Source organism: Pelmatolapia mariae, linkage group LG15 (genome assembly GCF_036321145.2).
Source record: "Pelmatolapia mariae isolate MD_Pm_ZW linkage group LG15, Pm_UMD_F_2, whole genome shotgun sequence".
NCBI classification, from domain to species: Eukaryota; Metazoa; Chordata; class Actinopteri; order Cichliformes; family Cichlidae; genus Pelmatolapia; species Pelmatolapia mariae.
In genome coordinates, this window is record NC_086240.1 from 11,398,720 (window position 1) to 11,502,656 (window position 103,937).

General features: G+C 39.5%; 7 protein-coding genes across 11 annotated transcripts; 3 read left to right on the plus strand and 4 right to left on the minus strand.

Moving 5' to 3' along the window:
- The first annotated feature begins 16,551 nt into the window (after positions 1-16,551).
- ylpm1 (YLP motif containing 1) lies at positions 16,552-48,596 on the plus strand. 5 transcript variants are annotated; one of them, XM_063496452.1, is made up of 23 exons: positions 16,552-17,405; positions 18,448-18,675; positions 19,514-19,552; positions 20,703-20,891; positions 22,008-22,519; positions 22,717-25,326; positions 25,533-25,656; positions 25,897-26,038; positions 26,119-26,208; positions 28,329-28,497; positions 28,610-28,633; positions 28,750-28,940; positions 29,025-29,176; positions 29,265-29,327; positions 29,528-29,647; positions 29,731-29,907; positions 29,988-30,071; positions 30,193-30,276; positions 30,371-30,445; positions 39,715-39,766; positions 40,937-41,064; positions 41,491-41,674; positions 42,134-44,720. In XM_063496452.1, the coding sequence occupies exons 1-22, from the start codon at positions 16,839-16,841 to the stop codon at positions 41,635-41,637; spliced, it is 5,967 nt and encodes a 1,988-aa protein (XP_063352522.1). In that variant the 5' UTR covers positions 16,552-16,838; the 3' UTR covers positions 41,638-41,674; positions 42,134-44,720. The 5 variants fall into 5 exon arrangements, with proteins under 5 accessions (XP_063352522.1, XP_063352524.1, XP_063352525.1 ...); XM_063496454.1 differs by having other exon boundaries at positions 18,454-18,675; XM_063496455.1 differs by lacking the exon at positions 28,610-28,633.
- LOC134643846 (prospero homeobox protein 2-like) lies at positions 44,806-51,214 on the minus strand. The gene is made up of 5 exons (XM_063496458.1): positions 51,077-51,214; positions 49,517-50,813; positions 48,897-48,998; positions 48,278-48,472; positions 44,806-45,238 (listed from the first exon to the last, which is right to left on the minus strand). The coding sequence occupies exons 2-5, from the start codon at positions 50,810-50,812 to the stop codon at positions 45,071-45,073; spliced, it is 1,761 nt and encodes a 586-aa protein (XP_063352528.1). The 5' UTR covers position 50,813; positions 51,077-51,214; the 3' UTR covers positions 44,806-45,070.
- Positions 51,215-51,596: 382 nt separating this feature from the next.
- LOC134643035 (dihydrolipoyllysine-residue succinyltransferase component of 2-oxoglutarate dehydrogenase complex, mitochondrial-like) lies at positions 51,597-59,595 on the plus strand. The gene is made up of 15 exons (XM_063495228.1): positions 51,597-51,717; positions 54,371-54,404; positions 54,686-54,728; positions 55,008-55,072; positions 55,182-55,256; positions 55,379-55,434; positions 55,524-55,632; positions 55,877-56,008; positions 57,157-57,236; positions 57,350-57,447; positions 57,527-57,657; positions 57,758-57,831; positions 57,937-58,020; positions 58,176-58,343; positions 58,468-59,595. The coding sequence occupies exons 1-15, from the start codon at positions 51,655-51,657 to the stop codon at positions 58,600-58,602; spliced, it is 1,347 nt and encodes a 448-aa protein (XP_063351298.1). The 5' UTR covers positions 51,597-51,654; the 3' UTR covers positions 58,603-59,595.
- A 3,101-nt stretch (positions 59,596-62,696) lies between these two features.
- LOC134643617 (leucine-rich repeat-containing protein 74A-like) lies at positions 62,697-67,458 on the minus strand. The gene is made up of 13 exons (XM_063496088.1): positions 67,287-67,458; positions 67,025-67,203; positions 66,751-66,858; positions 66,536-66,629; positions 66,382-66,431; positions 66,189-66,270; positions 64,515-64,600; positions 64,236-64,430; positions 64,038-64,133; positions 63,679-63,807; positions 63,397-63,501; positions 63,163-63,248; positions 62,697-62,718 (listed from the first exon to the last, which is right to left on the minus strand). The coding sequence occupies exons 1-13, from the start codon at positions 67,456-67,458 to the stop codon at positions 62,697-62,699; spliced, it is 1,404 nt and encodes a 467-aa protein (XP_063352158.1).
- Positions 67,459-71,273: 3,815 nt separating this feature from the next.
- Positions 71,274-80,835, minus strand: LOC134643228 (jun dimerization protein 2-like). Its single transcript, XM_063495505.1, has 4 exons — positions 80,722-80,835; positions 72,955-73,172; positions 72,535-72,639; positions 71,274-72,342 (listed from the first exon to the last, which is right to left on the minus strand). Exons 2-4 carry the CDS (start codon positions 73,147-73,149, stop codon positions 72,151-72,153), a joined length of 492 nt encoding a protein of 163 aa, XP_063351575.1. The 5' UTR covers positions 73,150-73,172; positions 80,722-80,835; the 3' UTR covers positions 71,274-72,150.
- Positions 80,836-91,228: 10,393 nt separating this feature from the next.
- si:ch211-153j24.3 (protein c-Fos) lies at positions 91,229-94,497 on the minus strand. The gene is made up of 4 exons (XM_063495733.1): positions 94,265-94,497; positions 93,486-93,701; positions 92,784-92,891; positions 91,229-92,583 (listed from the first exon to the last, which is right to left on the minus strand). The coding sequence occupies exons 1-4, from the start codon at positions 94,391-94,393 to the stop codon at positions 91,861-91,863; spliced, it is 1,176 nt and encodes a 391-aa protein (XP_063351803.1). The 5' UTR covers positions 94,394-94,497; the 3' UTR covers positions 91,229-91,860.
- A 4,028-nt stretch (positions 94,498-98,525) lies between these two features.
- On the plus strand, positions 98,526-101,022 carry fosab (v-fos FBJ murine osteosarcoma viral oncogene homolog Ab). Its single transcript, XM_063495734.1, has 4 exons — positions 98,526-98,813; positions 99,259-99,480; positions 99,575-99,682; positions 99,798-101,022. Exons 1-4 carry the CDS (start codon positions 98,682-98,684, stop codon positions 100,470-100,472), a joined length of 1,137 nt encoding a protein of 378 aa, XP_063351804.1. The 5' UTR covers positions 98,526-98,681; the 3' UTR covers positions 100,473-101,022.
- The last annotated feature ends 2,915 nt before the right edge of the window (positions 101,023-103,937 follow it).

The following is a 103,937-nucleotide window of genomic DNA, read 5'->3' on the forward strand; positions in this document are numbered from 1 at the left end:
CTCAATTCATATTTTTTGAAAATTACACTGGGTTTGGAAGCGGGCCATGGGTTCCTCTTGGGAATCTGTGGCACAGAAATAAAGTGACATCACTGGCTGGGTATTAAAAAAATGTAGATGAACTTACGGCGGTTGGGGAACACATTCCTCGGAGGAGAAAGCTGCTTATTCGCTGTTCCATTTGCGGACTTTACCTTAACTCCACGCACGCTGAGATGACGAGATTTACATAAAACATGGAGGAACCTCCCTGGCCGTTCTGGTCCACGGTGTATAAAGGACCCTGCTAGGTGTATGTACCACAGACATGTGATTACCCAAGAGGTTTAACCCTCCCCTTCTCAAAAGCAATATGTTATCATTTGTAATATATGAATCAAGATAAAAGGGAGCTTTGGTTCATTTTAATTATACACTTATGCTTGGGAAAGGACAGGCTAACTATGCACGCACAGTCCTGGGAAGACAAAGGGAAAATATTGGAAGTTAGAAGCAACTACAGCTGGGTTTCACTGGACAGTATTGTGTGGCATTTTCTTGTGTTTCGTTTGTTGTGTTCATGCCTACTGTATCCATGTGTAAATATATGCTTTTTTTTTTCTTCTTCTTTTTTTTTTTGGAGTGAGTCAAATCTAACAGTGCACTGAATGTACAGTGACAATAAAATCACATGGTTTATGTAACAGCTGCACAGGATTTTTATTGGATAGCTATGCTTAGTTTTGGTCTTCAGTGTTTTTTACTGATAATGTAAGCTTATCGTGGTTTATAACTTTCTTTGTTTCTTTTCTTCTTCTTCTTCTTTTTTTTTTTGCAAATTGTCACCCGGCACTTTATAAAGTTTTCAGATGTCTTCTGTAACAAAGTTGCCTCTCTGGGTGCAACAGTAACATCCTTTGGTAAAGCGAGGATGCAACCACATCTACAAAATGAGCAACAATGAGTTTTGTCGCACTATCACAGCATATAAATTTTTATTTGCACAACCTACTAACATTATAATTGCAGCCTATGCTTAACCTGCGCTAGATATAAGATGAAATTCGCATCAAACTTACACACAGATGCACACAAAATGAATAGTTCTTAGGTAAGTTGTAAAGCAGTAAACCTGGTAGTTTATGTGCAGTGCCTGGAAGACCAGTTGAATGTCTACACGTGTGTATGTGTGTATTTAGCAAGACGGTGCCTCGGGGTGTAACGGCATCCTCCTGCCCCCGACTGTCAGTTGGTTAACTGTCTACACGCCGTCCCTTTTGACCTTGCGTTGGCTACAACGCCGGCTGAATGCACATCTGACGCACTCTCTTCCTTTGTGGTGCAATCCTGTGGAAGTCATTTCATTTACTGGGCTTTCAACTTCAGCCAATATGGGAGTCGGGGTGGGGGTGGGGTGGAGTGGAGTGGGGGTAAGTCTGTGTTTAATCAGCCTGCCACAAAGCATTCCTCTAAACAAAATCAGCTATGATGTCCAGCGAAAAGATGTCTCAACAGAAGATTGAATTAAACAGATAAATGGGCTTGTCACTTTTTCATATTTTATTTATTATGCTGGCATAAGCTGCACTCGCCACTCCATATTATTGCTGCAAATCATAACTGTGTATTAACTTGTAGCATGGTCTATACTGTATATCAGCAGACTTTTATATGTGTAGAAGTTTTATGTGAAGGTGTTCCTCGCTGACGTTTGACTGATAAAAAAAAAACTGCAAGCAAAGTAAAAGAAGCTACAGAAAATGTGTCTTATGAACTTGCAGATCTTCTTTTTTCCCCCTATCATATAGAAGGGAATTAGGCCATGGCCCACTGTCCTTATAGTGACTTTCCATCCTGCAAACCCTGTTTTATTCACCTTAAGTCACCACAAGTTGTTAGGGCGGTCTGTACTTACCAAGGGGCACTGACAGTATCGCACTGTAGTCTGTTTATCAACCAGTCTTGTTGCTTAGGTCTTTTATTAAATCTTTAATCACACTCTTAGTGCAACCGTGTACCACCGACAAATGCTTCAGCTCCACGGCTGGGCAGCCGGACTCCTTCTTTTGCCTCGTGAAGATTATTCATCGACTGAGGTGAGAGTCCACTGAGAATAGGCTGTAAAGTGTCAGTCACAGTTACTCAGAGCGGTGTTGTCTTAGACAATGTAACTGGGTGAAAGTGAGTGAAGGAGATAGGAAACCATCAATATGCTCCCTGTGTAAATTGAAGAAGGTCATGATTTATGGCTCCTGGCTACATTGTACATACATGCTGAATCTACTCTTTTTTATCCACCCCCCGCTCACTCGCCTGGCTCAAGGACAGGTAAGGGTGCCTTTCTCTGCAGCTCATCCCCAACACCATGCAGTCTGTGGCACTTTGTGATGGACAGCCCTGAGGAAGGCCGGTGCTTTTCAAAATGAGTTGAGCGCCATCTATGGGTAGCCACAGTAACTGATTGACATGAAGGAAAGACGAGAGTGTAGACAGAAAGAATAAGATGCACATTATACAAGTGCACTGTACTACCTGTGTTACTCCACCTGTTCTTTGGATTTTTCATCGCCTCATCAGTCACATCTGTCTCACAGTCTCCTTTTACTTAAGGACTCAGACAGAGAGGGGGACAGCTGTGGGTTTTCTAAGGCCTCGCAACAGCTGCAAGCCCCGCATGGCACTGCATCTGTTCAACTCTCACGGCCTCCATCTCTGCTAAAGCAAGTTACAATTCATAATGCGGTTCTCGCTGGTCTTACCCTATTAACCAGTGAGCAGATGGAAATTATATGGTAGGGTGTTAGGCCTGAAAATGGACCTGTAAGCGTCATGCTGTCTCAAGTACATGCAGCTTAAAATGGGACAATTTAAATAAGGCCACATGAGAGAAATCAGGACTTGGCTATGAATTCATTCCATGAGCCACAATGAATATCGTGATGTCTTCTCTGAATCTTCACTGAAGTTTATTATTTATTTGGATGATTTATTATGTCTGGGTGCCTCTGACGTTGTTGCTTTGCCTTTGGAGAGAGCCAGACGTAACAAATGGAGCTCTCATTAGCATTTGACCTCCACATTATGCTTTGTTTACCTGCCTCTCTTCACCTCTATATCTCCTCAGACAAAATCAGGGCTTTCACAGAAGCCTCTAACTGTAACACAGTTTTGTTACTGGGCGGTAAAGGTAAGCACCACATTTGCATTGCAAGATTTCTCAAGCAGCTTGAGCGCGCAGAAACAAGGGGGGTGAAAAAAATTCTCCACTCCCTGGGGACGTAGCCACTCCCAGGTACCGTCATCTAGGATCTGGAGTTCTGACAGCCGTTTAAATCCCAAGAGATGGTGGAAAGAAATAAAGTTACTGTAAAAAGTCACCAGCACAGTCTGTTTTGTGAGGAGAAGAGAGGGCTGTTGTGCTCAGAGTGGAAGTTGTTCACTAATTGCTCATGGGTCGTACATTTTTGATGTAAGATGGAATTTAGCAGTTTATGCTTGTGCACATGTTGATCTTGGCCAGCCAATAAATATTACAACATCTGTGATTTAAAAAAAAAAGTTCAGGTTCTCTAATTTTTAGGGGCCAAGTGAAAGGAAAGAGCACCCACACAAAGCTCCAACACCGATTAAGCATATCCTCAATCAGTGTTTAATCACTGTTGATATATTTTAGATGCATGAAATGATGTGTCACACAAGATAACCTGGTTGGCATTAATAAGCACATTATATAGAAAATGCAAAGACATTTATAGCAGAAACTGAGTTTTTCTTCTGAGTGATTTAGGAGAGCTCCCCACACTCAACACGAGCTGGTACAACAACAATCTCCAAGCAAACTGCAGCCACTGCCCTGCTTCTTAAAGGAGGTTTATTAGTAATTATTTCATAAACTGTAAAATCTCATTTGTCATCCAAAGATTATAATGTTTCAGCTGCAAAGGTGTTTTTGTTTCTTTGTTTTGTTTTTGTACTGAAAGAACAAAGTGCAGGGCAGATTAATATGAATATGCCATTCACACAAGCAATGTTAAGTACATTATGGCTACACTATCATGGCCTCCATAAATGTAACACATCTACAACATCCTACTTTCCATATGAAAAGTTGAAGGGCAAAAGGAAAGATCTTTTTCAAACTTTAACATTGTATTTCCTTTTCTACATCGTAGTCCCTTGCAGGTTCTTATCTATAGCAGATGCTATGATTTTACCATGTTGGCCAGCAACCGCCTAGCAAACTGACTAAAATGACCTGTTTTTAGCATTATTTCCTTGCAGCACCTAATAATAGCATCCTAGCATGGGGGGGCGGGGGAGGGCGTATTTTTACTTTTCTCAAGGTATATGTGTCTATGTGTTTCAAAATGGACACAAAATACCTGCTTAGTTGGTGATAATGGTCTCCATGTGTTGAGAGCATAATTACAGCATAATATTTTTTACACACACAGCAAATTACTCTGTGGAGGTGTCATGTTTAACATTTATATAGCATAATTATACCAGAAAAGGGAATGCGCTTGATAAAAGCTAATATCAAATCAAATGACAAAAAAACAAAACATAAATTATCATCCAGCTGAGAAACGTCTCTGAGAAAAACATTATAATTGCAATTATATGCTCTGTGAATTATTAACGTCTCCTCGTTTCATAAGGAAGCAGGTCATGCATATAGCATGTATTAAAAAGAATCTTAGCAACAAGTAATGGTAAATATCAACGCGTTACACACAGTCTCACATACACATTCTATTACCAGACCGGGGGGTGTGGCAGGTAGCTGTCTGCACTGTGGTTAATTGTGCAGCGGGAACCGGTTCTCTAATTTATTTCTCGCCTGTCCATACAAGAGTGATCATGAAACCCCATTCATTTCACAGAACACAATTTTCATATTTAATGAGCATGACTCCAATACAATTACAGTAATTAGTCAAATCTCACTCACGGCCAATGGAGCTCGCCACCATTATTAGTGGATCTTATTAATGATGTTGCACATGCGGTGCTCATAGGGTAATTGAGGGCATGTGTGGGTATGGGAACAGGGGTACGGAAGATTGGAAAGCAACGCCGCTCTCATCCTGCTTTTTGTCTTTACCGGGCCTAAAGTTAAATGGAGGTCTGCTTGATATTAACTGTGAGCTGCTTAAACATGGCAGCCAGCAGCAGAAAGCTGACTTGTTGTCAGTTAATATTAAAGTAACGTATGTTGAATTCTACATGCATTTAGCGTGCTTCTATAAAACTGCCCCAAGAGAAGAAATCCAGATCAGCTTGTTGCTCCTCTTGTCTTATATTCTACATCAGGACAGTTCAGAGCATTACTGCTGTGCACAAGATCCCAGGGGATCACAACAAAAAAGAAACAAAGGTGGAAATTGGAGGAAGAAGCCCATTTGCTGTGAGTGATGATACTGCAGTGTCTGACATTTTGGAGGTTTGCAGAGCTTCTCTTTCTAGACTGATCCTTATTAAACCTGTGAGCAGTGGTTGGATCTGCAACAATCACATGCTCTGCAGCAAGTGACACCCCATGCATGGGGCCATTTTACTTTGCAGGTATGTGCAATTCCAGTGAAAGCATTTTCTAATGAGGAGTTATATTCAGAGATTTGACAGATGTCAAACTTTTTAAAGTCTTTTACAAGGGAAGCTGCTGTTTCATGCTCTCTGGGTTGATGTTTCAAAGCAGGCGATCATTTTAATCAAAGAGAAGTGAGTTAAATGGCCTCTTATCCAATTAAGGGCAGTGTCACCGCTAAGTTAATGAGTGTGACGCTGTAACAGAAAAGCCTACATTAACACAGCATAATTAGCGGAACATGGTGGAATTAGACGGCAGCAATGACAGTGCTTTGGTGTTTTTATAATTAAACACCGGAAAAGACAACAATTAAGCCAAATCTTAAACCCTCCCAATCCCGTTCAAGCCAGAAAGGACATGTTTTGTTTGGGGAAAGCTCTAGAGATGAGGCCGGCTGCCGCCACCGCGTGAAGTCTGAATTACAGTTCAAAGGCAGGAGCTGAAAGTGAGGGAGGTCATGGCAACAATGCGTGGGATTATAGTTTGTTATACACAGTTTGTTAAAGAGGACAGAGCAGTGTCTGTTGTAAATTTCACAATTTTGTTTCTGCACGTTGTTTCTGCATGAAACTTTGGATGCTGATTATTTTTTTTTTTTTTTTTTTTTTTTTTTGTCTTTTTCACTGGAATAAAGTTTCAGTGCAGATTAATGTTCCATATGGCGAGATACTGTTGTGGCACAACAAACAGACAACCACAGGACCTACATCTATTTTAGTTAAACCCAAGATAAAACTCCATGAGACATTAATACTCATTAGAAGTCAGACAGGCAATTGCGTAACCAAAAACTCAGTCGCTGCTGTTCATATTGTAAATATCAGCGCCAGTACATTGTTGGCTGTGGCTTAGGAGGTCCACTACGACATCTACTAATCATATGGTTGGGGTTTCGATCCCTGGGTACTCCAGTCTTGCCAAAGTGTACTTGGGCAAGATGCTGAACCCTGAGTTGCTTCTGAATTTTAGATAGATAAGACCTGGAAATAGGAAAAAGTCCTGGTGTGAATGAGGCATGTTGTATAGCGTGCTTTGAAAGCTCGAGTAGAAGGTAACAGTTTGAAATATGGCCAAAGACTAAGGGTGTAATCCCCCTATAATTAAATGAAATATTGGCACATTTTATTTGATTTTACAACATAATTGTATTTATATACAAATACATTAAGGTAGGTACACTAGGTACACTAGAACACGTGGGTTTCAAGAAATAATTATACTATGAATTAAGTTTAAGTAATGTGTAAGTAAGAACTACATTTTTCCCTGGCAATTTACTGGAAAAACAAACAATCTTTTAAAATCTTACATCACAAATACACCATATTATGGTGTGCCATAGCCTTACCTAACTTCCAGTTATTCTACAGGAAAGGAGACACCAGTTATATTGAGTGTAATTTTAGGTATGGCGTAACAAATTTCCTAGTAATTTAGTTGAAAAACAAACAATATTTCCCCATCTTACATTGTAAGTATACTGTACTTTTTGGACAACGGGTTATATTATGGAGTGGATTAAGCTTGCCTTTTTACAGTTTTCATAATATTTCATAATATGGCCCTCGCCCCAGAAAGTAAAGCATGCTTACAGTGTAAGATGAGGAAATATTATCTGTCTTTCCACTTATTTACCAGGAAATTATGCAGTACTTAAAATTACAGATGCAGTTCTTAACATTAGTATTACTACTATTTATTTGTTTCGTGTAACAACCCGACTTGTTACCCCCATATTCTAGTGTGCCTAGCTTTAAATATTTGTCTGTAAATATAATTACATTGTAATTTCAAATAAAATGCATTAGAATTCCATGTTTTTACAGGGGAATCACAGCCTTAGTCATGGGTTGTATTATAAAGTGTTAACAAGTACCAAAGCACTATATAAGAACCAGTCCATCAAGTGTGCTGAAAGTGATTGGTTTGTGGAATTCTTTTTCAAGACTCAGCATCAGCTTCAACATGGTTGTTAGGCCCACTGTGAACAAACCAATTATTGCCTCTGCAGCATACTGAGGGTCAGGCCTTATTAGTGATGTGCTAATGTGACATTAATTGCTTTTACTTTTTCACTCCATTAAGATGCTGCTATCTCTTTCAGGAGCCTGGCCAGATGGTTTATCGGCCCTGCTCTGGCAGCAATGCTGCTAATGGACTGGAGTGTGGAGCAAAACAGCAACAGACCTCACCAATAAAATCTTGTAACTAAATAACACATTTGTAGATGCAAAACCCCTGCCTTATTGTGAAAAATAAGAATGGCTGAATTTCATCACCTTCACTCAAATATTGACCTGGGAAGAAAAGACATCCCCACACCTCCAGCCTCAGATGAAAAACACTTTTTCGTTTTAAAGTACTTTTAAGTTTTTGTTGCAAGCAGTGGCAAGTCTTCATTCAAAGTATTGGCAGGCATTGACTATATGCTGAACATGAGGCTATTGCATTGAGCTGTAAAGCCAAGACCAGGGTCAAATGCTAAATAAGAGGAAATTGGCACAAGAAACACCCCGGGGAAGCGTCTTCCTCTGTGTCCTTATTCTCTTCTTCCCTTCTCTGTCCTTACTCTCCCACGTACACCCTTCCTCCATCCAACCTCTCCACCTCCTTGCTACCTTGATGCCAAACCCATGACCTAGGCCAAGATCGATAGCACAGTTTAAAGAGGATGGACTGTGTAAACAGAGACAATAGATCCTGCCAACGAGGGTGCCTTGACCACTGATGGCCTCTGACTAGTGCAGTAGCATTTGATCAAGTCTAGCATTGATGGCTGTCGTCTGTACTTTCAGGACAGATTTTAGATCTTCTCAGTGGGACATCAGGATCATGAAATCTGCAGATATTTGAGTGGTCGATTGGTAGATTATTTCCTTCTACCGCTGAGGATGAACAAGGGATCAAATAAAAATGCTGATGTGTCCTCAGGTTCAGATTCTCAGCCATGTAGATTTATTGTCTTTCTGTTAGATTGAACAACATTAGACTCATAGACTTAATAACAGATCTGAGCCCTTTAAAGGAACTATTCATCTTTTTGTACAATTTTAAGCCAGAGTGTAATTAAATATCTAGGAAATAATGTGGAAAATATTACATTGCAAACATGACCCACAGAGACTGGGGTGTGTGGCTTAGCAGACCCCACCTCCAGTGGGGTCTGCTAAGCCACACAAACTTTATTATTTCAATTATGAATTCACACAGCCTCCTTTACTATCAAGTATTCCCTCCATATAAAGGAACACACTGAGGATATAAGCTAAAGCTAAGTGCCCCGATATGTTGATTGAATGGCTGAAAACTTGGTGCAATCCATTCTGGCTGCATAAGTGTGAGCAAGATTTATATGTTTTTTAAATGTAAAAAGCAACCGTTCCTGCACTTTTATACAGACCACATTAGCAGATAGCATCTTGTCATTTAAGCACATATTTCTTTAGTGAAAACAAAGACATTACTCACCCACATTTACACAGAATGCATATCAAGGATAGCACTTTGTAAATGCACAATGTGCTAGTCATAATTCTGCTTATCTCACATGTGTGGCAGGTCACATTTTAGTATATAAACCAGCCCATTACTGCCTCTGTAAGTTATATGCAACAACGCATTCTTTCAGGACCTGGAAGCAGCCAGCTGCTTGTATTAATCAAACAGCCCACTTCCCTTTTTGACACAAAGCAAATAGTCATAAATGCTCTTATCAGCCTTTCTAATAGTGTGAGCGTTACAATCAGATTCATGGTGGCATAAACTATTGCATTTCACCTTTATCATATCCAACAATCACTTCTTTTTCACCGGTATCGTTTATAACAGGCGGACAGCTTGTTGCTTAATGAAATTCAAAGCACTCTATCGGCTTGAGGGATCTCACACTCCATTTACTTATATTTACATATATTTTGCTTTTCCAGCACAGGCAAACAGGTATGATGAATGTCTGGCTGCGGACCTGCTGGGACATGTGGCTCCCTGCAGGACTGATCTGTGATCAGGCAACTGTAATGCTTTACAGTAAAGTGTGGGGAGGTTCCCCTTGTATTGCAATGCAAAAATAAAGACTTCTGTCTTTAAACCAATGGGCTGATGATGGAAAATATAAGCTTAATATGGATGCAAAATCAGGTTTTAATCACTTTGAATTATTTAAGCAAATAGATTAAAAGTAAATTACATGAACAAATGTAAGCAGCAGCTAGAAACTCAGACGTCAGTGAATAGTTTATCAAACAGGTCTATGTTCCAGCGAAACTAACTACAGGACATTCTTCTAAATGTAATGTGGTGGTGATGGTGGTGGTGGGGGCTTCGTCAGACCTCTGCTTTGTATACTCCCCGCATAATTTGGAGGACTTTGATTAATCAATTAATATTCTCTTCTCAAGGTCTTCTTATAAAGCTCATCATTAATAAAAAACCAGACATTCAATTAGCAGCCAAATCTTGATTGCCAATTTTGTCATAACAGTCTCCCTTTGTATGCCTTTTTCCCCCCTTTCTTCATAGTTGGGAGTGTGGCGTGGGTAGGAAGAATTAACTAATTTCATTAATCTAATTGTCATCGCTTTCAACCATCCCACTAATAAGTACAAATTAATATGATTAATCAATTTGACGACGTAAACTCATTCAATTACACTTTTTCAAAGGCAAGTGGGTGTGTTGGGGTGATAGGGAGGAGCAAGCTGCTGAAGGGAGGAGGGCGTCTAAGCAGCTTGCTCTGTGAGGAGCCCAGCCCATAAAATTGGAGTCAAGTCGGACAATTAGTCATTCTGAATGATAAATAAAAGGTGGTAAAATGTCGTGGGCAGGCATCCCACCAACGACAGATCTGATTTAATGAAACATGTTGCTTTTCTTCAGAGAACTAACAGACTACTGGTGCTTTTAGGACTGTAAACCAGCCTGTCTCCATTTTTTTTGGGGGGGGGAGGACCGCTGTTCTCCGGTGGCTTTGATGGCTGCAGCTCTGGAGGGGGAGGCACAGGCTGTAAACACAAAAGTATCAGAGATTATAGTGGGTGGAAAATAACTAATTCAGACTTTGTGCTTCTAACTTTAACTGCTGTATATGCGGTAACTAATGTAAATGATGCTGTTATAATGCCTTGTTAATTAGTATAAGTCAGGATTACTGTAAAAATTGCCATTATTATGTACTGTATACTAAAGTCAGGCCAACACATTATTATCTGCTGATATTAGCCTATCACAACTATATAAGCATCTGCAGATGCACTCAAAAAAAAATTAGTCTTGGCACTGATAAACATGAAGCAATATTTCTGAATTAAATGCAATTAAAATGTTTAAATTTAAAGCTTTACTTATTCACATAATTAATCATTAAGGAAAATGTATCAGGAAAATGGTAAAGATAGCATGTACAACTGCCAATCAAGTAACCTGCATTTGGCCAGATTCAGTATTTTACATTGTACACCATTGTACTTATAACATTCTTATGTAATCAAATTACTTAACGTCAACATTTTGGGCATAAATATATATTTTTTTGAGAGCAGGTTGTTGCTTGGGATCATTAAGAAATGGATCAACTGAGTGGCCTCTGCAGCACATGTAGCAGAGTATGCAACACAGCAGAACAGACAGTCACACTGTTTTGTGAAATCCAAAAACACTTCATAACATCCCAAAAGTCAGTGTAAGCCCCCCAAAACCAATAAATATTGTATATTTTCTTCCTTACTTCCAGGCTGTAAAAGCAACAAAACATTGCACAAAAACCATATTATCTGAAGTTTAATTTAACATTTTCACATGAAAAACAACTATCTTCTAACCATTAATACCATAATGACAGTGGGACAATGGGACAGTGGACAACTGGAATTCATCAAACGCAGTTTCATTATTTACACCAGGAAAGTCAAACTCACTTTACATCATGGGCCACGTGCAACCTATTTGATCTTAAGTGGGCCAGACCAATGAAACTTCCCTTTCTGTCACTCTACAGACATTCAACTCACTGAGATAACTTAATATAAGAATAAGAAGTACAATTTCGATGGTACATCTTAGTTTTTCTACAAGATCTCTACTGTTGTATATGAAAGAAATTTGGAAGCACAAATAAATAAATGTGTAAAATTACAGAAAACATTCTTTACAAAACAAAACAGAAATTTCAACAGTAAATAGTGAAAAAGCAGGAACTTTTTTGTCATTTATTTGTTTATATCAGGGGTGTCAAACTGATCATCCGGGGCCCAGAATTGGCCCACAAAAAACTCCAATAAGACCCATGTACTGCTTTGGAAAATGTAAAGGAAGGCATAGATTTTTGGTTTTTTACTGTATTTTCATGAGCTCTACAGCCCATTCATACTACACCACAGTATCTAAGTAATAGACAAACATTTAAATAACTATCTGCAATACAATTTAAGTTTTATAGTGAGTCCTCTGTAAAAAGAAAACAAAATGAATCAAGCAAATAAAAAAATTGCAGAAACTTTCTTTAACAATTACAGGACAGTCTGGTCAATGAGCTACCAGAAAATTTTACTGTAATTTTCTAAGCCCAAATAGTCAAAGGAGTTTGCAAAGAAAAGCGTCTGGACTTCTTTAAGTTGCTTGAAAAGTCCAGACGCTTTTCTTTGCAAACTCCTTTGACTACGATGACCTGGATGACTGAGAACCTTCACAGACACTAAGCCCAAATAGTCGTGCTGACAGATTTCTTCCATTAAGTCCAGCAGCATTTCTTTATCATGTAGAAAAACTGAGACATGCTGTTCAAATTGCACTTATTATTTCTTTTACTAAGACGTGAAGGATTCAGCATGTAGTTAAACTTCTTAAGAGTTTGACACCCTTGGTTTATTTATTACTTAATTACTTTAGTGTCATATGAATGGACATGGGTCAGCTGTAAAGCTTAAAATTCTGACTTTTACCTCACAAAAACATGGCCATGCGCTTACAAAGCAAATCAGAGAACTACATGCTTACACTACAAGGTCAGTGATGTACATGATTTACCCTTTTGTTCTGTCCTTTAATAGTCCTAATTTAAATGAGGATATTAATAAAGATTCAGATAGTGTGAGCTTTGACAGACTGTTGAGTCCAGAGTCTGTTAACTTGCTGCTGGGATCTGATTTGTATATTTCGGATCTTCCGTGCCGAGGGAAAGATGTGCTGGCACAGCGGTTTAGGTGATGCCCTTTAATGCACTCTATCTTATCAGTCCACAGCATCACTCCTATTCAAACCAGTGTTTGATTGAGCAGTGTGATGTTGTTTGGGCCTTACATGGGGAATAGTTTATAGAGGCACCATCTCTAATTTGTGAATTGAGGTATTATAGAGGAGACAATTAGACAGAGGTTCGATCGGCATATCGAGGCTCGGATGCTGACAGTCAAGAGAAGGCTTTCAAATGTCATACCAATTAATCTATCCAGCCATCAAACAATATTCTGGAAACAAAGTCAGGGGGGGCGATCAATCCACATCACTTTTCTCCTCACCGGGTTATGGGAAAATTGATTTGTCAAACAAAGCATTTTGGAAGCAGTGCATGGACTTGTTTGGGATCCATTAGCCTCCATTGAGCATTTTGTTTAACATAGGATTTTCATCTCAGAGAAAATGCCGTGTCCTCAATACTGTGAGCTACAACTTTACGATTTCTGATTTCTTTGTTCTTGCTTAGAAAGCTTTATAAAGTGCTGATGAAGATCGAAAAGGGGCTAACTTCTTCACTGGTGTTTTTCTTTACATGTCTAAGAGTGGATAAATATTGAAATGATATAGTTTCAACCCAGCTTTCAACGCGCCATAAAAATATATATAACAATAAGCGTCAAACGTTTCTCCTATCCAAAAGCATTGGTCCCTAGTGTCACCATTATTGTGTGCTGTGGGGTTATTCTGCCATCCAATACAGTGTGGCTGCCCTAAGCTCTATCATGAATCCTCTGTGCGGTGTATTGTCCTAAGACAGAACTGTATCACATTGTGCCCGTCATGCTGTTTTAGAGGGGAGAGAACTTCCTCTATGGGATTTCTCCCACCCCCATCCCCTGATAATGTATCTCTCCCTAAAGGCTAGGCCTCCGTGACCTTGTCTTATTCATCGAGGGCGTCTTAAGTGAAAGAACTGAATCCTGAATGGGCCATTTCCCCTCTTTTAACACCCCTTGAATGTCATCAGTGAAATATGAAGTCATTAGGCGATATTAAAACACTGCTGACAAACTAATTAACGGGAGACATTAAACAGGACCAGCTTGATTAATCCGCTTTAACGATTCTTTTTAAGTGGTTCTGGTCAAAATTAATACAGATTTACTGGTGATCTTAAGAAAAAAATACTCTTATGTGTATCAGACCTCAAGGGCAACCTAAAGTCACTGGTCGTTTACCCACCACAGATCTCATCCTGTACGCTGCTAAACCCACTTCAAACACAGCCTGAACTCCCACAGTTGGTTTCTCAGTCAATGGATAAAACTTATGGGACTATATGAAAACACTCATAGACTGTACATACAGTCTGTGGACACACACATGGATGGATTGATGGATGGATGGATGGATGGATGGATGGATGGATGGATGGATGGATGGATGGAACTCACATTGCAGAATAATATTGATAATTTAAAAAAAGTACTTTCATATCATCTCATATAGAATCTTTTACTCAGTACAATGTAATAAAGCATTGCTATGAATACTTCTTGTTGGTTTATAGTTCTAATTAGTGATGGTTTTTACAATTTGCATTGTGTGAGTTTTCAGTCCAAAATCTTTAAGTGCTCAATTTTTTCCAGTAATAATAATAATAATAATAATAATAATTTGTTTGTACTTTTGTATGTTTTTTGTTTTGTTTGTTTTTTGAGTGGGGGGGGGGGGGGGTGACACTGGAATGTGCTTGTAAATGTCTCCCTCTTGTGGTAATAGAACAAAACAGCAACGAAAGTATGTGTTCCGAGAAGCCATGAAAACTCAGCAAGTGATCAGGGGTCCGTTCTTCGTACCTCGCTAAGTAAGTTAGCCGGATTTGATTGTTGACGATTTCGCGTGATCTTGGATCATTCGGTTCTCCGAAGCTCATCCGGGACTTGCTGTCATAGCAACAGATCCGTAAGCGTAAACCTGCTTGGGAGCAGGCTTACTTTATGTAAACAGGATTAGATCGCGGCCACTCAGGTATGTCCGCTTCAGTTATACGAAAGCAACAGTGATATTTCTCCACTGTTTTTCCATAAATAAATATTATCAATGTAACTAAAGATAATGCAGTATTTGATTCTTTTATTGATTTCATACAGATACATACAGGTCATTTCCTAAAAAAAGGGAAATGTACTATTAATCATTCTATGTCATGTATTTGATTATTTCAGATGTAATTCATATTTTAGAGTAGTAATAGTAAATTACTTCGTGTAATCAAGATGAGAGACCACGGCTATAAAAGCGAAGGTGGATTTGGGAAGTCTGTCGCAGCCATGTCCTGTCCGTTTGTACGCGAGCAACCCATTGCGGAAGGTGCAAGATTGATAAGGAGAGTCTTCAGAATTCAGCGTATATTGCGGGATAGACAGGATCCTTTAGCTCAGCGCGACAGTGTGCTCATAGAGAGATATCGCTTTTTTTGTTATTTACTTAACTCTCTCTCTCTCTCTCTCTAGAGAGAGAGAGAGAGAGAGAGAGAGAGAGATATTTCCCAACTTACTGTGCATGCTTCAGTCACCCCTTGCATGGGAACAGGTAAAAGTGATGGAGTGTTATGTAAAACTACACACAAAAACCCCACAATGTCAATAAATGTCACGGTACAAACAGCCGGGGTGTGACGAGGGGGTGCAGGACCACCACCTGTCTTTATTTGCTCTGCCCTTTTCTTGGTTGCTGTTATAAACAAACAAACAGATTATTGCAGGGTCTCTTTTCAAGAGACTAAAAGCAATATAAGTGATAAATATTACCATTCTGTAGAATATTCTTATATTTCACTTTTACTTGTTCCCATGTTCTAGTGGGTCCTGTTGTGGCTCTAATGTGAAAGAGGATATGATGTAATATAATATAATGTGGTATAATATAATATCACATGATATAATGTAATATCATGGATCACTTACGAGTTTAATTTGTCAGCAACTTTCTGCCAGCCCTCTCTCCTTGCTTTTGCAGCCTTTGCAGTGTTCCCCTGCGTTTTAATTAAACTCTGAAACTCCTGAAATCCCTCAATCAAGAGTTCTTGCTCTGCTGCCGTAAAATACTGAGCGCGCTCCTTCGACATCTTCGCCGACCAATCACAGGGTTGCCGATCAATGTTTCTACTATCGATGCGTAGCCCCTTTTAAGCCACCCAGTGATCTCAGATTACTTCATCCAGCTATACTAATCGTCAACAACAGGTGTGTTCGGAGAACCGGATTAGCGAGCTCAAGGTTAGCGCGATGATTTGATCTTGGATGTGTCATTTGATCTTGGATGTAGTAAGCGAGGTACGAAGAACGGACCCCAGAAACAAAGCAGACGCCTTTCATTTATTTATGTATTTAATTGAGTGTTTTGCATCCATAATAATAACTTGTTTCTCTATTATGGTACAAATGCTTGATTAGGTAGATATCAACAATTACAACAGATGCTTTGACTAAAGACCTTTTGATTACTGATGGGCAACACTGATACAGATAATATATAATCATTATCATAGATCATAACAACAACAACAACAACAACAATAATAATAATAATAATAATAATAATAATAATAATGATCAGAAAAAAAAGGAGACGCTAACAAAAATAAAAACAAAAAAAATAAAACTATTTTACAGATCAAACAGAAGACAAAAAATGTAATGCACTGTTAAGTTAAAAATGTATATACTGCAGATAACCTTAAAAAAATATCACGATTAAACGTTCAGCGCTTGACCGGATGTCGTCATGTAATGTGTGATGTGTTTCCGTCATCAGCAGTGTGCCGTCTAATGTCGGTCGCTCAACTGCAAAACCGTATGAACATTTTTCTAATATAGTTTCACAGCGTTACATCATATCCTATAACGGATAGCTGTTATTTAATCTGTGTTGATATCTTTATTTAATGTGTTGGTGCTCAGTGGGGAAAGTAAAATGTAGCCGTCGTTTTGTTTAAAAAACGTAGGTCGACGTTAGCTGTTAGCTTTGGAAGCCGCTCTGGGCTAGACTGTATGTGCCTCCACAAAGGCCGTGTGCTGCTTTGTTTTTAACGATGTATCCCACCTGGGGAAATTACGGTGCACCTCAGTCCCAAAACTATGGAGGTGCTGGGCCCCGTAAGCCACTGGCTGGCAGCCACACTGGCCAGGCTCCCGGATTCGGCGGTTTCGAGGCCTCCTCCAGCGGCTCGTTGTTCTCCAGCTTGCAGGAGCAGCACCTCCAGCAGATGCAGCAGCTGCAGATGCTCCACCAGAAACAGCTCCAGTCTGTATTACAACACGGCAGCAATGCCAGTACTGCTGCCCCTGCATACGGCGTTGCACACACTGGTGGGTACATGGGGTCGTCGTGGCGTCCAGAAGGACCTGCACATGTAGACAGCGGCGCTGGCGCTCAGTCCTACTTTAAACCAGAAGAGACTTCGGCGACGAGAGTACCCCCTGCTCCCAAACAGGGTCACCAGCAGCCTCCTCCACTTCCTCCGCAACCGCATCCCACCGATACCCAGCCTGTGCCTCCCCCTCCAGAGCCGCAGCCATCAAAGCCACCGGAGAACAGCAGTCCTCCCAAACCCAAGGAGGCCCCCACGGCAGAAGACGAGAAATCCTTACCGTTGCAGGTAATGGCTTTTAGTGTTGAATTACTCATAATATACATGAAATTAGTAAATAACAAATAAAGACGCATGAAAAAGGTACATTGCACTATTTAACAGGAAAACACCATTCAACCCAAGCTAGTGAAGAATACAATATATTATTATTTTTAAAATGTAATTTTCAGCTAGGGAAGCTTGGACCCTAATTTGATATTTTACTGTTAAGCCACCTGATTCTTAATAATACCACCAAGTAAATATCCTGAGCTTTTTAATCTGAAGTATAAATTTAAGAGAAGTGTGACATATTCTTAACTTCCTAGCCTTCTTAACTTAAGAAGGTACAGCATAAAGAAATCCTACTCCTTTGTTTTTGTTTATAAGTATGAATTGGTATGGAACAAATGCAAACAGTGTAAGCACCAGAGGATAAACACTTTTGCTTTGAATAGGGAAGTCATGGATTGTGGCCACAGACAAAAGTTTATTTTTCTACAGCCTAATGTGTACCAAAAGGTATATCTGGCATATATTTTAGGGCTTATGGACAAAAAATGATACACTGCCAATATTAGGGTAAGACTGTCACTGTAGAGGTTGTCAAGTATGTAGAAATAAACAGACTAATGACAGAATATTTTTGGTTCACAAAGCATACCAGGTAGAGGGAAAGTTCATAGCCTCTTCATAGACTCTTCACCCAAGCACATACACCAGTTTCCTTAGTTGTTCTTCTGAAGTGTTTTTGTACACCAGCTTTATCAAATAGAGGTGCATGTGAGAATGCAGACAGATTGGTGACTATTAGATCGTTAACCGGTAAGATACTTAAAAAATAGACTTTGTGATGTTTGATAGGATAGTAATGCAGATGATATTCTCGTATACCCCCAGGTAGTTTGCTGACAGAAAAGACACAAAGTATTTCCAGCACTGTGAACGTATTAGAAGCAAGTAATTTACTGGAAAAAAGGAAAACTGTTCAGACCTAATTCTTCTGTAATTGTCGAAGATTATTGTGTGAAAATGGCTGATCAGATCTTCTTGTAATTGTTTCTGCAAGGAGCAGCAGCAGCTCTGGTACAAACAGCATCTTCAGAATCTGCAGAAACTTAAGCAAGAGAGAGCCAAACAGAATCAGAAGGATGGAGATGGCTCTTTCCCCCTGCCACCACCCCCAGGCAAAACAGCTCCTCCGCCCCCTCCATTAGAACCACCAAAAAGCACACCACCACCACCACCGCCTAAAGAGGAACCTCCAACACCGCCACCACTACCTGAGGAAGTAAGGGTAAGAATTCCTACACCATTGGATGCATATACAGTGAACACCATCAATTTGCACATTAATATCGTATTAGTATTAGTTTGCTACAATGAAAGCAGTGCAAAATCTGTTGGAATTTGTAAGTGATATCAGTTTTCAATAGAGCTGAACTCTAAAAGTGAGCTTAACCCACACATCTCTGTAGGATTATCCTGATTTCTGCTTGAGGCTCGCATGTCAAGGCTTCCAGTTAAAAATTTGACTTGCATTGTGGCTAATATATAAGGAGTAACACATAAATAGTTTCCTAATTTGATAATTTTTTAAAATAATTTGCGATACGACATACTATTAAAATATTGCATAAGTCATAAAATACATTTTAAACATTTTAACAGCATGGCTCGCTCTTTGTGAATTAAAGGTTGGTGTGTGCTCAAAGTCTATTAGAATAATCCTTTAATTGTCCCACAAGGGGAAATTTGGTATTTGGTATATTATAGATTTGTCAAACTAAATATATGAATAATAATAAAATAATAATGCATTTGAATGCTGTAATGGACAATTAAAATTTCCTGGGCTGCACCGAATTCTGTGGAAATCTGAGATTATTATTATTTTTTTATTTATTTTTTTTGCACATTATTAATGAAGGCTTTACCTCTACCAGCAACTATTCAAGAAGCAGTCACAGATAAAATGTTTGTCCGTTTGCCTGGGAATTTAAACAAGTTGCATAGTGTTAACATTACCAGTGTTTTATTCAATAGCCTTTAAGAACACACCACAACCAGTATTAAGAGAAATTAGTTTGTTCCTGAATCTAAACACTGTTTATATTGTTTACATAAATTTACAGAGTGAAAATGTAGGAAAATCACCTACATTTACAGACACAGTAAGTCGCACTACCCATTCTGCCATTATTGTAGTGTTCCTCGATAAACTCACTGGATACTTCATTAGGTACACCTTTTTAGTACTGGTTTGGACCCACTTTTTCCTTCGGAACGACCTTAATTTATCATGGGATAGATTGAACAAATTTCTGGAAATATTCCTTTGAGATATTGGTCCATATAGACATGATGGGATCATACAGATGCTGCAGATTTGGTGGCTGCACATCCTTGTTGGGAATTTCCCATTCTACCACATCCTAAAGGTTCTTTATTGGATTGAGATTTGGTGAGCGTTAAGGTCATTTGAGTACAGTGAACTTGTCATGTCTTCTGCTTCCATAGTGTATCTGCCTAAAAGTGTTGTGCATTCAGAGATGTTCATCTGCATATCTTGGAAGAACAAGTAATTATTTAAGTTACTGTTCCCTTCTTATTGGCTTGAAGCAATCAGACCATTATCCTTTGTCCTCTGGCATCATCAAGGTACCTTGAAGAAAATTATCCCTTACTAGATAATTTATTTTTTTGGACCATTCACTGCAAACCCTAGAAAAAAGAAAATCCAAATAGATCAGAAGTTTCTGAAATACTTGGAACAGCCATCAGGCACCAACACCATGCATGATTTAGAGTCACTTAAATCACCTACTCTGATGCTCAGTTCAAACTTCACCAGGTCGTCTGGACCATGACCTCATACTGAAATACGTAGTTGCTGCCATTTAGTTGCTAATTAGAAATTTGCATTAACAACCAGGTAAACAGGCATACCTAATGAAGTAGCGGGTCAGTGTATTTTATTTTATTATTTTATTGTTTGTGTTAACTGCCATAATATGAATTAAGTGGCTTAAGTGTGCAGGGATCAACCACTTTCATTCATCCTTCCCATTGTAATTGTAGTAGTGTTTGTAATGGCTCTTCCCCAGTTATAGTACTCATCCCATGTCCAATATTTAAGCAATATGAGCAGGATATTAAGGCACTCTTACCTAAAATGTTTTTTGTTCTCAATAGTGTCTTGGATTCATCGTAAAGTAATTTCCTTCCCTTCATTACAAACTGCATACACTTTTTTTTAAGAAATTTTTTTTGTGATTTACAGTGATATACTGTGCTATAATTTTTCCTTGTTTCTGTTTAAAGCCTGAAGTACCAAAAGACCCAGAGGAAGCTGCTCGCCTTCAGCAGTTACAGGCTGCAGCAGCACACTGGCAACAGGTTCAACAGCAGAGAGCCGGTTTACAATATCAGGCTCTCATGCAACAACATGAGAAGCTTCAGCAGATTCTGGAGCAATACCAACGCCTCATTCAACAGCCTGCAAACCTACAGGTAGGTAAATGGCCAATGGCATCTTGATGGCCAACAAGTTTTCAGTTTCATGTGTAATGTCTGAGTAATTACTTTGTTATAACTTATGTGCAGTTGTAATTACTTTGTTTTAACTATGTACAGTTGTAATTACTTTGTTATTACTGTATGTACAGTTGCATCTGGAAATATTTAAGCAGTGACACAGCTTCCATGATTCCTCTTATGCACTTTTGGACCATTCTCTTTAAACTCTAGAGATGGTATTGTGGGAAAACTCTTGGGGTGCAACAGCTTTGTTACAGTTGGCTTAATATGAGCGCACAGCATATCCTTATACATGTCTGAAGTCAATGGGATTCAACTGTCACATCATCCCTAAACATATAGTGAAGCATGCCCATGTATCATATTGCTTCGACTGTGTTTGATAGGTGATGTTATGCTTTGAATCATGAGCTGGTCCCAGCTTTCTTTGTGCTTTCTGCTGATCATTCTGTATTCTGTCTGGCTTTTTGTTTTTTGGCAGGTTCAGCCATTCTCCATTTTAAGGCTGATGAATAGTTTGCGCCTGGTGTTAAACCTTCTGTATTTACAGTTATAAAGTCTTCTCTTGGTGACTTGTAAAATGATATGTTTACCTGTTGCAGAGTGTGCTACACTTGGCTGTTTTTTGGGGATAGTTTGCTTTTTGTCTTCACCACGGAAAAGCTCATGTGTTATCATCCACTTCTGTTGTCTGTAGTGAATCTCCAGGTCTTGTTGACTTGCAGAGCAGCGTAAAAACTTGCTACTAATGCTTTCTGCATATCACATGGGATTTGTTTTATATTTGCAGCCTAAGGATGATCTGTTTTCATTAATAGTTTGTTAGATATTGTGTTGTGCTTTCACACCAACCTTTTACCTTCTTAATTGGTTTAGAATTAAAGAGTAGCTCAATTCTGTCCATAAAATATCTTTTGAATCATTAACCCAGTTACGTTGGTTCCTAAAAATAATGTATTTCCTATTAAAAAGCAAAGCCCTAAACCCTTCATTCAATTTGGGTACAAACCCAAATGTGTTTTTCTAAATACTTATCCTATCTGCATGTAAAATTAAGCAATAAATAATCACCAAAATTCTCTTTTGCAGTCAATGTCTGCAGAAATGCAGCTGAGGCACTATGAAATGCAACAGCAACAGTTCACACCTCTATTCCAAGACTGGAATCACTCCTTCACCCTGTGGTATGAGCAATTCCAGAGCTATCCTCATAAAGACCAACTGCAGGATTATGGGCATCAGTGGAAACAGTGGAAGGAACAGATGAATGCAACAAATGCCCACCTTCAAGAAAGAGTGGCTACTCTCACTGCCATGGTACCATTTGCGTCAAGCCAATATAATAGTGGAATGATGGGACAGTATGGCCAGTACCCTGTACAAGACATGCCTTTGCAGCAGTCAGTAAACCCAGGTATGCAGCAGACCCCTGTTACTGTTGGTCCAAGACTTCAAGGTCCACAGCCTACTGGTTTTGTAACACATTCAGAATCACCTGCTGTGCCCTCAGTTCGAGGAAGTGCCCCTAGTGGCATAGGAGTCCAACCCCCAGTTCCCCCAGTTGTCCAGCCACCAAGTTTCAACAATGTCAGGGGTCCACGGTAAGTTGTAATTGTTTTTATTACTATGTGTTACTATGTTTTGCTCAGTTATACATTTGGTTATATTTATCTTTTAAAAGCACATCTTTATATAAAATTGCTTCATATTTAATTGTAATTATTGTTTTCTTTAAATGGGGTGTTTTTTTTTTATTTAAATTTTTATTTTTGTTTTGTTATTTTGTTTTATTTCCCAGGGTAAACAACCCCAGATTTGAACAACCACAGCAGCGATTTGATGGACCCCCAAGGTTTGACCAACCGCAACAGCGATTTGATGGGCCTCCAAGATTTGACCACCCACAACAACGCTTTGATGGTCCTCCAAGGTTTGACCAACCACAGAACCGTTTTGAGGGTCCCCCTCGATTTGACCAACCGAGGCACCGTTTTGATGGTCCACCTAGATTCGATCAACAACGGCAACGGTTTGATGGACCGCCCAGATTTGATCAACCTCGATTTGGGCAGCCACCTAGGTTTGATTCCACAAGGCTCACTGGCCCTTCACCTCGTCTTGAATGTCCACCAAAGCTTCAAGAAAAACAGCAGCAAGGAATGCTGCCTAAGGTGGAACCAGTCACTCCGCAACCTCCAACTCCAGATTCTAAGACTCTAGAAAAATCGTCTGATAAGTCGCTATCTGAAAATGAAAAAGATAAATTGAAATCGGTTGATAAGAGCGCTTCTGAAGATATGACAGATGACAACTTACTTTCAACTGAGGGTTTTTTTGTCCAAAGTGAACCAATTCCTCAGACATTACAAACAGATACAAAACCTGAGGATTCAAATAGCAGTGTTACTTTGGACAAAGGTGAAAAATCTGAACCTGTTAACAGTAAGCCATCTGTAAATACTAGTCCTGCTGTTACATCAAACACTACAACACAAAATTCGCACAAACCAGATGGACCACTGGGAAACAGCAAACCACCACAGATTCCAAAGTCCTCAGGAATCCAACCAGAGCCACAAAAGCAGTCAAAACTAGATCCTCCAAAACCTCCCCCTGGTCGGGGACGAGGCCAGCCCCCAGTGCCTAGCCAGGTGCGCGGACGAGGACGTGGGCAGAGGAGCAGTGGAGAGTTTAAGGGACAAAACACTGTACCAATTGGGGAAGAGATGGGAGAAATGCCTTATGATTACATGCCCCCTGAAGAAAATGTGGGTATGCAAGAAGAACAAGAAAACTACTATTGGCAAGATCCTTCACATGAACAGTTTGGTGGTGAGGAATCAGAAATGCCCCCAGAAGAAATGTGGATGCCAGAAGAACATCACTTCACAGAGGAAGAGTATTATCAAGAGCCAATAGGAGGACCCCACATGGGGAGAGGTGGGCCTCCAATGATGAGAGGAAGGCCCCCAATGCCTAGAGGTGGTCCTCCTATGGGAAGAGGTGGTCCTCCCATGGGAAGAGGTGGACCCCCTATGGGTCGGGGATGTCCTCCTATGGGTCGAGGAGGACCACCAATGGTTAGGGGAGGGCCACCAATGGTTAGGGGAGGGCCACCAATGGGCAGAGGTGGGCCACCAATGGGTAGAGGTGGACCACCAATGGGTAGAGGTGGACCACCCATGGCCAGAGGAGGTCCACCTATGGGAAGAGGATTACCCATGGGAAGAGGATTACCCATGGGAAGAGGAGGACCATCTATGGGAAGGGAAGAACCAGTGGACAGACACTGGGAAGAAGCTGAATCAAATGAGTACTTAGAGGATGAAGACCCTTACTGGATTGAAAGGAGACCACCAATGAGAGGCATGAGACCTCCATTTCCTCCTGGTCGGGGTCGTCCCCCACGTGGTCACCCTGGTTTCATGCTTCAAGGACGAGGCCGCCCCCCTTTCCCACCACATGGGCCAATAGATCACGAGCCATTAGGCCACGGAATGGAATCTGATGATTCCAATATGGATCCATCAAGGCATCCCATGTACCATGGACATGAACCCCCTAGCCATGCGATGCATCCTGACGTAGGACGAGGCAGGCGTCGTGTGCCACCACCACCTCATGAAATGATAGATCATTTGGAGGAGCCAATTTATGATGAGGGAACAGAGGGAGAATTAGATTGGCAGCCACCACCTGGCAGAGGTCCTCCACCACCTCCACATGAGATACTAGATAGGGAAGGACTGAGGAGGAGACCTATGGGCCGGGGAATAGGAAGAGGCATGTGGCGGCCAGGTCCAACACATGAGGATTATGAAGAAGGTTATAAAGAGGGTTATGCTGTAGATTATGATCATGGGGAAGATGGTTATCGCTGTCGGCCACCACCAGACTATCGTCCTGATGACTGTCGTCGTGATGCCAGGTATCATGAGTCTGAGTGGGACAGAGAGCATGCTCTCCCAGAGAGGGACTATCCCCCCCGCAAGGCACCATCAGAGCCATTCAGAGAACCCCACTGGCAAGAGGAAAGAGAAAGAGGTCACCCATATCAATATGATGAACTTGAGCGGGGGAGAGGAGAACTCAGAATTCGTGAATACAGGGACGAGCCACCTTACCGGAAGGATGAACCATCTTACCCACCTCCTTCAGACTGGGATAGGCCTTCCAGACGTCCTCCACTGCCAGATAGAGGGTATCCAATAGACTATGAAGATCGTAGACCTCGCTATGAGGAACAAAGAGATGAAATTCCTTTGCATATACCTCCACCTGCAGCTGCACCTGTCACAAACCTGCCTGAGAGTTCAGTTGAAGCAGCCAGTGGAGCAAATGTACTTGCCCTTTCCCAACGCCAACATGAGATCATCTTGAAAGCTGCTCAAGAGCTTAAACTAATAAGGTAATTTCTAAACATTTACCATTGATTAGGCGAACAAAAACCAGCATCTATCCATGTGATTTACAATTATTTGATTTTCTTAGGTTGAAAAAAATGTATTTTCTTTGTTTTTTTTGTTGAAACTCCATAATTTCACACATTCATTTCTGTTTTAACCTATGTTTAAATCATCTGTTTTAACTTAATAATTCCTTTCGGGTCCACAGGGAATTGCAGGAGGGTAAAACCTCTGGTAGTGAATCCAAGCCTGCACAAACTGATGTTCTGCCAGATCTGCCTGCTGGTCTTCTTGGATTAGAGATTCCACCAGAAGTCAGGAATGTTCTGAAGGTAAATAAAAATGATCAACTTTATTATTTTAGTCTACTTGGTGTGACTACATTGATGTAAAAAGACCAAGATAATTGATTATGTTGATTCAAATCCCGTCTGTTTTGTTTTCATCTATTTAGATATTTTATTCCTTGTTTTCTCTTTTCTCATAAAATACAATACAATACATAGAATTTTTTTCCTCCATTTTCTTTTAGTTTTACTGTTAGATCATTCTAATATCAAATATGTTCCCAGGGTATGACTGCAACAACTCAGACAACTGCAGCTGAATCTGTGCCTCTCGATATAAAATCTACTGCCACACATTACCAGCCGTCATTCCCTGCACCTGCAGTGCCGGTTATTCCAAAGACGGTTGATTATGGTCATGGTCATGGTATGAGCAGCGTGTAGTACTTTTTGTTTTGTTTCCAAATGATGTTTTGGATTTATACTGATGAGCACTTGATATTTTAGAGCCTGGAACCACGGTTGAGCGGATCTCTTATGGTGAGAGGATTGTGTTGAGGCCTGACCCAGTGCCATCGGACCGGGGTTATGAAAAGGGTAGGTTTCAGTTGTATAATGTGAGGTTGGGCGATTTACTCAATAGTCTAATTTTCCTGTTGTCCCAACATGGGATCACAGAGAATTGCTGGAAGGATGGGTCGCCAATCAGGATCCACTAATCCTGTGTGACTGAAACAAAAAAATTCAGCAGCAAAAAAATTCTGAGAAAAACATACAAAATGATGATTTATTTCTCACTTCCACCATAGGCATAAGCTTTGGTGCATGCTAAACAACAAAAGCTGATTTCAAGCAAACATTATGCCAGCTAATGTCAGGCTTGTGTGTCCTAAAAATCAGGCTTTTCCTCTAAAAAAAAAAAGAAAAAAAAAAAAAAAGGTTGATTTGATTCTCACATTGTCAGTGTCCGATTTGTTAACAGCATTAAATCCACTTCAAAGAAAGCTTTAGTAACGCTGGCTAACAGCATCTTACAGCGGCAAAAACGGCAGTGCTTACCAACAGAAATGTTTGGTATATCCAGTATTGCTGTCATTGGACAGAAGTGAGCTTCACTGTCTCTTTGACTCATATCACACTCCTTTCACAAAGTTTTACACCCTCTTCTAGAGTAAATGATCATGGACATAATGGAAGCAGTGATCCGACCATCTAAAATGTGTAGCTAAACACCAGCCAGAGCCTGTGATTATATTCAAATGATTTGAAATATAGTGTTTTGTAAAATTATCATGTTTTTATGCACAAACAATAGTAGAAACAAGCCAGCTGGCTGCTATACACATGTGTCATGCATCAATAGAGAAGTTAACGAAAATCCTGCACTTTGTCTATCATTAGTCACTAACGTCATTGTCCAAGCCTTTTTATCTCTCTCTCTCTCTCTCTCTCTCTCTCTCTCTCTCTCTCTCTCTCTCTCTCTCTCTCTCTCTCTCTCTCTCTCTCTCTCTCTCTCTATATATATATATATATATATATATATATATATATATATATATATATATATATATATATATATATATATATATATATTAGGGGTGCAACGATACACAAAATTCACGGTTCAGTTCGGTTCGATACTTTGGTGTCACGGTTCGATATTTTTTCGATACAAAAAAATGTTCAGGCTTTTTTTAATTTGTCATTTATTAAAATTATAAATATATATTTTAACTCAAAAGTACAGTTTTTAAATTTATTGTTGCTGAAACAACAAAGTAATAAAAAAATTAATCTATCTGATCGAGAAATCACTCATCTTTGGAAAAGAGAGTTTATTACAGAGAAATGGCTCTTTCCAAAATAAAAGCTATACTATACGCTTCTTCTGGGGTATACTCTCAGCAGCATATTAAACATATCAGGTCCCCATAAGGAGAATCATGTGCTAACGGCTGTCTAAATGACTCGGGTAAAGTTTGTAGCATGCGTGCTTGTTGTTTTTGTCTGCTTCCACTTGTCTTTGCACTAGGATGATGTCGGAGTAAATGTGCAGTCATAATCGTTGTGTTCCCACTAGTGCTGTCAGCGTTAATCTGAAATGACGTTAACACCACAACACGGCAAATCTCCATTAACGCGCTACCGAGGATCGACCCGTGCGTGGGGGCAACACGTTAACGAGCAAACTGCGCTAACGCAGTAGTTCCCACCCATGTAATTGAGCATTGCGTGGCACATCCGACATACTGTTTTACTTTTGTCCATGACGCGCTTACCTTCAGGGTCATACTTCACATGAAGACCAAAATAGTTCCAAAGGCCAGATCTGAATGAGGGTGGGGGAGGTTCAATTTACCATGTTGCAACGAGCTTAGCTTCTGTCTTGCTAGCTTGCGCTGTGCTCAGTGGATCTGCGCTCGACAGTGCAGCCTAGGCGGAGTAGTCGAACGCAGATCCACTGAGCGCTCGGCACAGACAGCATCGTCAGAAGAAAAGTTGATGAAATAAATTAAAAATTTTGTATTGTTCGATACACATGCATACCGAACCGAAAGCACTGTATCGAACGGTTCAATATCGATACGAGTATCGTTGCACCCCTAATATATATATATATATATATATATATATATATATATATATGGGTGTGTGTGTCTATATTAAGTATTTTTTTTTTTTCTAATACATGGTTATTAACTACTTGATTCTCCTAGAACCACTCAGAGATCCTTACGGCAGAGACCCATATTACGAAAGACGATCAGACCCTTACATGGACCGCCGGGAGTACAGCAGAGAGAGGGAATTATACAGAGAGAAGCCAGAATATGAAAGAGAAAGATTTGACAGGGAGCGCTACCCCCTGAGAGAGAGAGATGACAGGTAAGAAGCTTCTTCACCGTTACTGACAGCATTTTTTTCTACCTATGGAGTAGTGTGCTGCTTCTTTATATATATAATATTGTTTTTTATTTGTCTGTATTTTTGATTCAAGCACTCAGGCCATGAATGATGAAAGGTACTATATCACATTGTGTCATACACTGTGATAAGTCTTCACTGTGCCTTTGTGCTAGTCTGAAATGTAAAGTTCTGTTGATGAAATGAAACTTATTATGCCCCCATTCTCTGTAGATCTCCACTGGCGTCTTCTCTACGCTCCGGATACAGGGAGAGGGACCGGGATGTTCGAGATAGGGACCGAAGTGGCAGCCGTGATCCAGATGAACATTATGGGAGGCCAGGTTATGATAGACCTCCATATGAGCGTGCTATACTTGAGCGTACTGGGCCTGAGCGTTACAGTCATAGCCCATCACCTTACAGTAAGTTGAACATGAGGTAACGCACAGTAAATTGGTAAAGTAAATATGAAATAAGAAAAAAGATTTATTTTTTTTATTCTATAGTGGACAGAAGAAGTTATCCAGATGACAGAGGGCCCCCCACTGCACCACCAATCCCACCTCCACAACCTCCCCCACGTGTTGAGAAGAAGCCAGAAATCAAGAATATCGACGATATCCTTAAACTACCTGGCAGATTGTCTCGCCCTGAAAGGGTACCAACTACCACTGCGGTCTTAATTCATGCATCAATACCCCACTCTTTAAATGAGCAGCACTCATTGAAGTTCTCTATTTTAACAGATTGTCATAATCATGAGGGGGCTTCCAGGAAGCGGAAAAACCCATGTTGCAAAGCTCATACGGGTGAGTCGAGTCCTTCTAGCAAATTATAGGGTTATGTAATTTGATTGTAAGCTAAATGAACTTTTATAATAAGTGCACAAACATTAGAACCCTTACTTATAGACTATCTTTATGTGTCATTAGGTTTCAACATAATAAATGCTGTTTTGTAACGACACAAAATCTTAAATACTCTTTTCTGTCTTGTGGACAATGTTAAGGACAAAGAGGTTGAATGTGGCGGTGCACCTCCCCGAGTTCTTGTTTTAGATGATTACTTCATGACAGAGGTTGAGAAAGTTGAGAAGGACCCAGACACTGGGAAGAGGGTCAAAAAAAAGGTAAGTCTGACAGATGAATTGCATAGAACATGCACTAAAGCAAAATACATGCACGATGTAATGCAGAAAAACCTGTCTTGCAGGCTATGGAGTACGAGTATGAGCCGGAGATGGAGGATACTTACCGGAGCAGCATGCTTAAAACGTTTAAGAAAACCTTGGATGATGGCTTTTTTCCCTTCATTATTTTAGACACTATTAATGACAGGGTTAAACATTTTGATCAGTTCTGGAGTGCAGCTAAAACTAAAGGCTTTGAGGTGAGTTATATTAATGAGAGAGCCAGAAAAACACTCATGTCCGCCCTGTGCTAAAAAGGATTTGTTTCTCTCGTTTCAAGGTGTATTTGGCTGAAATCACTGCAGACACTCAAACTTGTGCAAAGCGGAATGTCCATGGGCGCACGCTTAAGGATATAATGAAGGTCTATAAGATCACTTAGCTGATCTCAAATACAGAGATATTTGTTTGGACTGCAAAAAGGGTAACGTTTACTAAACGTATAGATGCAGCGTACACTTCTCAATGATACATTCTGTATACAGATGTCTAATAACTGGGAGCCTTCACCACGTCACATGGTGCGCTTGGATGTCCGGTCCCTGCTGCAGGATGCTGCTATAGAGGAGGTGAAATTTTTCAGTCTTGACAAAAATCAGAAAATTACACTTCTTTGTTGCTAATTAAGATAAACCAACATGTGCTTGTTGTATTTTTTTTTAGGTTGAAATGGAAGATTTCAATCCTGATGACGAGCCCAAGGAACCCAAGAGAGAAGAGGAAGAAGAGAGTGATCTGGTAGGACATGAAAAGCTTCACTTCATAAATGCGTGGTTCTTAGATTCATATCCACTATTTTTTTCCCATCTTCCATACAAGGCTTATCCAGTAATTTTTACACAAGTCATTAGTGTTATCTCGCCACTTCTTGTTTCAGCAAGGTGAGTTTTATGTCTCAAATGAAAAGCAAAACAGGTGAAATTCATGGAAACTGTCAGGTTCATTCAAAATAATTAGGCTCGTGCTCTTTTGTGTTTATGCAGCAATTAGAAAATTTACAGTGAAGCTCAAAGAAGAGCAGGGAAAATAGTACCAAGACTGAAACATATATATGATATGTATAGCTGGAGCAGTCCATTAACTAAAGGAGGAAAGTACCCCTTTAGTGTTATGAATTTTATTTTTATTTTTTCTAGCATTTGCTCAGGTGTCCATGACTGACTTAGTTCAAAATAATTTTCATGCTCACCTTAATGTCAGGGATTAAAAAATGGCTTTAAATGGTTCCTACCTCATGAGGAACTGTCTCACTTTAGTGTCCTGATTCTGGTGAAACCAAAACCAGTTGCTCAGTTTTGGTTTCCTTTTATTTTTAAGGCACACTTTTATCTAGACAAATCACACGTAACACAACACTATAAAAATTTCTCAATGTGCAAAATGTTTTTACTCCTTACCACCCGCTTTTATTTTGTATGCCGTTACTACAAAGTTGAAAGTTTTTCGAGAAAGAATTGACATTAATTTTTCTGCCTAATTTTGCACCTGAGGTCAACAGTGCCTTTTGAAATGCAGTGCAGTTGAGTTATATTTTAAAAGGAGGTAATACAGCTGTAAAGATTTTCTAACCCGGGCAAATTTGAGTGATGGTCTTTTTTTTTTTTTCTATCTAGAATGGTAAAATGAAACTTTCTCTTCACTGTTTGATGAAGACTTTAAAGCTGTACCACATAAAATACCAACGTCTAAAAGTTTCCAAACGTGTTTCATACAGTATCAAATTCAGTGGCTTGTTCCCACATTGGACTGCTGGGAAAAAGTTTATGAACTCATGAATAAAAATTCAGTAAACCAGTTTCAAGTTAAACTCTCAATTTATTAAATTAAAACTATTATGTTTTGTTTCTGTTTTTTTCTAATATTCGCAAAACATCCCGGGGGCAACACGTTCTTAAAACATACACTATATTTGATGGTTAATAAAGTTTTATTTAATCTTAAATAAATAAATAACTGAATTTCCTGGAGGAACCCACCCGAGGGATTAATAAAGTTTTATCTAATCTAATCTATATTGACAAAAATATTGGGCCACCTATATATATTAGACCTGCTGCTGATTTTATGGCATTCCATGCAAAATTTGTCTTCCCTTTGGATCTGTAACAGCTTCCACTCTTCTGGAAGAGCATTTGTGAGGTTGAGCACTGATGTTTCACGAGAGCATTCCTGGGCATGCTCATGGTGAAACAGAAAAGGGCATTACTCCTAACTATTAACACAAAGATGAAAGCAGAGAATTGTCCAAAATAGCTTGTTAAGATACAGCATTAAGTTTTCCTTCACTGAGAGAGAAAGAAAAACAAGCCATAGTATTATTCAGTAACTTTTGGTCTAATTCTTTTGTCCAAATAGTGCAGAGGTATTTAATTAAAATTTAAGGAGGTCCACTTGAGAAAATCTCTTTAAATATAACAAAAAGTACAAATCAATGTTTATATATGTTTATTATATTAAACATCATATTAATTTTCACAATGAACTGGAGGGAGTTTTAGTAATAAAATAGTAGTAGTAATAATAATAATAATAATAGTAAAATGTTCTTTTCTCATTTCAAGTAAAATAAGGTTTACAGTCATAAATGTAAAAAATAGAGCTTTTGAAAAAATTATAGTTGCATTTCCTGTTTTCTTCATTTTTCCTTGACTACATTTCGCTTCTCAGCTTCAACCCCTCTTTTCTCAGTCTAGTACTCTGACTTACTTCTTCAGACTTATGCATCTCGTCTCCTTGCAGAGTTTTCTGTTTTCACACACACTCTGAATAAACAGTTTGCTTGGCTAAGTAGCATCACCTGGGATGAATTAGAAAGCACGCGTCTGTTTTTCTGTGCACATAAACTGACTGCTATAAAGACAAAGGAAAAGGATGTGCATCTTAAAATAGCCTTAACTTAAATACAAGAAAAGCTGCACAGAGTAAAATAGAAACAGTCCATCAGTTTAGTAATAGGTCTGGATTTGGGTCTGGACTGCAAGTGTATTCTCTCATGCTGGTTTTTCTGAAGTAGCACAGGCAGTCTTGGGTAAAAAGACTGACTTTAGTTAAATATATTTTAAATGGCATGATAAAGTTCCCAACTAAACCTATCCTGCTTGGAGTAGGAAATGGCTCATTCAACAACACTAAAAACAGTCAATATTAATAATTACATAAAAATATCTTAATATATATTTTTTTTATTTCTTCCATTATAATATATAGATGAGCTCCTGTCCCATGTTGTTAACTGAGACAGTTAACATTTGTGGTGTTAGAGCAGTTTGCAGGCTTTGGGGGATTATTTCATTCCAAACTACTTTTTAAAATCTTTTGTTTAGTGGTTTTTGTTTTATTATTTACCCTGTTTGTACTTTTTATGGCTTTTAGTAGTTTTATGAAATGAATTATGAGAGATTTATCCTGCTAAATTGTTAATATTAGTTAATATGTATTGTGATTACATATTGAAAATTTTCCAGTGCAGACCATTTTTATGCAGGTGTTTTCTCCTTTGTGTGCATATGTCATAATTATAAACTTGACAGATTTTTTTTTTGCTTATGGCTTCATTTTATTGATACTGAGATGATTTTAATTTATGTAAATAACTTAATGAATAAAGAAAAAAAAGAAATTCTAAATATCCCTTAAATTCTAAAATATTAAAGTAACAGACACTATTGCGGTTGTTGTAATGCTAGCATGTATGCAGCAAGTTAAAAAATCCAATGTTATACAGGACTATGTCATTTTACAAAATATTATTTATATTCAAAGTTATTTTTGTTCTTATTTATTTAAATATTGTTTTGTACTTAAACCACCAGGTCATTGATTTATCTGACGAATACTTTTTGGAGTATGGTCTATTATTTATGAGATTAAAAGATAAAAATATGGATTGTGCAGAAATGTGCAGTCTGTCATAGGACAAACAGAAAAAACACTAATGTGTAAGGCTGTTTTGACCACTTCAGTCCTGCAGTCCCACACAAAACCTGTGTTTTATCTTTTTTTGCTGTTTTGTCAAACTAAGATTAACAGTCCATGTAAACTGCAGGTCTCAAACTGCTCTGACATTGAATCAAATTGGGTCACTTTGAAGGGCCGCCATGTTTGTTTGATTATCAGAGCTGTCACTGTAAAATTAAGTTCTTTACATTTTTGTTGATAAATGCTTGGAGGTGAGACATCTAAACTTCAGAGTTAATTTGAAATGAACAAAACATTTTTAATTTTACTTAACCTCCTGAGACCCTATGTGCACATTTTAGCTTTTCTGCACTTTACACTTCATTCTGCTCAGTGTTTTTGGTACATTGTGTACTATGTACAACTAACATTTTGAATTTAGATTTTATTCTTAAATTCTATATTGTGATGTTAGTACAGATTGTAGCTATGGGAAAGTATTTAATTAAATTTAACAGACTGCTCAGATATCAAACTGTGTGTGACAGCTCACCTGTCTAAAGTGAAGTATACAAAATTCTGACTCATCTAGTCTCAATGTTAAATATAATTTATTATAAATAGATAAGGAAGTTACTACAGTTGTGCAAAAACGCAACTTGCTTGTTTGGAAACCCCTGTGGGATTTATTCTGCTGCTGGTATCTAAGAAGAAAAGATCAAAGAATGCTTTAAAAAGCTGGAAGCAACCAGCTAACTTCAGTTTTGGATTGTAGCCCAATCAACAGGTTAACAGACTCATTAATTCAACCTGTGACAAACTCTGTTTTTGTATGGTGTTGTAACTTGTGATTTATAGACAATTCAAACCGTAATAGATAGTAAGAATTCTAGAGCAGAGTGGATGAGGGGAAACATTATCTCTTAATTTTATGTATTTATATAACAGGATCCTGGCTTTGAGGTGAGATTACAGACGCCATATGCGAGTGTTTTACTGTAGTTTTTCCCCCATCTTGTTCTTTTTTTCAAGCAACTTGAGATGCAGGTGACAGTGGTCCTCTTGATAGAATTTAGTCCAAGTTGGGGGAGCTTTTAGGATTTATTTGTGTGAATTGTGGCTACCACCCTGAGCACCAAAAAACTTCTTTGTATAAATGGTATTTGAAATGTAGTTTTACTTCAAATAAGCCATAAAAATCCAATTTCAATCATACAAATACAATTTGCTGTGAAAGGATAGTCATCTAACAAAACATAGATAAAATGTACTCTACACACATTACAGAGGCTGGGTACTGGCTCATAGGAAAGCCAGATGTACACAATATTTGATAAGCTTCCACACAAAGCCCACACCTTACCTGCAATGACTCACACTTTGGCAAAGCCAACAGTGTTCTGATATCAAGCATACCCAAAGTACACAACCATTATACAATAGCCGCAAAGCATTGTTATTATGAAAGACATCATTTACAGAAGAATATCTGCCACTGTCAATTATATAAGTAAAACCAGGACATCAGATCATCACACAACAACTAATAATAGGCTAATGTGTATTTAAAGCTATAGTTGGTGAAAAAAGGATAAGCATAAGAGAATGGATGGATGTTCTTAATCTCATTCTTGTACTCCAAAAGTGCTTTTTACTTGTGATTCACTGATGACACTTTTTATCATGTGTATCTCCAGTCACTGGAGATACTTGGGCCATCATCAAGTTAACTGTAGCTGCTACAGTTAACTTGAGTGCTCATTTTTTCTCCTGTTCATCCGTCTGTTGTCAGTTTATTCCTAGAATTGAGGGCAACCTCAAGTCCAGTTTGGAATTACTTTTGGATTTCCAAACTGTCTCTTGTTGGATTGGTCTCTTGTGGAGGTACTGTGAAAAACAGATGTGAGCAAGTGTGCCTTAAAAAAAAACAAAGAAACAAGAAGAAAACATTGACATCCCTTAAGACATCGAGCCCCAGGGTCTTTTGTATTTCACAAAAAGGCTTTTTGGGGTAACTGCATATAAGCTCAAATTGACCCTAAAATGGTTAATGCAATGTGCCTATGTTAGGTTGAGCAACAGAGGTTTGTGTATTTCCCTCTTATTTACTATTTGTTAAACGTCAACTTGAACCAGAAATGTAAAAATAAAAAAAAAAGGAAAAAAAAAATCACTTTATAAAACTGATGATTGTCTTTTGGGCAAAGGCCAAATTATCTTCGGGGTACCCCTCGAAAAACCCAGCAGAAAGCTGACATGTTCAAATGCCATCATATCAAATGAAGACAAACACCTGAGCTATTTTATTTTCTTTAAAAAAATAAAATTCCGTCTAATTTAATCATCAAACAAGGAATACATTCACATTTAAAACAAAAGGAATATGTATATTTTGTCACGTTTTTCTTTTTTTTTTGTGTGATATTTGAGATGATGGGCATATGTTAAAAAAAATCTTCCATTGAAAAGAGGCTCCTCTAAAATTATACTAATCCTAAAGCCATCAGTGTGCCAGTTGCATTTTAACTTTTCCAAAAAACCCATGGCACTTGGGCCTTTCACAGGGTAATGCAGCAAAATAAATAAAAGATAAGGATTTGTACAAGTCTGCAGTGATCAAAAACTTGATCTAGTAGGTGCATATACTTGAGGATAGGGCTGTTCGATATAACGATATATATCAGATGACGATATAAAAACAGCTATTGTTTCATTTTACGCTATCGTTTATTTTGTGGTGTCGCAAAATAATCTGTTTACGGCAATATTTTTTCATCGTTTTGATGGTCACTGTAGTGGCTATATTAATTTCTTAAAGTTCTCTCTTTCTCTTATATTTAATATAACCACACTACTGACGGACAAGCGACTGTTTTTATGCGTTGTCGTTTTAGACAGTAAAACCATCGCGTGTCCGCTTGTTTATTTTCCACATAAACCTTTCACATTAAAGCTCAAGATCCTGTTGAGACTTTTCAAAATAAACTGAATCACGTGAAAGAGTATTTACGGATGAGAAGCAAAAAAAGAGCCGTCAGATGCTAAAAAATAAACGTCAGAACAGGCTTTTCCCCGCAGCACGCTGTGTAATAAATACTCACAAAGAAAACGGCGGCCGTTACAACTTTTGTCTAAAAATGTATCGTTTCATACATCGGTTAAAACACTCGACTCCAGGTACACGACGCCCAGCTGGAAACACTTCACAAAAGTCGAGCTGCCTGAGATTCACAGAACTTTAAGAAAATGTAAAATTTTTGTGATTTATATCGTTATCAGGACGATAGATGTCTTATATCGGGATATGAGATTTTTGTCATATCGCACAGCCCTACTTGAGGATGTTGGTGATCAATCGCATATAACATGTTTTTGGTGTTTTTGATTAATTTTCACAGAAAACAAAATCTGTTTGTTTGTTTTTTTCCTTTCTTTTCCTACAAAGCATTCAGTAACTGCTGCAGGGTAATATAAGCAGTACTTTACCAGTATTTTGAATATTTTAAATAACATTTTAAAATGGCATTCATTCAGTGACTTCAGTAGGTAATAATAATAATAATGTGCAACCAAAAATCAAAACAGATGTCAGTTATAATTTATATATATATATATGTATATATATATATATATGTATATGTATATATATATATATATATATATATATATGTATATGTATATGTTTATAGACAGAGAACAGGTTTCAACTACATTTCTATTTTTTGAACATTGTTTGGTGTTAGGAGGGATGCACTCATTGGTCATATTAGTACTGACCTCAGCGTTTAACTCTTCCAAAATGCGGGATACAAATGGGTAAAGTCATTAAAAGTATTCTACGGAGCCCATGGAACTGTTGCGGAAGGCGTCACCAATAACATTACAAAGAGATGAAATTGATATGAGCAGAATTGAGTTCAGTGTGTTGGTGTGGCCCTCCACATCAGTCCCAGTTTCACATGTGGCCCCTTTGGAGAATTAATTGCTCATCCCTCTAATAAACTAGATCATTTCTGTTTTTTGTTTTGTTGGCACATTTTTGCATATCTCCCAAATGTACCTGGGCTGTGACCACTTGAAGATGACGGTTAACATGTGTAATGAGCAGCATTAATAAATAAATCCAGTTCAGATCTTAGTTCTGGCCTGTGGCCATACAGTTAAAGCTGATAGTAATGCATTCCATATCAGCTACCCTGTTACTAACATGATGCATTAACATTTTCGTAGAAACATTTCCATCAAAAGTAAAATAATCTACTGGGTCTTTGGTTCCTTAAATCTTCAGTTTGGAAGCCAACAATGAGCATTTCAGAGTGAACAAACGTTCCTTTAAGAAATTACAATTTCAGTATCTGCTGCTTATTCTTTGTCTAAAGGCATGCAAAAAAAAATTTTTTTTAAATGAAAGCTTCAAGGAAGGCGTTATGCAAATGTTTCCCTGTTGACGTAGAAAAGTCATAAAAGAAAAGCCTGATGTTTTCAAGCAGTATTTTCTGTGGGAGAAAAAAAACTGCACCAGAGTGCTGGTGTTATTTTGGTCCCTGTAACTTTGCAGTTAAATAGTTACACACATAAGTTTTAACACATTTGTTGATGTTGTTGAAGTTTTGCAGAGGTGAATTCTGATAAAGAAATCCAAACAAGCCAGCAACCAAGTGTCTTCAATAAATAACACATGTTAAATTCCTACATGCCAATGTTGTCATGCATATGCCATGTGGAATTAAACATAAGTCAGATTTTATCATACTCATTTGCAGGCTGATTTCCACACTTATATAATGGATTTGACATTTTATGTTTTTGAAAATAGAAAAACTACTTAAAAAAACACCTTATACAATCATTAAATGCAGTATTCACAACATGTGAACTAATTCTGATGCTTTATCTTTTTATAATACGTATGGTTGGTCAAGGTTAAAAATGCATGTTTTTATTGTTGTATTTGTTGTAACTTTTGCTGCCATGATGGCCAGTTCTCTCTTGGAAATGGAATTGAAATATCAATGAGACTTTCACCTGGATAAATAAAGGATAATAAATTGCTTAAAAGTAAAGGACCTTCAAAACGGTTGATATAGTAATCAAAGCAATGCAATCAGTTAAAATGACAAAACATGCATTAAATATGCGCCTCATGATCTCAGGACCCTCAAAATTCAGACATTAAATTTTTTAATGAAATGGCAAACATAGTTCACAATCTCATGCTAGAGAAGATGATCTGAACAAGTTCCTGATGCCTTATATCAAATAATTTACCGCTTGTCATCTATAAATTTAAGCAGTAAAAAGATGCTCTCTCAGTCTCTTTTAGGTGATATACTAACATTATAAGCGCTATTGTTCAGTCTAACAGAAATGACTCCTTCAGAGATTAACAAACAATCCTGAAATTAATAATTAAATAGTGGAGTTCGAGCAATTTGCTGTTGCTAACCAAATATCCTTTTTATTTTAATGATTTTTTTTTTAATTTGTTTATTTTGTTTTAAAGGCCAGCTAACTACACAGTGATGTTACAGCAGGGAACCTCATTCATGATGATTTCATGTTTGGTAACGACAGATCTCTACACACTAAAGCCTTTTCACAAGTAGTACTACTGCAATCTAAGAATCAAGAACCTTTGTTCTTTGTAAATTTAGTTATAGGTTTATCAGTGTGTGTGGAATTGAATTGATTTGAAAAAAATTACATGTGAAATGTGTTCCAATCACATGATCATTAGCAAACGTCTCTCTCTCTAGATTCAGTAGCGCTCTGACTGTTGTTAAATGAAGTTTGTGTTCTCCAAAGCAGAGCACAGTTGTCCATTTTTAAGCCGGTAACAGAAAACAAAAGACTCAGTGTGAACACGTCTCACCTTGCAATAACACAAATTAAACTCTGTGCATGCCATTGTTAGTAGTTACTGTATGTCTTTACCAAGTATTGTACCAAGTTTCACCCTACAGTTGTGCTTGTTTTTGTGTCTTATAACCTCTGATAAACCAGTTTCCTGTCTTTTCAGCCAACCCCTTTCCCCACTTTCTCCACCCTTCCCTTTTCCCCCTGTATCACCCAAACGTTTAACCATTGCAGTGTTTCTTTATGTAATATAGGGCTACATTCCAAAAAGCAAATGGGAGATGGACACATCAGAGGCAAAACTTGGTAGGTATTTATTTTTTAATGATGATCCAGTCATTTGCCTTTGTCATATAGAGCCTTCTGCATCATTAAAATGTGTTTTAAGTGTCATGTAGCGAGATCTGTCAAGTCGTGTGTATGTTTTGTGTTCTTTTTTCTGTTTCTATTGTGAACTTTGTTTGATTGATGCGATTCTTTTGCATTTTGATTGAGTCACTGGTGGACTTGGCCAAGTTACTGGTCTAATGCTTTGTTGCTGATGAAAAGCAATAATAGTTTCAACTGGTTTCTATATCCCACTAAAGACCAACCAACAGCCAAACCCCATAATTATTAAAACTGCATATAGGGGATATTGCAAATAAAAAAATATTTAAAAATCTTTGGGGAGGGTTTTAACGGGTGTTTTAGCTTTATATCTACATATAAATTCTTTAGGAGCGTACAATTTTGGTGCTCTGAAGGGATTTATTCAGAAAAAGTTGGAGTCAAAGCTTCTTTTGGCTGCTCCTTTATTGATGAGGGGTCACCACAGTGAGTAGCTACCTAATGTTTAATTTGTTTAATCCCCCAAAGGGATTTGTGTCTCCTCCCAGCATTGAACTGGGGATCTTTTGCGCTTGTTAGTACATTAGAGTACACTGTAAACCATAAACCAGTTTATGAGTTATGCTTATAGAGAGAGAAAAATTATTTGATAGGACTTGTACAGCTGTTCTTCATTTAGTTGAGCAGGCGTTTTGTTAGATGAGGCTTATGGTGTTATAATCAATAACAGCACAGTACCTCCAGGCTGATCAGATCTAGTACAAACCGCTATTTATGTTGTTAGCATGTCAACAGGAAACAGTTACTGAATGAGACATGGGCTGCTGTTTCTGTAAGAACACCAGGAAAGCGCCTTAAGTTGTTTCCGTTGTGATTGTAAATTTAAAAAAAAAAAAAAAAAGGTTAAATTTTAAATAAAGACCTCATTTCTCTTTAAGTTAAAAAGACACATTATAGACTAATTCTTTAAATAAAAAAGATCAGGTCCTGGATCATCGTTTTATGGAGCAATGATAAAACAGATATTACTAGTTGTCTCATAATTTTATTTTATTTTTTGATAAATGAGTGATACCTTGTTGAGGTTTTATGTTGTTTTAATGGGAGAGTAGAGGTAAACTGAACGGTAATCTTCAATTTAAACAGACAAGTTGGACGGTCTGGGGAGTGGCGGGAAGAGGAAGCGTGAAGGTGAACATATGGCAGGCCTCGAAGACTACCTACAGCTGCCAGATGACTATGCTACACGCATGTCCGAACCTGGAAAGAAGAGGGTAAAACTTGACCTGACCATCTATGAGTGCATTTGTTTGTTAGTGAGGAAAAACCAAAAGTTCAGGGTTGTCTTTTTTCCTTACCATTTCTAAGAATGCACTGATACAACAGCTAGCAAATCAGCAAATATGACCTTTATCAATATCAGAGGCTGATATGTATATGTCAGGTGTGAGCTGGCTACATGTTTAAACATACATTTAAACAGTGAACGTCAGTTCACTAATAATTAAAAAAGAAATATAATAGAAAACTGAATTATTTTTAGCATTTATTTCACAGTTGGTGTGTCCCTAGTAGTTTCTATGATACTGAATGTTCAAAGATGTTACTGAATTATCTGAAATCATTTACCCATTTCTTGTTCATAACACGATACCCTGGGTTTCTCCCTGTTTTTTTTGTTTGTTTGTTTTTTTCCAAAGGTTCGATGGGCTGATCTTGAAGAGCAAAAGGATGCAGATCGAAAGCGTGCTATCGGTTTCGTGGTGGGTCAAACGGACTGGGAGAAAATAACAGACGAGAGTGGCCAGCTGGCACAAAGAGCTCTCAACCGTACCAAGTATTTCTAAGAAGATAATCTTACACTTTTTTTGGTTTCAGTGAAAGGTTCGTATTTTTCCTATTCATATTGTTCAGGTTGTTAGAAAAATTGTAGATGATGTTTGTGGCTATTGAGTCATAATATTCTACAATTTAAAATATTTTAATCAGAATGTTTAATGACTCAAATGAGAAGTTTGAGGGAACTTCTTTTGTATCAGTAATATTGGAAAATATACTGAGAGAAACATTTGGTCAATCAGCCAGCCATTTTCCCGAAAAAGATTCGTCTTACCATTTCCAAAGTAATCTTATTGAGTTTGATTGGGAGCATACAGATTATGAATGACTTATATGAGAATGCAGGTAACAGTATTATCTTCTGTATTTAACAGTAGTTAACAGAATGCCTTAAAATACATGAGATTTCATTGTTTTAATGCAGTCCTTATTGTCACATAAAACAAATAAACTTGAGTAAAATTTAACCTTGAAATTACCAATATCATGCTTTTCTTTCTGCAGGTGCCCAGAATGTGAAAACTGCTGAAGCTTACTGGCGATGAAATTTTCATCAGGGTGATTTCACCAGCTGTTATCTGTTTCTTATTACATTCATTATTAGAGGCTTTTATTTCTCTGGATATAAATCAAATCAATATGTAGTTTATAATTCTCTGATACGTCTAGTCTTGCATCCTATCATTATTCTTATGTTTGCTTTTTTTTGCTGTTTTATACTCTTCCTAATTCATGTACTGTATACCTGTAGCACTGTTTCTTGGTCCATCCATAGTTTTAAAAGAGACAATAAAAAACACAATCTAAACTTTCTGAGTCTTACTGAATTTATCAGGTGGGTTTTATGATCTACATATTTTGTATAAAATTGTATTTTGTTAGAAATTACCATGTAGATCAGTTGACCTACTTTGATTTTCACATGGCATTTTCTCACACAAAAGCTTTAACACTTTGGATTGCTTTACCCAGCCCCTTTACAACATCTTTAGAAACAGCTGATGACCAGTTTGAAATTGGACTGTGGGCAGCATCTGTTGAAATGGTTTACAGTGCATCCCTTACCCTGAAACAAAAAAACAAAACAAACCCAAATTGTCAAAATATGGAAGAACATTTTGTAAGGGAAAAATCAGTCCACTCTGGCTTTGGGGTTCTTAGATGTCATAGGTTTAAATGAAATAGTCAATGAGACTACATGCACAAAAATACTGGGAGCACTGGCCGTTTAGGTGATTAAACCACCCATTTTTAAAAAAATTTCTGTTACTGTTTTTTTGTTTTGGTTATTTTTTTAATTATTAGAAAAACAAAACAAACAATTCTAATATTATTTTTTTTTGCACTCAAAGTCAAAATAAGATGTTGCCTGTACCACATTTTGATTACTATACCCTCACTGGCCACATCATCCCTGATACTAGTACTGGGTTGGGCTTCATTTTGCCTTCAGTTAGTGCACATTTTTTCAGCTGCACATCCATAGTGGAATCTCCCATTCTACCACATTCTGAAGGTGCTCTATTTGATTGAGATCTGGTGAATGTGGAGGTCATTTTAGTATAGTAAACGTGTCATGTTCCATAACCAGTGTGAGATGCTTTGAGCTGCTTACATGGTGCATTAGCCACCACCACACAATGGGTACACTTTGGTCATGAAGGGAAGGACAAGGTCAGTAACAGTACTCAGGTATGTCTGGCATATGAACAGTGCTCATTTAGTTCTAATAGCCCTTTTCCATAAGTACCTACTCAGATCAACTCGACATTTTTTTTTAGGGTTTGCCATTAGGTCATAGTACCTGGTATTAGGTACTTTTTTAGTACCTACTCAACCGGGGTTCCAAGCGATCTGAAAATGTGACATCAACACACTGCATGCCACTGATTGGCTAGACAGGGACGTCACTTGATAAGTCATGAGAGCAACTCCTTCACGAAAATCAAACCCACCATTTTTGAAATCCAGCAACGATGGAAATGGCTACACAAACAACACTCAGAGTCTAACGAAAAGCCACAGACTGACTGCAGGTATACCATTGTCTTGATGTCCACCTTTGTTGTGGCGTTTCGTGTTGCATACAAATGGCGTTCAACCACATTCGTATAATGATCGTACGCACCTTAGACGGTACTCTGTTGTCATGGAAAACAAGTTGTCAAGCTCCAACTTCTGACTCTCCCAATGTCGCACCAGAAATCAAGGCTCATTGGACCAGGCAAGGTTTTTCCAGTCTTCTCCTTTCCAATTTAGGTGAGCCTATGTAGCATCAGTTTCCTTTTATTGACTTTAAGAAGTGCAACCTGATGTGGTCTTCTGCTGCTGTAGCCATTCTGCTTCAAGGTTCAATGTGTTGTGTGCTCAGAGATGTTTTTCTGCATTCCTTGGTTTTGACACATGGTTATTTGGGGTTACTTCATAAACCCTAGTGATGGTTATGTGTAAAAACCCCAGTAGATCAGCAGTTTCTGTAGTACTCAGACCAGCCCAATTGGCATCAACAAACATGTCACATTTAAAGTCCCTTAAATCAACTTTTTCCCACTCACATTTTTGACTTCAGCAGGTTTGACCATTTCTACATGGCAATTAGCTGATTAGATATTTGCATTAATAAGCAGTTGAAAAGTTGTACCTAGTAAAATGGCTTCTTAGTGTGAAATGTATAGTTTCCCAAACTATTTTGGTTTTTTGGCCCCTGTTTGTTGTTGAAATCAAGCACATCAGGATTTTTTTTTTTCTTTTTACAATAAATTTAATCTGGATTACCGACATTGTTACTGGAGTAACTGAAGGACACAACAAGGATCGACGGTTACAAACAGATAAATCACTTCTGATGAAGGATTAAATTGGCTTTGGACCATTGGTTGAAGTGTGCCATGTGGTAAATGAGTGGATGGATCCAGGCGGTAAGTATGGAACAAAGCAAGAAACTATTCCTTTATGTTAATACTTTTTTAACTGGTTCACTGACATTGTAATTGTAGAATTGAAATAGTTTGTGTTCTATATATTTTTGTCATTTTGTTTGTATGTACAGTAATAAGTTCTGTTCCATCAATATTAAAGATTTTGTAAATTCCTGGTTTGGAATTTATTTTGTGCTTTTTACAGAAAACAAAGTGTGATCTGTGACTCGTCGTGTCAACAATAAAATATTTTTAATCATGTAAAATATGTATTGTTGCTATATAATATAGCAAAATACATGCATCTGTCCAGCCAATGATGAAACAAAAACGATTGACAGTAGATATATATACACCACACTGCCATCAGTATGGCAGAATCTACATTACTTTTCATATTGCCAATCTTTTTTAATTATTATTATTAAATTAAAAACAAAGTATTTTTTTTTCCCATGAAGAAATGAGTAAGTCCACATTGTGACCGGTCACTGTGGCACATGATCATGATGTCTCCTGGTTCTTATACAGAGTGATGACTTTTGAATTCAGCTGGTACATCAGTGTCCAGTTTACAGATCACCTTGTAGATTGCCTTCTTCCAGGATGGATCACGATCTTTGCCCATTGAAATGGCAACGTAAAACTCTCTCAGTGTAATCTCAGCAACTTCCAGGAATCTGTCAGGCACCTGTGAATCCAAACAAGAATTTCTTTAATGGGGGAGAGAGGGAATATCAGTCCTTTGCTGCCATTCTGTTCAGTCTGTCATCGACAGATAGTGTGAATTGTATATGGCACTATATTTTAGATGTGACTCTAACCCAGCAAATTCAGGTAAGTAACAAATCAGGTCTTAGCACAGAGACTGAGAAAAAAATTAAAGGAAGTGAAATGATCAAGAACAAATATTATTTTAGCAAGTTTCCCTGACACTGATTCAGCCTTGTCCCAAACTAAGGTTTATGGTCTGGGATCAGGATTAATCCATGTTTGGGAAACTGAACCAATGACTACCTGTGCTGTAATCAGCTTTTCTTATTTTGCAATGTGAACCTTTAAGTGTTTTAAACTACTGTCATGTAACAAAATAAAAGTGCATACACAAATTTTCCAAAATGGACCTGATAAGCAATGTTATGTTATTTAAAGATATTCATGCTGAAATGCAATTGTTGAATCTGGTGAAATTTCAAATGAGTACAGCGAGAATATAAGTTATTATAATAATGGTGGGGTTTGGTATGGATATTTTTTAACATTTAAAACAGATGCACAAAGATTAAAATCTTATTTTGCACAAACTCAAGAGAATATATTTGTGACGCCAAGAGTATTTGAACAACATGTCCAGAGTTTAAAGAAATTTATTAGCAACAACACTCAATAAGTTCTATTGGTGTATTTAATGAACAGGTTTAGGACGTATGTATAACATCAGTTTTTGTTTTTCTAGCTGATGTACTTTATGTCACTTACAGCTGACACTAATATGTGAGATGGAATTGCAATACTTGCTGTGTAATTAGTGTTAACCATATATGGACTGTGCTAAATTATTATACAAAATTTCATTGTGCATAAAAAAAAAAAAATTCTTTACTCCCTATTCAAATGGCAGTTATTCGTTTTACAGGTTTACTCAGTCCAGTTGCACAGCTAGCACAAGTATGCCTAATGAAGAACCATTTTTTTTCCTTTTATTAACCAATCTGTTTGACATACTTGTAGCTTCTCTTATGCTTGCCTTGCTGTCTTTGTCTTCTCCCACTCAAAGCACAATTTATAGGTTTAATTTCTCTGTTACTCATTTGGAAATTAGAGGAATACTCGTGTTAAAGCTTTGACTTGCTTTTGAATGTACTGTCTTTGCAGAGAAGTTATAAGTTACGGTCATCACCAAGTTGATTATAGTTACATAAAACAAAATTAAAAACTAAAGCTAGTTATGAAACATATTTTAGTTAACTAAAAAACTAGACTTTTGAAGAAAAAAAAACCTAACAATTTCAGTTCCTGGAAAACTAATGAATAAAAAAATATAGAGGAAAGTTCTTAAGTTTCTAGTATTTGTATTTTAGTATATGTTTGTTTGGTAACATTGAAACAAACAATAACTAAACATTTTCAACAATTACACTCTGGTAATCACATGGAGGTTTAGATTTTATTAGGCTGATTCTGAGTTCTATCAAATCATGCTGAAATTGTCTCAGCCTTTAAGATCTACACGGAAATGTGTTTTGATTTAAAAGTTGGACAATAAAGAAAAATAATTGAATGGTTGTTTTTATTTGCAGAAGTGGGAAATAATGTGCTTCATTAAAACTCATCACTGTTTTTAATGGTTTAAGTCATACTGAGCACATATAAATGACTACAATCTGCTATTTAATTACCAGTGATTTAAGCTTCTCTGTACAAACAGTCATCATCAGGACGTATTAGTCCATTGTACTGATCAGCGATCAGCTCTGTTCACAGTGATTATTTTTTTTCTTCAGTAAAGCTTGTCACAGCTGTTTCATCGAAGTGCAACACTCACATCAATATAACATATTAAACCTTTCTTTATATGAACTCTATGAAATAATTTGTGTCATTTGACCTTTCATGATCTCTGTGCATTAACAGCTCAACATGGACACATTATGAATTACAAAAAAAAAAAATCATCGTGACCGTCTGAGAGAAACCATAAGATCAGAATACGTCAATTTCTGCTTTCTCTTCATCAGTAGTTACAAATTAATAGGTTGTTTTCAGTTTTGCAAACTTAACGTTAACTGGGTGAAACATAACGCTTAACATCTTACTCTCTTATCCTGTTTCACTGCAGTCAACTGTTCAATAAAGGAAAACACACTATATTTGTACTATACATAGGTGAAAAAGACCTCTCCACATGGGGGTTAAATCAGACTGTAGAGAAACTTCTTATTTTGAAACATGCTTCTTGTTTTGTTTTGAGTTTTTTTGTTTGTTTGTTTGTTTCTAATTATTGCGTATTTGCTGCAGTTTCACAAGATTTGTAACATTTTCAGGTCTAGTTCACATTTTGGAAAGGTTAAATAAACATTTGACTCAACCCTTGGAAGCCTGAACGATTAAATAATTGCCATAAAATGTTTTTGTTGGCTTTTTTTACAAAACTCTGGGGTATTTGATTAATCTATTATTTATTTTTTAAAACTGAATTTAAATATTAATTTGCGTATATTTTTGAGTTTTAATTTGTTTTGTATTTGCTTTTAATATTTTTATTTATTTTTTTTTTCAATTTAATGCTTAGAAAAGCTTCTTATTTTGTATTTTCAGTAGATAAAAAAATCTCATGTATTAAATATGAAACACCAGGCTTTAAGGGGTTAAAAAAGAAAGACTGAAACATAAACTATACCCTGATGCCTGTGCTGTTATAATAATTGACAGCTACTAATGCATGTTTCTACAGCTTTATTACGTAACATCTACAGAATATTAGTAGTCATAATATTGTAATGAATCTTGGTAAGCTGTATTCCTTTATTACTTTTTCTGAAACCTATACGGCAACATAAAAAAGAGGAGCTGCAGATACAGTGGACACAGTACAGTGTTTCTAAAATAAGGATGATGCACGGTCAAAAATGAGACTATAAATTAAGAAATACCTGAGTGACACCTCATGACTCGCTTTTAGGAAGCAATCAGTGTGTTAGAGTGAAACAAGTCATCAGTTGTTCCTCACCTGGAAGTCGCTGGCTTTGTTGTAGTGCCTGTTGAGAGCCCTGAAAAGTTCTGATTCTCTCCCCACAGTCAGACCCCTCATGTCTGCCACTCCTTCGATGAGAGCATGTCGAGCAAACTTCTCCATCTGGATGTAGTAAAACTCTCTGAAGTTACTGAACCACTTGATGAGCTGAGAGGTGATGGAGCGCGTGAACTGAGGAGGAAAGAAAGGTAAGTGAGCTTGTCAAATGTGACAATGAACGTTGTTGTTTTCTGATTTGTATGTTTTACAGTGCACACTACAATATGTGAAGCAAATAAAATGACCCATGAAACTATTTAACTGTCTTCTGGGGTTTTTTTTTTAACACACTGTAAATTATATGATGATGTCTTTGGTTTGCGGATTATGATGCTGAAAACAATGTAATAATAAATCCAGAGGTTACAGAGGACTCTTTGTATGTTTTCAGGTTGAGACTTTTCTCCCAAAATGGAAAGTAGCATCGCTGTTGCTCAAATGCAAAATAAAAGAAATTGTATAAATCTGTAAATTCACCACATGTAACATGTTTTCTATTCTGTGAGAAGGACGATAACACGATGTGCAAGAATCCAACTTGCAAGCCGTCTCTCACCTGTACATCGTGGAAACACATCTTCAGCACAAGTGAACTCGGGTAGCGAGTGTAGAAAAACATAAGCTTTGCTTTCTTCAGATGGTTTGTGGTCAGACCCTCCTAAAATTCACCAGCGTTAAGGACGAAACGCAAAAACAAGATATTTTCTCTCCAAAACTGATTCATTTATAGCCAATATACGATGAAAATGTTTATTCCACAATGGGTAGGTTTATTGTCCTTTTCTTTAAAAGGGGTGGCTGGGAATCAGGAGGTCCAGCAAATAATTTACTAAGTAAATAAAGTTTATTTTTAAGCGCCTTTTAGGACAAAACCAGTCACAAAGTGTTTAAAAGAGGTATTAAAAACAGGGTCACCTACCGATTGGAAGGCCAGTGGTTCAATCCCTGGCTCATCAAGTCCACATGCCTCAGTGTCCTTGTTAACATACTGAACCCCAAGTTAAATTGATGTTTGTGCTTGATAGAAAGTATTTAAATGAGACTTATGGTAATTACAGTAAAAACTTTAAAGACATCTGCGTGAGATGCTACAGTATTCAGATATATTGGAGGTGTTCTGTCACTGCTAAGTGCTACTTAAAGCCACAGGTTAACACAAGAAATTAGAAAGGATACATTCAGCATGTACAGGTTGCTTTTCACCAGGCTATCAGACTCTGTCTTCACATGAGGGAGATGGATGCTTTCCAAAAGCACCGGATCTCCCGACACAGCGTGAGTCTGTGGGCTTCTCACAGATCTGGAATTGACCTTTGATCTCACTTTGACTGACTTCCAGCGTTCTTCTGAGTATCTGTCCTGTAGGCTCTTGAGAGCACGGTGATTCTTCTCTGATGCTTGAGATTCCTGCAGGGCAGAGTCAACGATGAGGAAATTTGGAGATTTTGGACGGTGGTGAGTTGTTAACCTGGATCTTTCCAGTTCGTGTTTTTGCACAACCAGAGACAGAGCTTCTGTTTGAAAATCTGGGGTTTGCACCTCTGGAGTCCCACAACATGGAAGTCTTAACTTATCATCATCACTGCTCACCGATGGCTGAAGAGGCGTATCAGTCTCTACATTTTCCACTTCATATGGCGATGTCTGTAAAAGCGGCACACTTTTGAAAATGGAGTCGACGCTCTTGCTGACAACTCTGGACAGCTCATACTTCAGAACATCTGCCATTAGCCTTATTCTGGCCGGTTTGGATTGGAAGTAGTTCATCAATTTAACCTTCTTCCATCCTTGATATTTTAGACTCGAACTGCTCTCAAATTCACTGTACAAATCTGTAAACGCATCACCAGATGTTTTGATGGAATCATGAGCTTCACTCACTCCATCCAGGTGAGTAACCTTTGTTCTGAGCTGCCTGGGGTGCTGATGCTGGCTCTCCAGCTGCTTTCTTGTTACCTGGCTTTGAGCCGTGCTTTCCATGTGTTTCTGAAGGAAAGGTGCTTCTTGGATCTTTTCGTCATTGTGCATGCAGTCGGTCTCTTTACGCTCCTTTGTTTTCACTTCTGTGTCGTACATATGAGGAGGGCTGGTCATACCTTTGATTATATTTTCTACTCTCGCACGCTTTGCTTGATGGCCTCTGTTCAGGTTCCAGTCATGGTGACCATAAGAAGTGGGTGCGGGAGACGGGTGTCTTCCCATGGATAAAGATCCACTGGTGCTGCCTCTGGATGAAGTAAGATCCAGTTGACTGGAATACATCAAACCAGCATCTGCATTGCTATAATAAGAACTATCTGGTAGTGTTTTCATGTTCTCGCCTTCTCTGTGTAAGGTCAAAGAAACGCCTGACGAATCTGAGTTTGATGGCATGAGGTCAGGCTGAAAAGAGGAGAAATGCTCTGCAGCACAGCCATCCAGGCAGATGTTGCTGGAGGAATACATGGCTTTGCTCCAAACACTCTGATTCATTCTGGTAGGGTTAAAAAGACAAAAGTAAAAAAAACCACTTATGAATAATAAAATGTAAGTAATAGTAGCAGGAAAGAGAACTTGGTACAGCTAGTGGAGACATCTTTCTCACATATACATGATATCCCTTTTTAGGTTGCAGCTTACCTTATTTAAAAAGTATCTATTTAATTGAAATCAAACTAAATAAGTAAAAATACAAACAGATATTAAAGTATCATCAACATGGCATCCTTTTTACTCGATATGCAATATAAAACTTACCTGTCTTACAGCTCCGAGGAAGGGTGCAGGTCTGGGTCCTGGAGGAGGAGACTCGGGTATTTGTAGTGGTACAGCAGAGAGCGCTCCAGAAAGCAGGAGGTGTGTTCTAATATGTCAGCCTATCCCGTCCCCGTAACCTACCACATTATTAATAAACATATGAATCTTTGAAGGCTAGTAATGAATAAATTGTTACTTCTTTATGAGTGTATTCATTCATTGTGTCTGTTTTCTTGTTTCTCTAACACCGTGGTTTGCATGATGTGTTATCAATTATAAGTTGCTTTAGTATAGTACGCAGACATGGTACAGTCCTGTTAAATAAATTATTTTCATTATGTTATAATAAGAAAAGCTAAATTTATTTAATTTTAATCACGATATTTAAAGGATTAAAGTTCATGGTGAGGCGAACTATGACCGGAGTGTGAGTAATATCCAGTCTGCTCCCACCACCCGCTACGGTGGACCCCTCCAGTCCAGCCGCAGTGGTTCCTCCCATTCTGAGAGCTCTGCCGGGCTTCCGTACCGCCGCTTCAACCGCTGTCAGGACCAGGCAGACACTCCCCGGCCACGCTATGTTATCGCGATCTCCGCGTGTTTACCGGACGCTGTGCCGCTCCCTGTCAGCGGCTCGTCAGGTAGGCTGGGAAGAAATAGCCAAACGAGTCTGTGTTTTAAAAGCGCTTCGAGGAGTTACAACATGGCTAGCTTGTTAGCGCGTAAACGCAGGGCCTCGTTACCAGGGACAGACCTGCAGGCACACTGACTGAGAGGCAGCACAAGTTTGTGAAGAGGTCCCGCACACCCACCCATTCACTGTCCCGCTAACTGTTTTGTTTCTTGGTAGTTTTGAAAGCCCAGCAGTTGCTGTACACTGCTATATGTGACAGGCACAGTCTGAAATAGGATGATGTTTGTGTGTAGAAATAGCCCGTGTCCGACGTGTGTGTAACAGATAGCATGGCTTTTCCTTCACAAGTCCAGCAGTGCGTGCAGATGCATGAGCTGAAATATGAGCTGGATGGTACTAAGTGTCTCCTCAGAGTTGAACTGTTCTTCTCATGAGTGTTGTCAGTGGGTTCAGTCTGCAGAGCTGTGCTGATAATGGTTATCTTGGCTATCAACACAGCTCCTGGTTGAGCTGTGTTGGTTGTCAGTTACTTGGATAAAAGCGATTGAGTGTAGATTAAAGGCTGGCATTTTCCCTGAAGCCTCAAAAAAAAAAGGAAAAAAAAAAAGGTGTGGACTCCTCTTTAAGTCATGTTGGTGGCTTTGCGATGACACAGTTGTGCTGCATGCTTATTTTTTTAATACTGCACACACATCAGCTGGATTTTTATAATAGGGATGCACAGATTTTTAGGCTCTCATTGACTTTTTTTTAAATGATACCGGGCTATGGGAAAAGAAGTTGCCCTGCAGTTGGCATTAACAAATGTTTATTTGTTGTGTTACAACATTTTTGTGTCTAAAGATGACATTAGGGCAGTTTAGTTAATGAGGTAATAAATACAGTAACAGAATAAACAAAGCAAAACAAAAAAAATTTGCCAAATGATTAATTTAAAAATACATGTGGGGCCAGAATTTCACAATCGGTACATCCCAGGTTTACAAGTAGGGCTCTGATGAATTGTTGTTTTAATTAGTCAATCTAAGTTATAGTTAAAGGTACAGTGTGGAAAATTTCAACACTAGATGTCAGTAGATTGCAGTCAACTGAATTCTGTTTTTGTACTATGGTGTACAAATCGGTTTATTATGTATCTGGCTAGCCTCTAGCCATGTATATAAAACACTATAAGGTGGAACAGTGACGTCCATCTCGTCCACTGTGGTTAAAATCGCATATATTTTTATAGCATTCATTCTACATTTATGACAAGGGATTCATTTCTTGGAAGACGTAATTACACACTAGTCAATGTATATTTATGAATACAAGATTTTATTTACCATTTAATAACCTAAAAAAACTGACTGTACCTTCAAATTTCATTAGTGAGGTGGTTAAAGAGCAGGAAAAGACACAAAACAAGCTGGTGTACTTCTAGTGCTGGTTGCATAAAATCTGTGCCATATCAAATACAAATATTCATTTCAGAATCAGAATACTTTATTGATCCCTAGGGGAAATTATTTAAATTTGTTTTCATGCGTACAACTCTGATGTCGCACAGATGTGTGGAGAATCCAGTTATGACAGTCTTCAAAGTTTCTCTTTCTCATATCTAGCTCAGATGGGAAACAGTCCACTCGAGCCATGTTCCCACGGCTTCATTTGGTTTAGGTGTGGTGCTGCCAGGATAGGGCGTGCAGGAGGCGGAAAACAGGACGTCCACTTAATGTCCGATTAGACACATGTGACGTTTGTGTTCTCACATGCACGTCCATCAGGTAACATCTGGAAAAGTTTGCATTCAGTTAAGCAGGGTGTGTAATCACGTAAAAGATATATATTTTTTAATTCCATATATTATTTTTACTGGAAAAACACTTGGGGACACACTGAAAGCGGTAACGCAGGATGAGCCAGTGGTTTATCAAGCTGTTAACACTTGGCTGCGTGCCTCCGAGTACTTTGAATTATCTCATCAATTTCTGACAACTCCACCCTGCTCCGGCAAGCCCAGAGTAAGCAAGTTTAGCTCTGGGGCACAAGTGACACCGCCAGACAAACATTACTGTAAAAGCAGTCATAACTAGACATACCTCTCCTCTAAAATACACAGACGACTCATATCAGGCAGCAACGGAGTGGCCTTACAGAAGCCTGTGTTGTCAGCATTGGAAAAATGTTAAAAGTCTGAAGGATTTTCAGACTGTTTATTTTCCACTGGGGAAAAGCGAAAAGGGAGAGCAGAAATGTAGAATCATCAGAATGAAAGAGAATCAATCATTACAGCGCAGTAGATGTTTTGTATTGGCAATATTGTATCGATACAGAGAGACCAAATATTGTTATTTCATTTAAATAAATTAAAATGTAAAAGGTGATTAACACATTGTAAAATAGCAACACCTGATCAAGTAATTCACTGAAAATGAAGCAAGATTTTAATTTTCTATACACCCTTAATTGGATAAGTGGATGGATGGGTTAGTGAGTGGGTGGATAACTGCGAAGTTATATCTTCTGGTCAAAAAAACGAAACACAGCCTCTGTTTAAAAAAAAAAAATTTTAAATCGAAGTGAAACAAAACAGTCTGCAGTTTATTAGAGGATGAAAATAATTCCTAGTTACAGCTGCTCTAATTAATCTAATTCTTTTTTTTTTCATATCTTTACAGCTCAGTGATGTGCTGGTCCGACAGAAAACATCAGGTAAGCATGCTTGAGTGGACGGAGCGTTTAGGTGGATTTTAGAGCCTGGATTTCGGGCCACTCTTTTTATCCGGTCTCTCATGAATAACCATGCTCAATTAGCGGGTCGTCTGAAGCAGAATAAGTAATGCTGGCTGAATGGCGAAGATGCCTGAGGAGCCCACAAGTGGTTAACTGCAGCTTTCAGAAAGCTCCACTCATATCTTATGTTAGAGCATGAGGAAAAGCGGCGGCAGTTTGTGCTGATTATCTTTCCTTGTCTTTTGTTTGTTCCCCTCAAGGCCACACCATCTGCAGCCAGATCGTTTACAGGAAACCTCAGCTGTAAGTTTGTCTCTCCGTGAAAGCACTCCCATTCCCAGCATGTACACAAAAATGTCGTCCGCTGTACAGAATGAATCGAAATATTTGAAGTGTGTGTGACAGTGCTGCATGTGCTTTTTAACGCCGTCATTTAACACTTAATGTGAGCTAGACCTAGTCAAAAATAGATCAGCCGGGTGATAAATAATACCACAAACTGAATCCCTTAATACATTTTTTTACCTGTGTATTTTTTTGTTTTTTCCCAATCAAAATAAATCCCTTCTTCTTGACATTTAGATGTGATTTTCCATCATCAGCCAATATCTACCAAATAAGATACTTTAAGACATCTGCTCATCACAGTATGTATCAAATCTATGTCTTTAACCAATGTTAGCATCATGCTTTGTATTTGTTCTGCATTTAACTGACTGCAAAATGTTTTTGCATTTGCTTGTTTTTTTTCCACAGGGGATGAAGTGGTCACAGTCAAAACTCCTGCATTTGCAGAATCAGTTACAGAGGGGGATGTGAGGTGGGAGAAAGGTTGGTGTGTATAAATATGCCACAAATAACTGACCGTGAGAATAAGCCGAATATTGGTGGTAAATGTTCAACACATGCGATGCATGCTTTCGGATTGATTGTTTTTATCGATTCATTTCCAGCTGTGGGTGACTCCGTGTCAGAGGATGAAGTGGTTTGTGAAATCGAGACTGACAAGGTATGACAGAGGAAACGTGAGACGGTCTACTTTTGGAGGGTGGGGGTGTTGTTAAAATTATGACAGATTTCTTTGTCTTGTGCTTCCAGACCTCGGTGCAAGTCCCCGCTCCTGCAGCCGGTGTCATCGAGGAGTTACTGGTGCCTGACGGAGGGAAGGTAGAAGGAGGAACGCCTCTCTTTAAACTCCGGAAAGGAGGTTTGCCTGTTTATTTTCAGTAACTTGAGCCCAGTTTACAATACATGGGAAAAATCAAAGACAAAACATGTAACATTAGTTCTATTTGGTGTTTAGAAACATGTGTGTTGCAAATTTTGCTGTGAATGTCCTACAGATGAGAAAAAAATTGGATTTTTAATGTTATGGAAATTGGAAGCAAAATATAATATGGCAATCACTGCACCTATACTGTATTTGTCCTTCTCTACTTCTTTCTTCTCAGCTGTTGCTGCCAAAGCTGCCCCCTCCCAAGCTACAGATGCACCACCTCCAGCAGCCGAAACCTCTCCTCCACCTGCAGCCCCAGCTGCCACTTCTCCAGCACCACCACCACAGCCCGCCCAACCCAAGCCTGGTGTGTAGTTTTATGTAGTTGCTGACTCTGTACTCATGTGTACCTCTGCATCTTTTTAGGTTACAATTAGTGCTGTCAAAATTAACACGTTAACGCAAGTTAATCCGCCATCACGGTCAACACGATTAAAATTTTTAATGCATCTGGAGTGCAGAATGACTCAAAATCCCTGAAATGTTTCTGTCAACGCATTTTGGGCAGGTTGTCCAAGTAGAGTTACCTTCGCACATGCGCAAATGGGCAGTTGATCTGGTGGTGACGGGCAGCTGAACCAATCAACTCAATATGGAAAATTATAAATGCACATTGGGCTTCTAACACGTCACCCAGCTTGCGACAAACCACTCACGCAGCATCGGGGGCTCTGTAAGTCTACCTCGGACATATTGACTGACACAATTGTCAAGTTGCGACAAACTGCAGACCTATTAACATAATTGAGAACACGTGCTTTACAGAGCTTTGGTTCCTCGTTTCAAGGACTTGAAGTGCCTCCCCAAGAGTGACAGAGAGAGTTTTTTGTTAACATTAATGTTCAAGATGTTCAATAAACATGTTAAGTGCGTATATTTTCCCTTTTTTCTCGAGTCTGTTTGCTCATGCAAAATGAAATGCGATTAATATAGAATAAAAATTAGTGATATTTAATCGTGATTAATCAAAATGAATCCACAGTAACCCTGTGATGAATCTGATTAAACATCTTAATTGTTTGACAGCACTAATATATATTAGGTAAGTATACACTAATATATATTAGCATATTGGTTTTTTAAAAAGTTGTGTTTCACAGGAGAGAACCTGTGCTAAAAGACTGAAGAAAACTATTCCAATTCTCTTTGAATTTAAGCATACAGTCTTTGTGTCTTTCTGCATTTACTTCATTATATTGCATGAATGTCAGTTACAAGCTTAAATATAAAGTTGAAAAAATGTAATTGCAACCAGGCTATCGATCAAGTAAATGCGATTAATCGCGATTAATTACAGAAAATTATACGATTATTTAGTTAATTTTTTTTAAATCTATTGACAGCACTAGTTACAATCAATTCATGTTGGCTCTCACACCTTTGTTTTACAAGAGCTATGTATTAATCAATGATTTTTGTTTAATTATTAATATATGTCTTTATGTTTTTACTTAGTTTCTGCTGTCAAACCCACTGTTGCAGCTCCAGCCCCCACAGCAGCTCCTGCAGCTCCAGGAGTGAGAGGAGAAAGCAGGGTAACACACTCGGCGACATAACATTTCATATATTCCTCTGTTACGTCAACGTCTGTAATAATTTGGCCTCAAAATACAGACGCATAACGATGACTGTTGTTTCCCGTGTCCAGGTGAAGATGAACCGCATGAGGCTGAGGATCGCTCAGAGGCTGAAGGAGGCTCAGAACACCTGCGCCATGCTGACTACCTTCAATGAGGTAGACATGAGGTGAGCATCAGTCCAGATTTCTTGAGCCGTACCTAAGGCTCCCGATTTCCATCTTTTTCTCCAATGTTCAAAATTTCAGCAACATTCACGAGCTGAGAAAACTCCACAAGGACGCCTTCTTAAAGAAGCACGACACCAAACTGGGTTTTATGTCGGCGTTTGTTAAGGCTGCTGCACACGCTCTGATCGACCAACCAGCCGTCAATGCTGGTAAGAACACACAAACATCTCCCCTCTCACAGGCAGAGCTCAAGCAGCCAACTTTACTGATTCAAACTTCTTTTTGTTATTTTACAAAATGCTTTTGCAGTTATTGATGACACAACCAAAGAGATCGTCTACAGAGATTATGTAGATATTAGCGTTGCCGTGGCCACTCCAAAGGTATGAGATTTGAGTCTCTGTAAACTGCTGTTAGATCTCTTGACTCCTTCGATTTTTGCTCCAGGTAACATGGATCAGGCATCATTAACCAGGTTTGACTTTTAGGGGCTTGTTGTACCTGTGATCCGGAATGTTGAGACCATGAACTTCGCTGACATTGAGAAAGCCATTAATGCTCTGGGAGAAAAGGTAAATGATGAGAGACAGCACAGACGTCCTAGAATTATTTCATTTTGAACCATTTCATCTCACTGGGAAAAGCAGTCTTTCAGATATTTGTTGTTCCTGGACGTTGTTGTGCACCCCTGAATAAATGAGTAATTCCTTTGCGTTCTGTTCCTCAGGCTCGTAAAAACGAGCTCGCTGTCGAGGATATGGACGGAGGCACTTTCACCATCAGCAACGGTGGCGTGTTTGGCTCCTTGTTTGGCACACCCATCATTAACCCCCCGCAGTCTGCCATCCTGGGCATGCATGGCATCTTTGACAGACCTGTGGCCGTCAATGGCAAGGTTAGATTTGTGATAACTGATGAAATACAGAGATCTTCTTTCTTTAAATTATAATCCTAGAATCAGTATACAGTTTTTCATATATAATATTTTTAAGACTATTAACTACTATCTGCTTTGGCAGGTTGAGATCCGGCCCATGATGTACGTGGCATTGACGTACGATCACCGACTCATTGACGGCAGAGAAGCCGTCACCTTTTTACGCAAGATCAAAGCGGTGGTGGAAGATCCAAGAGTCCTCCTCCTGGGAATGTGACGTTTCCGCCACTAAATTCTTATTTAAAGATACTCAGCTCCATAAAAATGAACTCCACATCACAGAAAACGCACAAAATAGCCTGTACAATTATTGTTTTTTACAAGTGTTGGTACTACAGGGGCGTACCGGGGTTGTGTTCCAATGCTCATTGCACTTAAATGCATGTTAATACCTGTAAAGTATCTGTCAAGTTGCCTAAATTGACGAAACTAAAAGTTTGCTACTTTGATCAGTATTTCTTTTACGACATTTGAATTAATCAAATGGAAATAACTTCAAAAACAAGACAAAACTCTGGCTTTAACTCCACATAAGCCTGTCTAAAGATGCGTTATGAAGCCTTCGGATGAATGAAGCAGTATGCAAACTCACTTTACTCTCATCACAGTTGTATAATCATAAAACAGAATGGCTTTTCCAGACAGCAGCTGCTTGCATAACATTTCCCCCCGCTTGTTAATTAGTGCTCTTGAGCCACTTTTTCCACAGTAGGGCCGAACAGGGATAATTCAGATTAGTTCAAGATGTTGATGTTAACACAGGTTTCACAGATTGCTTTGGTTAGACACTGTAACCGGCAACAGCCTGGGGAAAATGAGTCAGTAACCAGGAAACCAGGTCTTTGTATGGAACTTGTGTGTACAGCAGTGCCATGCCTTTAAGTCCACATCAACTCTCTGTTTGACTTGGTTTAATCATATTCCTGCCTGTCCTGTGTTGTATATAGCAATCTAGTATAAACTTGCCTCGCTCACTGTTGTCAAGGTTACATGCTCTGATCCAACTGTTATCAGTTATTTAGTAAAACAAACAAACATTTCATTTTTGTTTAGCAGAAACTGTACATAACAAAAACCTCATGCTTTTTTACATAGATACACATAATTTGTTACTTTATGAAAAATATGTTCGAAGTAAAGTTCAAAGTGCACAATTTGCAGGTTTTTATGCTGGAACATTCATTTTCATTGTCCGGTCTCGTATATGAAATGCTTCTACTTATTTAAAGAAACAATTTCAAACATTAAATCTCTTGATTTAAATGTACTGAAACTTGTCTCACACCTTTCTTCTTCATGTTCATACATAGATGCTCTATTCTCCTCATGTTATTTTGAAGAAGTCTCTGAAGAAGTCTAGTGAATTATCCTAACTTTACTCCTGATCTTTCAAGAAAAACTTGTCTTTTTGCAGATGAACTGGACATTACACATTCACATTCATCTCCTGGGAAGTCCTTGTCTCTTTAAAAGGTCTTGGAAAAGCAATGCCGGCAAAATAAAAGCAGAGCGCCGAGGCAATGGACGTCTTTGCGGCCGATCTTGGCTAAAACATTTTATCTCGTGCCAGATTCTGTTTCGCTCCCCGAATTCTCTGCCGCATGTGAGTTGTGTGCCAGCGATGGATCTTCAAAGCCTCATTAGCCAGCCTGCCGCTCAGCTCTTGAGAAGCTCCAAATAATAGGATCATCTCTGACAAAGTCTTGAGGGTTGCTTGGCCCTTTCTTCCACTTCACAAACACAGGCTCAAGTGTTTGCAGCTGTGTATGATACCTCTTCAGTATTTCTGTTTACTTTAATAATCACAGGGCACAATGGGTCCTAATGTACGTCTTTGTTTCTCTGCCAGCACCTACACAAATGTCTGAACAACACTGTTTGGAGGAAAAACACAGAATTCATTACGCGGGCACAAAAAACCAAAACATTACATTACCATGAGAATACTGGAGGTTCTAATGGGCCTGAATACAGCAAACAATGATACAAGAGCTCCTTTAATTTAATTATTTACTTTTATTACCGCTCAAGATTCCATTAGCGCTTTTGAGATCATGATAATTGGCAGCGTATGCCAGTGGGTGCATAGATATCTGAAGGGCCTGTTGGCAGGTTTTATGTTTCGTCTTCAAAATTTGGCCAAATCTGTGAATTTCCAATGGGACTGCTCAATAAGACGTGGGTTTCAAGTCTTTGTGTCCATTCAGATGAAAGATGGCCCATTAGAAATTGGCAGCTAGCTGTTTGTTTTGATTAAGCCACATCAGAGAGATAATTTACCTAAATTATTCTGTTATTTTTTTTCTCGCTTTCAAAACAAGCTCATTGTGTCAATACTGTTATATAAAGAATTATATTTTAGTCCAGCTGAAAAAGTACATTAAGAGAAATGTGTCCATTACTGGACAACTGATTTAAAAAACTGAGTACACTCTATGTACAGGTTTTTTGGGAGCAGTACTGCATAAAAGATTGAAGCACTTAAGATGTTTAGTTCAGTTTAGTTGTTTTTTTTTTCAGTTCATCCTCCAGTCTTATCAGCGAAACCTCTGATTGGTCCCAAATTCATTTAGCATCAATGAGCATGACAGAAAAACCAAACTGAGCCAGAATCATTTAGAACAAGAAGACAGTGTCCTGTAAAAAGGAGTGAAAGCCTGAAGCCCACAAAAGACCTGTGGCAAGTTCTTCATGTTGCTTGGAACAATCCAGCTGCCAAACACCAGATGCAGGTAAACTGTTTAATACAGTTTATGATTGTTGTGATTTTTTTCTAGGTTTTTTTTTAAGCAACCTCACAGTAATGCATAAAAAATCTACTCTTTCCTTTCTGCTGCTCCCTCCAGGGACCTCCACAGCTGATCCCTTACTCTCAGGTCCACATTCCTGCCTTTGCTACTCTCTCCTGCCTTCTAACACACTTCATGCCTTTGTTGCTCTTGTTCCTAAATGCTTTCACTTTGCAATAATACTGCTTATAGTTGATGGTGAAATATCTAGGAAGGAAGAAATTTCACAAACTGACAAGGGCATCCTGTTACAACACCACACTTGGATTCAGTGAGCTCTTTAGAACGACCCGTTCTTTCACACAGGTTTGCGAACGTAGACTGTAAGGCTGAGTGCTTGATTTCATGTGGAAAAGGACTGAAACCCCCCTTAAATTCAAAGACGAAGAGGTGTGGCCCAGTATTTTAGTCCCTATAGTTTGCATACTGAAGCATACAGATGGGCTCAAATTTGGATTCAGTCTGGATCTGGATTCTACAAAACCTGTTTCAGCAGCATTGATAATAAAACCCAGGTGTTGACATGGAAGTCAACATTCATGTTTAGGAAGATCCAGAAAGAGTGAAAGAAGCACCAGCCAAAACAGACGGTGGTTTGCTGACACCTGTAGCTCATCTCGTAGACAAATCTATGGAACTGTTACTCAAAGTTTCTTTGTAACACATGCCTGTTAAAAAACTAATAACTGGGGCTCCTTTCACTTAAAGTTTTCAAAACTATTCCCCAGGTTTCTCTCTAAAATTTGCTAAATCTCTGATAAAATATTCAAAAGAATAATGATAATTAAACTGTCAGTTTAAAGGGTGACACATCTTCTGATCACCCATAGTTGTATCACAAAAAGCCGTTTAATTGTGACACAAAAAACCGACGCAGATGAGACCGTGCGTTGTGTCATTGTCTCCTCTGTAGCTGCATCTGGAGCCACCTGACAAAAACCGATGGTGCTGCTCGATATCACACCTTGAGACAATTCAATTCTGCACACTCTTAATAATAATAGTAATCCCATTCGGCAGGGCCTGCATAAGTAATGCTCTGCATGCATATTCATAAGTGTACCGTTTCCTTTGCGGGCCATTTCATTCAAAGCTAACGAATGTGGCGAAACAACTGGCTCGCATCTGGCCCTATTCTTTGTGTCGCCTCTGTCCTTTGATATGGACCCCAGCTCTTTTCTTCTTCCTCCTCTTGTTCTGTTGTCATACCAGAAGATTATTTTGGATGGAGAGAATGAGGCAGAGGACCCCGCCGGCCGAGCCACAGCTCACAGCACTGAGGTTGGTGCAGCTGGTTGATGTCACAGGTTCAAGTGTACACACTGAAGTGGACAGATTTGAATTTAGCTAAAACTGTGAAAAAATTGTGAAACTGTGCTTTTAGTTGAAAGTTATATTAGAAATCAGTGAAGGAACTACTGCATTATTAAGGAGAAAATCAAGTATAAACTCCAACAACGTTTATTTAAAGATGTCATCAGCCTTCCTAGATCTTCCTGTTAGTGATACTCTGTTTCCACGTCTATGACAGCTCAGTCAGCTGACTGCAAAAACAAAGACATAGTTTAAAGAGAACCTGACATTAGATTTGTGGCTGACAGACAACGTTCTGAAGATATTTCTCACTTAGTAAGTGTTTAACTTGAAACACCCCAAATTACATTTAAAGGCTTACTTCACACCCCAGACTGTTTTTAAAATGGATGTATGGATGAAACAGGATGCAAAGCAGCTTAGCTAAAAACCTCACTGAACTCTGTGTTCAAATGAAGACAATAAAAATATTATTGAAAATACTGCGGGGTAAAAAAGCCTGAGTTAAGATGATTCTGTCAAACTTGGATTTCTAAATGAAAAGAACAAAAAATAAACTCTTTTTATTTAACCTCAGTGCTGTCCAGGTTTTAAAAAACCCAGGCAAATGAGAATAAATGAACTGAATTTGTTAAAGACATCATTAGCTGCTGTTTGCGTCTTTGCAGACTAACCTATACATTATGGTTGCCGTGCAGTTCTTGTCAAACTTCCTGACCAACCAGCCAAGCTGCCGTTGATCCAGAGGTATGTTAGCTTCCTGCATGTGTGACAAGTTCAATTTCCCAATCGCTCATTCACGCAAGAGTGGGAGCTACAACTTACTAAGTTAACATTCTGTCATAGATTTGTTATGGTTGCTCATGAGGTGCATTATTACATTATCACTGCAGCATGACAAACCTGACCTTTACAGCCTTCCTGAAGGCAGAGGTGGAGACTTTCATAGTTCCCTCTTTGTCCAGAGACTGGAAGAAATCCATGATGCTCTTATTTTGCTCTTCAAAGAACTTCTATGGAAAAAAATATATAGAGAGAGATCTCGTTTTACAGTTGGAAGCATGTTAAAGATGCTGCTAAGACTTCTGACGTATGAACTGAAAAAGCAGTAAGAATACAGAATAACTATCACAACTGCAATTTTATTGCTATTCCCATCACCAGTTTTCTCAGCCTTCTTGACAATGTACCTTAAAGATCCCAAGTGCCAATAAGTTCTTGGTGACGGAGGGCAGAATATAATACTGGAACCGCAGAGCAGGGCAGGTCACGCGGGTTTCTTCCAGCAGCTCCACAAAGGTCTCACACACAAGCACACTCTGCACTCACACAGTCACAGACATATTATGATTATATAATATTGTGATTGTGTTTCTAATTACTTTTGGAGGCTTGTGTACAAAAATGGCATTGTGACTGTTTGATTTAAAATCCACTGCGGTGGTGTACAGAGGCAAAATTACAACAAATGCGTCATTAACCAAAAACAGACTGTAAATTAAAACAGATACTACTTTTATTTACACCTCAGCTGTTTTGTGGCACTTACAGAAATATCGATCTCCGCCAGTGCTGATTTCATGTTGTTTTTAACCGTTCTGAGCAGCGTGAGCGCTCCGATTTTTGTTATGGGGTTGCGAGAGAGCTGAAACGCACACGCAAAGACCAAACATGATCTGAAATTCATAGGGTCCAATGACGTTAAAATCGTTACAATGAAGTATTGCTGCAGGAGTCTTTTACTCACTTTGAGAACCTCGAGGGTTTCGTTGGTGGCCAGGCCCTGGCAGAGCAGCCTTACAGCTTCATCATCCACACAGTTAATGCTGAGGTCCAGCAGCACAAGTGTGTCATTTTGTTGCAGCACTTCAGCCATCAGCTGTACCTCGGGACGGCCAAATCCACTGTTCGACAGCTGGAGCTGCTTTAGTGTTGCGTTTACCTGAGGAAAGAAAAGGGGGAGAGAAGGTCAGCAACGAGAGTTAACAAAACTCAACTCTTTGCTCGAGTGTGTCATTTTAGTCACCTTTAGACCAGCAATCAGAGCTGCACTGCCACGTATAAGAAGGTGATTCCAGCTCAGATTTAGGACTTCAATACCGATGTTCTCTGCTACAAGGAAGTGAAATACACATTTTTACAAAGTCACGATACATTTGAGACTAATCTACAAGCTACATGTAAAATTTTCTCAAGTTCAAGAAATACTTTAGGAATACTTAATACTTAATACTATTAAGTAATATATCAGTGGGTCACATTTCTCTTTTATAGGTCTGCTTGTTTGTTTTCATAATTACTTTAGTTTAGAAAGTCTGTACAGCAGCCAATCCAGGACTTCAAACTGCTGAGACCCAAATCTGAAAATCAAATGCTGCCCAACCAAAGTACATCTGATCATCACACGGACCTAAGATGAAGTATATAGTATTTAGTTCTTTATGTTTTGTTGATGCATTTTGATCGCCTGATGTTTTGCTCTGCTGGCTTTACTTATACTACCAGACAGCCATTGCTTCAGTTTTATTTCTTCCCTAATGCTGACGAGATATAAGTTCAAGTTCGAGTTCAAGACCAAAAACAGTCAGAAAATTAAAAATGTGTTATTTTAAAATCCCCTTTTTTTGGTTTCAGTTTTATTTCTTATTTAAATAGGAGCTGTATGTATGTAAATGTATGTAATGTATGTAAATATATAATGTGACTTTTTAGTTGAATAACCTTGTTGTTGAATTGTGCTATATAAATAAACTTGCCTTGCCTTAACATCACAAAATGAACCACCTGCATTACTTCCACAGCCCACCAGGAGGCTACAACACCCACTTTGAGAATCAATGCTGTGCAGCAGAATTTGTCTTTTTCTCTAAAATGCTTAAACTACTACAGTGATATAGTATAATATCATAAGGGCACACTGACTATATTTCATAATGGAAGGAAACTCAACAACAAAAACAATAATGATCAAACAGCCTTCACAGTATATCTACCAAATAAGAAGCTATAATCCTCAGCTTTTTAGCAACTTTCTTTCCTTGACTCTCATTGCATGATCTATAATATTCTTTGTTATCATTACAGAGGTGTCCTCCCACATGAAGGTTTATTTATACGGTCCAAAACTGCCTCAAGATACTTCCTATCTTCACAGAAACAGGGAGGGGGTAGCCATCAGTGGCAACTGATTGAGGGTGATGGAAGAGAGAGCACAACTCTCACAAGAGAGAAGGCCGAATCTAATGACATGCTGAGTGCTGACAAGGTGAGCAGAGAGGAAATGCTCAGTGAATCACAGGAAGTCGCACAGCAGTTTGTGCCTATAACAAGTAACTAAGGGATCCTTCTGAGTCACCTGATTCAGCCCTAACTATAAACTTCATCAAAAAGGAAAGTTTTGAGTCAAATCGTAAAAGCAGAGAAACACCAGAGAGTGAAGAGTGAAGTTCTCTATTAGGACAATTATGGTACTACAAGGTCCATATTGTCCTAATATGGCCTGATTATGCAGAGAGAGAGAAATTTACAGCTGGATGTTCCAAACTGAGGATAGCTTGTTTCTACCCTAAGGCTTAAAGCCCTATTCCAAAATTGTCAAAAGCTGCTTCATCATTAGAATTTCTAATTTACGAAAAATAAAAGTAAAGCTTTGCATTAATTTGAAGGATCTAATGTGAACAGAAATAGAGATGATCTGTACCTAACATGACACCCAGGTCTTCTCCTCCTGCATCGCAGATGCGGTTGTAACTGAGGTCAAGCTCTTTGACTGCAAAATCATGCTGTTAGATAAGAAAGAAAATTCTGAATTGCAGCTTAAAGCACATATAGACGTGACACATATAGACATGTGTAATTCATTACGTATGCGGCATTCGGCAGTCTGCACTCACCTTTAATGCTTCTGCCAAGCATTTAGCTGCAGCGTCACTAAAGTCATTTTCTAAGAGAACAAAGGGAAATGAGTGAATTACCTTCTTCATTTCGCTGCTGTATTACAGTGATAGACAGGAGTTCACGTCAGCAGCTTAAGACTTGGCTGAGCACCTGAGAGGTTGATGGATTTGAGCTTAAGATTGCCTGACAGCATTTTGGAGATAACCTCCGCTCCTTTAAGGCCCAGCTTGTTGTCAGAAAGATTCTGAAGAAAAGATTTATTTTAAAATAACATTAATGCCATTTCTCTTGCACATACAGCAAGATGATTACATCTAGACCTAACAAAACTGAAGTTTTGAATGTGATGTTTTTAAAGTTGTTACTAGACTCTGAATGCTGATGTTTTCACAAAGCATCGTCATCAGATACTGTGTCCCTTCAGCCTGAAGTAAGTTCCCTTTCAACTCGAGGTGGGTGACTACACCGTGACTCTAAAACATTAAAAAATAAATTAATAAAAAATGATACAATATTGTTTAAAAAGTACAAACTCATTTGAAATATGTTACAGACTCATTACATGACCAGAACTTGATCCAGCATGGCCTACACCATCTTAATTTGGGGATTGCATGAATAGCTAGAATAAAGGATTACTTTCAGAAGGATAGCTAGAGCTTTGGCCCCCAGAGGTCCCAGCCCATAGTAATTCAGGTCTAGAATAGCATCATCCAAGTGGCGGAGGATGTAGGAAACAGGAACGGCTCCTGTCTGCTTGCAGGCCTTTAGGTACACCTCTCCTGGGGACAAATTCAATCTCCTGCTGGAGGTGAAAACTGAAATGAAAATAAGAAGACGTGACGGGTAAATAAAAAAAACACATCTACTATTACGGAATTGTTTTGCTCCATGAACATACTATCGTCTTCCAGGTCAGTGCTGCATTCATCATCACTGTGCCCTGCTTGGCCCTTAGTGAACTTGATTTCCTCCTGGGATCCTCTGGACAGGACTGACTGAACAGAGGGCTGCTGCTTTTCCTCTTGTGAATTGGACTGAAAATCCACACTGTCTTCATGAATGTTATTCATCACGGTATGAGATCCTGACAAACTCAAGTGTATGTTTGGAAGACAACATAAGAGGAGCAGACAGGTAGGATTCACTGCTGCAGGCTATTAGACTGTTTAAGCAACACTGTGTATTTTTTTTAAACTCCTGTGCACTGCCACTTTTTAGGCATTAGCATCTATATGAGTGCAAAGAGCTGCACATGAAAGTTTTTACGCTGAATTTATTAGGGATGTGCATGATTTACAAATATTCAGATGAGTTCTATTTAACTGCCCTACAATAAAAGAAGAAAATGTGATCAACTATGCAAAGTACCCAGACTCGACCGACAAAGTGAGATGAAAGTCTAAACATGTACAGATATTGACAACTGTCAGAAAGGTTATGTGTGGCACCCCTTTAAAAATATATAAAAATGGGGCACAATTAAAGCTACCGAGAGTCTACCACCACTATCCACAGTAGCAGAGAGCACACTGGGCAGTGGGCAATCTTTAGACAACAGTCATCAGTGAAAACTGAACTTGATCTTGAAATATCTTTGCTTGAAAAACCCACTCCTGGTATTTCCATCAGCTTAAATATTCAGACTTCCTGTCTTCCCCAACATTTAAAAATCCTGGAAACGCCCCTGGCTATGCACTACTTCCATGAGCAATGTGAACCTGATAGAGAAAACTGCAGAAACAACACACGGATAGTTTTACATGAAGTTTAAAGATCTACTGAACTTAACATGACTTACTTTACAGCGCATTTATTTAACAGTGAGGTAGAAGAAGAGCTGCCAGCTAACTAGCTACCTAGCTACTACTGCATTTTATCAAGCAGTTAACAGTTAGACCAGCAGAAGAGGGGAAACACTGTTTTATTCGGAATTAAAACAAATATTTATTTTTTATATAAAATCCTATTTGTCAGACCTTTATTGTTGTTCATAGCAGAGGAATAATCCGCCTACCTGGGAAAAATTTGTCGTTTTCTAGTGTTAACAAGATGATCCAACGGCTGATCAGGAGAAGGAAAGTTATGATAGATCCGAGGGCGGCCGGAAAATTATCGATAAAAACAAATGAAGCACACTGGAAACGGCCATTTCCATCTTTAAAAAAATAAATAAAGAAACAAAAGTACCCTATATCAATTAATAATGGTTTAAAGTATGGTAATAGTGAAGACTTTGATTCGTTTATAAAGATAAGCACTAGATGGCGCTGTTCACCGTAATCCCTATCGAGATGAGACCGGATGTGGTTGTAACGTGGGAGAGACCAATGACTGTATAAAGCACTCCTTTATACAGTCACCGGGAAAGACTACCAATTCTACCAAATGGGGTAAAATATAACCACAAATATGAGTTGTTCTTTTATTGCAATAATCTCCCACACCCTTTTTTAAAACATACGGCACATTGTGACGTCGACGTGTTTTTGCTTCTTATTACTAATTGTTAACACTTAAGTGCAAAGGCTGTAGGAAAGGATCACCACGTATTTGACTCTAATGTTCTCACAGAGCTTTGATTTGATTTTGTTTATAGTAGACACGCATGTGGGTACTTTGTTTCAAATTTGAGAAGTTTAGCTCAGAACAATACAGGCAAAATGTTACAAACATACTCCTGTCATTTGGTACAGCCTCTGTAGCAAAGAAAAACTTGTTAACAATTTATTTGTCAAATTATAAACACTTGAGGTTTTATTTATTTTGTAGCTCATACCAGCAGGTTTTAAAGGGAATTCTTTCTGATTTTCATCTATAGTGTTTTGGAAAAGTCTTGAGCCACTCCTCATCTCCTCATTTAATGCTTCCAAGGAGCCAGACTCGTCATTTTTAATCTGGTCTTGAGCAATATTTCTTCAGGCTTTCTGGAGATCTTTCATTGTTTGGCTGCTTTTAAACTCATTCTTAGTCCAGTCCTTCCACCGGACATTTTCAGAAGAACAGAAGAATTCTTTTAGGTTTGTTAAGGTACTTAAACAAACAAACAAACAAAACAACAACAAAAACCCTACCTAACCAACTACTTCGAGAGATGAACCAGTGTTGTGTTTACATATAACAGACAACTTAGCAAATATTCCATTTTAATGTTATCTTTAGGCACTTGGTTATTAGCAACCTGACAGGCGTAACCACCAACAAGGCAATTCCCAAAGAGCTATCAACTTTATCTTGGCATGGTGTGCAGTGCTGAGAAGTGGAGGACAAAAGAAGTAGCAGGCCTTAAAAAAACCTATCTACAACATATAAACAGTATCTGAAAGTCGTGTCTTTAGGAAATAAGAAAGAAAAATCACACAAAGACCTGACACAGGACCTGAGAGATGCACCTGAACCTTCAGTCGATACATTACTGTTCACTGAAGACTCATCACATCACACATGGTTTCAGTGGACGAGAGGTACAGCAGTAAGTGTCCACAGCCACGTGTAAAGCAAAGTGGAGTCTATCGTGGTTTGGGGCTGCATTTCAGCCAGTGGTTTTGGGGAGCTTGTCAAAATTAATGAAATTATAAACGTAAAAAGATTTTGATCCACCATGCAATGCAACCTATATAAAGTATGTGACTGGCAATGGCTTAATTTTTCAGCATGACCAATGATCCATGTATATTTGAATATGTTTAATGCATCGCTGCAACCATTTTGTTTTCTTAGGAAAATATAAAGAAATCAGGGGTCACTCGAGACCTTTGCACAGTATTGTACATTATAATTGGAAGAGAAAGGGATTATCAGGGAAATCCTCAAAATGTATAACGATTTTTGTCCTGCTGTTCATGATCAAATGGTAAATGTCAATACTTCAGTGCAACTTTAACTCAAAGTCACAGGGCAAAGTTTGAATTTAGTTGAGCCTCCACCAATAAGTCAAATTGCAGTTCAGATCCATGTCTATCCAGACTTGACATTTTACATGACAAATGTCATCGCCTTATCTTTTTATCCTGTGTAAAATGTCATCGTCATGAGGTTAGAGTGATTGATATTTGACTGTGGACTCTTGTGCACTAAAGAACTCGTGATAAATCTCTGTGTAACCATGGATAAGGATTAGTTTCATTGACCACATTAAAGCTGTAACTAAATCTGCTTTTTGGCATCTCAGAAATGTAAGTGAGAGATTATGTGTCCCAGCAAGAGCTAGAGAAGCCCATTCATGATTTCACTTCTTTCCTAGTCAGTTCGTTCTTTAGTTGAAGTCAACATTTTCTCAAGGCAATATGTCACAGTGTCCTTTCCTCTCTGACCATGAAAATCGAATTAGCTCATCCTTGAGCTCAACTGCATATTTGTGCTAAATTTAAAGAAATATCTTCCAAGTATTTGTGAGGTATCATATTCACAAGAAAGAGTCAGTTCTAATAAATATAGTAATAAAATACATGTTCCAATAAACACCAGACTTGTAAACAGTAATAAAGTACTAGGATAAATTCTACAATGAAGAGGCAGCCAGTGATCATCAGCAGGTACTGGGGCGCCTGCGATCGGGTTAGTTCTGTGCCGTCTGTCGGCGTCTGTCATTTCTCCCGGTGAGCCGTGAACAAAGGCATCTACATTAATCAAGGCTTGAAGAAATATAAGCATGAGTGACCTTTTCAGAGTTGTGCAAACAAAAGTAAAGCCCTGACTTTGGCAATATACTGAAGAATAGCGCTGAAGAAAAAACTTGATTGCACAACATTTGGCATTCTGTAATTCTAGTGTCACGACCGGCTGGTGCAAATTCAACTTCAGTAGAGAGAGAACAAGCAATATTGCATTTTTACAGGCATAACATAATGGAAGGAAAACATAAATAAATAAAAGGTCTTTCTTGTAGTTAGAAAATAAAATTTAATCTATTCAGGATATCAGTTTATACATAAAGAGAGATGCAGAACAGACACTGAAATACTGCTCAGCTGAGGAGCCTCTACTCCTTTTCACAGCTGTTTGACAGCGCAACATGACAGACTGCAAAGACTGAAAGACAAATCACATCAAGTGATTCACAAGCATTTCATATATGTTTATGTATAGAAAGCAGTATAAAACAAGTACAATAATGGACAGACAACAAGTCCAAAAAATAAGGGTGTAAACATTTTGTGTATATGTGCTTTTCATGACGCCAGCGTCACCACAAATCGGATCAACCGGTAACTGCCATCGTCGAGGCAGAGTATAGAAATAAACATTGAAAAAAACAAAAAACCTCTACTCCATTTGGTGTATCTGTAATGAGTATTTTATCCTAATAACTCTACACCTGTATATTTCAGCTAGCATACATTAGGAAAACTGCAGAACACTGCACTGAAACAATGCCACACAATCTACGCAGGGCTTTTGTAACAGAGCACCATAGTGATATTAGTGTGTTTCCTCAGCGCTGTTTCCAGTCATACTCTACGGTTTCCATTGGTCCCTTTTTTGTAGAGATGGTTGAAGTAACAACGAGGCACAGCGGGTATCAACAACAACACTTAATGTGGAGATGAACCTGGGTATTTCCAGTCTTCCAATGGACAGAGCCAGCTCGTGTAGCAGTACTGAGGAAGCCCCACAACCTCAGATCTTTGGGCAAAGTCTCCAAAAGTCTCCAGCTTGGAGCTCAAGTGCTTCTTTAGAAATGTATTGCCAGTTATGTTAACATATAAACGGCAGCCACGGTGGTGCTAGTTTGGGCTTCAGGAACTTCCCTGGTTTCTATTTTTTCACTTGGTTTCAGAGGACAGCTGCTCCAGCAGTGGGTTAGCCTCGCTCTCAGGTGTTTTGACGCTGTCGGTCCTCACGATGCATGTCGGCCGGTGGAGATTGAGCATCACCATTAGCTGCTGCCTCTCCAGACGGAGCTCCTCGATCTGGGCTTTCAGCTCAGAGTTCACCATTTCCAGACGCTCCGATTCCTGGACAAAGGCATTCAATTAGTACATACTACTGGAAAAACACCTCACAGAGGACAATCTTACGCTTAAAGACTTGATATTGAAATTTCAGGACAAAAACTAATCTGACCACAAACATGAATAAGTGGTTTGAGATCATGAAAAATGATTTTGTTCCGCTCTTCAGCGTGCAGTGCTGAATCATGGACTCACCCTTTGAAGGAAGTCAGTCCGTTCCTTCTTTTTGTTTCGGCATCGTGCTGCAGCTACTTTGTTTTTCTCTCGTCTTCGTTTCCTCCTTTCTTCATCTTCATCCATCTGCAAATACAAAGTATCATTAATATTAAAGCAGAAGAGGTAAATTACATTTTACTGTTCTTATTTTTCCATCTCAATCACAGGTTGTACAAAAAAGTGGACACAGCCACCCTGAGGTTACCCCTTGGCTTACTTTTTGAAGCCATGAGTTTGACACTTTGGCTGCTACCATGCCTTCTGTTTTTGTGACCATACTTAGGTGACAGACAAAAATGACTCTTGATGATAAAACGATAAAGCCTGACCTGATCGGCTAATACTCCCATGACATTCACGTTTCACACACTCTATTTCCTCTTTTCTCTTCCTCCTCACCTCTGTCTTGATGGCCAACGGCCGCTTCCCCAGCCTGCCCAGGAAGTGCAGCGGAGACAGCATGGTGCCCAGCTGGCGGAAGTCAGCCAGCTTGAGTTGATCGGTGAGCGTGGTGGCCGAGATGCCCGCCAGTGGGCCCAGACTGGGAAGGGAGCCCGCCGCCAGCGAAGGGTCAGGTATCTGTCCCGGCATCATGTCCAACCCGGCCACCACCGCCGCTGTGGGAGGGGAGGGGAAGAGGCGAGGGGGTAAAGAGAGGAAGGAAAAGAGAAAAGAGGAAGAGGGGGATGATTAGGATGAGAGTCAAGCCTAAAAACAACTCGCTGACAGTGAAAATTCAGCTTTTTTTTCCTCCACCACAGAGAGAAGCATAGTGCACACACCTATTTTAAATACTTGAGTCTGTAAATCTTCAGTTCTAAAAGAAGAAATAATGAAATTAATTTAAAAAAAAAATTTTAAGACTTCATGATGCCAATACTAATATTTTTTCTATTTAATCATAATGCTTTGTTATCAATTTCTGCTCACTTTCACAAAGGAAAAGAAATATTGATTATAAATACTAACTTAATTTTTTTTAAGTCTTCCAGCCCGCTACCTTATATCTGATCTATCCTTGCATCTGTACTGATAGCTACGGTTTTGTTCATACCAAAAACCATGTCACGGGTGCATGCATTTTTCTTTGGATTTTTTTTTCTGTTTTCTGACTCTGTTATGATAACATAAACATTTATACTTATTATACTGCAGCCATCTGACAGCATCTTTTGTCTTATTATGATGTTATACATGATGTTATGCTTGCCTTTGACACACACACTCGTTTTTCACCATTTTTTGTCTATGTCATCAAATATCTTTGTAAATACTGGCTGCTGTTTCTAAGAATGATTTCAAAAGTTGACTGTGTTGACAGCTGTGTTATCTTTTCAGTAGGCAGCCGGTGAAGAAAAGAAAAAAAAAAGAAAACACAAAAACCCAAACACACTCACACACACACACACACGCACACACACAGACAGTGTTAGCAGCGACACACTCATTGCTGTAGCTTCACATGCAAAAGGAAGCCACGAATAAAGCTTTTCAAAAAGCTTTTAAAGCTTTTTGATCTAAAACACAGATCTATCTTATCTTAACTATCGTCTTTTACCTTCAGATAATTTACAAAGAAGTTTTGATCTCTGTTCATTTTTTTTTTTTTTTGTTTCCTCATGAAAAGGTTTTAAAAGTTATCAAAAGCATTTGTGCCAAAACAGAGCTGGGTAACACTCATGCATTCCATCACCACCCCTCTTCCAACAATTTGGGGTATTTTAGAGGGTCTGACCACAGTACTTTTTAATGTAATCAGGCAGGAATGAAGGACAGAGGAGAAAAAGCAGCATTCATGCAGGCATAAAGGAAGTGGCTGGAGAATTAAGACGTCTCTCTAATTACTGTAAGGCAGAGAGTTGGAAAACTTCTGATGGCCAAATAAAAAACAAATGTTCCAGATGAGAACAGTGTAACATGAACCGACTCTACCCTGTCCATCCCTGCGATCTCTGAGGAGAGACAGACTGAGACCCACTGACTTTACTCTTACTGTTCCGCATTCGAGCAGAAAATAAAGGCACCGAAAAAAATGGCAATTGTAAGCAAAACACTGGCAGACTATTTCACCTTTTCAGAGGGAATTACAAGTAGATATAATCTATTTGACTAAATTCCTGCACACCTGATACTTCAACTTCTTTGGGTACACTGACAAAACATAGGCTCAACAGCCAAACTTGCAAATGGTATCAGATGGTATCAATGCAACTTTGACGTTAACAGTTTAATTCACATTTGCTTCTTCGGCATTCAGCCGTAGCCGAACCTCCACAGGTTAGGCACCAACTGAACAAAGCACCTCTCACACCAAACCAACAAAGACGTGTATTGTGAAGTGCTACAAAAACAGCTAACTTTGCTGGTGGGTAACTAGCTGACAGGCTGACTGTATTTAAAGTTAAAGTAGTTAAAGTTTTTCTTTCATTGCTACCCCTTTTTCGCTGGGCTGAAAGACTTTCTCTATTACAAAGGCCATGGAAGAGGTAATGAAAAAAGCAGGGTTATGTAACTCTATTCTAATGTACTCCACCCTGTGCATGGGCTGGTCCCAAAGTGTTTTTACAGGCACACTAGAGTTTACTGTCGTGCATGGCGGAGACCAAATCCAACAATCAATATGGAACCTCTGAGATATATATGAACTAAATAAAACAAATTATTTTGTCTGTCTAATTTGCACTAGAATTCATTCATTTAACCATCTGCATCAAGTGTGGCGCAGAGGTCAGGTCTAAAGTAGCCCTATAACCATACATTTGTTAAGCTAAAACTTCAGATCATATTTAAACTAAAGATGCAGTGCACGCACAGTAAAAATAAGCTAATCTTGCTAATTCTTTTGATTTGTCAGAAGTCTGCATTATGTATTAAACCCAAGGACAAGTTGATGTGTGGAGCCAGTCCCTCATGAGGCATTTTATTACTTAAATCCCAACTGCCCCCTCTCTCTCGCCCTATGTATACTCCCATTTACACTGCACTTGGCAGCAGCCTGTTGTTTTTGCTGGAGAGGAAAGGAACAAGACAGCCCTGGTTTAAGAAAAAAAACCCTCAGACAAAATTCCTCCTCTCTGAAACTCACAGGAGTGCTGTAGTGGAGTGGAGGGTGCCAAGGCCAACTCGTTCTAAAGAAAGGCTGTCTAAGAACAAGGAAATGCAGACAATAGTAGCGCTGCACAGCTAGTTGCTGATCAATAACTTTAATGGAATTCAAAAGATGGGATCCAAACTAAATTCCGGATTGAGAGGAAAGCCACAAGAACTGAAGCTTCTTTTAGGAATTACTGAGCAAACTGCTCTGAGAGCCAAAATAGAGTCTAATATCAAAGTTGGCCAGACACTCAGGATTGGTTTACAGACTCAAATTAGGCTCCAACCTGGACAAACAATTTTTCAAGGGAAGCTGACATTGAAGAAAATATGTTAATTCAACTATAATCTTATTTTATGTCGATTAGACTGGCTCAACACACCCTAGTGTAACCAAACTCTGCACTGTTAGATACGTTACAAGGAAAATCCCCCATTCCTCAGTACGGCGTGTTGAAACATGCAGCTGAAGTCAGCTCTTATATAGACATACACATGCGCTGATTATATAAACTTAAATAAATCTCACATTTGACCGCACAACATGAGATCGTACAAATCAAAAGTGTGCAGAGACAGTTTTTGCCAGCAGCCTCTAGAACAAAGGTGAAATGATGCATAAAAGAAGATGACTATCAGTAGGAGACATGAAAGTTGAGTTATACACCATTCCACACAATTAAGCTCCACTGTAAACTCTAACACATAACAGGCACTCAATGTGTCTCGGTTCTGAGTTAAACATGACTTTTAAGTTGAGCTGAGTAGAAAGTTTGTTGTGTTTAATCTGTTCCGTCTGCCACACAAGTGTCTAAAAAAAATCCCCTTTTGCAAATTCAACACCCATTCAAGCCTTAAGACATGAAACCTCACAGAAGCTTCATCTGTACAACACAGGGAAAGTTTGCTGATGCATGTCTTGCGGGGTGTAATTATACATAAAAGCATGAGTCAAAGTGAATTTTACATTTTTCAAAAAAAAAGGGTACTTTTCTCCTTTTCTTCTGTCAGCAGCAGCCTGCAGCCGAAGATTAGTGGTCAGTGTTTGATGATGCAACGGCCTTACTGTGCTTTTGCAGTCGAGCAGAAAAGCCAGTGCCACAGCTTTTAGGTCCACAGCAACCTCGGACAAAGACACCTACACAACACCAGCAGCAGTGTGGGCACCGCTAGCTCACTGAGGGGACATGAGCTGAAGCCAAGGGCGGTGAACGGAAACATCACGTATTAGCTATGAAATATAGGTTCTGGCATTAGCCCAGAGCCAATCTAACTGCATGCGAGTTAGCTGAAGGTGTGTGCGTGCTCACGTCTTTAGCTAAGCCAAATGTGTCCATTTCCTGAAAGCAATTAGAAGTACCAAAGAATTCAGGCTCTTATAGACCAGCAGCATGACTGGAGGCCCCGTTATCCTCATTCTTTTTAAAGACTGGCTGAGATGGTCAGTTCGAGGATACAGGGGTTTTCATAGGCTACTCATTACCTGTACATAATACTGCAACCATTATGGCAACTGAAAACAGAAGTCAAAACTGCTTGCATTACGGGAAAGACCTGCATGCTTCCCTTGATGCCATTTTACCACCATTTGTCAGCACACTATTAGAGTCTAATTTTGGATTAATAAGGCGTTGCACGGGCCACACACACCAGTATCTTGCAAAAGTGCTTCTACAGCTCCAAACTCAACATGAGCCCTGAAAATGAGCAATGAGCATAGAGGCTGTGGCCAAGGAACACTCTCTCAATCTCCGGCCAAGGTCTAGGAGATCATCATTACCGTCTGCACTCAGTCAGGCTGTGTGTTGAGTTACAGCCTTTCGCAATCCTCTGAGGAAACCAGGGAATTTGGCACCAGCTTTCCTCAAGAACAGGACAGTCCAAATATACAGTGTCAACATTCCTCCAAGCCCTCATTATATTTTCATTGGAGGGACAGGACAAGACGCAGACATGGGATTAATAGGTGCTGGTCCGATGGAAGATGAGTGGAAGTGATTTTTTTTTTTTTGGGGGGGGGGGGGGGGGGGGGGATTCTTGTGGGTTAAATAGCTGCCACAGACAAAATTAACTTTACCAGAAATTCCTCTTATGGAATTGACTTAATACTCCCAAAGCAATTCAGTTCACAGTTAGTAATAGCAATACTTTTCCTTTACAGTTTGGAGTGAGTGGGATGGAGTGCAGCACATGCAGAGCTTATCTTTTGTTGAAATTACACAAGAGAAGCCCATTTAACTGCTACATTTTATTGCAGACTTTGACCTGAGAATGACATTTTTTCCAGGCAAATCCAAACACTAAACACCTGCAGATATGCACAAAGCATGCAGGCTGTGGCTGCCATCATTCAAACATTAGTATGTGATCTTTGGCCGTGTTCCTGCTTGGCCTGCTTCGTGCCATTCAAACAGTCGCACATCTATATTCTGCATCTGGGTGGTCCTGGTCGAGTTATTATAACGTTACTATTTTTCCTCCATGCTGTAAGTCAAGATTAGACTGTGCATGGCACGAAGCTTAGGCTTGGCTCAGACACGGATTAAAGGAGTCAAAATGCAAAATGCTGGCAAAAGCCTTTTTAAACGTATGGATTTCACATCTATGACAAATCCAAGACAAGTCCTGTGCAATCTCTGACAACATGATATTGGCCAACCAAGTCCAGAAAATTAGATTTAATGCTGCCTGTTGAAACAATCTCAGTTCTTATGTAACGTGTGGTTGTCACTTTAATGAGGTTTCATACTTTGTCCTCTAGTGTTTCCTCATCCGCCTCATGTCAAGCAGACACTTGTACAGTGCAGACACTGGAGCGATCAAACAAGCCATTCTGTGCTTTTATTCCTCTCAAAGACTAGAAGCTAAAAGGTTCATGTTTAGCTCCACATTTAACACAAGGGGTTCCATTAATCTTTTTATTTATTTATTATTTTTTAAGGGTCCTTTTATAAGAAACACCAGTGTTTCTTTCAGTTACACCTTTGGACATGTGGCTGTTTGCTTCCACAGTCTGCATCTAGTCTCCTTGGCAAAAAGGTTTTTACAAACCATGTGGAAAGGCTTATGGGGGACTACAATGTGATACTGATAATGTGATACCCATAGCAGTGAATGGCTGCTCCCCCAGCATTTTAGTATTAGCACCACTGAGCCTGGCTGTTGCATAGTTGGCTCGCTCGCCTGCAATGCGTCTGCTGTCTATTGAGTGTACTGAGGTGCAGCTTGGCAATTCTAGCTCTCCAGAGAGACACTGGAAGGCATTTCTACTTAAAATAAACTCTGTGCGCCCACGTCCAGCCTCACAGCCCCGTCGGCCCCGCGTTGCCTGTCGGCTCGCCAGCCCTTCCCCATTAATCCACTGCAGCGTTCCATTTATGCAGAAACCATCCTACGGATGTGCCCAGGCAGGCGCTGGGGCATTTAAACCCTCTGCAACATGCTCATTCACTTAGACCCACACAAACACAGACACAGACACAAAGGAAGCATACAGTATATAAAGAGCACACACAAATAGTTTCCCCTGCGTGGCATATAGCTGTACGCTGCACCCGCTGAACGGTATGCACGTCCATATAGGAAAAAGCTGCACCTATGAACTTACAAGTGACAACCATCCCCTACCAATCATTTTTCCAATTCCACAATTGGCCTCTAACCTTGAGGTCAACAAGGGCAGATAAGCTGGCCTGGATACAGTTACATATATAACTGTAAATCTTTTTATAAGAAGTTGATAAGGGCGTGTTTTTCAGTAGCTCACACCATCAGCAAGAGGAAAACAAACAGTCGCTGTAGTAAAAAAAAAAAAAAAGTCAAGGGCTGGAGTATGTTTATCTGATATGCAAATATACATCTAAGCACCACAAGCGCACGCGCGCACACACACACACACACAACCCCCACCCCCCTACACACAAACAGAGTTTCCTCTCAGCTCCCAGAAAACTACACTCAAGCATTTGGGGGCCAAAGCAAAGACTACAAATGTAAGCCAATATGAACACACATTCTTGGCTGTACTCGCATGCTCCCAAAGAAATCTCACACTTCATTTGCATTACTTATATTTCACGGTGAGCTAACAGCACCAAGATATTTTCTTCTCAAGAGAGCATCTCTGATTAATCGCATCTGCAACTTTGTTTGGAAAGTTTTACAATCTCCAGTGGACCCATTATTTTGTTGTTAAAATGTCATGTTAAAGACAGTTTTTAAGGATCAGACAAAAAAAACCCTTTTCTCTCGTTTTCCCCGTTTTGTTTCTGTTTTATGTTATTATAATGTAATAACTTTAGGGCTGTCAAACCAAACAGGAATAAAATAAATAATGGGTGTTAATTCTGCAGACCTGACCTGCACGTCTTACCTTACAGCTCCCTGCAAAATTTTTGCATGGAGAAGCTGGACTGGACTAAGAGTCCGATATTAACGCTAATGCACAGAAAGACTGTACAAAAACTTTTCAGACACATGTTTGTTGAAAGTGAAAGGGTACAGCCTTGCAGAGCCATGTAGCTCGCTGCACCAGGCTAGCGTAGCTAGCGGTTAACTTTGAAACTCTCAATGAGTGTAAGCCGTTGCATAACTGTCTTCAGAAAGCTAACCGACGCTTGAGTTTAGCAACACAGAAAGGAAGAATCCCGAGATGAAAATACACCCTGACACAAGCGGGCTATAATTTAGCTAACGAGGCTGTAAATAACGAGCTATAAAGCGACAGTTGCTACAACAGTTGTAACAACAACGGGCTTAATGGTTGCGGACGCAACAAATTGACTTCTGCGGTAGGAGCACGGAAAACTTTAAAACTGTAAGGAAACTAGGACTTTCTCGAGCAGCTGAGTGACAGTAGGTTTTAATATAGGAATACATACATAAATGTCTCACGGGAATTTGTAATACATACCGAGGAAAAAATACACCGTGGTAAATGTCTACAACGTAGTGAAAAAAGTGTGAGAAAAATGCAAAAACACGAAGCCTGGCATTTTAGCTAAATACGAACACAGAAACAAAGACTAGGAGGCAACGGCAGCACATATCTCGACGCTTCGCTAACACACTTACCTGTTGTAGGTCCCAAAAAATCCGCAGTATTAGAAGGACCGTGTGGGAGTCAGGAGTCGGATGTGGGGTTTTGGGACTAAGTGAGGTCGTTGCATCAGCCCGTTTAAGTACTGAACTCGGCTCAGGAATGCGGAACTGCTGCGTCAGACGTAAGCATGGATGAAAATAGGAGGACGACTGAGGCCCCGCCCATAGCAACAAGAAAACATACACAGACTGCGGAGAGGAAAGTTTCAGCCCGGGGGACACGGAGAGAAAGAGATACGCACTCCCGGGTAAATACACGTCTGCCACGGCAATAAACGAGTCAATAAATAAAATTGTGACTGTAAACACACCGCACTCATCTTAGCTGCGGGTGTTTGGCACTGCCAACAACAAAAATATAGACTACCAGTGCAAGTAGTAAGTTATTTATAGCCTATAATAAAAAGGTTCTGTTGAAATGTGACAGTTTTTATCAACTATATCAGCACGTGCAGCGCTAACAAGTCACACACAAAGACATTTTCATAGTCATTGTTAATTTAAGACAGGGGGTGTCAAACATAAGGCCCAGGGGGCCAGAGACTGCCTGTGCAAAGACTTCAGTCCCGCCTACTGGATGGCTTTGAACAGTGTGAAGGAGATCACAAACTTTGCACTTTTAACTTTATTTTAGTACGTTTTACAGCTTTTCCTATTAATAACGACCCCACCCATGGCCATTCAGACTGGCCTGAGTAATTAAGCAATAGAATTACTAGATATAATAATAGAATAATACAATTAAAAGATAAAGTTAGATTTTTATAGTACCATCTGCTTTTTTTGTAAATTAACAAAAAAAAAACAAACATTTTTTATATAATTACAGGACAGTCTGGCCAAATTACAGAACCTTCTATCTTTCATTTATTTCTTATAATTTAAGTCCATATAGTTGTGCTGACAGATATACTACAGTAGCATTTCTTTTTCAGGAAGAAAACTGTGACCTGCTGTTAAAATCACACTTGTTTTTCTCATATTATGTTATCTTAAGGATTCCATTTGCATGTCTGTGAAGGGTCTCAGTCATCCAGGTCATGGTAATCTAAGAAACTTGACTGGACTTCTTCAAGTTTCTTGAAGACGTTTCACCTCTCATCCGGGAAAGTTCTTCAGTTCTAAGATCTTTAGATTCAATTTGTGTTTACTCTGACAGAAAGGTGAGTTTCACTGGTCTGGCCCACTTAAGATCAAAGTATGTGACCCACAGTGTAAAATCAGTTTGACATCCCTGATTTAAGACATTTCTAGAGACCCAAAGATATGAAAGCAATCCATGCATGATTTAATTATGACTTACCAATTTAGTGCATATGAAAATGTATTGATTTGTGACCAATAAGGCCTCTAACATTCCCCTTTCCTTCTGTTGTTTTTCATTTGAATATAAATAAGATATACACTACTGTGCAAAAATCTTGAAGGAGCTCTCATTTCTTTATATTTTTCTGGGAAAACAGCACATATGTGCACTATTTTATTAAAACACACAAATATAAATGGAAATGCACTTTAAAAGGCAAAAATTGAAAAGGGAGTTTGTGCAATTCTAACAAGAGTGAAACTCAATATTCATATTTTATTCAACACAGCCTGAACTCTTGACTGACAGACCTGCCCTGTGGTTTATAGATGGCTGTAGACGCTGTTGCACCTCTCTCCTGACTTCTTCAACACATGTCAACAATGATTTGATCCAAAGACGTCAAATTTGGATTTATCAGTCCATAAGACGTATTGCCACTGATTCTCAGTCTTGTGTAATTTGACATACCTCAGCCTTTCCTTCCTGTTTCGTGTCTCTTAGATTATATGATTGCACTTGATGAATGAAAATAAAGATGACTACAAAAAATATGAGCATTAACAAGTATTCACAAGAAGGAAGAAGGAAAAAACTTAAACGTAGTAATTAAAGTAATCTTTCTAATCTTGTGAGAGCACTTATTTAACCTGGGCATTCTTACGTGGTGCATATACACTGCTTGCATGTACTAATATCTTTATTAAAGTGATATTACTGCTGAGTAGATCACACAAGCCTGCAGTGTTTTTGCAGAAGTGTTAAGAATTGACTGAGCATAGATTTAAAAAATATTTTTATGCAAATCCCTGGAAAAACCTAGTCTGAACATAGCCTCACAAAGGGAATGCTGTCATTGGAGTCCTGCAGCCTACAAACAAAGAACCAAACAAAAAAAGTCTCAGTTGAACATCTGGAGATTAAATGTTTTTGAACTCTTCCACTGAAAACTAAGCTCTCATGTTTGCTGTGGAGAATGAAAGTGGAAAGTTTGTGCCGACCTCATATCTGATTTTAACGTGCATGTTAATGAGCAGAATCTCTGACTTCACTTTTAGTTTGTAAATAGGCTACTTTAAGCTCTGTCATATGGAAACTTGAAGCCTGCATTGCGTATGATCTGCCTATTCAATAAAGTACACTACTTACAGAGGACACATACATATTTTTAGGGGATTTATGTTTTTTTAAGGGAAAGACTATAGTACAGCAGTATAATTCAGGGGATATTTAAGGTCATTTCTGTTGTTTTCAATTTAATCTGACGACTTGCTTTTCAGTTGTCAAGTTTCTACTTTAGTTTCCTTGTTGTGTCATAAACAAAACTACAACTGAAGGTGTTTTTTGGAGAGTTGGCACCACAGTTTCACTGCACTTCTTTCACCTTGTTTTTCACCCTTTACCCCAAAGTCATTTGGCCCTCAAAGGTACAGCTGCAGCTGCAGCATACCTTTCTTAGAAAAGTTCAACACGAAGGTAAAAAAAAAATGTGGTTAAGGAAGTTTGTTGCACAAATAATACAGTCAGTCCTGCAGGGTATTTGCACAATAGCTACCCTGAAAGACCATTTTTGTTTTCTTTATTCACTCCTTGACCTGATTGAGCATAAAAGAGAAAACAACCAAACAAACTGAAATATTTCTAAAGGTGGTTCCAGAAAGTTCTGAAAGCCTCTTCCTAATGCTTCCCTCTACTGTGGGCAACAGAAACTACATCTAACTGGACATTTCTAATTATAGGGACGTGCAGTTATTGTTTTAAAAGGCTACAAACAAACTGTTGCCACTATAAGCAGTTGCTTTTTGCCCTCTCTCACTTTATAGCAGTGTTGAGTTATGCATCTCCTTTTATATATTGCAGATACAGCTGAGAAGTTGTGCCACAATTTGAAAATGGATGTAAACAGCGCTGTCACCCCCAAACACTGCTATTGTTTTCTGGTAAATCTTCAAACTGCTTTAAAAGCACCTTATCTTAACACATCAAGCCGTCCTCATTGTCTCTTATTGCGTGTCATGTTTTTATCTTCAACATCAGCTTAGGCTCAGTTTTGGTTTTGCACGATGCCAGCTCAACTGTTCGACCTATAAAAAGAGGCTGAGTTATTGGAGGCTCACCAAAATGCCCCGCTCTGTTCCTTTTTTTAGATTCTAATTTGGTTCTCTGCTGTGATTTATGCCTCGCATCTGACGGCAGGTCGGGGCCGACTGTGCGTCAGAGTCGCTCTTAACGCAGATGACAAATTTTTAGGGGAGACATTTGGAGTTAATAAAGCAGAACTGAGTCCATGACCAGACGGATTTTTATAAAACACGAGGGTCCTGGACGTCTGTGGTTAAAACAGAGGTAGCACTCCCTTTGCAGGTGTAGGCTTTCAGCCGGGTTCCTTTGTGCCTGCAGGGAGGCAGCCAGAAATGTCACTCACTACATGAACACACATGGTGCACATTTGACATTCGAAGACAGAGCCGTTACTCACAAAAACAATGAGCCTTGATAATGAAACTAAGAAAATAACACAGCGTGGTATACAGGCAAGTGTGTAGAGCACGTTAGTTAAAGGAAAAAGATCTTTAGTGAGCATGTAACAGTGCACAGGAATGACCAAAAAGGGTGCTGGTAAAGAAAATCCAGGTCTGTCTCAGGATGTGTAAACCGCAAAGTTTCTAAAGCTACTTTCCTGTTTAAACCTTTGCAATCGTACCTCAACGCCTGCCTACAAAGAGCTTTATTATTTGTCTGCTCCAATCCTGCTTTGCATTAAAGCACGAGCTCGGGTGCACTTTTGAGCAGCTGCCACCCTGATTAATGGAGAGTGAGTGGAGTTTGTGGTTTTGCTGCTCTGCCAAACTCGTGCAGAGTTCATAATACGTGGGCATCAGAAGTCAAGGTAAAGCAAAACCAAATATTTTTTGCCAAAAGCAAGTAAGCATTTTTTTTTCTATCTTTCTAATCATTTGTTACATTTCCACGTCTTCATCACATTCTAAAATTGATAAACAAGTTCAGTCACACTTCTTTATCTTTTCCAAACCCTGAGCCTGAATAAATTCCGTAGGTTAAATGTTTTGCTGTAATATTATCCAACAGCACATCTTTGGGAAATACCCAGTGAACCAGACACCTCCAGACACAAAATATGACTCATTAACCTCCACGCTGCAGACACTAAATGTTATTTTTAACACTACTACATTTGATTTCCTTCCTTCCTTTCTTCTTCTTTCCCAAGAATCTCAGACAGTTGGAGACTAAATCATAACATGTCTATTAATTGTCGAAGACTCACACGACAGCTCAGGTTATTTAAAACTTTATCACAGATGTCCTGAGTTTTGCCAGCCTTTGGAAATACTGTGTTACTACAGAATGATATTTCCCATTTTCTGACAACACCGGAGCAAATGGAAATTCTTGTTTTGTCACAGTTTATTCAGCGAGCGTCACATTGTTCATACTTTGACTCTTGTGGCGACATGCCAACATTAAGGAGTACACTAACTGAAGCATTTACAATGCAGCAGCAGGTGTAACACACAGAAATGCTTACATGTGGTGCTTTAGCAGACTCCATTCACAGAAATCAAGCCAACTGCACACTTCATCTCTCTTTCACAACAGACTCATCTATCATAACACTACTCTTCCTCCCATATCATGCTGCATCAAATCCTACAAGAAGCACATTTTTCCCCTTCCTGTAACAATCCAAATCTTTTTTGTATGTGTGGCAACTTATTCGTTTGGTACTCAAGATATGAACAGGTCAGCCATTTCAAAATAAACTCCTGAATCAGCACAAGATCTTTCTGATGTAATACTGAAAGTGCCATCTTGCAGTTGGAAGGAGACGGTGAGTTCACGCACGTACCAGCACCATTGTTGGCAGCGTTACCCATATCAGGTGACCTAACCTTTCCCAAAAAGCATATGACATTGATTTATCCCTGCAAATATAGCACTTCCTCGGGAATATGACGGCAAGCAGGAAACTGATTGGTAAGAAGGTGTGTGAGATAACAGAGCTGGAAACGTTGAGCAACGTGATGAATAACAGAAAGATGGAAATCTGGAACCGAGGCAAGCGATGTGAGACATACTACAGGGGGCTGATATCGCTGGAAATAAGTCCAACCTGAAAGCCTTCGAGCTTCTTCATGTTTTGCTCAATTCATTTAAGTTCAACTATAAACACAGACACACGGAAACATATGTAAATACCACATGGCCACATAAAAAACAAGGCTGCCACAAATCTGTTCAAATCTTTAAAAGAAAAGATTTGAAAGTGGAGACTTTGTCTAAGCAATATAAGTGGAAAGTAGCAGCTAACCAGCCTGCAGCTGAGCTGATAAATCTGCACAGATGTTGGCTTAAGTCTTTATAAAGCTGTTAACATGCAAACATTTGATTATTATCAAATCCCAAATGCAGCACATTAAAAACAAACCACATGCCTGCAGGCTCTTTTACACAGGAAACACTCAAACAAGTCAGAGTAAGGCAGAGGTGTAAATAATATATTTAGCTGTACACTCAGGTGGGAGTTTTTTGTTTATTCTTGCCACCTAGATCTAGGGACAGTTTAAGATTACATGTTTGACGGTAAGGTTATTGAACTTGAGCTTAAGGATTAAGCTTTTCTCGCATTTACAGGTGATGTAAGAGGAGACTGAATCTGTCTGAACATGCCCACCTCTTCTCCAACGGGAAAAGCCTTAGGGAGGTGCAGCTCATAGCCGTTACTGAATGCCTAATGCTACTGTCACATCACACTTAGAAAAACTATGCTGCTTATTCTTGCTTTTTCTTCAGGTACCAAAAAAAGTGCATTATGCAGTTTTCTGTGGTGCTATTGTTTTATCGAGATATGGTTACTTCCTCCACCACAGGCAGCATTATGTTTAGCCACCAAAGATATAACCAAAAAACAAAAGCATGACGGTGGTGCACTTAAATACATGTTTACATTATTTGAGTAATGTTATGTGATTAGTCACTTTAATATGAAATATTCTGTAATAAAGAAGTTTTTCCAAACACCTACACTATATTGCCACAAATATTTGCTTGTCTGCCTTCACACGCATATGAACTTGAGGGACATCCCATTCTTAATCCAAAGGCTTTAATATGATGTCGGCCCACCCTTTGCAGCTATAACAGCTTCAAGTCTTCTGGGAAGGCTTACCACAAGGTTTAGGAGTGTTTATGGGAATTTTTGACTATTCTTCCAGAAGTGCATTTGTGAGGTCAGACACTGATGTTGGACAGGAAGGCCTGGCTCACAGTCTCTGTTCTAGCTCATCCCAAAGTTGTTCTGTTGGGCTGAGTGTGCAGGGGAGTCAAGGTTTTCAACACCAAACTTGATCATCCATGTCTTTATGGACCTTGCTTTGTGCACTGGTGCACAGTCATATTGGAACAGGAAGGAGCCTTTTCCAAACTGTTCTCATAAAGCTGGGACCATGAAGTTGTCTAAAACACTAACAGTTGACTGTGGAATATTTAGTAGTGAGGAAATTTCACAATTGGACTTGGTGCACAGGTGGCATCCTATCACGGCACCACACTGGAATTCACTGAGCTCCTAAGAGAGACCCATTCTTAAACAAATGTTTGTAGAAGCAGTCTGCATGCCTGAGTGCTTGATTTTAAACATATGTGGCCATGGAAGTGATTGAAACCCCTGAATTCAATGATTTGGATGCATGAATGGATTTTATGTATAAATGTCTCTAATGAGATCATTGTGGCTGCTGTACAGACTGAGATTTTACACAAAAACCAGCAGTTTATAAAATATATTATGGGTTTATGAATATGCTGCAGATAAATAGGCACCTTTGACCAGATTCAGTGTTATAATACTACTGCTATACTACTGTTTAAGCGCTCATCCAGATCATGGTAGTCTAAGGAGCTTGGAAAGAAAGCAACTGGACTTCTTCAAGTTTCTTAAAGATGTTTCACCTCATATTTAAGAAGCTTCATCGGTTCTAAAACCAAAAAACGGACAGTCCCAGGTATTTAAGTGAGTGTTGTCCTTTAAGTTGCTCTTTGACTCACTATTAATCATGTGCCTTATCACATGAACCAAAGTGTGAAAAAGGCGTGGGTCATTATCAGTAGAGGTTTCGGGTGAAACCACTGTCTCACCCCATCAAATGTAAAAACGTCTTCAAGAAACTTAAAGAAGTCTTTCTGTCCAAGCTCCTATGAATGCTGCTTGTACAACATACAGTATGCTACATGATGCATCAGTAATAAATATCCGATAAACAACATATAACAATGAAAGGGCCCATTTCTGTGTTTGCATTTGATGCTTTAAAAAACGGTTATTGTTGCAAACATATTTTAATGCTTGCACCGTCACCACTTCTCATTCTGATGACGTTGCTACTTTTTCTTAGCTCAAGTTAGAGAACAAAAAACCACTTCTTTCACTTAGAAATCCCTGGCCTCAATCCCACTCTTAAAATAAAAACTCCTACCGCTCACATTTCACACGCAAAGTTTGGTCGTGAACAACTCTGGCTCTCTGATATGGTACAACTGTGAAACAGGCTTCTGGAGGTGAGAAGCATCACGCTGCTGGACACACATAGTTTGATGGAACAAGTGGAGTGGACGGAGTGAGTGAGTCACGAAGCATCAGAGCTGTTGACGGGCCCATCCGTCAGCGCTCTGAAATAGCCGTGCGCCAGGACATCACACGCACACAGTTGATATATAAAAAGAAGAACAAGAAGTTTAGTCGTGAGATAAATGGTGAAGAAAAGCACAGGACCCTCAGAAACACTGAACTGAAGTTTGTCTAATATCTGCAAAGGTGAATGTCGCTGGCACTTCCAAATGAATTAGATTGATTTATGCACCATTAAAAAAGCTGAACCAGCCACAAACAATTTATCAGCAGCAGATCAGGCATGTCCATATTCAAGGCAAAGCTTGAAATGTACATTATTTCTTGAGAAATGACCTCAGTTTATTGCAGTGTCTGTGCTTAAATGCATCACTGTTGCAAATAAACATTCAGAAAATATCTTAAAAGTAAAATAAGTCATCCTTAATGCCATGTCAGTCAGTTTCACAGTGCCAATATGTGGACTTTGTCTACATTTGTCTAAGTCTTGTATACAGTGCAACTGGAATGTATTGACAGTGCTTCACTTGTTCCACATTTTGTCCTGTTAAGGCCTTTTTCCAAAGTGGATGCAATTATTTTTTCACCTCAACATTCTACACTACACCCCATAATTTATTAATTTATTAACAACAGAAGACAAAAATATAACGTGTATACAAATATTAACAGCCTTTGCTTCATTGCTGCAGAAGTTTTTCTGTACTCTTCCCCAGATCTGTGCCTTGGTATAATCTTGTCTCGGAGGTGTACAGACAATTCCTTGGACTTCACGGCTTCATTTGTGCTCTCACATTCATTTTCAGCTGTAGGACCTTATATAGACAAGCGTGTACCTTTCCAAATCATGTCCAATCAACTGAATTTACCACAGGTGGACTCCAATCACGGTGTGGAAACATCTAAAAGATCATCGGTGGAAACGGGGGGCACCTGAGCACAATTTTAAGTGTTGTGGAATACTTCTGTACATTTATTTTTAATAAATTTGCGAGAATTTCAAGCGAATATCGAGAGTAGAATTTTGAGGTGGAAAATAAATTGAATCCATTTTAAATAAGGCTGCAACATGACAAAATGTGAAACAAGTGAAGCACCGCGAATACTTTCCAGATGTGCTGCACTCTCACATCCACACCTGTGGCCTGCTTAGATTTACCAGTCAACCAAATATGCATGCTGTAAACAGAGTCCCTTCAAATCCACAAATACTCTAGCAAATACACTAAAACTGAGCTGCGTCAAATACAGTAAGAGGACTTAAATATAAGATAAGATAATTTTAATAAGATAACCCTAATAACAAATTTCCCACGTGTGGGACTTATAAAGGTTATCTTATCTTATATAACAGACAGATCGCATGCTTTCCTAAGTATCACTGATAACTTCTAAAGATGAACAACTCGATTTGGTTAGGTCTGTTTGTGCAAACGTAACAACTGAGGTATTCAAAGGGGGAAGTGAAAGCCCTGCAGCCCTCATTACATGACAAGTTCTCTGCTCTGCTGTTGCTCGCGCTGTAGCCACCCCTACTGATGAAAAGAAGAACTGCACCGTTCACTGTTAAAGCATGACATGCAAGCCGTGTGCTTTGTTGCAAAGGACTTTGTGTTATGAGTAAAAAAAGGATAAAAAGTAATCCTCTGAGATGAACGTGGTTACTGCAAGCTTGAAACACTATCTTCTCCTTGAAGGACAAACCCCAGCAGGTTTATCCCTCATTAAACCCTTCGTTTGCTGTTCCGAGAAATGCCTCGGCACCGCTAAATTACCGACTGCACCGCTTATCGTCAGTCACGTGACCACCCGCTCCGTAATTGATGAGAAACTTGGTCTTTAATGAGGCTCGCGTTCTCCTCTGGATCGTTTCTTCTCCAGCTCCGAAATTTAACACCCGTTGCTATGGATACAAAACAACTGCAACTACCCAAATATGGTCAAAGGAACTGAAACGAAACGGCAATCGCGTGCTGACGTCACGCGCAGCACGCGTTGCGCTGCCGTGTGTGCGCTCGGATTCCCTTGACCGTGACAATAGTGGAGCAGAGAGCAGGCTGTGAATAAATAATTAACCTGCTGTTTGCGCTGCTTCCCACTCAATTCAAACACGTCTCCGTCCACGACGCGTCTCCTTTATGTAATCCCGAAGCCAGAAATAGGCGCAATGCCGTCTTTATGGATTGATACTGAGACGAGAACATCATTAATACCACCCTTAAATTTAGACTTTTTCTTCTTCTGACGTTTTAGTGAGTGTTTGGTAGGTCAGATTCATAATTAAACTGGGTTTAAAGCAGTTTTATTACAGATGAAGTTTGCACTGAAGGTGTTCAGCTTTTCTTCATCTCCCTCCCACCACATTTCTAAGGCATCTCATGGTTTCTTCATCTGCTGAGGAACTTCATGTAAAGTCACCAACTAAGCAAGGCTGTGGTGCCGGCTATCTATTCATATGAATGCTCCTGAATCAATAACAACAGCAGCAAAGCATTAATTGCAGTTGTGGTATTTTATTTCCAGCATATTTTATCAATATCTAGTTTCTAGTTTTCTTTTGTTTCTGATTTTGTTTGTTTGTTGTTGATTTTTTTGCATCTCTATATTTTCATAAGTAAAAAAATAAACTATGTCATAAAATACATCTCAATAAAATACATGGCATGATCTTGTTTTTCATGGAAAACAAATGTAGAAGGAAATGTCAGTTGAGGTCTGGAGGCGGGGTGGGGGGGGCGGGGCACCTTACAGCAAGATGTTACACTTACATATTAGTATCCTTCTATAATTCACTTGTTACAACACAGCTTTGTCAAAAACAGTGTTACACATATATTAAGCTACTCAGCAGGATCTTGTTTCAGACCACACGCAGAGCTTTTTTTTTTTTAACAACACAATACCATCTCTTCTTGGATTACAGATGACTTGTATTTGCATGCATTTTACTAGCACAAGGTCTCATCTCAGACAACTGCAGCAACAGCATGGAAGAACTCAACCGTGTTTACAGTCACAGAAAAACACTGCATCTACACAATCTCTGATTTTCAGGTATATGCACGACATCGAAACTCACACTACAAAAGGTTATTTGAGAGCGACTGGAGCTTGCTGGCTGGTTAGAATACAGTAATGTTGCATAACTTCTTTGCATTCACAAGGCCAGGAGTGTGGGCGAGTTAAGACTATCTTTCATTAACTCGGATGCACCGAGGCTGCCTTTGAGGCACTCGGAGCCGTCAGCCAGGGAATCAATCTCGGAGTGATTGAAGGAAAACACTGTGCGGTAATTGCTACAAGTGGGACTGGAAGACATGACTGGGGTGCTCAGAGACTCAAGGTCGCTTGCCACGGACTTGTATAGGGTTTCCCAGTCTGAGAGGCAGAAGGGCCCACTCAGGTCAGTACTCTGTAGTATGTCAGGGACAGATGCGGCCGTCTCGGGCGTCACTTCCATCTGTATGCTGGGCACCAAGTCATCCAAGTCATCTCCTTTCAGTTCCTCCAGAGCCTCCTCTTCTGCGCTGGAACACAGGAGGATGTTGGAGTTTCCCAAGATGGCTGCAGCAGGGATGCAAGGGACACTGCTCATGTCTTGACCAATATGGGCTTCTCCAGCTGTGCTGCTCTCTGGGGTTTTTCCATTCTCTAAAATGGAAAGCAGCTGCGGGGAGTCCGGTGGATCCTGCAGCATTGTGTCAACATCATCTTCCTTATCATCCCCCTCATCATCATCACCATCGCCGTCATCATCTGAGGAGAGTTTGCAGGACGGTTGGTGGGAAGCTAAGACATGCTCTAGTCTCTCTTTCTCCTTCAGCAGGTTGGCAATCTCTGTCTCCAGGGTGGACTTTTCTTCTTCTAAAGTATCCGTTTCCTGAGGGAAAGAGGGAGAAAGAGAAAAGAAAAGAAAAGAGCATGAGCAAAGCACAAAAAAACCCTAAACAAAACAAAAAAAAACTATGTGGCTCTACCGCTCTGCTTCGCTGTTGTGAACTGAGACATTATTCATCTTTGGAAGTATACATATACTGTGAGAATGAATCCTCTATAATGGTTTAACAAAGCATTACTTACAGCTTGAAGGGTCTCTATCAGCTCCCTCCGCCTGTTACGACACTTGGCTGCCGCAATTTTGTTCCTCTCCCTCCTGATCCTCCTCCTTTCCTCCTCCTCTTTGGAAGGCTAAAATCAATCAGAAATAGCCCATTAATTTAAACGCTCATCCCACTAAGTCTTGCCATGTCGGCAGTTGGCTCTTAAACACCGTTTCTTGTGCCAAAGTGAGAGAGAGAAAAAATCTCCTATGCAGTGAATGCTGATGTGGTCGGTGAAGACTCTCAGTTCAGGCGTTAAAATGCTGCACCACTGGCACGGTCTAGCCAGTCACGTGAACGCGCATTGCATGCAATTTCCTATCCCGCACATAAACAAGGCTGAGGTCGTTACCCCCGCCAAAGTAACCGCTCTGCACCAATTAAACATGATCAAATCGGCTTATGACTGACTCCCCGCAGCAAACTATTCAGATCAATCCGCTAAGACTTTATTTCCCCACGACAGGGAAAGAAAAAAAGCAGTTAATTGCGTCCCCGTTTGGTGTCCCGCTAAAATATCGCGATATCTCAGTTTTCACATTAAGCTTAATGAGTGGAAAGGAAGTCGTTGGGGATGATGTGGGGATCAAGACAGAGTGCTCGATTGCTCGCTGTACTGACTGATTGATTGACTGGTTGATTGACACATCAGCATCACCGCCCACCCCTCTCTTCTCTTTACCTGCTCTTTTGGCCCTTTCCTGTTGCTGGCTCTCGCCTTGTTTGCACCTGGCCGGGAAGACGACTGGGTCGCTGCATGAGTTTTGGGCTTTGCACGGCAGGGCGACGGAGAGGCAGATGTGATGACTGTAGGCTGCACAATCCACTTTAGTTCTGGCGATGTTGAGATTGCAGTCACAGTCGGAACAAAGGAGGCTGCTGCACTGGTCTCAGTATCCTGGAAAAACCCACACCAGACAGACATGCATATGCATGCAGTAAAATACTAATTTAGCGTATCTGACGAATGGGCGACCACGTTATTGGCTGACCTTTAGCAATGTTTAAATGTTACATCAATCATTTGTCCAAGGAATGTCAAAGAAGACAAAAAAAATCTGCTCTCTGTAAACACCTCAGAACCAGCCTCGTTTCATATCGTGTCACATCCTCATCAGTTTTTATGATAGATAAAAAAAAAGGTTGCAACGAAGACTGTGAAGCAGACAGCAATACAAACAGTTTTATTTAAATAATAATATCATTGCGCTGTTTTTGCTTGTTTGTTTGTTTGTTGGGGTATTTTTAGGGATTTTCTACAGATATACGCATGTTTTTCTAGTCATTTTTCCAACACGGGATAGTAATCCTGCTAGGGGGAATGCAGTGCATGAAAATGACTTCATAAAAATGTGAAGAATTTGAGGAATGCAGTTTCTATCACCCGCATGCGTCAAACACAAGATTGCGCTTTGTGATCAGGTTTTTGTGTGTGTGTGTAATGATGAGATCCGGCTCTACCTTGGTGCTGTCCACTGATGATGAAAGCGAGTCAGGAGGATGCTGACTGCACCCAGGGGTGTCCCCGCCAGGCGATGCTGTGCTACAGCTGGACGATAAGTCGAACTCAGTGCTGGAGTCTGGATGCATGGTTTCATTAAAAAATAAAAATTCAAAATAAAATTAAATCACCGCATAAGAGACTGAACAGTCAGTCTGTGCTAGACAGAAAACGGATGTCCCGGACGCCTATATTCCATTTGCCAGGTTCATAACTGTGCACATAGTGGAGAGGCCCGCCTTTTATAGTGAGCTGGAATTTTATGAATGAAATCTGTGTGGTGAGACCAAACCATTTCACCGAGGGAGAAGTGACTGGAGAAAGGGGTTAGCAGATGGGGTTTTTTACAGTTCAACAATCAAATCATTGAAGTGCGTAAAAATCAACACTAGCCCACTGTTTAATTTCAGCTTATTATCAGAACTCAAATGTTTTTTTTAAAAAAGTGAGCACATAGAAAGTGGCACCCCTCCCTCCAAAAGGTGCCCACCGCCATGAATGAACTACGTCACTTCATGTATGCAGCATCTGCATCACAGGCTATATGTTCCCGTCATGCCCTCAGATGTTCTCGACATTTAGCCTTTGTTTAATGCTTCTGGGCATTTACGGTAACACGAGCTCTCAATGCATTAGAAGGAAAGTGGAGGCAGTGTAATAGGCTTCATTAATAAATGGTTTTAAAATAGCCAGTGTGGTGCTTCCCCGATTCTTGCTCCTCCAAACTGTCCACATTAGAACAATGATTATGCACTAATGTTCCAACTTCTATTTATAGACACAAAATAAAATTCGGCATTAATTTAATTATTTCACAAAGCTTCCAGCACACTGCCTGATTATTTATAAGCCGTCATAATTAAGTGTCATTCACGTGTCACATTGCCTTTCACCTGTCTCTACATATGAATAGAGCTCCAGCAACAGAACTGTCGCTGAAGCCAAGCAGCCAATCGCCGAATGGACCGGTCGAGCCATATATGGTATTTCCGGGAGGAGGGGGGGGGCGTGCTGTGGCACAAGGATAGCGCGCAGACGGACGCTGCCGGGCTGTGTGTGGCCCACTCACTCACTGCCGCAAAAAGAAAGTAAAACAAGCTCTCAGAGACTGACCCTGTGCTGTACCTGATATCAGCGTCATCAGCTGCGCCAAGAATGCCCGCACAGGCGTTAGTTTGAGGATGCGAAGGATTTGACCCACCTTTCCATATAAGGGTGGCAATTAGGTGCAGCCGCAGATGTGCAAAACACACTCATGAGGGAATCGGAGAATTCAAGAAGTCCAGTGACTGACATAATTTCTAGACAGGAGCAACGTGACTTACTTTCTCACAGACGGTAATGCAGTTTATCGGCACCAATTAAAGCCCGGGCTTTAATTGATGTTCCCGCATAACCTAATTCTGCTCCCATAACAAGAACTTGCGGGCCGGATTGGGCTATATTTAGGTTTCATGTGACCTCACGAACCCACCCAAGTGAAAGGGATAAGTGCTGGATAGAGTGAGAGACTCCCCCCTGTTTGCTCTGCGCTCCCGGGTACTTCCCGGCAGGGGCAACCCCCCCGCCTTGGGCCCTATTTACCGGCACATCACTATTGGTGGTCGGCTTGAGCGGCCTGGGACAAAAAGAAGTTCAAAGGTCGAACAATACTCACCTCTCAGCACAGCTCTAACAGTCGTTTTCTTCAAAGCAACTTGAGCGTGAATGCGCAAAGACTGTGGAGTTTATTTTTAGATCCACTGGCATCCAAGTTCACGGCCATTTTAGTGAACTGTTCTCCTTTGAGGAGCCAAAGAGCAGCGATAAAAAAAGAAATAACTTCGGCTATTAGATAGCCGGATACGAGTTTAAATACTTTTTAAAACAGCAATAAAAATATATATTTTTTTCTTTTAGAAATTGCCTTTCTTTCTTTCTTTCTTTACTATTATTATTATTATTATTATTATTATTATTATTATTATTATTATTATTATTATTATTATTATTATTATTATTTTATTTCGATTCCATTCTCAGTCCAACACGAAATAACACCAGCAAAAAGCAGGTCACTCAAACAGTGCAGGTCAGCAACCTTCATGCCAACCACTCAAACAGAACTCAAACACCGCTCAAGGTAAACGGCTTGTTTGGTGTCCCGTTCCATTCCGTTGACCCGCAGACACCGAGGAAAGGGGAGGACTGTCAGAGACTTGAAAACATTCAGAGCTCTCACTCCGACGTCGCTTCCGGGAACGACCCCTGACGTGTTCGTGTGCACGTTCCGTCTCCACAGGCGACGCCGAAAAAGTCGGTTTGGTGTTTCTCTGTCGAAGCTGCTCCTCCTCATGATTACACACGATCTTCGTTGCTATGAAAAAATAAAAAATAAATGACGTCACTGACGCGAAAGGGGCTGGGCGTCGCTATGACAACCAGGAATGTTCAACAAAACACTGGCGCGGGAAAGAAAGCGCAAAATCCTATAGCCTGAATTAGAGCCTTTTGACACAATGACACCTTTGTTTAGTCTTTATGGTTTGTTTAATGGGATGAGAGCGCTTATGGTGCTTGTTTTGTGCTTGTTTAGTTAGAGAAGGGAATTCCCGGAAGACTCACGAGAAAGAAAAAAAGAAGAAGAAAAGTATGAATTGTGTTTCATAAAACTCATAAAACTTTTTATGTGTATGAATGTATCGTCTTTATTAAGAATAAACCATGAACAAAACTACCAGCAAAATGTTGCTGACTTTTGGTAATATTGCACGAAAGTCATGATGCTTGTTCCACAAACCTACTTCTCAAGTCAACAGGATAATTTAAAAAAAAAGTGCTGATGTCAGAGAACGAACAGTTCTTAAACAGCAAATGCAGTCGCAATGTTGGCTCACCGTTAAGCCTGCATTTCATGAATTCGTTTCATAGCTTCTTACGTAAATCTTGAGGATTCCCTCTGCTAGTGGCTTTGGGGAAGACCTTTACAATTAACCGCCACCCCTCCCCATCCCCTCCTTTGAGAAATGTAAACTGTCGTCGAGGAAACGTACACACAGAAAACCAGTTATCAGCTCGCTCTGCAGCTAAACACGCCCTGCTCTGGATTGCAGGCGAAAGGTACAAACAGTACCTGAGGGTGGAGAACATGTCACCCATGTCCTGACATGCAACGTTTATGTAGAGATATTTTAGACTGACTATGAAACAATTCCATTGTAACTTACTGGATATAAACGCATCTGGGATTAAATAAGAAAAGTACATGAATAAAAAAATTAAATAACTAAGTAAATTAAAAGTCGGTTTAACAGACAGACCATAGAATCAAGTGAAAATCAATTACCCACCGTTTTCTCCCTTATTCTTATCTTTATTCTAATTATTCTTTGTACTTTGTGACCTACCTACACATGCAAACTTGGACCTTCTGTGATTGTATGAATTGTCTTGCATTAAATGTGTAATCATTTATCAAATTAAACACTTTAAAAATAGCCGATAAGTGAGCCAGTGAGTGAAGTTAGCGAGTACGTAAATAACATGTTATTTATATACCACCTTTCAAGATGAATATCACAAAGTGCTTCACTACAAGCCGAAAGTTTGCACGATAGAATTGAGTTTCTATATTTCAAAAATACAAATAAAAAAGGAGGCGCGCGGCTGGGGGAGGGGGTTAAAAAAACAGAAACAGATTTATTTATTTATTTTTATGTGTTTATTTGGTACGTTTTGTTCAGCACAGACACATTTGCATGTTTAATTGTGTCCCTGCTTTGTAGGACGCACTTTTCCTCACTGTTATCTCAGTTCTTCAAGTTTTCACAACAGCGTCTGTGTTTGTTGTTTTACATAACGTCATGCCGCTGTCCGCCACTCTCACGGTGTATTTCCCATCAGGCCCCGCCTCCTTCACAGGATGCACCATATATGGATACCTACGTATCGGGGATCCCGCTCCGGAATATTCCATTTCTTGAAGACGAGTTTTAGAAATAAACGTTTTAAATAGTCACTTATCACCTGCAAATGACTCACTCGTGACCCGTGCAAACAAACTGCATTGAATTAAAATGGAGCGCGAGGAAAAGTCGGTGTTATTACCGCGTTGTTAAGTCAGTGTTTTGGTGTTTTTTTCCTTCCTGGTGTCGGGTGCACGGCACACCCCTCTTTACGTCAGCAGACACAGTATAAAAAAGGCCCAGCTCGGAGAGTCGGCAGTCTAACTTTGAGTAGCAGAACAGCGACTAACGAGAACTGATCGGGAGCAGCGCTTGAAGAGTTTTCTCGCAAACCCACTAAAGGACTATCCTGACCTCAAGTTTACATTCGTCCTTAGTAGAGTTTGTCCGGATCTTCTCATTTGCTTAAATTTTTTTTCGAGAAAAAGGAACGATGATGTTCAATTTCAACGCGGATTGCGACTCTTCCTCTCGCTGCAGCACCGCTTCCCCGTCCGTGGACACTCTGGGATATTACCCGTCACCAGCGGGATCTTACTCCAGCATGGGATCTCCCCAGTCTCAGGTATGTCCGCTTAAACATTGTTAAATCTTTACAGCACGCTATTTCAGCTCAGAAAGAACCTGTTGGAAATTTGAATGTTTACTAAATTAAACTGACAAAACTTAAATGTGATGTTTTCAAATAATAATAATGGTAATAATGAAAAAAGGCTGGCTGGAAATTAAGAAAATTGAGTTTTGTTTATATATATGTATATATATATATATATCTTAAAAAATAACTCTGACCTGCGCACCACACAGTGCAAGGCAAGCTTCATTCATCCACCTGGAAACTCCATAGAGAGAGTGTAACGTCATAGCTGACATCATAAGGATATTTTTAAACCATCCAGCTTTTTATAGACCCTCCGTGCTTCGTTCATAGACATCTTGAAATGCTGCCACCCCTCCTGATAATGTACCAAACGTCCTGACGATCTCCTTTTTTACTTCATTTCCTCCAGGATTTCACAGACCTGACAGCATCAAGTGCCTCCTTCATCCCCACAGTCACAGCCATTTCCACAAGCCCAGATCTTCAGTGGATGGTCCAGCCTGTGGTCTCCTCAGTGGCCCCTTCCCACGGAGCTCACCCTTACACCTCCAGCCCTAGCCCTGCATACTCAAGAGCAGTCATGAAATCTGCAGTGTCCAGGGCTCACAACAAGAGAGGCAAAGTGGAACAGGTAATTATCATTCGTTCATGAAGTGTTATGTATAGTCATAGACTAAGTTTATTAAAGAGCAGGGGTCCTAACTTTTACCTTCTATCATGTGCAGATGACACCTGAGGAGGAGGAGAAGAGAAGGGTTCGCAGAGAGAGGAATAAGCAGGCAGCAGCAAAATGCCGCAACAGGAGGCGAGAGCTTACAGACACTCTGCAAGCTGTAAGTATCCCATCAGATTTACCATCACTCATTGAAACGTGTTTATTGTCAGAGCTATAGCAGAGCTATCCAACAGCCAAGCTGATGCAACTTCCTCCATTTCTCTCTCTTACAGGAAACTGATATCCTGGAAGACCAGAAATCCAACCTGCAGAATGATATCGCCAACCTGCTGAAGGAGAAGGAGAGGCTTGAGTTCATTCTGGCTGCCCACCAGCCCATTTGCAAAATCCCCTCTGAGCTGGGCACAGACTTCCCCCTGACCTCCCTCTCTCCTACCCACTCCTGCCACTCCGCTGCAGTGTCCACCCAGCCACAAATCACCGTCTCTCAGACACCCGCTATCGTTTCCAGCCAGCCGACCTTCACCTCAACCTCCAACTCCATCTTCTCTAGCGCCAGCGCTGCCCTCTCCACAGCCACCGTCTCTAGCAGCACAGTCAAGATGTCAGACCTGGAGTCCTCTGTCCTGGAGGAGTCTCTGGATCTCCTGGCAAAGACGGAGATGGAGACGGCACGGTCGGTGCCAGAAGTCGACCTGTCCAGCTCCCTCTACACGGGTCAGGAGTGGGAGGCTCTTCACACCTCAGCTAATACCAATGACTTCGAGCCCCTGTGCACACCTGTAGTAACCTGCACCCCGGCCTGCACTACCTACACGTCTTCATTTGTATTCACCTTCCCAGAGGCAGAGACCTTCCCCACCTGCGGCGTTGCCCACAGGAGAGGAAGCAGCAGCAATGAGCAGTCCTCCGACTCCCTCAGCTCACCCACCCTGCTGGCCCTCTAAAAGACTGTACAAGAAACAATGATTCTTCCTATCAAAGCACACTTTCTTACATAGATGTGCCGATCACAGGGCTATGGAATGGACGTATATTAAATTATTTATGATTTTTATCTGCCTTTATCTATACTTGCCTATAACACCAATGTAGCAAGTTTAAAAAACAAAAACAAAAAAAGCTCTCCCCGCATGTTTCAACTAATACCACCTAGTCGTTATATGAGTTCGTATATGATTTATATGGTGCTAGATAACATAACTTGCTGTTTATCGATGTGTGTTCAGAGCAATAGTTATTATTGATCCAGTTTGTTTTCTGGTTAATGGAATGTGAGAGTTAATATGTGAACTGTTTGTGAAATTTTAAAAAGAAAAAAACAAACAAACAAAAAAACACGTGCATTGTCTTAACCATGGTCTGAGTGGTCTATCTGAAGTTTTCTGTGAAAACATTAGTCCTTTTAATTTATTAAATTTATTTTTTTACACATAGAGGAATAGAGAAAGAGATAGTAAAGAAGAATGTTGTTTGTAAGATATGTAAATAAAAAGATAGTGATATTTCAATTCAATCATCTGTGCTGGCTGGGTGTGTTGCTTTCCTCTCACGATACACACACACACACACACACGTATTTACATATTTATTCAGTTCAATTCAGGTGTATTCATCAGTCACCTCATGGGGCAAGCACTTTGCGACAGCGGGAAGCAAAAACTCTTTTTAACAGGAAGAAACCTTCCGCCATGTTTAGGGGAAGAGAGGCAAAGGAAAAATAATTAAAGAAAAGAATAAAGAGAAGAGAAAAAGAGGGGAATATTCTAGTAAATTAAAAGCGTTTCCAGTAAAATGCTTTCAAAATGATTAAAATAATGCTAAAATTAGCTTATATAAGGGATAGCCATCTTTTTTCCCTGCACCTCCACTTGCTCTATTTATTGTTCCGCCTGTTGCCAGGGTTAACTATGTCAGGGGCTCTTACGTCAGTGCGTTCTTTCCATTTTTTTAATTGCAAGCCGTGCGCGATGACGTCTGGACTTCCGTGCCCAAATATAGGGCTCTGCGAGGAGTCTGCTGCTCGCTGCCGCCTGCCAACAGAAAGTAACCGGGCAGCTCGGTCAGCGCTTTTTTTTCCGCTAAAGCAGATATACGCTCTCTTCTCTCGGCTTTTTTCCCCTTCTGCCGGTCTCAGGGAGAGTTGACTTAACCACCGACATCTCTGCTAAAAAGAGGAAAAAGGCTTGCTGCACACTGCTTTCGTAACCGATGCGACACGTTTCTCACGTCTAACCGTGCGCGCGCGCACACACACAGGCACAGACATACGCACGCGATCTGTAGTTGTGCAAGGGAACTCGCAAGAGGATCTGAAAGCGACGTTTTCAGCCACAATATGCGCTGGTTTAATTAATTCTCGTGCATCAGAAGGCCCCCGATTCGCCAAAATATCACCTCCCACAGAACAAAAGACGTGCGAGTTACAGCATAATTCGAGGAAGAAAAAAAAGGAAAAAGACGAGTCCTCAGAAATAATTCATAAAGGCACAGACAGCATTGTCGACCTATTAAATGAACTTCTGCAGGAGCGATAAGGGTTTATTTTTATTTATTTATTTTTTTAAGTGGCTGTATGCTAAATGTGCATCTTGTTGAAGCACATCTGTGCCAACATGGATGCTGAAGTGACAGCATGGCATCCAAATGTCATTTGTTAGTTAAAAAGGTCACATGTAAATACCTGATGTGGAAGATCTAGAAATGAAATTTTCATATAATCTAGTATAATCTCCCCCAATCCCTTACCCCCATAATTTGGGGGGGGGGGGGATCTATTGCCTCTTGTTACGCAGGAGACCATGAAGGCAATAAATGCATCACTTACACAGTAATCATTGATCATTTCAGATAAATCTAGGTGGTGTGATTTGTGTGTGTGTGTTTTTTTCTATTGGCATCTCTGCAGATTAATTATTCCGCTTTTATCGCTCCTCACTGTGTCATCAGACCTCTCCCGTCCTTCTCATCTTGTCTGCATGTCATTCTCTCACCTCATTTGCTCATTTCACCTTGTACCACTATTTCATCATGTGCAGAATCATCAAAAGGTAGATTGCCTAATGGCTTCACACAGGAAATGCGTGGTGCGTCTGTGTAAAAGACATGCTTGGTGGAAGACTACTGTCGCACAATAACCAACCAGCTCTGACGTTGGAGGCCTTCCAGTGTGGTCACACCCTTTTTTGTAAAGCCACGCAAGATGTCAGCAGTTGTTGCTGCTCTGCTTCCTGGTTTCAGGGCCTGGTTTCAAATGAGGAACAAGTTTAATATCGCTCAAAGTACTGAAGTAGCAAAATATGGTGTTCTTTATGAGATTGGCTTTTTTAGGGTTTCTTGCTTTGTCCTTGCAGTGCTGTTGTATAACAGCCTATTTCTCAGTATCTCTTTTCCTTTACTCTTCAGCAGTACCCCCCCTCTTTTCCTCAATAAAGCTTCCGTGTGCGACCATACGGCATCTAATAACTCTGTCTATTAATACCCCTTTTGCAGGCTTGGGGAGATGGGGTAGCTGCAGAAATAGCAGGTGCCTATTGCTTCTTTTAACATCAGCATCAACAGCAGTAAAATTAGACCACTGTGACGCCAACCTGCGTCGGTGCTGCAACCCAGGGGAGGAACCAGGCAGCATACGCCTGGTAGAAAGAGAGGAGGAGGAGGAGAAGGAGGAGGAAGGGAGACAATGATGAGGATGAGAGGATTGCAGGGAGGGAGACAGACAGAGATCCCTGCCTTGGTGTAATTGTGAGCACAGTGATGATGAAACAGCTGAGTTCGCCTACGTGCCACACTGACAACAGCTCAGCTTGGCTTTGTATTCACAGAAAGCCGTCCCCCTGATAGCTTTCTGCTGCTGAGAAGGGATGTGAAAGCTTTTAACAAACTACAAAACATCAGTCTGCCACTCATGGCCGAGCAACAGAGCAATAGCTGACTATGAATAACACTTATAGTAATCAAATGTTAAGCACACCCAGTTTTACCCAATTTTGCCCTGACACAACTCTTCGTCTGAGTTATTGTGAGTTCGCCTGAGGCCATTTTTTATGATGAATTACTGCTGTGTGAATGTGTCTTCACACTGTGTATTTAGAAGTGATAAGGAGTATAACTCATAAAATGACAACAGCTAGTTAAAGGGTGTGTGTACTTGCGTCAGCAGGCTTGTTCTTTAAGGAAGTGTCTGTTCTTTGGAGTCAAATGAAGTGAAATTTTGGAACTGTGCCCATTGGTGACAAAACGGTTGCAGTCAATCAATAAATCAAATGTTTAATTTACAATCAGTAAATAAATGTGCCCAGAAATGGTTGAAATTAACAAACAGTTAGAAGCAAATACATTTTTTTTCTGAACAAGTGTGACTTTCACTTTTCAAGAACAGCTGAAACTAGTTCAAATACAGGCTACTCATT

Coding starts and splice junctions, on each gene's coding strand:
- LOC134643846 (XM_063496458.1), bottom strand. CDS start 50,812: ATGAATCAGAGTGTTTGGAGCAAAGCCATGTATTCCTCCAGCAACATC. Junction 48,999..49,516: donor GCAACCTGTACATGCTGAAT/GTATCCTTTCTA, acceptor GGTGAATTTTAG/GAGGGTCTGACCACAAACCA. Junction 45,239..48,277: donor ACAAAGCCAGCGACTTCCAG/GTGAGGAACAAC, acceptor TTGGATTCACAG/GTGCCTGACAGATTCCTGGA.
- LOC134643035 (XM_063495228.1), top strand. CDS start 51,655: ATGTTATCGCGATCTCCGCGTGTTTACCGGACGCTGTGCCGCTCCCTG. Junction 55,073..55,181: donor TAAGACATCTGCTCATCACA/GTATGTATCAAA, acceptor TTTTTTCCACAG/GGGATGAAGTGGTCACAGTC. Junction 56,009..57,156: donor GCCCGCCCAACCCAAGCCTG/GTGTGTAGTTTT, acceptor GTTTTTACTTAG/TTTCTGCTGTCAAACCCACT.
- si:ch211-153j24.3 (XM_063495733.1), bottom strand. CDS start 94,393: ATGCATCCAGACTCCAGCACTGAGTTCGACTTATCGTCCAGCTGTAGC. Junction 92,892..93,485: donor GGAAAGGGCCAAAAGAGCAG/GTAAAGAGAAGA, acceptor GATTGATTTTAG/CCTTCCAAAGAGGAGGAGGA. Junction 92,584..92,783: donor TGATAGAGACCCTTCAAGCT/GTAAGTAATGCT, acceptor TCTTTCCCTCAG/GAAACGGATACTTTAGAAGA.
- fosab (XM_063495734.1), top strand. CDS start 98,682: ATGATGTTCAATTTCAACGCGGATTGCGACTCTTCCTCTCGCTGCAGC. Junction 98,814..99,258: donor TGGGATCTCCCCAGTCTCAG/GTATGTCCGCTT, acceptor CATTTCCTCCAG/GATTTCACAGACCTGACAGC. Junction 99,481..99,574: donor AGAGAGGCAAAGTGGAACAG/GTAATTATCATT, acceptor TATCATGTGCAG/ATGACACCTGAGGAGGAGGA.
- ylpm1 (XM_063496452.1), top strand. CDS start 16,839: ATGTATCCCACCTGGGGAAATTACGGTGCACCTCAGTCCCAAAACTAT. Junction 22,520..22,716: donor AACAATGTCAGGGGTCCACG/GTAAGTTGTAAT, acceptor TTTATTTCCCAG/GGTAAACAACCCCAGATTTG. Junction 26,209..28,328: donor GGACCGGGGTTATGAAAAGG/GTAGGTTTCAGT, acceptor TGATTCTCCTAG/AACCACTCAGAGATCCTTAC.
- LOC134643228 (XM_063495505.1), bottom strand. CDS start 73,149: ATGATGCCGGGACAGATACCTGACCCTTCGCTGGCGGCGGGCTCCCTT. Junction 72,640..72,954: donor CGTTGGCCATCAAGACAGAG/GTGAGGAGGAAG, acceptor TTGTATTTGCAG/ATGGATGAAGATGAAGAAAG. Junction 72,343..72,534: donor GGACTGACTTCCTTCAAAGG/GTGAGTCCATGA, acceptor GCCTTTGTCCAG/GAATCGGAGCGTCTGGAAAT.
- LOC134643617 (XM_063496088.1), bottom strand. CDS start 67,458: ATGAATAACATTCATGAAGACAGTGTGGATTTTCAGTCCAATTCACAA. Junction 66,271..66,381: donor GCTTGGCAGAAGCATTAAAG/GTGAGTGCAGAC, acceptor CTTATCTAACAG/CATGATTTTGCAGTCAAAGA. Junction 62,719..63,162: donor ACGGCAACCATAATGTATAG/GTTAGTCTGCAA, acceptor TTGTTTTTGCAG/TCAGCTGACTGAGCTGTCAT.